Raw genomic sequence first — 135,010 nt, 5'->3', positions numbered from 1 at the left:
ACAACAAGTCTTGATTTTTGATTCTTCACTGCTGACACGTCTGCTGACACCAATACACACGGTGCGACTGAGAAGACTATCAAATCACACCATAAAATTACTTGAATAGAAAAAATAAAATAAATTGCTTCACTGGAAAATTTCTTTAAGGTGAGACGTAGATGGTAAGATTTGTATGGCTTTGGTGTGGAAGTAAGAATCTTATGTGGATACTTACTTCCACAAAAGGGATTTAATTAGGAATCCTAAATGCTTCCACTGCTTGTATAAATGTTACTGATTAAAATAGTTTTTGTCCAGAAGCCCTTTCTCTCATAGTCCAGATGTCCTTTCTCATTAATTAAAACCACACAAGGTTACCAGACCAAAGATCCATCCATCCATCCTTTGTCTTCCGCTTATCCGGATCCGGGTCGCGGGGCCCAGCCACATCCTCCAGCTTGTCCGGGGGAACACCAAGGTGTTCCCAGGCCAGCCGAGAGATATAATCTCTCCAGCGTGTCCTGGGTCTGCCCCGGGGCCTCCTCCCGGTCGGACATGCCCGGAAAACCTCATCCAGGAGGTGCCCAGGAGGCATCCTTGTCAGATGCCTGAACCACCTCAGCTGGCTCCTTTCGGGCCTTAGTCCATGGGGCCCGGCCGGGCACAGCCCGAAAAAGGGACATGGGCCCATCTTCCTGCAGGCCCACCACCCGCAGGAGGTACCGTAGGGTCGGGTGTAATGTGAGCCGGGCGGCGGCCAGGAGCGGAGGTCAATCCCCGACTACCAAGACCAAACCAAAGAACACTACAAGACTAGTACAAAACAAAGGGCAGACCTTTACAAACCCAAAGTTTATCATTATGCATGCTGTTCAAAAACGTACTGTTGGAAACAATGATTGCATCATCTTCCTTTTTTTTTCTGAATAAACCCGAAAATACTGTCAACATATCAATACAGCAGTCAACAAATGTGCATCAGTATGAGTCCCAACCCCGGCTGGACTCTAATGAACTTATTTTCTTACTCCCGTTATTCTTGTGAAGGTAGATGTTTTCATGTTTGAGAAAACGGCTCCTCAAACATATTTTACTCTGCATCCTCAGTATCAGATGGGCAAAGCTGCTATAAAGAGGCAGCCATCTCCCTTCAGAAGTTGAGAATGAATAAAATACTGCAAAAAAAAGGCAGTTACGGAAATAGCAACTACTGGCCTTTTCCTACTAGTTTATAGTGTTAGTTCATCCATATCTGCACTGCAGGGTTTGCACTTAATTTGCGTCAGTGGACACCTTTCACTGATACCTCATTTTAGACCTGGGAGCTTTTTTCCCTTCATACTTTTGCTACCGCTGAGTACAGGAGGCCCCGTGTATGTGCCCCCAGCCTGCTTCGTGCTTATGCAACCAGCTGTTTGTTTTGCTCATCCTGTCCAGGGAAAGCAACTGTCTAAACAACACTTGGATGATTGGATCAGAGAGCTTATTATCAGAGCCTGATAACACAAAGAAGGTTAAAATCCCAACTAGAATTGATTGATTTGACCAAAGAGATTATCACTTTTTTTGCAGTACTTAACAGTGTTTTATTTTATTAATGTCACGGATAATCAATAGTCATCCAGTTAAAATGATTAAGATACTTCAATTAAGTGAGACAACAAGCTGCATCACTCTAACTCTATATATTATATGGTGCTACAGCAGTGCTTTTATTACTTTTTCTAGTTTTAGCAATTTAGCTTTTGAAAGAAAAAAGAAGGTGGAGGTGTGGGGTTGTAGTAATCTTAAAAAATATGAGCTCTATTCAGGGTTGCAACACTTATAAAGCACCTTTTTTTTTAGTTTGGGTAATTTGCAGCTGTCCCTAATCACTCTCAAATAACCCCCTCAAATGTAGAACTGAGCGGTGGGCGGCTCAGACTTTCAGTGGACCACTCGCCCACACGACTAGATGTCCCTTCCCTCTGCCTAAATGCCACACAATTATGAGTGACTCCAGGTTTGGCAGGCCAAGATAGTTGGGGGCTGTTGAGGAGCGAGATTGCATGCGTGAGTGCATAAGCGTGTGTGTGTGTTTGTGCGTGTGTACATTGTGTGAACAGAGAAGTCATCTTATTTACCCACCTTGGTGTTAGGGGTGGCCATCGCCCGCCCAGCTAAATGCCATGCAAATGCTGCTGCTGCCGTCAAGCTGCCAATCACGCCGGTGTTGGCATTCACGGCATGCCGCCGGAGCATTTACAGCGTCTGTGATCTTTACTAAATGAGAAATAACCCTAGCCTGTCCAAGCTGGCCACGACGTTTAAACAACGCTATCCCCAAATTCCCATTGGAAAAGGCTGTGAAGTGAAGACATCATATTGTGTCAGAGGAATGATAAAGAAAACAAAGATGGTCGAGGGGGGTGGGTAGATGTGTAGGCGGTGAGGGAGGTGTCTTACTCCCATAGTACAGCCTCATTATGATGATGTGATTTGCTGGAATGGCAGCAGTGGCTCTCGTCACTAATACCAGCTCCCCTGAGCCACGAAACAGCGCTTTATTAAACTTTATGAAAGGCTTAGCTGCCCAATTTATGAGCCTGCCTGCTGAGGACATGAGCGTGCAGAGACAGAGGAAACACTGCAGCACTACGACAGATGAGATTACACGGAACAAAAAGTTTTACCCCTGACAGTAGCCTACTTTTTCCTCTCGCTTTATTCAGAAATGCAAACACAACACACAATGCTAGACTGTTCTTACAATAAGTGAAGGATCAGCTCCCAACTAAAATACAGCCCTACCATTACACATTTATAAAAAATATGCAAAGTGAAGCTCTAATAAAAAAAGCATTTCATTCAAGTATATTAGAAAACAGAAAAGTGGTTGTTAATGCATTATCTGTTAGAGTACTTTAGCAATACTATTAAAAGTAAAAAAAATAATAAACTTAACATAGAAAATGTTTGCAGATTTTATTTGTAAAACTGGTTGGAAACTGCTGTAATTACTCTACATAATAATAAGAAAGTAATAAGTAATTAAGCACATAATCCTGGCTCTACTATATCAAATGTTAGTATGTAAGGAGGCAAGTGTTGATTGATGTTAATAGATGACATCACTCATTCACTTTAAATTTGCATCTAATTAGAAGCAAATATGTTTGAATTAAATACATGATTGGTCTTATTTTCTTAAAGTTGCATGGCAACTGCTCCCTATATTTTGAAAATGTTGAAAATTCACAGTGCACTTTAAAGTGAATTATTGGATAATGATTATTTATGTATTTTATTTATGTACATATTATATATGCTGCTTCAATCAAAAAAGATTCACAACTGTCTTTTGAAAAAGCAAAAATTTGATCACCATTCCGTTTAAGTTTGAAGCTTCACTGCAAGCCTTGCTACATTTGGATTGCTCCCTGGAAACCCTATTCTGGCAATGTACTCGATCTCCACTGTGTTAAAATAGCAATGTAAGTAAGATTTAGTATCCTTTCATAACATCTTTTCCTTAGTTTTAATTAATAGGACACCAAAGTCCATGGCTTGCAATTATTTTTTAAGTCTATGGTAACAGGTCAAAATTAGCCTGTCAGGTATTGTTCACTGTAGCAGACATTTCCTTATCTTTTAAGTTGCTCCAGAGAGCATCAGGTGACAGGTGACTTTAGTCAGTACTGCCTAGCAGGGATAGCGACAGCTTGTCCTCAGAGAAGAAAGTTTCCATTTTCTTTAAAGAAAAATATCCATTTTGTTGCATGTGGGAGGCATAATTTATGTAAGAAATTACCCAGTATAGCTCCACATTTATTAAATATAGTTAATGCAGGTGTATCATAAACTGTTTCATGTAGAAATGTTGTATTTTGTATTTTTTCATCTCTTGTCATATAGAAGGAGCTCCTATCAAGGCACTGCTCAAAGATGTTGTTTATTGCGTATGTAGCAAATAGGCAGGTGTAGCACAAATCATGACGGCGCCATTCCCACACAGCCATGTTCTGATATAATTTAAGATACTAAGACAAATATTTTGTGTGTAATTTTAGTCCTTAGTAAGTTTTCTAGGTAACACAATGATCATAATACATAAAAGTTGTCTGGATATAATTAGATGTTAATATCTTGAAATTAAATTCATACAATGCTTTTATGAGTTGTTGTAGGTGCAGAAATGCTACTTGGGTCATTTTCCTAGGTAGCTGGTTGCTAGGTAATGTGATGACATAATAAGATCCGATATAGATAGGAACCTTCAGGAGCTTAAGACCAGTTTTAGTTGCCCAACTTCTGATCCTGATAGAGGAGTTCACAAACAAAGATTTTGTGCATTATAGTTAGATATTTTAACATAATGGGTTTTCTGTGTTAGCACTGTGTTTTATTAGGTGGGATTGCAGTTTATTCTGTTTATATTGCTAATGGTGTTTGTGGATGCAAATTCCTCGAGAATAGAATTAAATAAGTAGGACTGCAGTGTGGTACATAATATTGCACATATAACAGAGATTTATTTGTGTTCATTTTTTTATTGTTGAAGAAACACACATCAAGAGACAACACTACTACTGTCTGAAAGTATTGTGGCTACATCGAGTGCAGAGTTTAAAACGAAGTTCACTGATGACGAATCCACCTGGTGCCCCAAGGTGATCACATTATCTGAACACCAACTTTAGTGACAGTCAAGTACACATCACTTAAGTTGATTTATTACAGGTGATATTTAAATGGAATTTCATTTTGAGGAAAAGGACATGGGGAGCCAAATCTAGCAAATATTGCAGGTGATGAATGATAATGTGCTTGCACATGATGGTACAGGCCACAGTTCAGGTCATTTGCACCTAAATGTTTTTCCTCAGGAGTTTATAGTTAAAGTTGAAATTGACAGTACTACCCTGAGAGACCGGTGCCTGCTCAGTGTCAGTAAAACATAGAACCAATGCACCTTCGTTAGACTGCCGTATGGTCTCCAGTTCATGTGTTGTCACCAGTAATAATAATAATAATGTAAATATGAAGATTAGGTTAATTTTCAGAATACATAACACACTATATGTGTTGAACAGACTAAAAGTTTATTATGTTGATGATTAATTTGAGTATCCATTCTTTTACTCTACACCATGGTTGCACAGATTACCCACAGCAGTCATGATTATACACAGAAATAGTGCTCACAGAGCTGTGTGCACCTTGTCCAATCCACTCCTCATGGCAAAAAAAGGCCTCATTAACTCTTCTGTCTTTGCTGACATTCTGTTATCACACACTGACAGGCACACACAGACAAACACATGCATTAAATATTCACTAAACTGTTTATATTGGCAGAGACGCAGCCGGGGACACACAGTATACACACACAGGTACACACGAACACAGATCCCCAGGCAGCAATTAGTCGTGCCCAATAAGAGTTCCCTCCCTCATCTCACTCAGCTGTAGGTGCAAATTAAATTTGTCTTAATGCACTGTCACTGGTCTTTCATCATACGAGAACATGTCAGGGTCACACGGAGACAAAGATAGGTGCTTTCATTTACACTCATAGACACAGTTACAGATTGTTTTTTCCTTCTGTGAGCTGTAGAATCGAGGAAAATAGCTCCAGAATTTTGATCAGTTACACATACCCCCCAAAATTGTATTCAGTTAGCCAACTTGGAGCTTTTTTTGCAGCAGTGGTAGTAAATTAAGCCTTTAGAGTTAATCCACACAATTCTTTGAAGTGCACCAGTGTTTGCTGATAGCTTTAAAAATCCCAGACTGTAAAAAATTTGTGTCATAGTCTCTGAACCAATTATGGGCACTATATGTCTGGAGAGAGTCGTGTCTATTGCTAACATGACCGTATACTAACATGTTGCCCGTGTAAATATCCTTTCCTTTAGATGAATGCTAAAGAAAACCTATTCTCTGTCCTAAACACAATATTTTCTGGAAAGAGTGGAAAACTGACAGGAAGAGCTCACGCAAATCTAAAGCCACAAAAGTCAGAAAAGAGGTTTCAGAGTCAGCAAGTTGGATGATGTGTAGCTTACAGGGCAACAGATTCAAGCACAGTTTAACACTGGGTGAAATAAGCAAGTATCAAGTATTTCGAATTTGTAGAGAAGGCTTCAAATAGCTGGTTTTACAGGTCAAGTGGGTGTAAGAAACCTAATGCTAAAATAGCAAAATATGAAAAACAGACTAACCTGTGCCATAGAGCACTGCCAGCTCCTTTCCTATCATGAATGGAAACCAGCAGAATAGAGGAGCTGAGGAACAAACCACTGACTTGCCTTTTAGCGGACAACCAGCTCAAAGTCCTGAGTCACAGCCGACCCGATCAGCCCCATTTTCCAGCAAAACCGCTTACAGGACCTTTCATGCTTTGCTGGCTCTCATTGGCCAGACTCGACAAGGGAACAAGCTTTCAAGCCATGAGACGTGTGGAATAATGAAAAGAACAAGAGAAGTGTCCATTGGAGTGGATGTTTGAAAGAGACATTTGCGGCAAACAAAACATCTGAAAACGTGACACCAGGCCAGAGCAGAGACTTATTCTGCTAAGGAATACGTAGACTGCTGGTATTCAAGCATGAAGACCTGAAAATGTAAGGCTTACTACTCTACGAATAAAAGTTAAAAGCTGGTCTATTTTTTTCTGATTTTCCTTTATAAATGATTTACTTTGCCAATATTGTACTGCGGTGCACTAGACTTGCAATGTGTGCTGGAACTCATCCACTGTATCAAATGGTAACTATTTAATTAGGATGTCATTTTAGCAAAAAGGTTAAAGTCACAGGGAAATAAATCTTATTAGAGCATCAGGTGCTGGTGAGGCCAAAAAAACTCCTCTGAGGACACGAGATGTGACACTGAGGACTCTTTCACTAAAGAGTCCTCAGTGTCTGGGAACTGTCGGACACTGAAGTTAATGTTTGCTTTCTGCGGATAAATGCAGTAAGATCACAGATGGACATGAGGGCGTGGTCAGAGACAGACTTCCAGAGAGGAAGTGTCTTTCAAGCTTCTTTAAATTTTTAATTAGTGTATTTTTTTTTGTTTTATTTTGGGGTTTTTATTTAACCTTTATTAGATGGTCACAAAACAGCTGTACAGATAAACTTAAAATGAAAGTCAAGCTCAAAAATGGGTATAGTCTGACCTACTGAGTATTGGAGAAAGTGGACCAGTGGACCCATTCTTTTCATTTGTAATGTATTTGTAATTCACCATATGAGCTACCTTTACATGTTTTATAATGACACAATATGTTCAGGGGTTTGGTCTTCATTGGTCTCTATTTGCACAATGTTATCACTTTGAGTTTGAGTTAGTTGCAGTCAAAGGGCAAGATGTGAGGTACAGATTGGACAGATCACCATCTATCTTCAAACAGCTGTTTGTTCATGTAAACCTGTTTTTGTTTTTTTCAGCAGAAAGGTTTGGATTACAATGGTAAAATACAGTAAAGGAATAGGAAAAATGTATTCATTTTGAATAATCAGAATTTAATACATTCGTAACCTGATTTCATGCATTACTATAACTTAATTTATCACAGTAATGTGGCTTCCACATATAGCAAGTGACTCAGCACAAGCCAAATGTGCATTGAGGCCATGCCATGATTTTGAATGAGTTAAGCACTTGCACCTAGATGGTTCAGATTGGATGAATGGCAAAATGACAATGTAACACTCAAATGAATGGCACTCTGCTGGTAATGAATGACAAGGCTAATTGCAGGAACGGCTTGTTGCTCTTTGGTTTAGATAAATACTCCGACAAGTGAAGTGCTTTAATTATCCCCAGTGTGTTTGTGCCTGAGCGCCGTCGCCACTGCTTCACTGGAGATGCCTGCCGAATGAGACAAGCTAATTAAGAGTGATTTCCCCGCTCCCCACTCATTAATAACACAACAGCAATTAAGAGGAGCTAGCGGAACATGGCGCATTTGGTGCTAACAAGATTAGCCTTGTGGAGCAATGAGTTTACGAGGGAGACAGACATACACACACATACACAGGCACAGAAAACGAAAGCTGGGAAGGAGATTCAGCTGAGACAGAAATATATTAGATGGTGTTGGAGGGAAGAAGAGAGATGATGTGGATATGAGGATCTGAAAAGAAAGTGAAGAGAAATAAGACTAAGATTAGACAAGAGTAGGAAGGCAGAGACATGAAAAACAACAAAGGATCTTAAATAAAGAATGAATGGAGTAAAAGAAAAAGAAACTAAATGGACTGAAGACACAATAGTTAAAGAGAAAGAAAGGGAGCTAGAGGTTCTACGATGATCACTGAAGAGACATGAGATGTTGAGCTGGGCCTTCATTTTAACAGCAGCTACCTGAAGCGTTTCATGACAGCATGTTGCGTGGTTCCGGCAATATCGCTAAATCCATTTACAGAAAAACGTATAAACATTTATCAAAGAGTTTAAAATCATATTTGTGTAGTTCCTGGTACAGTTGGTGTCTCCAAGACCCCGTTTTGTAAAAGTAACACACACACAAATTCACAAGCTGAAAATAATAACAGCCACGCTGCCACAGCTGGTAAAAATGGTGTCCTTCAGTTTCAAGGTTTTTTTTTTCTTTTTTAGTTTCCTTCATTTTCCTTTTCATTACCAGCGTGGCCTTTAAATGAACTGTTGCATAAAGGACATTCAGCTTTATGGGCTCACTAAATAATAACAGGCAGGGAAGAGACGTGCAGTTCTGGTCATGTTTAATTATCAGGCATGGTTGAGGCTGTAAGAGCAAGCTTATAGAAGTAATAAATACATACTAGATGTAAAAAAAAAAAAAAAAAGCCATCCTGTATGTATTCATCAGACAGCTTTTTTTTTATAGGTAAAACAATCGGCAAATGGAACTAAATCAGCCAGTGAGTCACATGGATGTTGTTATAAAAAGTAGTATGACAGGCTTCAAGGGATTTCTTTACTGCAAAAGTACAAAGGTTCATGGTCTAAAGGCCTTTAAATACTGGAAATATAAATCAATGCAAATATTTCCTGCATTAAAATGTTTTTCATATTTACCCATTCTTAATGGGTGCTTAATGAATTTGTGGTATTGATTCTTTAGAACTAACCTTGATTTTTCTGCTGTTCTATCTGTTCTGCTCCAAATAAACAGATATGACCAACCACTGCATTTGGTAACCATTACCCTGTGGCTTAAAACTGATATATAAAAATATTAAAATAATACTATTTTACCTCAGACAAATAGCTACACATCTGCTCTCTACACACAAAAATGATTTCTCACTTCCTTGGATGTCGTCCCAACTCTGTCAACAAGAGTTCAAAATGTCGCATTGACATCGTAAAATATGTAAGAACGCATCCTTAATATAGCTTCAACTTCTGGACCAAACATCAGGACCAGCTCATTATCGCCTTATCTTAGTAATTATATAATTTTTTTCACAGCGCAATTTTTGAGGATGAATTTTCCACAGAAATGCAATATAGTGTGTTTATATAGGGGCGCTCGTGGCTCAAGACTTGGGTGTTCGTCTTGTAATCGGAAGGTTGCCGGTTCAAGCCCCGGCTCGGACAGTCTCGATCGTTGTGTCCTTGGGCAAGACACTTCACCTACCGCCTACTGGTGTTGGCCAGAGGGGCCGATGGCGCGATATGGCAGCCTCGCCTCTGTCAGTCTGCCCCAGGGCAGCTGTGGCTACAACTGTAGCTTGCCTTCACCGGTGTGTGAATGTGAGAGTGAATGAATAGTGGTATTGTAAAGTGCTTTGAGGGGTCCCGAAAAGCGCTATAGAAATGCAATCCATTATTATTATTATTATATGTTGAATGACAAGTTTGTATCCAAAAAAATGTGAATTTGTAGGTTCAATTCTGGATTCTTGTGGGGTATCTCAGAAATAAAGTTCAACACGGCTGGGCATTCTTTCCCTTAGCTGGCTGTACAAAACCTAAACGCCAGTCAAAGATAATCACAACAGTGGTCATTAGCTCTCTCCATTTAGGCGGATTTACCACTTCAGGCTGTGTCCAATCTAACATAAAGATGGGTCATATGATTCTTAGCAGTGCAGCCTACTCCAATCAGCAACATTATCAGATGATACTGAGGACGGACCTTTAGAGAATATGATATACATATGGAAAATGAAACACTGTTACAAATAAGACAAAAGATTAATCCTGCAAAAAATGATTAATTTTGAGATTAAGTGCACAAAACAATAAAATAACCATTTTAATTCAAGTTAATTTATTCATTTTGAGTGAGTGATCACTGAGTGATTTGTACATGGTATTTTCTTACATGTTCCTAGCATACGTTGGGCTGTTGCAGTGCTTACTACAGTCACTATTTAGTATGTTACCATAAAAAAATGTAATTACCTCAATTAGCATAATGAATGCTGGTACTTGGTGTTTAAAAGCCGTTTTTAAGAGTAGCCTAAATGATTAAAACCAGGCTATGTTGGCCAAGTTTTAAGCCATAAATTCTAGCACTACTGCCTCTATCACCACCAGTCCCTTTACATTTCCAGTAGGCTAGATGAAGTGTACAGCACACCTACCAGAATGGTGTCCTCATAACCACCAAAAATGTGCAGTGTAAAATGCTACCATGCACTATTCAGCCAGTAGGTGGAGGATCGCTATCAACAATCGTGCTAGCTAGTTAACTAACTAACTAGCAAAAAATGTAAACATGTGTGCAAGGCCTAGAAGTTCTTGAGACATCCATCCATCCATCCATCTTCATCCACTTTATCCGAGGCCGGGTCGCGGGGGCAGCAGCCTAAGCAGAGAAGCCCAGACCTCCCTCTCCCCAGCCACCTCCTCCAGCTTATCCGGGGGAACACCAAGGCGTTCCCAGGCCAGCCGAGAGATATAATCTCTCCAGCGTGTCCTGGGTCTGCCCCGGGGCCTCCTCCCGGTGGGACATGCCCGGAACACCTCACCCAGGAGGCGCCCAGGAGGCATCCTTGTCAGATGCCCGAACCACCTCAACTGGCTCCTTTCGATGTGGAGGAGCAGCGGCTCTACTCTGAGCCCCTCCCGGATGGCCGAACTTCTCACCCTATCTCTAAGGGAGAGGCCAGCCACCCTTCGGAGGAAGCTCATTTCTGCCGCTTGTATCCGCGATCTCGTTCTTTCGGTCACTACCCACAGCTCGTGGCCATAGGTGAGGGTAGGGACGTAGATCGACCGGTAAATTGAGAGCTTCGCTTTTACACTCAGCTCCCTCTTCACCACGACGGACCGGTGCAGCGTCCGCATCACTGCAGCCGCAGCACCAATCCGTCTGTCGATCTCCGGCTCCCTTCTCTCATCACTCGCGAACAAGACCCCGAGATACTTGAACTCCTCCACTTGGGGCAGGAACTCATCCCCGACCCGGAGTGGGCACTCCACCCTTTTCCGGCTGAGAACCATGGCCTCAGATTTGGAGGTGCTGATCCTCATTCCCGCTGCTTCACACTCGGCTGCGAACCGTTCCAGTGCGAGCTGAAGGCCTTCACCTGATGAAGCCAACAGAACCACATCATCCGCAAAAAGCAGAGATGAGATTCTGAGGCCACCGAAGCGAAAGCCCTCTGCCACTTGGCTGCGCCTAGAAATCCTGTCCATAAAAATTATGAACAGAACCGGTGACAAAGGGCAGCCCTGGCGGAGCCAATCACCCACCGGGAACGAGTCCGACTTATTGCCGGCAATGCGAACCAAACTCTTGCAACGGTTGTATAGGGATCGAATGGCCCGTAGCAATGGGCCAGACACCCCATACTCCCGCAACACCTCCCACAGGACACCCCGAGGGACACGGTCGAATGCCTTCTCCAAGTCCACAAAACACATGTAGACTGGTTGGGCAAACTCCCATGCACCCTCAAGTATCCTTGAGAGGATAAAGAGCTGGTCCAGTGTTCCGCGACCAGGACGAAAACCGCATTGTTCCTCCTGTATCCGAGGTTCGACTAGCGGACGAACTCTCCTTTCCAGCACCCTGGCATAGACTTTCCCAGGGAGGCTGAGGAGTGTGATCCCCCTGTAGTTGGAACACACCCTCCGGTCTCCCTTCTTAAAGATGGGGACCACCACCCCGGTCTGCCAATCCAGGGGTACTGCCCCTGATCTCCACGCAACATTGTAGAGGCGTGTCAACCAGGACAGCCCTACAACGTCCAGTGCCTTCATCAACACCAGGGGCTCTGCCACCAAGGAGTTGTTTAACTGCCTCAGTGACCTCGCTCCCGGAAATTGGCGGGTCATTCCCCTCATCCCCAGACTCTGCTTCCTCCTCGGAAGACGTGTCAGTGGGATTAAGGAGGTCCTCGAAGTATTCCTTCCACCGCCTGACAATTTTCTCAGTTGATGTCAGCAGCGCTCCGCCAGCACTATACACAGTGCAGGTAGAGCACCGCTTTCCCCTCCTGAGACGCCTGACGGTTTGCCAGAATCTCTTCGAGGCAGTCCGAAAGTCTTTTTCCATGGCCTCTCCGAACTCCTCCCACACCCGAGTTTTTGCTTCAGCCACTGCCCGAGCCGCATTCCGCTTGGCCTGTCGATACCTGTCGGCTGCCTCCGGAGTCCCACAGGCTAACCAAGCCCGATAGGACTCCTTCTTCAGCCTGGTGGCTCCCTTCACCTCTGGTGTCCACCATTTGGTTCGGGGATTACCACCACGGCAGGCACCAACCACCTTGCGGCCGCAGCTCAATGCAGCAGCTTCGGCGATGGAGACGCTGAACATGGTCCATTCGGACTCAATGTCCCCAGTCTCCCTCGGAATGCTGTTGAAGCTCTGCCGGAGGTGTGCGTTGAAGATCTCGCGGACTGGGGCCTCTGCTAGACGTTCCCAGCACACCCTCACTACGCGTTTAGGTGCACCGGGTCTGTCCAGCGTCCTTCCCCGCCACCTGATCCAACTCACCACCAGGTGGTGATCAGTTGACAGCTCAGCCCCTCTCTTTACCCGAGTGTCCAGAACATATGGTCGCAGGTCTGGTGATACGATTACAAAATCGATCATCGACCTGCGGCCTAGAGCGTCCTGGTGCCACGTGCACTTATGGACACTCTTATGTTCGAACAAGGTGTTCGTTATGGCCAAACTGTGATTTGCACAGAAGTCCAATAACAAAACACCGCTCGGATTCAGATCAGGGAGGCCGTTCCTCCCAATCACGCCCCTCCAGGTCTCGCTGTTGTTACCCACGTGAGCATTGAAGTCTCCCAGCAGGACAACAGAGTCTCCAGATGGGGCACCTTCCAGCACCCCCCCCAGGGACTCTAAGAAGGCTGGGTACTCTGAACTGCCACTCGGCGCATAAGCGCAGATGACAGTCAGGACCCGTTCCCCGACCCTAAGGCGCAGGGAACAAACCCTCTCATCCACCGGGAAAAACCCCAACGTACCGGCAGCAAGCCGAGGGATATTAGAATACCCACCCCAGCCCGCCGCCTCTCACCAGGGGCAACTCCAGACTGAGACAGAGTCCAGCCCCTCTCCAGGAGACTGGTTCCAGAGCCCAAGCCATGCGTAGAGGTGAGCCCGACTATATCTAGCCGGTACCTCTCAACCTCACGCACTAACTCAGGCTCCTTCCCCACCAGAGAGGTGACATTCCATGTCCCTATTGCCAGTCTTGGCAGCCGGGGATCAGTCCGCCAGGGCCTCCGCTCCTGGCCGCCGCCCAACACACTTGAGACATTTCATCCAAAAACAAAAGGGATAATGGGAGTCATTCTAAAGCTGTAAGTACAATTGTTTTTTGTTGTTGTAGTTCATTAAGCACCAGAGCAGTAGAAAAACTAAAAGTCACACACTGCTATGCCTTTAAAGTAGCTGAAATTAAAAGCAAAAATACTGTTTCCTCCTGCAAATTTATTTAGTTTGTACAGGTTTGAGGTCCAGGTTTGTTGTGCAGCATTAAAATAAATTTGAAATGAAAATCCTTTCTTTCTGTGGCATCTGAGTGGTGGCAGATGTCCCATTATCATCAAAAACCTTTGCCCAATTCAAAATTATAGCTGCTTTGTGAATGTTGGTCTCAAACTCTGAACTTTATCATTAAACACAAGCGTATTTTGTGTTGTTATCAACCTTGCAGGAACAATTTTGCACAAACTCCTTCATTTTAAATATGCAGACAATTGTCTTTCCTGTGAATTGGACTGGTGTACTTGAAAACTGGAAAGGAAACAAGAGAATAGTATGGCCAGTGTTTGAAATATTTCATTTAACCTTTATATATCAGTGTTGTTTCTTAAGCTTATCACCCTGCCAAAAGAACCAAATAATCAAAAGCATAAATACATAGGCTACATAAAATCTGTATTCTGTTCTCTTCCAGCTATCAGCTACCTGAGCAGACTTTTTCCTCTGTGTGCAGTGTTGTGGCAACATAAATTCTGGGGAGAAACGCAATCTTTAAAATTGTACTAAAGGTTCTGCAGTGCACACTGAGCAGATCCAAGGAAAAGGAATAAACTTCAAGTATACATTCGAAATTCAGTGATGTTCCTCTTAAGGCAGGTAGCATATACAGTATCTATAGAAGACAGATTCTGAGGCAGTGCAAACGGAGTGTGTATGTGTGGGTCTGACTGTATAAAGAATGTCAGTCACAGTAACTTTTCATGCTAGAAGCATGGAGCTCTTGACATGAGACTCAATCAGCAGCACTAAAGCCTGCCTCTGCCTCCTCTGCTGCTACCACCCTACTTTTGTGTCGACTAATCTGCACTGTAGGATGTAGAGGAGCCATTTGATATTGTCTTCCCTGGTGTTTTTCATTATCACCGTCTTACTGCAGCCTGCCGGCGGCATTACCTCGACATTAGTGGGCTTGACAGGACGAGAATCACCACACAATCCTGTCACAACCTCCCATCTCTGCTATAACTCTACTGGCATTTCAAAGCCCCTCTACCTCTTCTTATCTCTCACTTGCTTTTTTCAGCTTTCAGGTGGATCTGCAGCAGGGTCGTGGACAATATTTTTAGGAAAATTACTGAGAGGTTAGGTATTTTGTCAGAATCTATGTGGCATCTTGGCAGAAGGCAGAGTATAAAGAACTGTCACCTGATAAAGACAAAAGAGCAGAATCTTCACTGGAAAGAATATATGGCATAATGCTATGTTAGCTCAGACATCTATTTTCATATATAGTTTTACTGAGATATAGAAGATTTGTTGAAATGAGCTTAATTTAACAACATGTAACATATTATAGCTTTCGTAAAGTATGACTGAAGCAGTATTGTAGCAGTATATATTTATGTATTTCAAATTAATATAGCTCATTTTACAGGCAAACACTCTACACTCCTACACAAAATATGTTGTATGCCTCAGCTTTTTAAACTAGTGATCCTGAGCTGAGATAGATAGATAGCTTCAGTTTTCAGACAACTGGGGATACACTCACTGGCAACTTTATTAGGGTACATCCATATAACTGCTCGTTAACACCTAATTTGCCAGTAATTTGACAGCAATAGAGTGCAATTACCCTATAGACAGAGTAATATTGGCCTGCTGAAGTTCAAGGCTATCATCAGAATTTGGCAGAAAGGTGATTTACATTATATTACTTAAAGATGTCCAGACGCTTTTGTTTCCAAGTTCCTTAGACTACGATGACCTGGATGACTGAGAACCTTCACAGACATACATTATATTACATTATACTGATTGTTGTTTGTGTCAGGTGGGCTGGTCTAAATATTCCAGAAGCTGTTGATCTACTGGAATTTTCCCAAACAACCATATGTAGGGTTTAGAGAGTGGTCTGAAAAAGACAAAATATCCAATGAAACAAGAGTTCCTGATGATGTCAGAGGTCAGAGGAAAATGACTACACTGCTTCGAGCTGGTAGGAGGGCAGTAACTGTCATTGCAATCAAAGTATACAGAAGTGTAAAAGCACAACATGTCAAACTTGTAAGTAGTTGGTCTACAAGCAGAAGACCACACAAGGTGCAGTTTCTGTCAGCTAAGAAAATGAGTTTACGTGAATTACAACGGAGGCAACTGGGAAAACTCTGATACTAAAAATATCTCAACTTTTATTGTATCACTCTGACAGAACGGTAAAAATTTGGCATAAACAACATGAAAGCATGGATCCATTCTGCTTTGCATCAATATATATAACGCACCATGTCGCAAAGCTCATAAAGATCATCTCACACTGGTTTCTTCAAGATGACACTCAGTAGTCAAATGAGGAATGTTTCCTGCAACGTGTTGAATCTATGACATTAAAAATTACCTCAGTTCAGAAGGCCAAAGGGTGTCTGAACAGGTACCTAAAAACCTGTCCGGTGAGTGTATGTCCATCACAGACTGTGTTTTCAGGGGATTTCAAGGGGAAAGCCTTCTCATCCCTTTTTGAATTTACATCTCTGGATTTGTTTCATTTTTTTCCCTAAAGCTTTAGTCCCAAGTGCTTTGCAAGGTTTAAAGGTCTCTTGGATTTGCAATAAGAGATCTGTTCAGTTTTTCATTTCAGAAACATAACTCATGTTGTAGACACACAGATACAGAAAGGAAATGTCTCTCACTGATCCCTTTGCATTATTTACACTACCTTTCTTGCTTCAGGCAACGGTTGATATTATTGTACTTGAGCCCAAACAGAAATTTAAAACCCAATCACATGGACTTTCAAATATTTCACCAAACGCTTGCATTATTAAAGATATTCGTATTTCCTTTTCTAAGCAAATCAATATTAATTTCCAAGCAAATCAGTAATATTTTGTATTTCAACCTCTTTTCAGCATCTGTTTGATAGTTATATTGTTACTGTGTCCCGTTTTTTTTTGTTGAACTTTGGTTATTTTTTGTGTTTTCTCTCTAGTTTTCTCTCTTACCTTGCTTGTCTCAGCCTTTTACACTCTGTCGTCATTTCTTTCCAGCCTTTTGTGTTTGTTTGCCCTGCCCGCATTAGTTTCCCCTGTGTTGAGTCAATTAGTTTTCTGCATTGCCTATTTATAGCCCTGCCCTTCTCATCATTGTTTGTCAGTGTGTATGCTTACCCGTGTTCTTTACCAGTGTTCTTCCTTGTGCTTGTTCTTATTTTTGTGTTTTCTTGCACTTTCCCCCCCTCCACTAAATCAGCTTTACATTAAAGCTCACTTTTGTTTTTGCAGTGTGGCCTCCTGTGTCCTGCATTCTGTGCTCATTTTTTCCTAATATAGCATAAACTTGATATACATGTGATAGCTTGCCATCAAAATAGTACATACCTTGATGTTTCCTTCAAATGTGTGCCTCTAAGTTTCCTTCTACAGCCAGTACCTAAGTAAAACTAGAAACATAATCACACAATAAATATGCTGAAAACAAAAGTAGCCTAATTAAACACTAATGCTCAGTGACCAAGTGTCAGAGCTCAGATGGCCTCTGCAATTAGCAAAAGTCAATTGATCTCTAGAGAAAAACAAGGATGATACCTGCAGCTAATGGGGACATGACATCATTACTGTGATCTTCAAAGCAAAAACTGAAAATAACTGTAAATTATTAAAAGCTGAAAGACTTACGTCGTCTTAAGCTGAAGGTGGAAATGTAAAGAAAGATTTAAGGCAGTTTCCTATTATACTGACAGGGCTGACTTAAAGCAATACCTCACTCAGGTAGATAATTTTTACCTCTCAGCACACAAACCTTAGCAGCAGGTCCAACATCTCCCACCCCGGAGAGCCACAGTCAACAGCAGCATTCAGACTTTCTCCCCTGCTTTTGGTATTGATATTTGCTAACAGCCAAAATTACTTTTTGGAAAGAATCACCTGGGATGTTATATAAAATAATAACTCCTGGATCAACTTTGCCTTGTGTTTCATTACATTTCAAAATGAAAGTAAGAAAGTGGCAAGTTGATTTTTTTTCAGTGGTCACCAGGTGGACTCTGAAACACAGCTTCAGCTCTTGCACTTCATCCTGGATAGCTTTCAGAGATACGGTTCTGTGCAAAGGTTCAAGGCACTAAAGTTAAAGTGAGGATGTTTTCAAAAATGATGTTATAAATATTTTTTTTTTTAGTTATTGAAATTGACTCTGTATTAAAAATACAAATAAGAAATAGATTTAGACTTACGAAAAAATGATTGTTTGCTATAATAATAATAATGTGTATATGTTAGTCCCCGTAGAGAAATTACTCCTCTGCATTTAACCCAGTCACCTAGTGAAGCAGTGGGCAGCCACCAACGCAGCGCCCAGGGAGCAGTTTGTAGGGACTGTACCTTGCTCAGGGGTACCTCAGGGTAGCCGTTCAGTGGAGTCGAACCCACGACCTTCCAATCATGGGGCAACTACTCTACCTACTGAGCGATCCCTGCCCCTCATTTCAACAAATCTTCTATATCCCTGTTCTTAAAACATTTGCAAGGTGCGGTATATATATAATACATAAAATAACTAAATGATCTTAATTTTACAAAAAGGAGTTTGCAGTATCGTGCATCATTATAAGGCTGTCTTTTGAAGTACAAAGATAAAAGTACTAACCTCACAATGATTATGTAATAAATGTAACTTAGAATAAAAGGAGAGAGAGTTATCCCTGTTTATGAACTGAAATGTTCCCCTCCTGGAATATGAATTATCTTATGCATCTTACAGCAATAACTGTAAATAAACATGTTTATTGTGTCTAATACTGATGTACTTTTTCTTCAGGAAGCCTGGAGAACAATTCCTGAAGAACTTATTACTTTTTTTATCCTATCTTCCTTCTCTCACCCCAACCGGTGAGGCCCCGCCCCTCCCTGAGCCTGGTTCTGCCGGAGATTTCCTGCTGTGAAAAGGGAGTTTTTCCTTTCCACTGTCGCCAAAGAGCTTGATCATAGGGGGTCATATGATTGTTGGGTTTTTCTGTATATGTATTATTGTAGGGTCTACCTTACAATATAAAGCATCTTGAGGCGACAGTTGTTGTGATTTGGCACTGTATAAATAAAATTGAATTGAATTACTTTCAGGGTTCCATGCACTATGAAGTAGAGATGTATTCTTTCTTTCTTCAGCTGTGGATGCTTCACCGAATGCTTCACCTGTGATGCTCAGTTGACCTTAAGAGAGTAAACAACACCATGAACATGCATTTACGCATGCATGTGTTTGCGCCTCGACAGGAGAACAAGACTATAATCCAGATTCTTTTTCTGAGGAGAGTTATTAGGAAAAATTACTTGTTTCAGTTGTCTCTATTCTTTTGTGCCACAATATCATAATAACACTATAATTTTTGTTGTGTAATATGCCAATCTTGGCAGTGTGATTACATCAAAATAACATATCACTAAAGCCTAATAATTAAATGGGATGGGCAAAGCTTGAAAGACTCCATTCAATCATGCCTGGATTATGCAAAATAAGTTTCTTGATGAACACTTCCACCTAGAGGATATTTGGTGCTAAAACATCTAGTTTTATTTTGTTGATGTTTATAGGCAACAATACACATAGGTGAAAAAAAACACAGTTCTTTTTAAGATCTCTTCTTCCTTCCTATTTCAGATTTTTCTTCTTCTTTTTTTGCTTAAGAGATCGATGCCTACGATGTCCAGGCTACATCGACGAGACCTACTCCTGAAATCTTTATCCCCTACCCTTTTGTAAGAGTCAATAGTACCAGTGGAAAGAAGATACAACTGTCTGCTTTAAACTTGGCTGCTGAAAAATACTAGAATCTGTTTGTCTTAATGCTGAATCTGTTTAAATCAGTTTTGTTTTTATTCTTATAATGTGAATAATTTTTCTTAATGTGTTTTCCCCTCTCTTGTTTGGTGAGCTTTCATAGAGCTTATTAGGTCACAGTTGCTGTTTGCAGATTTTATGGAGGGGTTAAAAAATCTGGAAGATTTTAGAGTCATAGCACATTCTAGCTATGCACAGTTTACACGATTCATGTTCAACTAAAAATCATTTTCAGTCCCTGTAAACCAAGACTACATTTAAATTTATTTTAGTTGGCCTATGGATACATTACACAATCTATTGCTATAATATAATTCTCATTTTCCCCATATGTCAAAGGTCAGGGTTAAATGCACTGCAGTGCCGTGCCGATAGACGTTAGTGGGGCAAAGGCGGCAATGAACAGGCCTCTGGACACCCACATGGAGCCCAGTCTCTCTGATAATGACACAGTCCTCATATAGACCTGTTAACTCCTACATACGGAGCTGCTCTTGCTTTTAGCAGCCAGTTAGAAGTACGTGACTGTTTAACCTCACAGGCAAAAGAGTAACTCTGCTTATGGCTGCACTGCACATCGTTACTTAAGAGTAAATTGTTGCACTATTTGATTAAATGATGTTACTGCAGGGGTGATGGGGTGATTCAAAACTGATTCTTTCCTGGCTAACATAGCTTTATGTGTGTTTATGATGTCAATTTTTTTCCCTTAATCTCTCACTGATGAAGTGTAAAAAGATATAGGCTGTCCCTGGTTAAGACTTTTTAGATATGCAAAAGGTTAATTTGCTTTATATACCCCAATTTTCTGTTTCTGCCTTCTCCCCTGAACAAGTGATTTTTTCCCCCAAACAATTCTTAACAAAGTTCCTAAAACAGAAAAAAAAAACCAAACACCAGCACTGCAAAGCAGTTTTAAAAAAGAAGAAAAAAAGTAGCTTAAAAAAATAAACAACTGCAAAATGAAAGTAATGCCAAGTTAATTTTTACTGGAATGTAAGTACAGTTTTTACAAATAACAAGATTCACCTGGAACATTTACACATATAAGTACTGTTAGAATTACTATTTTTAATTCGTTTTCTGGCTATGTTAACACATATATAACTAGCAAAGGCAGTAGCTTATTAGGAACAATGTCAGGCTGTAAAAAGGTGCAACTTTCACATCCAACGTGGATCTCAACAAGATTAAAAGAAGAGTTACAAATTGTTGTTTTTTTCCTCTTTGAAAAACTGTATTAACATAATGAAACTGCCCCTCTGGGATCAGCCAACGTTCGGTATTGCAGGCTTCATTGGTGCTCTTTGACAAACTCCTTCATGTACTCAGCGAGTGCTTTAGTGTCCTCCAGTGTTACAGCGTTGTACAGCGATGCGCGGATTCCTCCAACTGACCTGCAGGGGGAGAAAAAAAAAAAGTGTGTTTCATACACTGCCTTCTCTGTCTCTACAAAAATAGAAAACAAATCCAACATCTGTGCTCCTGGCTAAAGTTATTGTCTTCCACTTCCACCCATGGGGTCTGCTTGTTCCATCCTAGTAGTTATGAGGTAAGAGTCAGGCTTTAATGTGGACAGATCACCAGTCTATTACAGGGCCAATACAGAGAACCATTCAAATCATATTCACACCAACCACCAATTTTGAATTGTCAGTTAGTCCAGGTCCCAAGCACTAGCACTAACCAATGTGCTACCCTGTTTCTATAACCTTAAAAGGGAAATTAATTCTACTAGGTTGCGAAATCTACATATAAAAAACAGATTTAATTGAGCAACACTATACACACAACATGTTTGTCAAACTAACCTGTGTCCTTTCAGTGAGATCATTCCACGTTTGGAAGCACCATCCAGAAATTCCTTTTCCAAGGCTTCATTTCCCTCTTTCTTCCCCACACGAAATGGTACATTCATCCGGCTCCGACAGGCTGTGTCTACAGGACACCTGAGCAGGTGGACACAGCAAACAGCTCTGGTTTGAACTCCTTATTTCACTACTAATATGTAGGTTTGGTAGAGTTTTACTTCCTGACCCATTTTTTCATTATCATTTTGTTTTTTCCTCTGAATTCTTGTATTTAAATGCCGATGTGATACTTACACATAGAAACCATTAGAAGCATTGATGATGTCATAAATCATGGAGGACTTCTGCTTGTTGAGCATCTCCATGGCAGCACTGCCGCCATTGTTCTTTATCCACTCCAGAACCAGGCTCATGATGTAGATGCTGAACCCAGTGATGAAAAAGATTAAAGTTTGTGACAAATTGACATATTGATCATCTTCAGTCTGGAGGATAAAGACAAGCTTCTTACACTGGTGAGTTTTTACCTGAAACATGGGGGTGTGTTATACAGGGAGTTCATCTCAGCCTGCACCTTGTAGTCCAGGACAATGGGACACTCTTTCAGAGCGTGACCTAGCAAGTCCTCTCGCACAATGACCACGGTTACACCGGCACAGCCCACATTCTTCTGAGCCCCAGCGAAAATGAGCCCAAACTGCAGAATGCAGGAGAGCACAATAAATACAGCCTTGCCTACAACTACGGGTCTACTTTGGGACAAAAAAAATGCCTTTGCTTTGGCGAGAGGGAACTTATAAGTTCAAAAGGAAGCTAAGAACTTCTGGACATGTTCCCCACTCAAAATTCCCTGGTAGCCAATATATGAATACAGAATTTAAATACATATTTAAGAACAAGGTCCCAGGGGCACAAGAGCTAAATATATACATTTTTCCAGCTCATTTTTCCAGCTCACCTTAGAGACGTCCACAGGTCGGGACAGGAAGTTGGAGGACATGTCGCTCACCAAGACCACCCCATTAGTTTCTGGGGTAAAGTTATATTCAACACCATGGACTGTCTCATTGGAGCAGTAGTACACATAGGAGGCTGAGGGGTTCAGGGTCCAGCTGCTGGGGTCAGGGATTTCTACACACACACACAAAAACAGCATAATAAAATCAAAACAAGACTAACAAAGCATCTATAGCCATGCTAGCAGCACAGTGAGAGCAATCAAAAACTTATTAAAATATAACTGTATGGCGATAGCAGAATGTGAAGAAAGTCGTATCAGGTAAAGAAGGCTCTTAGGCAAGCTTTCTTGTAATTTCTTCAAGTAGTCTTCAGGAATAGTTCTCCAGGTTTCCTGAAGGACATCCAAAACTTTTTTTTGGATGTTGGCTGCCTTTTATTTTGCTCACTTTCAAGATGATCCCACACTGCTTCAATAATGTGTATTTGGGAATACTGCCATGCTGAAAAATGGAAACTACCCTTCCACGGTATCCATTTCTGATGATGCTTTGGTGAACAGTGATAAGCTGAAGGGCCAGATGTATCTCTACGAACCTCGTGTCAGGTTTTTGTTGGATTTTCTGCCATTTGTTAAGGTCATGACTTTCAGATACTATTTTTCTGCTGTAGATGATTTTTAGGCCTCTTACTTCTTTTCCTCCATTTTTCCAGTTTCCTCAAATTTTTTAAAGGACACGCTGCACACCATACCGAGATATGCCAACATCTATATTGGTAGCGAGACATACCAATATAATAGAACTTTGGGAATCAGCTTACTGGTACAAGAATACAATTTTATGTCTGTCAAACAGTGTTATCTTTGTCTGTGAAGGTTCTCACTCATCCAGGTCATCGTAATCTAAGGAGCTCAGAAATAAAAGCGTCTGGACTTCTTTAAGTTTCCTTGAAGACGTGTCACCTCTCATCCGAGAAGCTTCTTCAGCTCTGATAGCAATTGGTGGAGAGTCCTAGATTTTAAGCCGTATGGGAGTGTCCCCAAGAAGGTCATGTTATCTTTGTTTTTTCCCATAGATTCAATTAAAGAAACGGGAGAAAATGTATGTTTGCAATACGCAGCTAGAGACTAAATATAATTCAATTAAAATTGTTCTTTGTCAGGTTTTACTGCTTTGTGTAGATGCAACACTGGTTAATCCCTGGAGTTACATGGCTTTTTTAAGGTTTAAATGATTATCGCCTCTGAAAATGGTCAGGTGGAGTAACTGAATTGAAAATAAGTGAAAAAGCCGCCAATTTTCAAAAAAAAAAAAAAACCTTTGAAAGACCTTCAGAAAGCCTGAAAAACTACTTCTCAAAACTGCTGCAAAAAATTAGAAGAAAGTCTGTTGTCCTGGCACAAAATATAAAGAAATGGAGGGTGGCTTAAGACTTTTGCACAGTACTGTAACTCAAAGCACCGTAGCGTTGATTCTAAATATTAATATAAACAAGAGCCCCAATGAAAACCCAATCACGCCCAACCATGTGGAAATGACCACTTGCATACCAGAGTCTTTCACTGGTGCTTGGCCCTATTGTTTATTATGCAACCACCCGGGTACACAGCCAGATTTTGTAGACTCACTGTCCTGATGCAGTCAGAATAACAATTACTGACTATTTACTGCTTAAACTAGTTTTTCCTTTTTTAATTTCCTGCCATTTTTTAATGTCATGGCAGGAAAAAAAATAAAAGAAAAAACTTGCCAGTCTGCACACTTACTCGTGTAACTATCCAGTTTTGGGTGAACAACATTCACTTTGCCATATTTCTCCGCTTCCTTTGCTGCTTTGGCCGACCACGTGCCCGTCACCAGGTAATCGGCACACCTATCCTCCTTAAGACCAATCAGGTTGAGAGGAACACTGCTGAACTGTCCAGACCCACCACCCTGCAGGAACAGTACCTTGTAGTTGTCTGGGATATTTCTGAGAAAAAAAATACCAGTGTGTGTTAAAGGCAATCCAGACATAATCACGTGCAGCAATAAACTTAAACCAAGCAAAGGTACAGTTTGGAAGAAAATAGCATCTCTTTACTCGGCTGAGACACTAGTGTGGTTTAAATGTGATAGGTAAAATATCTCTCTATCTCTTGTACATCTCTATCAGTCTCCATCGGATTGACAGCAATGTGACTGTCTAAGAATAACTTCGAAGGAAAGATGCACAACCATCTTGTTTGACCGGTTTGCCTGTCATTAGCGTTGTTGTATGAAAGAAGAAAAAAGGGTACGAGGGTTTATGCATTAAAAGAAGTCTGACTATGATTACAACACGTTATGTACTGTGAGCTGAAACTATAAGAAAAAACATTAACACCTTTGTTAGGAGGCGTGATTATAGTGCAGCATATCTGAAGAAACACAACAGAGCAACAAAAGTTACTTACAACAGCTCTCGCAGGAGGCTCTCTGTTTTGTTGATAATTTTATTGAAGTCTGATGATCGGTGACTCATCTCTAGTACAAAAAGAACATTTTGGGTGATTTTATTTCACTGTATATGACATACACTCACCTTTGATGAAAATGTGATATTTGTGATATTTAATATTTGACAGGTTCCAGAGACTGAGGAAGCAGTGATCAGCTATGAAACATCTGGACATGTGGAAATCTCTCAAGGTTTATTAATCTGGACACAGTACAGTAAACACACACTGTGTATGAAATGTCAGCTACAGGCCACAATTAACAAGAGGTCACAAAAGATCTATCACAACAGAGTCATCCTTTACTGAAAAATCTAGAGACAATACATTAACATGTTTGTGTACTGATCTGTTTTTCTACTCACCGAGGACACTGATGCCAGTGCCGCTGTAGTTTAGGAGCTCATTCTGCGCTTGAAGCAGCACCTGCAACACATCGTGTAAGTATCTCTTCAAAAACTATGATGGTGGCTGGACATGTTTTTCTTCATTGCACTAAAAATAAAGTTTGGACTGCAACAAGAAAACAGCTGTTAATGAAACCACAAAGATGTGTTTGGTCTTTGTTACTAACCAACATGTTGGTTTGTAAATTAAAATTAAAAATGTGTTGCACCTCTGATCACTATCTTATAAATCGGACTGCTATAAATAACTAATAAATACACATTTTAGCTTCACAAATCTTATTTGACCTAAAAAAAAAAAATCATAAAATGACCAACTGATGCTCCTAAACGTAAACTTTGCTATCGCATTAAGGTTTTTCTAGTCTAGAAAATGGACTCATAGTGGATGACTAATGCAGAGTCACTGCTAAGAGAAGTCTATGCATGTGTTATGTATATATTCTGTTATTTCTGGCCATTTGATAAACTACAGTGTTTTTAAGCATGAGTAAATTAAACCACATTTTGAAACACTGTTGGAAGGCCAAAATCTTGGTGGGTTGCAAAATAGCAAAAAACAAACTTGCCTAAGCACTAAAACAGTCGATAATCAGCATTGCAACTGTACAACAGTGAGTTTACTTGTCAGTCTCTTTCCGTTTTACAATTTTTTATTTTGTTTTGACCATTTAAACGCCGCATGACTAAATCCTTACAGTTCATTGGGTTTATTGGGCTCTACAAAGCCCCGCAGGCAGCAGTACAAACCACTCAGAGTACATTAAGTCTGCAGCCAACCGAAAAGACCTCGCGGGAAGCGTCAGTGTTATCTGGGAGCTGTGATTTGTTCTCATCTAAGCGTGTTTCTTCTGCCATCTAGAGGTTCTCTCTGCCGCTGCCAGTGGACCACAAAGGAGCAGGTTTCTACATGAATGAATGAGGCTGATGCAACTCAACACACTGTTGACAAATGCCAAGCTGACAATGGCATTAAACCAAAAGTCCTTTTCCTCATACAGTGTCTCTCTTTACGAAAATGAAAGGAAAATAAGGCCATTGTGTCCGCGACGCACCTGCAGTTGCACAAATTATAAAGTGGCAATTTGCTTTAAGGCAGTTTGCAATTAGCTCGCTTTTTTTTCTGCGTTTCCGCATATTATTAACGTTACACAAGCAAGAGAGGGATACCAACTTACAGAGGGGGGGAGTTTTGCAGGTCCGGCTCCAAAGTTGATGGTTTGTTTGTGCTCCATGATGTAAAGAACGCTCGAAACTCCGGCTGGTGGATGCTGTCCCTGCCTGCTGTCTCTACCAGATTCAGCGCTGTGAAAGCCTGAGTTTCGGCCGTGTCTCTGCTCTCCTCCTCCAGCACTGGTTGGCTTGGATGCCAGTAGCATGTTGCGTTTGGGAACGCCTCGTAAATTTGTAGCCTCAAATTACAAAATAGGGCCATGCAATCTAGGTTACGATGCATAGTTGACCATGTAGAGGTAATATTAATGAAGTCTTGATGCATGCTCAGATCCTCAAAAAGTTGATTGTGTTCATATGGACGCAGCGTTTTCGGAAAAACGTTAACTCCAGTAATTACTGATTATAATTATTTTTAGCCGTTATTGTCACACGTTAACGTTTTAGGATGTCCGAGTGGATAAGCTCTGATTCAAATATTAAACAATTATCGCATTAAAAAAACCTCTGTGGCTCCTGTTTTAAATTGAAAGCATAATGAAACATTGTTCTCAAAGCACCTTGTACTCAAATGTTCCTCGTAAGTCAATATTAGAGTAAGAGTACTCTGGGTTAGTGTTAATAAACTTAAACTATTGTGAAATAACTACTGTGAATTTTTCCCTGACTATGTTTCCCCTTTGATCTTAAGTACGGTAACAACTTGATTTTAAAATTGGAAAATTGGAAAATATTTAACTTAAATAATTATTAAATTAGATCACGCAGAAACTTCTTAATTGAGATCAAATGATTTTTTTTCCTCATTTCAATTATTTCACATATATAATGAACTATACATAGATCCTACACTTGCCATTTTTTTGACCAGTTCACGCCAACTAAGTTAGGCTACTTATTTACTTAGCAGCATTTGAAGGCACCACCAGGACCCAAACCAGGACCCGTTGTCACATGACTGGCTGAGTGCACCGTCACGCCACCGAAAATGTGAGCGAGCAAAACTTTCCAAGTCTCAAGTAATTTGAAAGTACTTTAGACGTATAGCAGGAAGAGCACTGGCTGCTCTTTCACAGTATCCTGTTTATTCAATAATCAATTAATCAATGCTGCAAGAATTTGGAATTTCTGGAAATGACAAATTCATATTGCTTGCCAGCATGAGTTGATTCTGCAAAGTTATGGCACTGAGAAGAGGAGGAATAACAACATCCTATAGAGGTTATATGGAACCTCTTATATTGTGTCTGTGCCTGGATAAGAAAGAAAGAGTCTCAACATTTAGATACATTTTGATCAAATGTTTCCTTATTATCCTGATAGCTTCTGATTACTTTTCATAGAACTGTGTTTCAGCGTTCTGTTTTTCCCATATTGGGTCTAACTGCACATTATAGAAGGAGAAAAACACACTTCCCACTTATAAATACCACTGAACAAATTATTTCCACCCACAACAGCAAAACATCTGAAGAGCAGAACATTAACAGGGTTTAATGGAGACAAGTCGCATGTGCTCACAGCTGCTTCCTCAAAAAAGTCAACATCAAAAGAGAGTGCATAGGATAGCATCGTGAAAAAACAACAAAATATAATATATCCGAGCAAACAAACGCAACATATTGTGTTTTCCTTCAGATTTGATTCTGTCTATCTGCAATGATGGAGAAAATGAACATCCCACAGTGTCTTTTACACATCTGCTCCCTGTTAAGAGTAAGGATGGACGTAAGGACGTAAATGCCCTTCATTTGAAGTCAGTCTCACCAGTAGCTGCACACGGTACCACCTTGTCACATGCAATTGTTTCATTTCAGTAAGACTCTGTAAGACACGGTTTTCACTATTTGAATCTAAACTTTGATCTCTTCTTAATACTAACCAAACTCAAACGCAGACTGATATATATTTGGTATATATTTGTCCTCAAAATAACAACATTACCCATAAAATGAACTAAAATTGCTCCACATTCCCAACCAACAACAGCAGAGAGAAAAGCATTAGCATGCTACAGTTTAAAAAGATATTTAAAAAGTACACTCTCACAGTACTTATAATGCAAATATAACACAAGTACAGACTGCTTACATAAGAGCACTGAAGGACACAGAAGCTTTGTTTCATTTCTGTTTTTGTAACTTGTAAAATATGACAAATCAGCACAGCAGAGGGACAAGAAACAGAATTTGGAACAAAAACTACAAGATACAGTCAAAGGTGTAAGTGTGAACATGGGCATTTTTAAAAAGATGAGATGAAAGTAAATAAATGTTTGAAAATGTAAGCACAACAGACTAAATTAAATCAGTTTGAGTATTTACTGCACAGTATTGCACAGATTGTTGTGTTACCAAAGATTCAGCAAGACAATTTTCTATCAAATGGAACCAGTCCGTTGCAGTTGCTGTTGGCACAGTTTGGGTTTTTTTCTACGAAGTTGTAACAAAGGTAAAACCAGAAGCTCTAGCAGTCAGGCTGACAGCATTAATTTAACCGTAACTTAGAAAAGCGTGACAGAGATAATTCAGCAGCTCGTGAAACACACGAGACTCGCTTGACCGGTTTGTCCCTATTTAGAGATCACATGGAATTATACAATGTTTCTGTGTGTGTGTGTGTGTGTGTGTGTGCGTGTGTGCGTGTCCAAGCAAACATATACTACAGTGAGCAGACTGCTCTCATCTCAGGAGAAAGTATAAATAAACAATGAGTGCACCGTGTCCAAATGCTCAGCATGGCCTTTAGGGGCTAGATGAAAGAAAGTGCATCTCTGCTTCTCCTTTGGGTGCCCGATGATCCGTCTCTACTCCTTCCTCTGCGTCCGTGTTTCCCACTCTGACTTTCCCTCTTGAGCGCCACAGCAAAATGGCAGGGAAGGCATGCTTGAAAGCCTTTCTAAAGTTGTTGCCCATGAAAGCATACACAAACGGGTTTACAGAAGAGTTGGAGTAAGACATGCAGTGACCCCAAATCTTCAGCTGTGAATGCAAAATTAAGGCGCACTTGATTTTCAAGTTTTTCAATTCAAATCACAACACCAGTCAGCTCAAGGTGCTTAATATTGTAAAGAACCTACAATAATGTTGGACTATTGGAAGGAAAAACTCCCTCTTAACAGCAAGAAACCTGTGGCAGATGAAAATAATCGAACGCTGTCGCTGTTTTTAAAGTGACAGCATCAGTTTGTGTCATCACAGTACTTTTGTTCACTGTCACACCTTTAAGAGCTACACTAAGACTGTATACTCACCTAGTCACACCCTGAAAATGACACTCCCTAGTACTCCCCACCCCTGGCATTTGATAGACATAGATCCTGAGAAAAAAAAAAGTAAATTATGGGTGTATTTGACTTTGTTCTGAAGTCAAGGGTTAGCTGCACCAACGATGACGCCTGTTAGGGGTTTTGCAAACTTCCCTACATCTGGATCTTTTTGTCATTTCTCGCCAGATATTTTCACAACAACAAACTTCAGTGGCATAACCAAACATCTGAGTAGTAGTTTTGTAGTTGTAGTTTTCCCAAAACCTTGACAATAATAAAAAAAATTGCCATCTTCCTGTTTAAAGGGAGCTCTTCCTCCCCATCACTGTAGGATATTGATTTTGCATTTATTGTTTTGAGCTGGTGTTATATATAAAACAAAAATGAAACGATTACCATCTGATCAATGATAAAAGAGATCACCTTATATAGGATGTAACTCCGGAGGCCAAAAGCTTGCAGGAGGATGCAAACCTGGATCGGCCCCCAACAGACGAGGAACAGAGACACCATCACCACCACCATACGAGAGACTTGCGCCCGTACTGCTACTGCACGATTTAACTGGAATAAAGGAGGCATTGCCAGGTCTTTGTAATTAAAAGGAATATTTGGAATTCTCTGTGGATTTAATATGTGAAAAATAAGGTTTAGCATTTCCTACTTGGTAGCCACTGCCAGTGGGATTCGTGCTGGGCCGGCCCATCCGCTTGAGCATGATGACATAACACGCAGTGATGGTAAGCAGGGGTAAGAGGTAGACAGCTACAAAGCTGTAGATGGTGAAAGCTCTCTGGAGGTGGGCAGAGGGAAAAACATCACTGCAGTATGTCTGAGGACCGAACCAGCAAAATCCCACCTCCAGACGCTTGTACACAGCGACAGGGATGGACAGAATCAAGGAGCCTGGAGGACAGGGGACATGGTATGTAGTTTCCCTTCTTCTACTGTGGCAAAAAAATAACAAGAAGCACTCAAAGAAGTGCAAACCTTCGCAAAGGCAGCTCACTCTCTGTGCAGGATTTACCTTTGAGGGAACAGTACTGCGTTTTGTGTATATTATTTTGTTGTATTTGTTCTTTTCAAATGTGCTTTAAGATGTTTGTAATCAAGTAAAATAAGTGTAGCAGATGTTTGTTTCTTTCCCATAGTATATTTTCATTCTATTCTATCCTATAAGACATTTTGGGGTCCTAAATTATGAAACTTTTTGACATTTTTGGCAAATAAATTATTTAGCAAACCTTGACGACCTTGGTGGATGTAAACCAAATCATAATGGACTGTTAACTCTACACTGCTACAAAGTTTTATCGGAATTAATTAAAAACATTTTGAGAATTGTGTTTATAGACAGAAACACAAGCAAACATGCATCAGTGGATGATAGATCAATTATTGGATAATTAATTGTCCATTAAATTCATGGATAAAATGACTAAAGTCCTATTGCTGATGTGGGCGCACATGTGTGCATGGTATATTTGTATGATACCTATCCAGATAGACAGGGAGATGGCCAGAACCATCCGAGGTGTGCGGTGTCTCAGGGATTGCAGAGGGTACAAAGTCAAATACCAGCGGTCGACAATCATTGCTGACAGAGTGATACATGTTGCCTGTGCAGTCACCTGAAAACCAGGCACACAAGTTTGTTACTATCACTGTGCAACAAAACCTTTTTAAACCTGTGGTGTCTGGTGTATTTTATAGTATTATATCTTGTAGAAAGTGAAAACACAAGAAATGTATGCAATTAATATATTATACATTTTGAGTATTTGCATTCATAATATCGAGGAGCTTATCTGGGGCTAAATAGACCTTTGCTCAATGTTACAGTCTTCTTTTCAGATGAAGGTAAATTTGGCATTTTATTTGGAAATCAAGGTCCTAGAGTCTGGAGGAAGAGTAGAGAGGCCCAGAAACCAAGTTGTTCAGCATGCTGTGTCATCTTCTGTAGCTGAAGCTGGTTTCAGCCAGGAGAACATTTCATTCTTTGATCCGCTAACAAGCATTATGGAGATCCAGTTTTCCTTTTCGAGCAGCACTTAGCACCTTTTTTCTTTTTTTTCTTTTTTTTCTTTTTTTTTTTTTTTCTTTTTTTTTTTTTTTTTTTAAACCTGTCCCGTTTGGTTCTTTTGCCATCAGAATTATTGTCTAAAGGCGAAGAAAGATGCCCAACGGATTTACTTTACCAAATGGACCATCCCAGCCTTGCCGTAATGGTCCATTTGATTCACCTTTTATTATTTATTTTATTTTGACTTGCTGAATACGGGACAGACTTGACTGGTGGAAAGAAAGGGGAGAAAGAAAGAGGGAAAGAAAAACAGCTGAGAAGAGGGACGGGGGAGAAGGGCAAAAACCAAAAACCAACAGAATAAGCAGACAAAAAATACATATATCGATCACCTGGATCACCTGTTGAGAAAGAAAAAAAGAAAGCAAGCAGAAGAAAACGAGAGTAATAAACAACATCGCAATGATATATGGGAATATGACAGTAAATACTAAATATTAAACATTATTGTGCAGCACGTAGGATCGACAGCGCACAGTGTGCTTTGAGGTAGGAGCCAAAAAGGGTGTAGTTTGTGTGTGTGATCACCCGTGTGTGCACCTGTGAGCATGAACGCGCTTGTTTTTAAAAGGTTCCTTCATGTAATGATCTGCTAGAGGGTGTGGGGGGCCACTGCCCCGTCCTCCAGGGCATGAAGCAGGTATGGAGGAGATCAAAACTCCAGACATCCAGAGGCCCCCAGAACACAAGAGACCAAGGAAGACCAACAGAGGGGCAGCCGCGCCACTATCCCAGAAAGAGCTGAGGAGAGTCCCAGATGAGGGGTCACTCAGCAGCCGCGGAGCAGAAGCCGGGGGGGTTGCAGTGACGTGCCCGTGAGCTCCGCCGGCAGCCAGCTGTGCCTGAGTGACCGAGCCCCGGGCTGAGAGGCCGAGGGCACCCCATCCCCGAAGTGGCCCGAGCGAGCCCCAGGCTCCAGGCCCCGGTAAGCAGCCGCCAAGGAGTGAGCCGGTGGGTACCTGGGCGCCCACCCCCGGACACAAAGAACCACCAACGCACCGATGTCTGAGGGCGTCTGCCACCGGCAGGGGAAGTGGTGGGGGGAGATGGGCCTCCAAACCTTGGAGGGCCTGAGATGTCCCCAGAGAGGTGGCGTCTGATACCCAACCTGACATAAAGACACAGACAAACAGGCACACACAGATACAAACATCTATTCCCACCCTCATGCTCTCATATACAATTACTCAACACTCACCCAACGTGGAGACGGACATAAAGAGACGCTGTACACACAATCACACTCCCCAAGCGTACTCTAAGCCTCGGGTCTAGGTACCCTTGCCCCTGGAGGGGGAAACTGCGCCCAGACCCAGGTGATGTTACCCTTTTCCCTGCGGTGGGGAGAAGCAGACTGCCCCGACTCCGCAGCAGCAGGGAGGCCCCACATTCCAGACCCCAGTCGGACGGCCAACTCCTCCTCCTAGCCCCCCCGCTCCAGCAGGCCGCAGAGAACGGGGGTGTAGGAAGACTCCAAACCTCCCTCCACCCGCTCTTATGTAGTGTTGATGTATGTGTGTTCTAAGGTGCATTTAAAACCCAGGAGGGCATGGAGCTACCTGCCAGAGCAGCAGGTAAGCGTATAGCCCCTCCTGCTAGCCCTCAATGTCTACGTGTATTTAAAATTGAGAGGTGGGCAACGACGCCAGGGGTGAGGTGTACACCCTGATGGTAATTTGGAATCCGTGTAGCGTGCCCACCCCCAAGATCCTATATGTATGTGTAATGAGAGTGTGAGTAATGTGAATGTCTAAGTTGTGGGATAAAATTGAGGCAGAGGCAGCCAGAAGGGGACAGAGGGGGGGGATGTCTCCTCTGCACCCTGGTGACACACCCCTACCCCAAGGCCCTGCATGTGTGGGTGATTGTGGTGGAGCGGGAAGAGGGAGGCAGCTGGAGATGGGGAGGGAAGGAAGGGAGGGGCAAGTGACCCCTCCCTGGGGCCAGCTCCCCCGCTGACCCCAGTAGGCACCCCCATACTCCGCAACCCGCCAGGGAAAGGGGGGCCCAGGCCCATCCGGACCGGGGCCCAGTGCAGCAACGCCGCCCAGCCCCACAGAGCCCGGGACAGTCCACCCGACCCCACCACAGAGAAAACTGCACCCACCCCATCATCCACTCATCTTCCAGACTACACAAGACAATAGACGCCCAGGCTGAGATCTTCCTCCACCTCTCCTGTATCTTCCCCCTCCTGCAGAGAGAGTTCCTGAAGAGAGGAAATCTCCTGCAGGATTTGACAACCTCCCCCACCAGTTGAAGAGCCCCCCAAGGTGGTTCGATGCACAGGCGGCACCCTGCGCCAGGACTGGGCCCCCATACACCCACCCGCCCACAACCCGGCAACACACCAACCAGGACCCAAGCCCCTGAGGCTTGGCCAGGGCCCCAGCCCAGAGACGGAGTGCCCCCAGAACCTCACGCCCATCCCGGACCCACCCAGGGGCAGCCAGGCTACCAGGTCAGTAACCCACGTCCGTCAGCACAGACCCTCCCCTAGCCCTGCTGCACGCAGCCACGAGGAAACCGTCACCTAAGAGCCAACAGAGCCCCTAATTGGCCATGACCGTTATCCCGGGTTGAGCCCCCAAGGAAGATGCTCCCGGGAACCCCCTGATGCCCTAAGCCCGTCCCTACCCCACACCAATCACAACAGTGAAGGTGGGACCAAACTAAGACCCCCCACCCCCACTAGGTGATGGAGCTGATCAAAGGAGCCCAGAGCAATTGATCTGATGTGGTGGCAGAGGCTGTATCAAGACTAATGTAATCTAATAAATAATTTCTATATTGGTTAGAATTAAGATTATTTTTATTTTTCCAGTTCATGAGGACTGTTTTCTTGGCTATGCATAGGGCAGTGAAAACCATATGGGCTATATTCTTTTCCGGAGTGACATTATCTAAGCTGCCCAACAAACATACTAAAGGGGAAGTTGGAATGTTACATTTCAGACACTTTGATAAGTCTTCACATATCTCACGCCAAAACTTCTGAACTGGTGGACAGAACCAAAGAGCGTGGATATAATTGTCCGGTGAATTGGTTTGGCAGTGTGAGCAGTTGTTGGTAGACGTAAAGCCCATCTTGAACATCCGATGGCCTGTATAGTGCACTCTATGTAGTATTTTGTATTGAATTAATTGAAGACTGGGATTTCTAATTAGATGAAAGGTTTTTAAGCAAATCTGAGACCAGGAGTTTTGGTCAAAGTTAACTGATAAATCCGCTTCCCATTTTGCAATAGGAAGTGATATTGATTCATCTGTTTTAGAAAGCATTCTGTATATTTTGGATAGTAATTTGGGGGTTTTAAGAGTAAGAAATTGAACCACACTTGGTGGCGTTTGTAGTTCAACTTGACCCGGTTTAAATCTCTTTTTTATTATGGATTTAATTTGTTGATATTCTAAAAATCGTTTGTTGTTGATCCCATATTGTGTAACTAGTCTGTCAAATGAAATAAATTCTGTTCCTTCTAGTATATGTTCTAAGTATTTGATTCCTTTACTACTCCAATCTGAAAAGTTTATCATATTATTGTTTTGTAATATGTCAGGGTTGTTCCAGATAGGTGTACGTTTGCATGGGATTAATGAAGACTCTGTCAACTTCAGAAACTCCCACCACGCTGTCAGAGAAGAGCTGATGTTGATGCTTTTGAAGCATTCATGTCGTTGGATGTTTGAGCTGATAAATGGTAGATCTGAAATCTCTAGATTATTGCAAAGTGCTTGTTCTACATCTAGCCAAGGTTCATCTAAGAGGGTATGTTTTTGCCATCCTGAGATAAACTGAAGCCTGTTGGCTAAGAAGTAGTGCTGAAAGTTAGGTAGTTCTAATCCTCCTTTATCCTTGGTCTTTTGTAGTGTTTTTAAGCTTATACGTGGGGGCTTATTTTTCCAAAGGAAACCAGACAACCTGTGGTGTCTGGTGTATTTTATAGTATTATATCTTGTAGAAAGTGAAAACACAAGAAATGTATGCAATTAATATATTATACATTTTGAGTATTTGCATTCATAATATCGAGGAGCTTATCTGGGGCTAAATAGACCTTTGCTCAATGTTACAGTCTTCTTTTCAGATGAAGGTAAATTTGGCATTTTATTTGGAAATCAAGGTCCTAGAGTCTGGAGGAAGAGTAGAGAGGCCCAGAAACCAAGTTGTTCAGCATGCTGTGTCATCTTCTGTAGCTGAAGCTGGTTTCAGCCAGGAGAACATTTCATTCTTTGATCCGCTAACAAGCATTATGGAGATCCAGTTTTCCTTTTCGAGCAGCACTTAGCACCTGCCGACAGCACTAACCTTCTAATAACATAACATGCTGACCAAGTTATTACTGCTTGATTTGATAGATACATCGCCTGACCTGAACCCCTCACAGGATCTATGGGGTATTGTCAGGAAGAATATGAAAAATATACACCCCAAAAAGGAGCTGAATGCTGCCATCAAAGCAACCCTGGCTTAAAAAACCACCTCAGCAGTGCCACAAGCTGATCGAGCCATGCTATGCTGCATAGATAGGGGTTATACGGTAGGATGTTTAACAAGTGGTTCAAGTGGCATAACCTTATTTAAAGCTATAATTTACTTATGTAGTTTAATCAGATGCCTCATGTGTAATCATCTGATGTGTCTTAGAAAGTTGGGGATGTCTACAGATAGCAATGCCATTGCCAAAGAGACGGGATGGCTACGCTACATAACTGATAGTTATGGGTATTCATTCAGTCGTGATTCTGGGCATTTTGCAAAGACAGAAGGAAGTTGAACTAACAGGCATAATGCTGTGCTCCTCATCAGCTTGTGTAAATAAAGAAGACTTTTAAACTTGAAAAATCTGTCAACGAAGACTTATCTTCCACAGAAATTTCAACTGCATGAGCAACACAAAGGACATAAACCAGGAATTTTTAATGTCACTTTAACAGCCTTATTTATTATTTTTATTAATTTGATGTTAACCTGGATGTTATGGCAGTGCTTTTTTAGTAGCAGTATTTTTATTTTAGCCATTATTAAACTGATATTGTGTACCAGCTATTAAAGTGCAAAAAGTATTTTTATTACATTTCTCAGTAAGTATAAATTTAAAAAAGCATTTTTTCAGTATTTTTCTTTCTCTTTTTTTGCATTATTGGGAAGCTGCACATTAGTTATCTGATGTACTTTGTATAATGAGCTAATGTCTCACTGGACTTTTATATTATTATTGCAGAACACTTACATGGTGTTTGAATTAACATCTGTTGAAGTCATTAACATCATTAATGTTGAACAGTTAATGGTGACTGATTTTATGCTTCAATTTTGTTACCACTCTCATTTTTCCAGCCTGTCATAGTCGGATTGTATCTGTGTAGTGTATCTCACTTGCTGAAGATAGTTCACCAGACGGCACATAAATTCTCCAAAGATCCAGCTGGGCAGTGGGTACAGTGTGGCAGTAAAGGGTACGCAGCAAATAAGAAACAAGATGTCAGTTGCAGCAAGATTCACTGAAAGGGAAAAAGAACACAACTCAAGAGAAAACTGTAATGATGAATGAAACAGGTGGTCACTGTTATTGCTAGGATCATTTTAACTCTTTTAAATTTCTTAGCATTCATTTTCATTTCATGGTTAATGGCTTATCATGGTAAAACAAAAATATTTAAATTAAAGGAATCAAAAGGACAGAACAGCATAGTTGCTGGTTTTTATTCATTCATATGTTAAACACATTTTTGTTTTATTTCCATTTGAAATAATAAACCATTTTAGGGAATAGTTAAAACAAGCAAACATATGAGAGCTTCTATCTAAAAACAGCAGTGTTTCAGAGATATTTACCTATAAAGAAATTGGCAACGGTCTTCATCTTCTGGTGTTTGGTGATAACATGGATCACTAAAGAATTCCCAACTAGACCAATCAGCATGATGAAGCCAAAGAAAGTGGGGAAAATAACTGGACAGAACTGTATGGCATCAAGTAAAGACAAACTAATATATAAGCAAATTTAGTGATTTTTTTTAAGCTTCTCTTACCTGTGATGTACCTGTTTGCTTCGGCAGTGCTCCTCTCTTTGCGTTCTAAACAAAGGTGCAGCACTGTTGTCGATGGATTCTCTGCAGGTCTGAGATGAAAAGACTGTTATAGACCACTAGACCTGGTGGGTGGGCATATAGGAAATGATGGGCGATTTGTTTTGCTTCGCATCATTTATGTCTGTGTGTGTAAGAGTGAGAGAGACTCAATATCATTACCTGTAACTAGGACTGGGTGACCTTGTAAATGCTAAAATAGTTTCTTTTTCTTCATCAGGTTAATATTAATAAGCTGTTGCCTCTGTGCCATGTGAAAAGAGTCATTATGCTCATAATTTGTGTGTCTCATGAGCTAGTCTGTTGAGTCCAGATAAGTGGAAGAGAATGGATCTATCCTTATCAAACTTTCTGAAAGTCTTTCAGAAAGTTTATTTAGATATTGCCACTCATTTTTAGTCAAGCTGATAAATCTGACCATATTCAGTTTTCTTTTTATTACTAATGTTTTCAAACCACTAAACACTGACCTATGAATCACTCAAATATATAAAAAAGGGATGAAAAAGTAATTGGTTTCTACATACAACAGATAAGTACAGTTTTGAATTGTATCTTTAGGTTCTTTGATATTAGCCTAGTGCAAAAGTACAGAACTTGTTTCAATTTCTTTAGTTAAATCTACAAAAATATAAACGATAATACAGTTTGATAGTCAGTGTAATATTACTTATTCTCCAAAAAGTTGAAGAACTATTAGCTAAAAATGTGGCATATCTTTATAAAAAATAAAAAATTATGACAGATGGACAGAAATGTTCTCAGGCGACAGGTGACTATTAAGAAGCCATTCTTGAGGAAGGGAAACAGGGAGAAAATGCTGAGGTACGCCACTTTACATAAGATCTGCAGCTTGATCTCTCACCACCTCCAGTACAATTAACCATTATTGGAGCTCTCATTAGAACCTTTGAAGCCTTGGCTGAAAAGTAACAAGTAAACCTTGCCAGTTTCACAATGTCATACACAGAAAAAGATGCATTTGAGTATATAATCCATGTCTGTTTTTGTTGTTTGACATATTAACCTGGCCACTAGACACTTTAAAATTATTTTTGCTTGAAACAATAAGAAACAATGCCTCATATTTAAAAGGAATTAAGCTTGCATGTAAACAAAAAATCAAGCTTGTATGTGCTGATGTCTTTATAAATCTGTATATTTTATATTTATTTTTTGGGGTGAAAAACATATCTAACTTTATTCCCTGCATATCTAATGATGACTTTATTGGATGTTTCATATTTTTAGGATTATGCTTTTCAAGTCTCAAAATGCTTTATGGAACACGGTACCATTCTGACACGTAATTATGTATTTCTTGCCTCAATGACCACTCTGCCACAAAGTGTTAGTGCTAGTTTCATTTGCAGTTTATCTCTTCTGTCAGTCTTGAACTTTCCTAAGCATTAAAGAAGAACATTCTGACTGGTGGTGTGAAGTTTTCCAGGTGTCTGAGATTTCTTCAGGGCTCCAGATTTCTTTGAGGCACCCAAAAACAGCTTCCTCTGGAGGTCCAGTAAGTCCTTGAAGAACCATTTATTGGTTATCCCTTAACCAGGATGAAGCAACAACAGTCAGTGAAGGCTCTATTGCTGATCTAGTAATTATATGTATCAAAATATTTACAATTTTTATCAAAAAATTTACAATTTTTTGATAAGTCTGGTGTTCCACCATGTGAATCATCTCCTGTTCTTAATCTCACTGGGAATTTTCAAAGATTTGAACATCTCACGTTTATTATAATTTTCAAAAAATATTTGCTCATGAAAAATCCATATGAGAAACTAGTTTTCAGATCTTAGATATTCTTATGTCAGTTTCAATAAAGTATGCATCTTTGCCTACGTTTGTGGCTAACCAAATGTATGTCAGTGTATGGAAAAAGTTATAAAACTGCTCTCCTGCAGTTTTTCATTAAAAAAATTGACTTCTCAAAATCAAGATGTCCACCCAATTAATACTGATATAAAACCCACTTAACTAAGCTGTAACTGCATAATAGCCATGGCTACTATTCAACCTTAGAGCAGTTAAGAGCAGTGAACTTGTTCAGCCTAGCCATGTGAAATGTAAGCCAATAAGGACCTACATGTGACAGTTGCAGCTACAACTGTTTACTGACCAGTCTGGGGAAACTGTTTAAGCAGCATACACTGTGGTTCACGTTGCTCCCGTTTCCTCCAAGCCTGCACTCCTAGGATGTACGGATATATCTCTTGCTTTTCAAGCTGTTCTCTCATAAGAATGACTGAGTCAGAGGCAAGGATCTCTGATTTTTCCACCAGGTGTGCAAAGAGGACTGGATCTGAGAATGATAACATGGGTTTCTTTTGTCCCGCCTGAGATGCAGGGATGCAGGCAAGAACGAGTGCGGGAGCACTGAAGCTTTCTCTCAGATGATCTAGCCTCTCGCACTGACACGTGTACAGCTGACAGAGTTTTTTAGGGAGGACTGCTCTAGATCTGAAGGTCCCATGGTTGTAAGAAGTTCCTGGCTCTGTGATGGAGAGGCTGATGTTTCGGGGGTTAGTATGTTTGCTCTCATTGGGTGATGTTTTCTTCTCAGCGAAACCCTTTAATAACTCAGAAATCTAAGACACACAAAAGACATTGGTACACGAGGGGGTTTCACAAAAAATGCACAAGGCAATCAAATATTTCAGCCATCATTCATGACCCATAGCTAGAGCCTATCCCAGCTACTGTTCCAATTCATTTGTGATGTAGAACTTTACTGGGAGCTGTTCTTGGGTCTTACTGACAAAGACTTGTTAGCAGTTGTTTCCTGATGACAGCTTTGGAAATTCTATGAGTGTTCATGTTACTTTAAGTAACACTTAAGACTTGGACCATTTAGATTTGGCAGTGGTTCATGAAAAATCATGGCCTGATGCTGGTGTTTGGGAAACACCTCAGAGAAATCAGGGGAAACTAGAACTAGATAAAAAGGCAATCTTTCTACACATACTCTGATTTTTAATACCTTGAGCTCATAAGACTCTCTGCTGCCATCCTTGCTTTGAGTGTCCATGACTGTAGAACACCTACAATATAAGCAAATCGCCAACAATAAAGTGAACTGAAATTGCATCATTTTACTGTTTAAGCTCTAAAATAGAGATGACAATGACAGTACCTTCCTCTCCGTCTCCAGCCTGACTACAAAATGTAGGCAAAAAAACCAAAAAAAAAAGCCAAAGACAGGTGGGCAACAGGCTCAAATAACTGCACTCTGTGGCATTGCAGTGACACAGAGTCACATCTCCATGACAACTGTGATGACTCTGACAGTAACAGGTGGTCAGAGTCCTACATGGAAACAGAACATGAAGCAGAGGCTGCGGTGTGATCCATTTATTCTTTCATATATACACTGACATATTGCACAGGTTACGAATCTTAAGAGCATCTATACAAACAAAATCCTGGCTTTCATCAAGCAAAATGAAAAAACAAACCTCATTTTTCATGTGAGGGATGCATATTTTGTGCGTTGTTTTTTTTTGTGCGTATGTTGTTGTTGAAGGGATGTACAATCTTGGTTATTTACACACAGATAAATATATACTTTTCAAAAAGCTTTTACAAACTGATAAAACAGTTTCAAGACACTCGAGCTCTTCCACTTCTGCATACTACTGGTACATGACCCTGGATAATAGCACACCTTAAAGGTGTGTTTGTCAAACAGCTGATTGTTGGCTTTCTGCAAGTTTTGGAGGACAGATTCAAACGTGGAAACATCATGCTTCATCCTTTTGTTTACCAGTCTAAATCCCATCCGATCTCAGCTTTAGTGAACATGTTCTCAGGACATGTATCATTTTCTCCTCACACAAGCCATGGCAAGAGCTGACTGAATTTATGAAAAACAGTGTGAATAACATAGCTTTAACCTAAAAAGTCATTTCTTTTGAGGTCCTAAGAGATTTTTCGGCAGAGCCGAGTATAAACAGTTGTCTACATCACAGGTATCTGAACCTAAAAATCAATTTTTGTCAAGATGGTTCTGACTACATCAATTGCATTAAAATCTTCTAAGCATCAATATGCATACATGGATTTCATGACTACGTATGTGCGAGTGGTTTGCAGGAAGAGCAGTGGTAGTAACTCAAGGATGCCCACATCTCAAAGATTTCCTTACATCAGACTTCCTTGTCAGTCTTTATCAGTGAGACAGGGTTTGGAGCAGGGAAGGGGGACTGAGGCTCCATGGTGCTCATATGTTGAAGCTTTCTCCACAACCACATGTACCCTTGATGTTAGGGTTGTTGAAGACAAATTCACTAGACAGCTTTGACTCCACAAAGTCCATCTCAGTTCCCAGAAGGGTCAGTTGGGCTTTCTTCTCTATAAACACTCTTACACCTGAAAAAAGGTCAAAACATTGTCATCACTACTATCAGGTTTCAGCCTTATAGTCAGCCGCTATCTAAGAAGTTTAGGGTTGGATTGTTTACAGGCAGTGAAACATAAATATTACAATCTGTGATAATGTTACAGAAATGGTCTTCTGAAAATGCTAAACTTGACCTAGCGTAAATTTCCCTGCATCTTAAGAAGGAAAACTGTGGAGTTGATGTTAACCACATTAACCTGGGTTAATATGGCCAAAAGAAAAAATAAATCATTGTAAATGAGAGAGTTGTTGCCATGCACCACAGTCTGTGTGATGATCATTCACACCAAATTTGGATTGGTTTGAAAAACAGAAGTTGTATGTGGTGAAACTGGAGTGTGCACAGTACAAGTGGTCCAAATGGGACTTTCACTGAGAGACTTACAAACAGAAACCATGCTGAAAGCAGTCGAGAGGGGTCCAAGAAGATAAATGGGAGCTCAATGGGTGATCATCTAAATTTAATGGATTTTTTTTTTTTTTTTAATCCTGGAACTTTTTAAAAATCGCACTTGCTTAACCTAAAAACACACAAAAATCTTAACCTTTTTCAATCAATTACAGTACCCAAGAACCTAGTGTGGCAAACACAATCAGTCTTTCTCAGCTTGGATTCATTATTAAAAAAAAAAAAAAAAAAAAAAAAAAAAATAGCTTACCATCCTGTATTACTTCCTCATCAGACTTTTCTTTCTCCTTGGTGTAGTCCAGTGTGTAAGTCAGCCCATTACACCCACGTGTTCTCACGCCAACCTTCAAACCAATCTGATGGAGAACCAGATATATGTTAACATACACTTTTTTCCTATTTTTTTTGTAATATATGTACTATAGGAAGGATGAATGATACAAGAAAAAAATACATCTCAATAGTTTTATTTTTAAGCATTATTATACTTTTTAGTAAAATGTTGCAGTTTAACTAGTACACCATCTTGACACTAATCGTGTCTCAAAATGCTTCTTTTGTTCCTGTGAATTTCATGGTAGCAATGATACCTTTCTATATAGGCAAAGCTCTCTCTGAATGCTTGAAATTCCGTTTTAATTAAATAACTGACATTTTGAGCTGTAATTCAAAAACCAATTTGCTGACATTGGTAGTCTACTCCCCACAGATATTCCTTATAACATTTTTAAATTTAATTTCAAGTAAAATGATTCATTAAAAAAAAGTTTAGCAAATGAAAAAAAATAAGGTGAACATGTTAATGTTTAACCCATATAGACAAAGCTCATTTAGGGATGGGGGGTGTACCGTATCTATACGGATATGGATTGTGTGCGGTGTTAGGAAGAAAAGAATTTCACATAACATGATATAAATGAAAATTATCAACCTACAGAGGACTGAATTCAAAGACACCCTGAATATCAAAGTGTAAAAATTATGCAGCAGGGTAGTCCATTTGGCTGAAATTTCATTGCAGCAACTCAAAATGCTACTCAGTAGTTTGTATTGCCCCAGCGTGCTTGTATGCATGCTTGACAACGTCGCACCATGCTCCCGGGGATCTCATCCTAGATCTGGACAGGGCATCACTGAACTCCTGGACAGTCTAGGATGGATGTGCCTCCCCAGACAATCACTAACTGACTGACTGCCAAACCAGTCATGCTAAACAAGCAGCATAATGCTGTCCATGGTTTCCCCAAACCCTTTTACATCAGTACATATGTTCAATGAACATACTGAAAAGCACAGGGTGCAAGTGGGTATGCATTCCTATTCTATGGCAAATGCCAATCAGTGTGCACAGCGCCCAACAGACGAAGTTGGGTCCACCCTCATGAAGCCTGTTTCTGATGGTTTGATCAGAGACATTGACATCAGTGGCCTCATTTTGTAGGGCTGTGGCCATGCTCAATCTGTTCCTCCTTGCACAAAGGAGCAGATACCCACATTGCTGATGAGTTAAGGACTTTTTAAAGGCCCCGTCCAGCTCTCCTAGCATCTTATCAATCCTCTTGAGGCTGTGCTGGGAGACACTGAAATGGCATACATTAATGTGCCATCCTGGAGGAGTTTAACTACCTGTGCAACCTCTGTAGGGTCCAGGTATATCCTCATCACCTCCCCACTAGTGATGCTGACCCTAGTCAAATGCAAAACTAGTGAAAAATTGTCAGAAAAGACGGGAGAAAAAAAATGTCAGTGGACTCCACCTATAAAACTATTCCTGATTTGGAAGTCGTCTCATTGTTGCTCCTCTAGTGCACTTGTTGTTAATTTCATTAACACCAAAGCAGCTGAAACTGATTAACAACCCTGTCCGCTACCTAACTGACCAGATCAATATGACAGAATTTGATTTGATGCTATACTAAAGGAACACTTTTAATCAATGTATAAAGAAGCTTTGTCTTCTTGACTGGATGATGTTTTACTGGCCATATTCATTACTTACATATTCTGGTCTGTCCTGCAACAACAATCTGATCTTGCTCACTGCTGCTGGAGTCTAAAAAGAGACAATAGAAGGTTAAAACGTTCCTGGCATCAGCTACAATTTACACTGCATTCAGATGGAAACAATTCATTTGGCAAAGGATTGTTTCTAAAAACAACAGAGAAAAAGAATACTGTCTGTTTAGCTGCTGTTGAAATAAAACCCACTCTTTAACCCCCCCACTGTAAAAAGACCAACAGCAGTGTCATGAAATAACCGGAACTTCTGCAACCTCAGCTGTAGCAGTAGTTGCTGAAAGTATCAGTGCCAGTGTCAGAGTTCTAATGTGGAGGCATTTGGTAGACAAAATGCCAATTTCTGTAAGCCATTAAATTGTGATCATCTGCATGTGTTGCTGTGTCACAACCCAGAGTTGTTTTAAATTACAAAGTTATGTACTTATAGGTCCTTGTAGAGTGTATTTATTACCACACCAGCACAAGGTTAAAAATAACTCATCATGCCATAGTAACGTATATAGTAAATACACTATATTATGTTTTGTAGGTAACGGCAGTCCCCTTATGTAAGGCACCATTTGCAATTGCATCACTGAAGGATGTCCCACTATTTTAAGTTCACTTCAGTACACTAATGTTATCAGCAGAAACCACCATGCAAGTACATTATCTTGCAACGGCACTGTTACTAGAGCTCATCAGCTGAAACACCAACAGCTGAGCATATTCATCCCACGCATGAAAACAAGTAATGCCTCTGGCCTGTACTGAGAGCTTAATACACGCCAATTGCACTCTCAGAATTTTATTTACATTAACATTAAATATCACACTATGTACTTTAAATTTGTCATACATTTATGTACAATCACCTAGTCTGGGAACCCACCCTCCGTTTTGGGGGAATTTTGGTAACAGTACATAATGCAAGCAAAAACCCGAACACAAGCCACCATAATATAGCTATAAAATTGCAATTATTTGGAAAACCACCTAAAATTTTATAAGTAATACAATTATTAAAATGTATTACTTATACAATTTATTAACTACTTAAAGTTTATTGGCCAAAAACAGTGAAACCAGACTCAACCCATCTATTTTCTAAGCATGTAGAGTTTACGGAACACAGCAAACGAACCAGTGTTACCATTTGCCTTATGGGAAATGTGTCCAGTGTTCTTTAGGACTGATACGGGATATGATTTGGGGTGGTTTTTATTCACTGTCGATGCTGCCAGCTCTGTGCAAGCCTCAATAATCAAACCTGCATGTTACAACTTTTACTCCATAATCCGCAACATATTAAGGCCAGACACTTTTTTTCTAAATCCCAGTAGAAGCTTAACTTTATATACCGTATGACTTGAAACTGTGACTCTGCTTGATATTGCGAACGTCCAGTTTTCTGTCAAGGTACAGAAACTTCAGCAGCACACCAACAAAGGGCGTCTTGACTAGCCACTTATCAATGTTAGCATCTAGCTAAGCCTAACGTCGTGCTTGCAGAACCGCCAATGTTTACTCTAAATATTGTGAATGCCAATGCGACACGAAATGGTGCAGCGTTACAATAGGTTTAAGAGAAGATGAAGTTAAGAAGTTGCTCTGCCTGTAACAGATGATTAGCTAGCTTAGCCAACTTACACAACTAACATCATACCGGACGCAGCCGTTAACCCCAACCTTATTCGAGCACTATGTACTCACCGCACATAAAGTGCTTCACATGCATGTATGACCAAAAAATTATTAACATACCAGTGTCAACGCCGCTTTTGTGGCCAGTATCTTTCTTTTGCTGACCGCTCGAACGGTCGCTCGCACCATGGAGGCAGACATGTTGCTCGCGACTGTTAAAATCACAACATAGGATTGCGCAAGCGTGTAAAAACTTAGCAAACGCCCCCAAAGAATTATCCGTCCATCTGATTGGCTACTATTGCGACGGACAGTTGTGGCTGCAAATTGGCTTAAGGGTTAAAATGACAGGATGCCGCTGTTATGTAACCTTCTCTTACAGACGTGTGCCTTGTGTAAAACCCAAAGGTACTACGTAATTCTGCGGTGTTGCTCATGTGTGGATAGTTTTTACATTACACACATTGTTATTAAATAGTTATTTATAACGTCAAAGAGCTTGGTTTTCCAGGCTTACTAGATTTTCTAGAGCTTAAGTTGTTTTTTTTGGGGGGGGGTCAAATCATCCTTTACAAGAAAAAATACATCTTCTCTTTACTATGCTATATTTTTTGTTGCCACCAGCTGTTCGTATAAATATTTTAATAAAATTAATTATGATTAATGATTCAAATTTACCATCGCTATCGACTTATAATTACACAGGGAGTGCAGTTTTCATTGACGTATTACTGACAGTGCAACAAGTTTTCATTTGCTACAGCAATGTACTACACAAAATGGAAAATAGTTTAAAACCATGAAAGAATTTCACCATTTCAGCTTTGGTGACACCTGTAGGATTTGCAGTATATGATACAACACATTTTGAAGACTCCTGGCATTATTGCTTCATATACTTTAAATATTTTGAGGAGGAAAGGGGAGGGTAGGATAAATAAAAACTACATTTAAAAAAAGCACACTGGAATTTGATTTCAGTTTAATTCTTTGAGACAAAATGGACCATGAGCAAATCTTTCCTAACACAATCAGGGGTCCCTGACACCAAATTAAATCCTCCATTTAATCCTGGTAAAAATAAAAATACAGCTGGTATTAAAGCAATTAAAGCACACATCCTTTAAAATAAGAAATATGATTACAATACCAACATTTTTTTAATATAAAATTCAGCAAGAGTAAGATATAAAGCCAGACACCCCACATACGTTGAATTATAAGCAGGCCTTTGAGACATAACTAGCAGCAACATAATCCAAGGGCCTGGACACCCACCCACCCCACAGTGCAGCTACCAATCTGTGTCAACATTACAATGAAATGAAGCCTTTGTGGCAAATAAATACATTTCTCTCTCTCCAATGAACTAACTGAGATTACCTCTAGTTGGAGCGCAGTGTGTGCAGTCAGCCAGAACAGCTTTTTTTTCCTTCTTCCTTTTTAAAATATAAATTTTAAGAGTCTGCACAGGAAGTTTTTAACCCAACTTCCCTCAAGCATGTGATCCTCTACCATCATTACAACACATCCTAGCAGTGTGAAGACATACAGAAAATTGAGAGGTAATGAGCTTTTACCGTCCCTCTACTAACGTCTGCAGGGAGTTTTAGGGCAGTATGTATCCATGAAGCTTGAGTGGACCAGCAGTCTCAGAATAAAACTGTGATCCTGAGAAACATATCTACATGGTGGTTTCTCTAACAAAAAGGCACACAAACATGGAGACACCTTGCAGGTAGTTCTGTCTTCAAGAACACCAGAGACATGGATCGATGGACATCAGTGCAGAGGACAAACACATGATTTACAAAACAAAAAATAAAAAATAAAGATCCAGGCCATTAAAAAGGTATACTGCCATTAAGAAACATGTATTTCTTTTCCCCAATCTCTAAAACAACACTTAAGGGGAAAAAAAGGAACGTGTATGAACTAAAACCTTTTTGGTTTAATGCGAAATAGCCTTGACGTTTTGATGTTGAGTAGCAGACAAATACCATAATCAGTTTATCATTTCAATCTGACTCACAGCTGTAACAGTGTTTATAAACACTGGTTAACCAAATCTACCAAATTAAAGGACGGTTGAGCCTCCAAGTGTCCACCAAAAAAATTAAAAATAAAATTTAGCATTAAAGATACAGTATGATGTCAAAAGATACCCTACTGAGATCTAAGCTATTAGTTGTCTAGGAGACACTTATTTACATTCCAATTTTAAGAGATTTTACACCAAATTTGCAATAATATTGCTTTAAATGTAAAATTTATATATATACACACACACCAAAAAAAAGAAAAGAAAAAAAAAAGAAAAGGAAAACCTCTTTACTGGCAAAGTATTTCAGACATGACATGCATGCTTAACTTCTTTTTTTTTTTTTTTTTTTTTTTTCTTAAATGAAAGCTTTAAAAAAAAAAACTCTCAGGAGGAGAGCTTTGGGGGGAGAAAAAACAAAAACAAAACCCACAACAATAAAAAGGCCCTATTTGGCTTCAAGTCAAGATGTCCTGGCTTTGGCTTTGAACGGGCTACCATTGGCCCAACAGTACCATTCAGATTTAAGGGTTTCTGGACTTTGGGTTGCTGTCTGCCTGGACAAAAGTAGAATCTCGTAGTTTTTTCTTTTTTATTCACAGCTGCTTCTCATTCCACTGGGCTCTTCCTCTGACCAGAGCGACCCAAATTTCGGCAGGCTAAACTACCTGAAACAAACCAGAAAGCAGTCATCAACATTTATTCCAAACACAATTTTCTAACTCAACAGCAACTTTAAAAAAAAAAAAAAACTAAACAAAAACAAACAAAAAAACCCAAACAAACCCCCCCCCCCACCCACACACAGTATATTAAGAAGGTGACAAAACTGGGCAGACTGCTTGATCCAGACAAACCGAACATTGCTTTATTGACCAAGACAAAAAATAAATAAATAAATAAATAAATGAATAAATAAATAAATATTCAGGCAACAATACGAGGTACAATAACTCAGAGAATGTGTTCTAAGACCACATGGAAAACAACAGATGAAATGAGGACCAGAATGCTACATTTGAGGAAAAAGATCAGCAAGTGTTTGCTCCAGAGTCCAGAAAAAGATGGATGAATCTGAGCCTGCTGCATAGAAATCACGTCGTCACTCTTTATGAGCCCTAGACAATTGACCCAATGCAAAAATACACTGTCAACTAAGTCCAATTTCTTTGAAAATTGAAAGTGCACTTTGTCTCCATAAATTACAGATAATTCTTGTTTAAAAAATAAAAAAAAAAAATAAAAAAAATTAAGTTGGCAAAATGTCTGCTTTACGGATAGAAATGTATGTTGGGAAAGCATCATTTTTAAATAGGGTGCCAATTAGCCAATATACACCTAAACAAAGGCTCACTGTAGTTTAGGTAATCCTTGGATGACAATGCTGGCTAACAATCCACAATTAAGTACAAATGCGGTGTAACTAAACTTAATGAAGATGTAACATAATAAATAGCTGTATGCTTTTCTGTAGTTGCTATTATTATTTTGGACTAGTTGGGCCCAAATAGTTTAAATTACTTTCAATTTAAAAACAAAATAAATCAAATACATGTTAAAATCAGCTACATAGTGCTAATAGTATAGGTTTTTGAGACATCTGATCCCATGCATAAAAAGTATAGGAAATTAAATTACCTGCTTGTGGACTTAATATCACATTTTGCTGCTTTCTCTTCTTCTTATCTTCTTGTATAGGTATACCCTAAAATAAAAGAAAGCTCAACAGATGTACAGGTGTAGAAGTGTACAAAGCAGAATTAATTATATTTTAGGTTGACTGAAAACATACAACATACCTGTTTCTCTGTTTCTCGCAAATTCCTAAAGTGGGGCGAAGAAGAATAATTCTCCATTTTCACATTACCTGCCAAATGACAAGTGAACACTGAAAGTATATGACTTTTTTCATAGTTCAAAGAACCTAAAGTGAACTTGCAGATACTTACCTGCAGGGCTTCTGTACAGCTGACAGTCCTTCTTGATGTGGGCAGTTGATCCACATAGGTAGCAGCAGCGGATATCCACTCCATCCCTTTTCCGCCAGTGTTCACTTTTGTGTCTGACCTGATCCTTCGATTCCTCTGCTGTATCCACTTTGTCTTGTGGGTACTCTGGCCTTCTCTCCAAATCCCTTCTATGCTTAGACCTGGGCCAAAATCATTGACGATGTAATGCTAACATTAAGGCAGGTACGCAAGGTGCTAACAGACTTTTGAGTAAGTAAATATTATGACAAAATACTTGAGATTACACCCACTTCTTACGCAGGGGGCAGTCTTTCATGAAGTGGCCAATCTTTCCACAGATACGACAGCAGCGATCATTGGGAGCCACTTCTCCTTCAGTAAGCACTTCAGGATCAAAGAAATACTCCTGGGAAAGATGCAGGTAAAACACAGTTTTAGTGCTGATTGGATAATATCACCACAATAATAAAAAAAAATAAAAAAAATAAATAAAAATGTAATGTTCAAACAAATACTGACCATCTGACTGGGATACACAGGAGGAAAGTATCTGATGGGTGTTCCAAACACTCTTCTGCCATTGATAAAAGCCTTCATGATGAAATTTGTCACTGTTTTGATGACCAAAATAAAAACATACACATTTTAAGTAGTGAAAAGTGCAAGAAAAATCATTGAGATGACAGAAAAGGGAAAAATAAAAATCTATATCCATCTTACTTTTCCTCGAGAGACCAGCACCCAAATTATGATTGAGATCAAATGGGTCTGTAACAAAGACAAAGAAAAGGAACTTGAGGAACTTGAAAAATCTTCACAAGCAGACATACACAATTACTTTGATTCAGCAAATAAAGATTACACATTTGATTGTGAATAAATTAGGTACAATACACTGCAGCAATAGTCTCACACAAGGCTACCTTCAATGACTATGTATTTGGACGTCCACTGCTTGTTGAAGGTGGTGAGGCGGGCATGCTGTCGGATACAGACAACATGCTCTCTGAAGTCAAAGTCCTCAGTGTAAAAGCGGAGTAGGCCAAGCCACAGCTCCCCCACAGTCTCAGTGTTCTTCCCATAGTGTGGCCAGTGACTGGGCTGAAGGTGGAAAAAGATGATATTGATGAGCTACTAAGACACAGTCTTACATTTATATTAACCATATTGTTTAGGCACAAATCAAATACAAAATACTCACTAGTGCTTTTAAATCACCAAAGAAGTACACATTCCAACCATCTACTAGTACTTCAGGCTTCTTCCCATCATAGATCTGCAAGAAACCAAGCAGTCAAGCTGTCTGTAAGCTTAGACACACGATATTGTGAAATACATTACATACCTACTAAAAAGAGACTTGTTGACAAATTCATCCAAATGAAGGCATAAGGTTGTTGTTTTAGTTTTAGGGAATAAATGCATTTAAGACTACACTCGCATAGCCAAATCAACACACATCTATGTGCAACTTGTTTGTAAAAAGGATAAAATTGGCTCTTCTTTCAAACAGTCATCTGTACCTCTTGCAGCACAGGGATAACTGGTGGGTTTCTCTGCTGAAGGAAGAACAGCACCATGAGGGTGTAGGCATATGATGAGAGGCTACCACGTGAAGCATCTCCAATGTCACACATCTGTAATGGAAGTGGAAACAACATTTAATGTTGAACAATACAATAGCAAGAACACTTAAAGATGTCTTAGTCACAAGTCTGTAAAGCACGTTCACCTTGGCAAAAACCTTCATAACGTAACAGAGGATCTTCACTCTTCTGTCAATTGCAGCATATGTAGCTAGCAGGTGGGTGTTGTGCAAGGCCTGAGAAAAAAACCCAAACAGAAACTGCAAATTTCAAAAGGTGCACATTTTCTTATTTTTAAATACACACAAAGACAAAAAGAGCCCCACCAGTGTGTTGTAGAGGCTTATGTCTCCCTCCAAGCCAGTGCGAACATGGTAGAACTTCACAATGGGTACTTTTGCTGTAGTGATGGGAAGGATGTTCCTCAGACCTGATGACAGAACAGATGTGGATACATAATGGCATTACTGGCACTTATGGGAAAGATAAGAACTTTATCCAGTGACAATTTATTTCAGCTTAATGCATTTCCCATTAATGTGAATAGGTAGGCAACATTTTTTAAGGTGAATTATTTTAAAGATTAAATTAGAACCTTAGAATCTCTTAAAACCAGACGTTTGTTGTCATTTGATCAAAAGTGACAGTGCCTGGTTGCAGACAAAATAAAGTGCATGAATGTCAGTTTCGTACCACAGCTACTATGTCTTACCTGGGTGTTTCTTTAGCGATCTTGCCAAGCTTTCAATGACGTTGATGCAGTTAATATCCTATGATGGAATGAAGGCAAACATGATTTAATAATAACTCCAGCTATGCTAGATAATAAGTAATTCAAGCATAGCAATGAAAAGGAATAAGGGCAACTTGCCTCCAAGTAAAATAATATTACCAATTTATTCTTCAAGCATATCAGCAAATCGAAAACATCAACTTCAAGTTGTCATTAGAGGCTTGATAAATACAGTTGGTGTAAATTAAAGACCAACTGCAGCTGGTTTCCTGACGAACAGAAGCAAAACTAAATGATAAAGAATTATTGGTAACTCACATCTATGGTTTCTTGTCCTTCCAACACCATGCAGATGTCTAGGTCACTCTGTCTAAATCCAAAGCCATTTTTGGATGAGCCAAACAGTTGTAATTGAGCACCTGTGATTTAAAATAAATAATCAACACATGATTTGTTAACCAAATCATTTAGATGCATCATCATGCCAATTCAATTTTGGGAACAAAAAAAAAAAAAAAAAAAAAAAAATATTAAAAGAGACTTCACCAGGAAACTGTCTTCTCACGAAAACCTCAAGGTCTTGAAGGATATACTCTCTTACACCCACTTCCAGTTCATCTGGGGCGAAATCACCTTAAAAATAAATGAATGAATGATATTTAGTGACCAAGTCATTTACTGGACACAAGCACTGTTCAACCAAAAGTAGTCTTAACTGGCTTTACAACAGGACTCAGGAAATAACTTTATTATATATGAACTTGCCAATTAGACATATTATGATAACTAACTAAAATTAACTAGTATATCAAATATATACAAAATTATTTTTCAAAAAACAGTTCACATAAGCTGAGGTCCAGTAGATGCTATACACTTTGTGCACCTGCATTAAGCTCTTTTTAGAGTTGTGTACCATTTTAACACTTCAAAGTTTAACATATTCTCATCCCGCGTTTTAAACCTTAAACTCACATAAATTTTACCATATAAGTCTAAAACCACTGATACTGCTACATCTCTGTTTTCTTCCAAAGCACTAATTAAATCTTACATAAAATTTTGCATAAGTACTAATGATTAGAATTCAAAAAACCATGAACAGGTGGACTTCATTAAGTTGAAACGAGGAACCTGCAACAATTAAGAGTTTGTTGAGTCCAACAGTATGAAAATGTTTGCATGAGCCTCATTTTTTAAAACTTGTTCACACCATTGACAAAAACTTTTTTTTTTCCAACCATTTTAAATACATTTGTATATTTTTGTCATTGTATGCATTACTAAAATTTGCAAGAGTAGAAATATGACATCACAATACAGGTAAGGGTTACATGTCCTCACATTAAGAGCATCACATCTGAATCAAAATACTTAACAACCCCATAATACTCACTGTAACACTGCTCACAGACTTTGTTGAGGACACTGAGAAACTCTGGTGTTACTGGGGGCAAGGGGTCAAGCTGCACTTTCTTGAAATCTTCTGGACAATCTTTCTTCAAATGTCCATCACGTTTGCACAAGCTGCACACGACCATGTGGGACTATGTGATATTGAAAGAAGTTAAACATATAGTTTTCCTCACTTACAACCTAAATCTTTACCATACAACTTTAAAATGTTATGTGTTTTTTGTTTAATCAAATTAGACAATTGCAAATGCTGCCAGTTACTGATGACAAGTGAAGGTGAACTTACCTTTCCTCTGGTGAAAGCTTGCTTGGTGAACTCATAAGATGGTCTGCTCTGTTTTTCACTTTTATTTCCTGGTGTTTCATCTTTAATTTGATCCTCTGACGGTAGAAGAGAAACACTGACAGGTGCCAAATCCACTTCTTCCTCCTCTTCCTCATCCATTGAACCAGGTGTGTCCAAATCTGGACCCTCCTCATCGGACAAAAGCTCCTCCCCTGAGATCTCGTCCACTAGGAAAATCTCTTCATCCTCTATGGTGAAGCTGTCCAGGTGGTGTCTGTTATGCATGTCGACATCAATATTTATGTCATCATCCTGCTCGTCCTCGTCATCCTCATCCTCTGAAAGGCTGCTTTTGCCCAAGTCCACTTTTTCTTTTTCCCGCTCTTCATCTGAGTCACTGAATTCTTCAATTTCCTCCTCTTCCTCAATAATGCAATCAGAGTCCTCAGGGCCATTTTCTACAGCTTTAGATTGGCTCGTATATTTTGAATGAATGCTGAGATTACTGAAATCTGACATGCACACACTCTCGTCACTCAAAGCCTTAGCATTGGCCCCTTGAACGTATCCTCCCTTCAGTCCTCTTTTGTGATTAGCAGCTGGTGTATTGAGTGACTGTGCAAAGTACTTGTATGTGGTTTTGAGGCAGTGGAGGATGTACTCGTACATTTGCTGGCTGTTCACTGTGCGGGCCACATTTCTCCTCACGGCAAATGGGTCTGAAACAGAACCATTTGTAAACATTAGAACACATAAAAGAAGTCTCTTCATCACAGTGGTTCTCAAACACACCTCAGCCACTGCAACTGGACACAAACAACCAGGTTCGGGGAGGGGAGGGGAGGTGGGGGGTTAAATTGAATTAATAACTTTTCAAAGGGTGGGGGTGGGATAAGGGTTATACAACAGTTTGTTGATTATGTTGCACTGAGCTTTAAGCAAAATTACACTTAAAATTTTACAAGTAAAACTACAATTAATAGTTAATGACTTATAAAAAAAAAACTAAAAAAAACAAAACAAAACTGTGGGTTGTTAACTTTTCCAACTTCTGAAGCAGGGTATGCAAGAAAAAGTATGAGAACCACTGCTTTAATGCATGAATCAAACAGAAATAAAAATCTAGGTTTGGACAGAATCAACGGAGAAATAAGCACCAATAAAACAGATTTTGTGTGACCACTTCTTCTTACAGAAGTATCAAGACATGAAAATGATTCTAACATAAGAGAAAGCTTCTGACCCTCTACAGCGATGCGCTTTTTAGGCCAGTCTTTCATCTCTCTGGAGAGGACAGCACCAGTCCGCACACTGATTATATTGTCAGCCATGATGAACTCCAGGGAATAGAAGCGAAGCATTTCAACCCAAAGAAGTCCAACTTCCACTGGTGGATGAGGACTCTGAAACACCAGCGGAACCTGCAAGACAGCCTTATAATTACTACGAGTCTGAAAAAGTATCACTCAAGTTTTCAATTTATTTAACAGCCTTTTTTTTTAAAAAAAACATGTCTTCAAATAAAAGTCAGAATTATATTTTCTGTGCTTTGGAAGTCTTTCAGTTTATTTATGTGTGTCCATCTTCATGATTACCTTCCCCTTTATGGAGTTGCCTTCTGCTGGTTGAGATGACTCCTTGGAGGAAGGGGTGTAGGCCCAGTGTAAATACCCATCCTCTATATGCGTAAGGTTGAAGTCTGACAGCCGGCTGAGAGAAAACACCTTAATCTAAAGATAGGCAGATGTTTGCATTAGTTTATTCCAAAAACCCCTAAAAAGAGCCAATAAGTAAAAGCAAACTAATATGTTTTTTAAATTTATTTTTAGGGATGGAAATAAAAATAAAGACTTACATCTTGGTTGAAATAGGTAGGCAAGAGAGGTTCTTTGCGCTTCTGTAAGTAGAAGATAACCAAAAGGGCAAAGAGGTATGGTGGTAGACCCCCCTCTTCTGCACGATCAATTTCACAGATCTTAACAGAAAGCCAAGAATGATGTTAAGAACAAATGCAACTTTGAAAAACAAAAAAATGGAATGAATAGTTTTGATGCCTTTGCTAATGTGAGGAACAAGTCTTTGTCTACTAGAAACATACCCGGGCCCAGCGTCTGAAGCCCAAAACCAGTGGCATGAGGAGAGGCTCCTGAGTTGCCAGGGCAGAAAGATATGTGGTGGTTTGGAACGCGTTTTCATTCCCTGCACTAACTTTGCAGATTAGGCCACTGTTGAGGAGGGAGGGGAAAAAAAGAAGTTAATTTTGAGTTTTATGCTCTTGTGGTATGAGTACTGTTAATATTATCTTCTCACAGGCAAGAAAAACCCATGTAACTGCAAATGACACAGACCTATTTCTCTCTTTACAGATGACCACAGGCACCCTGGCATGAAAATCAGCCTCCATCTCAACAAACAGAGCTGAGAATAGCACAACACAAACAATTTAAACTTTCCATGACACTCAAGCACATGACTGACTTCACCACGTCTGAAACATTTCTTCAAGACTCTTACAGTAAAATGAAAATAAAACTCACAGCTCACAGAGAGGCACTCCTTAACCAACATCAAGACATCTGGCTGATGCATCTGTGAATACATTCCATTTCAAAGCCTTTATACAGCATAAATACAATATAAAAAAGAACATAATTATGGTGCATGCTACAAGCACAACATACACAACACAACTTGTGAAATCTAAAAATCAAGTGAAAGCATATTTTCCCCATCCACACCCCCACGTCTTTGCCATATACTAATACTTTTGCTTTCTTGTATTTGTAACCTTAAATAATGTCACCCTAAACCCATGTAACTTGTAACATATACATGCAGATGAAAGGCTTTTCCATTACCAATTATCCTTCTGACAGGCCTCCAGTTTTATAACTTTAATATCATTATAAAATTAACATAAAAATAAAATAAAATTGTATCACACATCATGAACTCACACTGTGTTACTCACGTGAGTTGGATACTGAATGTCAATGTTGACATCAGAATCCTTGAATCCAAATTTAGTGCAAGATGATCCATAAAGCCTGAGTCGGACCTCTACAGATGAGAGAAAGCTGGTAAATATTGCTACGATTTTAATAATATTGAAAGAGTACAGTTGTTGTATATCGTGAACTTTCCTCTTTATGTGTCTTACCAGGCAGGACAGACAGGAGGAGATCTTGCATGGTGGAGACAACACACTGTCTCTTCTCAACGTCCAGGTCGTTCAGACCATGTTCCTGGACAACACCATCTAGTACTGCACTTATTGCACTGATCTGTTCTGGACTAGGAGGCAGGATCTCAGTCAGCATCAGCTGCTCTTGTCGCTCCTATAAGCCAACATGCAAATACAGGAAAGGGGTCTTAATCACAGCCTTTAATGCATAAAAACTACTACTCCACAATAGCAACACAGTAACACAATCTATATATGGTAAATGTAAAATAACCTTGGCCCTTCTCTTGTGCCGTTTGTCCCGAATATGCTTGTAAGCTTCAGATACAGACTCTAGGAGAACATCACACAGGGCACAGTTGTAAAGAGCAGCAGGGTTGCTGTGGGACCTCTGAAGCAATTAAACAACACACACATACAAAACAATTACACTGTTAGAAATATCTGTAAATCACCTACACCAAACAACTCAAACATTACGTCACTGAAGAAAGTCTGGTTACAAAGAGAATGGATTTTTTTTTTAGTTTTTAAATCACTCTTATGACTTTTGGGGTCTATACCTTCTTTATGCTGTAGATCTCGTCCCTGTTAAGCCGCCTCTCTGCTTGCCGTGGGCTGCGCAGCTCTTTGTTTGAGAGTGTGGACTCTTCAATCACAAGACCCCTGTTCTCTTCAGCAAAAGCTTTCTTCTTGTTTCTGTTACGCCGTCTTTTGCCTTTGAAAATGAGAAATGCAGGGGGAAGTATGAATTTCTAGTTTGTTTTCAACATAGACTTAGTGATAAAGCTGAAAGTGTTTCATTCCTTCTGCAGAGACTGATTTCCAAACCCTTACCTGACTTTTGAGAACCATCATCCGTGGCTTCTCTCCTTCCCTGTTCCCTGTCCTCCTTTGGACTTTCTCCTTGCATACCCCTCCTCCAGCTCTGCTGCGAGCGCTCTCTCCAGTTATCTTCCTGAGGACCTGAGAACCACCGGACATCATCTCTCTGTGAGGGGCTGTGGCCTCCTCTTAATCCACCAGGAGAGTGGCTTAGGGGCCCCAGTCCTCCCTTCTTAGGGCTGGCCCTGTAAGGCCCACCTTGATTTTTCTTGGCTTGCTGGCCTCCATCTGATCTGAAGTTCTGCCCTCGCACCTGGTCCTGCATCCACCAGCTTTCTCCCTTCTCTGCCGCTGCTGCTGCCGACCCCCTCTCCCTGCCACCTTGCTTAGCCCGGTAAGGCCTGCCCAAGTTTTCCATGATACACTGTTGTGCTAAAACTGCAAGATAAAATGTCCAGTTAATGTGGTAATAGTCCTTATGTAATCAAAACAGCACTGACACAAACTGTGTTACAAGAGACCTGCCAAACTTCTGCGTTTGGCAGAAGTCCCTTGTTTGAAGAAGCAGTGTCCCACTTCAGTTCATTTTATTTTGGCATGTAGAAAAACATATATTGGTTGTAACTGCTCACAATTTTCACAACTTGTCATGTAATCCATACCAGACTGTTGCACAACTTATCTAGGCGATGCCGCATTTTTTTTTTTTTTTTTTTTGCAGCTCAGCACCTGCTCGAAAATGCTGAGCCAATAGGTAGCGGGTGACTTCTGCAAACTCGGGTTAACAGTTAACCCTTTTTTAATGGCCATGAACGCTGACATTTCTAAAATAAAAATTAAAAAACAAAAACGTGTTTTAAGTGTCAACATTTTTACGTCACTATTTTTAGTATAACACAGCCGCTTAGTTAGCTGAAATAGTTTGCGCACACGTAAAGGCTAACCCAAACTACACGATTGTGAGATTATGACATGGTGTAGACGTTAGCTAGCTTACCTAGCTTCAGCAGCGTTATTATTTGACTCTACTGTTACTTCTTCTACTTCCTCGAGTTGCCGGTTTATAACTTTGCCACCTCAGTGCCTTACAACTCGTCAACAAATAAGTGCTAGTAACCGCACTTGTTAGCTCCTGCTGACACACAGTTACAGCAATGCTAACGTTAGCTACACATACTTAGCTTGCTAGCACAGGCACTTAAGGGTAACAGCTAGCAGCGGCTATCGTCCCTGTTTCTTGCAGTTTTTGTCGAGCTGCCCAGCCTACAGCTGAGATAAAGGCAGCCATTAATTACACGCTAGCTTTTACTATACACGTGTATTATTAAATTCATCAAAATACCTCCCGCTAGTGCACAGAGGACATAGTTGAAGCCTTGTTCAGTTCTGACTTGGCACGCTCTCTTGTCTTGCACTAGAGTTTGAAAGGTGACATAGGAGCCGTTTATTTTCTAGTCGTCAGAGGCCGTGTTCCGCCCACCGCAAAAAAAGGAAGAAAAAAAAGCTTGTGATATATTGCACAAAAATTTAATTTTTAATACTTATAAAAACATCGTGAATATTAAGAACTTTATACACTGGTCACATTTTGGTAGTAAAATTGAAATTATAATGTTGTTATTGTTGTTAATAATTTTCTGATGTTAGCATGATTATAGGAAGAACAAGAAGAAGAAAAATACATGTATCATATGTAAACTATTTCATATACATTTCACATGTGAACATTTCATATGTAGGGTTTCTATAAAATAATAAGCCCAAGTAATTTAATGTTTTTCTGCAACAAGTTAAAGGGCAAGTCATCTATTGTCTTTTAATCTCTCTCTCTCTCTCTCGTGTAATAGACTTAAAAGTTTAACATATGGTTCAGGATAATTAATTAGATTGTTTAGCTTTGGTTGCCCGGGGTCACAGGAGAGCCGTGAGCTGCCTGAGCGGGGAAGACCCCGCGAAAACTGACGTCATCAGAGAGAACTCCCCTCTAAATCCAGAAACCAGCATCCAGGAGACTGCTGCTGTGGACGCACTGCTCTCAGTAGCCTAAATACGCAGTCGCTGGACTAACAGCGTGTGTGCAAACCGGCTCTAATCAGACACTGGAGATGGTGTCTTTTGAGAACGGTGAAGGTGATTTCGACAGTGTTTTCAAAAGGAGCCGAATGAACGTCACCTCTCCTTCTCCAGAAACTCTCACGCTGGCTCAACAGCGCCAAACTGCTCGGAATAGAAAACAGAAACTCGTGTCCAAATTAAGAGACTCTGGTTTTGAAGAAGATTTGGCATGCTCTCCGATTTCATCCCCAGCTAAGAATGAGATTTCCCTGCTCATGTCACAAAAACCTGTTGCAGGGCAACTCTGCAGCTGGTACCTTCAGTACGGAGACATCGGGTTTATGATCCAAAGGGAGAAAGAGGCGCAGTTTCATCCCTGCAAAAGCCTGGCACGCCAACCGCAAGTAAGACACTTACAGCTTGGAACTAAATGAAGTGTTAGACGTAAACTTGTACTTTTTGACTTATTAGGCTACTTAAAAAAAAATCCAAATATATTTGTGTCATATAAATTGAAATGGTAATTCACTCCTTTTGTTTAAAGGCAGATAGTTAAATCTTCCAGTGAGAGTGACTTCCAGTTACTAATTAGTTCAATTGTTCAACTAAAGAAACACCAGAGATGCAGAATACATGACGATTTTAGGACTATTTACTGATAATATGTTGGCTACTGTACTGTGAAATGCCTTATACCTTGCTGTACATTAAGAGAAGGCAAGCACATCATTTTTAAGAACCAAGGTCACTAAAAGTGAAAAGTTTTTATTTTGATGAGTGTGTGTTTTACTAACAGTTGACAGCAGAGTCCCGGTGTAAGCTGGTCAGCTGGCTCATCCCTGTGCACAAACATTTCCGTCTGTCTTTCGAGTGTTGCTGCTTGGCTGTGAACATCATGGACAGGTTTCTGGCCTCCACGCCTGTTGCTGCTGATTGCTTCCAGCTCCTTGGTGTCACCGCACTTCTCCTAGCCAGTAAACAGGTTTGTCTTTTCGTGTGCGGTATGCTTGTGGAGCAGACGGTTTGTGTTTTTGGATATCATTCTACTATCCTTTTCTTTGTCCTCTGCAGGTGGAGGTGTTCTCACCACGAATCAGCCATCTCTTGTCATTGTGTTGTGATGTGTTCACCAAAGAGCAGCTCTGCAACCTCGAGTGTCTCATCCTGCTTCGTCTTAACTTCCGCCTCTCTGCACCCACCCTGGCCTTTTTTCTAGACTATTACACCAACTGCATCGAGGCCTCACAGCTATTGACTGGGAACAAAGGTGATGACAGGTTTTCAAGCATGAATCCTGACACAAAAATGCCCAGGCAGTGCAGCAACCTTGCACAAAACGTTTGTGAGCTGACTCTTGCAGACTATGCTTTCAACAAATACCCTCCATCACTGACTGCCAGCTGTGCACTGAGAGTAGCTAGTGAGTTACTGAAAAGTGATCGAGGTCTTCCTGAGCATGAAACCATCCATTCACACGGAGATCAGTGGGACAGTTTTGTGGATGAACTATGCACACAGTCAGTTTCTTTTCAGCCATCTGACAATTCTCAGCATTATGAGGGAGACTCACTAGCAATGAAGGATGAGAGCTACAAACAGGGTCTAGTGCAGGAATGCAAAGACAACCTGAAGCTGTTGGTGTCATTAAACCTGGAGACATTGGATGTGATGTCTACTATGTGACTACATGAGTGTGACTATTTTGATAACAGCAATTTAAATTCCCCTTTAATTTTGGGTTATAGTGTTATATTTTAAACAAAGAAATCGGGATAAGATATCTGTTTTGAGGGCTTCGGTGCTCAAAAGTCTTGTGTTTATGCAGACCTACTTTTACTTATACATACCTCATAGACAGTCAACTGTTTACAGCTACAGGATGCTTATGATTTAGTATTGCTTTTTATTTATTTAAGATAATTTACTATATAATTATGAAATATATTGAAATATAATTTTTATTTTTCATTATTTTTTAACTAAAAGTCCGAATCCTCTGTATGCCAGTTTATTTGTTGCAGGTTTATGAGTTTTGTCACTTTTGGAACATCTTTAATGAAGGAAACTGTGTTGTAATGAATTGATTGCTACAATTAATTAAAATCATCTGCAAATGCATTTGTCCCAGTTTCTCAACTTATTGTGCAAAATTAAGTTTTTTTTTCATTGCAACTTATGTTAACTGTTGAAATAAATCAACTATATGCAGTCAAGTAAATAAACCTTTGTAAAGCACATTTCAGAGTTTATGGTTGAAGCAAGATGTGCCACACGAAGTGTGAGCTACTACAAAGAATGCAGCTAAAATAATTTTGACTATCATATGAAACAGAATAAAATAAATTAAAATGACAACTTAAAGAATACATGTGAGTTGAAAACATAAAAATCTGCCTTGATTACATGCATAAGTAATCATGACACCTGAGAAAAAGCAGTTGAATGTCTGTTTGCAAATTCTTTGTGTTTTAATAGACGTGGAAGTGGAGTCTCAGTTTTCAAAGCACTGCAGTATTAAATGACTGATGACAGAATGTCACTCCAGAAAGCACATGTTTTTTACAGGTATAAATCTAATACCCCCCACCCTACACACACACAGAGAAACACACACGTGGTATGAAAGTGCTGTAAATGTGAGGATAAGACCCTGTTACTTTCCTCAAAGTACTGACTCTTGGGGCTCACGGGCTATTGTGCTTGTTTGCCTGGAGGTCAGTTTACCCTCGTTTTTTGTTTACCCTTGGCCATATTATGTGAAACCGAATTGTGCCAACCCAGTTTGGTCAATCGAGGGGCTTTATCTGATAATCCATTACGCGTGGCAGCTCGACCTGCTGACACAGTGTCGACCACACAGGTGTATTCTGCGTTAAGTGTACTCTTGTTTGTTTACTAATAGAGGCATTTGTCACGACTGTTTACTGAGCTGTCGGCTGTAATTGCCCTTTTCCTTTTCCCGTGATCTTTAAGTGTAGCAGAAGGATTGTACCTAAGCTAATTAGATATTTTACGCACAGTATATGGAAATTACGCACTGACTGTTCTGGTCGCAGAATGCTATTAAATAAATTGATGAGGATTTATTTATAATTACATAAAATATGTAATAATAATTACGATATATAATTATAAAATAAGATATTTTGGCGACTTTATTTTGTGACGCTCAGCCTGCACAACTTCTATTGTTTGTGTACGCCATACAATGACCCATGAGCCTAAGGCATTTTTCTAAACATATCAATATGTCCAAAAGAAACCATAGCCAGCATCTGGCCCAGGGACTATCTAGCTGAATGCTCAAAGAAAGCAGGTCTGAGGCAAGGAACACCTGCTGTAGCCTAATGGCGCCGTTACGCGCGGCACCACTGTTACACTTCAGACCAGAAAACCGTTAGTCTGCACCCGTTTAATCTCCGAGGACGCTGTTACTCCCTGGAGACCAAATAGGTGCATTTGATTGGATCGAAAGTGTGAAACCGCGGCATGAAGAAACACAGACCGGGAGAACGTCGAGTATATCAGCTCTAAATCAAATCATGCCCCCCTAGTTCTGCAGACGGAGCTTAGCTCATCGAGATGCAAAGAGACGGAAAAACGTTTGATGGTATTTGTCCCAATCAAGTGAGGCAAAAATGGACGAACGCTGTCACAAACAAAACGGTTTGAAATATTTGCCTTTTCACAAAACACAGAGCTTCTCTGTGCAGTGGGAAAGACTTTTATAGTGTTTTCTACCCACAGGATAAAGTGCTTGTGCCAAGAAGCAGCAGTCCCGTCACTGTGTATGTTGAGTTTCCATGTATCATCGAACAAGGTAAGCTCACCCTGACACAATGGCTGAATTTCAGGATTAGTGCCTTTAAGTTTAAAGTCACTTTGAGCGCATAAATGCATTCAGGGGTTCCACTGTTTTCTTCTGTCACAGCTTTCTCAACAATTGCATGGGATGATTTGGAAGAGGGTGCATCCTCTATGAGACAGGAGAGAGACTCCCTCGGCTGTCAGGTGAGAGAAAAAACCGAAATGTTCTTTAAAAAAATGGACATCAGTTTTGTCACATCTCCACGTAAACGGTATAGCTTAAATGTAGCCATGTGAATCAGCAACATCTTCCCGACGGATGGAGATGTAGGATGGTGAGCAGAGGTGCAGGTCTGGATCACTCTGTTAATGTTTGACACGATGTGCTGGAATCCTACACGAATGTCATTGTACTTAACTCATGACACACAGGCTAGAAAATGGTCCAGCCTTTTTCCACGAGCTGACACAGACAAGCGTGAGCTCATAACGCGACAACACGAAAACATATTGACTGAAATGACAACGAATACATTTTCTGCTTTAACATCGTATTGCCCTGATTTTTCCTGGTGGGATTTTCAGGTAAAACTGCTATGCACCTTTTCGTTTTTCTTTTTCGTTTTTTAAAACGAATTGTTTATATGAAATACTGATAAATGCCGATTGTCATTTTTATTTCTACACAGGAATTGGATGCAAATAACCAGGATTTTGGAGAATATGGGCTGGATTTCATGGCAGGTGAGAAAACTAAACCTTCCACACAGCTGGGGTGCTGCTCATCGCTATTGTTACTTTTATATTGACATGAATACAGTTAAAATCGTGCACCTCCAAAATCACGTTGGCTAAGTCCTTGGGTTCTTGTCTTCTCTGTCAGCTTCGCCTACAACCCTGGAGAGCAGTTTGTCTTCAGCTGAGCTGGTACCTTTTCAAGGATATGTTATACCTCCCCTCACCCCTCAGCACAACCTTTCACCAGGAGACAGTCTGGTTAACTCATCTGCAGAAACAGGCAACCCACCTGCCCAGGATGGAGATTCCTGGAAAGGGATAGCAGAGTGTCATGGAAAGGCACTGGGACATAGCTTAGCAGTCAGCAAACAGGTAAGGTCTTATGGAGCATTACTGCACAATGTAAATGATGTAAATGATGATACAAAGTTTGATGTAATTTGGACTATAATGGATCTAAATCGTAAAATTATAATTGTTAAAAATTATAATTATATTAATTATTTAGTTATATAAACCTATTTACCTGCTATAATATCCAAGACCTTATCCTGATCAGAACCTAGTTTGGTTTAAAAGGTATACAATGGAGAGTTTGTGGAAAACCTACATGTATAGGTAAATTAAGGGTACATTTGAAATAACTGTTTGTCCACATCTAAACACAAACTTAGTTATGCCAAAATGAAAAAGTGAAATAATTATTAAAGATGACCACATTACAGAAAATATTTTGCTTTGTGTGTTTGCAGCTCCACGAGTCCCTCCAAAGGCAACAAGACGAGATTGATTGTCTTGAAGAAAGAAACCTTCACCTCAGGCAGCTGGCTAGTCGAGCAAAGCACCTAGCTTCTGTGCTTGAAGTAAGTTCAGAAATGAGAGAAGTCAAATCAGTATTTATCATGTATATGATGTAACCTCTTGGTTGTATTGTCATAAATTGTGTTTCAAACTTGTTACTAGTCTTTAATTTGGATCATTTTCTTTCAGAAATTGATGACAGTCAGAGACTCAAATGTAAAAGAACCAGTAATGCCTTATGGTGGTGATAAAACCTCACTGAGTCCTTGTAAGCGACAACGGCTGGATGAAGGTTATGAAACTGAATCCTCTGACTCAGTGGAGGACATGTTGAGGGATATTAGCACACGCTGCAATGCTGTACTTCACAGCAGCTCTACTGAAACAAGGCTGCAACAGGAATCAAAGGCTATATGCATGTATGGTGCATTCTCAGGCCTGCAGACATCCATAGCTAAAGACAACAACATGCCTGTGGATGCAGCAGAAGCTGGTGAGAGTGTCTCATCTTTTAGAACCTCTGTCAGAGAACACAGCACTATAAGAACTCAGGTCTTTCCTCATGGACATGCCTTTACCTCAAGGACTCAGCAAGGAGGATACCGCTTTCGCTGGGTTCCCAAACAAAGTTGAAATGAGAGATTAGCAAATAAAGCTGGAGTTGTTATGTGGCTCTTATGCAGATGCCCTAATTCTGTTGGCTGGACAGAAGTGTATGTGTGGGCTGCAACTGTTAATGCTTAACTTATAATCTATAGTGATATCTGTAAATGATTCAGTGATGTCTTCCTCAGGTAGCTTGAAAGCTAATCATTCAGAGAAGAGGTGCTTAACAAAGGAAATTAAACTGCCCAAGCTGTTGTTTACATTGCGTTTTGGTTTACATAGTTTAATATTTGTTTATGTTTGCATCTCACGTTATATTCTTTGTCCTGGAAAATGCCAATGATTTTACATATTTGGAAATAAAAATGTTTTTAAAACTGTAAAACAATGTGTACATTTTCATGTAGCTGACTCAAGTTTTTTTTTAAAGATGATAAGGGAGCTTAGGTGATAATTAGGCAAATGGAAATAAACTGTGAACTTTCCTTGTTTGAGCAGTGAAACAAATGTAACCCTATGACCTGCTTTAAGAAGCAGGGGCTTTGTCTCTGTCTGAGTGACTGTGTGGCCTGAAAGAGGGGACAGAGCAATGATGTAGTACAGCCAACATCCTTGTTTATCCCCCTCGAGGCAGGCGTTGCCGATTTGCAACAGTTAAAAACTAACAACCTGATTACCCCACATACATATTTTATGAGGTTTTTTTTTTTTTGATAATTTTCCCCAAATATCAGATTTTTCCTGTAACTAAAACTTAATTTGAGCCTGAGAGGGTTAAATCCTTTTTGGAAATTTAAACAGATTCTCTCTTTTTTGGGCTGTATTTCCTGACTTATCACTCTTATGAACCTGACTGCTAACACAATAGTTGTATAAACAGTATACCCAGGGGGAAAGACTTTAGCTGTTTCATCTATCTAAAAAAGCAAACAAACAGAAAATCAGATTCAACACACAAAAAACAAACCCAAACCACCATAAACCAGACAAAAACAAAACAAAAAGGAAATTAAACCAAGAAGAAGAGATTAACTTATCTAAAGAGGATGTTACCTTCTGACCTTTGAAAATCTTTCTTCCACCTCACTGTTGAAATCTTTAGCTGTAAGAGCCTGTCTGGTACACAAGACATTTGGACAATCTCAGGTCAGGCACCTGTATAAACTTCCACAACCAGGGCCTGTTTGTTTTACAGCAGTGAAGGCAACAGTGCAGACCCTTGACTGGGGACAGTTTACAGTACTGACACTCCTGCTGTCATGAACACCGCATTTAACACAGCGAGTGCAGATAAGAAGAACCTGATAGCGAGATGGAGACCTAATTAACACAGGCCTGACTATTTATTTAAAGACTATGGAAAGTTACACCACTGAGGGAAGTTGAGGTGCATTTAACCGATAAATAACTCATAGCAAATTTATACTTAAAGACCACTTGACTGATGTTTTTTTGTTTTTTTTTTAAAATCCAGCTTTAAAAAGTTTCTCTGTAATGCAAAGCCAGTTTAAATCAATTTAGTCATTGCAAAAGAAATGTGGTGTTTAACTTTCAAGAAGAAACTTAATGATGAGGAGAGTGAGGTTTTACACATAACAGTGACTGTTAATTGATTACATACAAAAGCAGAGCTGTGTTCCTTTTGTTCAAGGAGAGAGAGAAAGTAATGAGGAAGATAAAAGGATGAAGACAAGTGTTACAAAACATCTGTCATTCAGCAAGTCAGTATGGCAGATTCTTACATCTGACCTGTCCAGCTGCTTCTAAATAGACATGCAGATAGCCTAATAATAATGATCTAGTTAAACTATCCTACTTCCCTTGTTACAGACTGGCCAACCTTGGCCACAATCTGATGCTTAATGTCAAATTTCAGCCACTTTATTATAGAAAACATCTACACGTGTGCTGAGCTCGACATCCAGCCGGGCCTTGAGCCACTTTTACAGCAAACAAATGCTTTTGTAACTGACCAACACCGCTGGTGAGAGCATGGCACAGGCCAAAGCATTGTATAAGCTGGCTGTGACACTTTTGACCGGTTAAGCTACCGCCAAACTGCGGGGAACAATGCGGGAGGAGAAAGGAAAATACAGACACAATGCGTTTCTAAGGTGACTAAACTCAAACCTGGAGAGAGGCTGCAAGCCAGACGGAGTCCAGCGGGAGAAAAAATACGTATTGTTCCTGTGGTGGGATACAGACGTGTAAGGTTCTGGGCAAATGAAAGCTAATTCACATTTAACTCATTTAAAAAACTTAAATGAACTGGCTAAATAAAAGATTAGCCTACACGAAAATGCAGGCTGTTTAAATTTGATACATTTTATACTGATGAAAAAAACCTAAACAAAACTAGTTTAACCATTTTTATTTTATGAATGAGAACTGGGTGGATTTAGATTATAGTACGCTATGTGGTAATTTTGTTTGCTGTGCCACAGATTTGTGAATTTTCCAGGTTAAAAGTAAAAATAACAAACACGGAGCCGGTTTTTGTTGTTGTTGTTGTTTCTGTTGGACGTGATGATAAATGAAAGGTTACTGTGGGTTATCTTGAGAGCTTAACCTTTTCTGTCAATCATTTGGGCTCTATGACAGCCTGATGGAGCACCTGGCGCACTGTCCCGGGCTCGCACTCGAGGTGCGAGCGCATATGGAAGTGGCAGGTGGCAAGAACGTGCGTGCTCTCGCGCCGTTCGGCCCACTTAGCGCCAGAGCAGCTCCTCATTAAACAGTGTGGCCCGCGGATACACGGCCTTTACCCGCAAAACACGGCCACTGATTGCCCACCAGAGGAGCTGTTACAGGTTTATGACAACGCATTAAATCCAATCAGTAAAATCTGCAGTTTGCGGAGTGTTTATTAGTATGTGTTGTCAAAATTTGCTGATGTTTGAATTCACTTCCAAACATCTAAAACAACTTATTAGGCCTACAATTTAGAAATAAATAAATATATAAATAATTATAATTGTATTTCTTAACATGCTAAATATTTTAGGTTATTCGCTCTGTTAGGGTCTCAGTTTCCGTTTTGGCATTCTTTCAGGATTTGTGATTTATGATTTACTTATAATAAATTTTCGTGTGTTTTAAAGGTGCTAAACTGCACGATCCTACCTCTTTCCTAAAGTAACTATAGCCGATAATCATCATTAGCCTTTATATTTAAAATGATGCTTTCTTCAGCGACATAACAAGCTGAATAAAAGCCTGCATCTGCAAACCATGTGATTAAGTGTGCAAACTGACACCACCCTAAAGAAATAAAGGTGAAGTAGTTTGTCCTTGTCTAAGTTAGGACATCAACTGATAACACGCAGCCACCTCCACCTTTATAACATTACCGCGTTGTTCTTTTTCTTTCTTTGTCTGTTTGTTTCCATTAGAAACCAGGACGCGAAGGGAATCCCTGAATAGGAGCGAGTCTATAGGCCGCTTAATTAAGAACAGGGGGGGGAAATGGACCTAACTGCCAATAGCACAGCAGAGGACTTTGCTTCCCGCTCCGGCGTCCGCCCAGCGAGAGTATATAGGAGAGGAGACAACAGGTGCACCAGGCATGACCGGTCAGTGTCCTCACTAGGGAGGACAAGTGGGGGACTGGGGCATGCTTAAATGAAGGAAATGGAAGATGCGCCTGAAACGCTGGAGTGAAGATTCACGCAGATGGGTAAGTAAGTTATAGTTGCGGGCAATTAAAATAGCCTCAGTAGAGCAGTCAAGACATGTTATATGTTACTTAGGATCGTTTGCTGTTGCTGCTACCAGGCAACTCAAACACTAAACACAGGGACTCTTCCTATTTGGGTTCTTCTAACCACAGCATGTGCTATGTATAGTGGTGTAGAAAAAAAAAACAAAAACCCAAAACACACAGTCACTGATATTAATTGCAGCATACTTGAAATAGTCCTCAGCTTGGTGAATAACTCTTTGAAAGCGTAGACTAAGATGTTAGACACTAGTTTCACGTGATGATGAGCTGAGCTTGTGGTGTTTTTGTTTTTATGATCAGGAGGATGTTGCGAGATTTTACAGGAAAGCGGCACTTTCCATTCAAGGTAAGGGGGGAACTAAAGTGAAACTGGCATTAAAATAATCAGAAATGTTCCCGCTTCATTTGTTGGCTGCCTCCTTCCTCTTTCTGCTGATCTTGCAGTGTCAGTGCGGCAGTGTACTGCTGCTGGCTGTGCTATTTGACTGACAGCTGTCAGCTGCACTCCTCACTGCTGCTGTCATCTCACCTGAAACATGTTTGTCGGCACTGCCACGTAATCCGCTTCATTCACCTGCGAATAAGAAGTCAGCCAAGAGTGAAGCTGGGAGACAATTCTACATTTTGCATACTGATAAATAACTGAGCAGCTGAACGTCGGCAGTCAAATCCACGCATTTGCATTTACATGGACAGAAGAGTTGTGGCTGGTTGGGTGGCAGTGTAATGTTAGCTGACGTTTCTTCAGCCAGCTCACACTGCTCTGCTACTTTAACAGTTACATTTCACTCTGTGGGTCACACTAATGGCTCAATAGCCATTCGATATGACTTTTAAATGTTTGCAAACTCTGCAAAGAAAATATTAATTTTTAATTATAAGGACAGTTTAGATGAAAGTGAAGCTGTTGAATTGTGGGTGACTGGAAGGCAGTGTCTTGTTAGCTGGTAGTTTCTTCCTGTCCCAGCTCACCTGCTGCTGCCCTCCAGCTGTCCATTTAATCCACACCAACAGTGATGTCTGTAGTCACCCTTCACTGCTATCAGTTAGTATTAAGATGCGATTCATTGATTCCGTTATCTATTTTATATTATTTTCTCATAGTCATAAACATTCAGAAAAAAATCAACCACAGCATGGAAGGTATCAGCACCATATTTATGCAGATGGCCTTAATATCAATGCATTAACATTAGTAGCTAATGTGTAATGTGATTTAATTATTCAGTTAAGAAAGACGCTTGATACCCACAACACAGGACATCTAAATGAAAAATCTGCAAGTCATTAGTTAAATCAAATACTTATGAGAGCATTTTATTGTTGGATAGATGCTGCACAGTTTGCTGGGCTCAAATCAGTCAAATCAGGCTCAATTAATTTGCTTCCTCTTAAAAAAAGATTTTAATGTAAACACTGGAGAGATGAAAAGAAGGAAAGCTGAACATTTCAAAATGCCAACAACTGAAAAGCTAAATAACCACTGCAGCTGCAGCAGTGGTCATTATAAGAAATGCTCATCACTGACCACAGGATAAACACCCCCACATACACACATTTACACACACACACACACACACACACACACTCTGACTTGCATTGCATCACGGTGATTGCCTGATATTTTCATCTTGCATCTTTCTGGAACAACAACCCTCTCCAAGCAACACTCACTGTCAACAGTTCAGTCCTTCCTGGCTGCCACAGCTCAGGAAACACAGACATAAAGCAGTGCTATGTCCAGTGCTGATCACTAGGGGCCATCATAGCTCCACTCGTTTCTTTAGGATGATTTCCCGCACCATCGCTGTGACCTCTTCTCTGATGCTTTCCATGGGCTCGTCTGTTCGCCAAAATCGAACCACCTTCCCTTCTGGGTTCACCAGAAACTTCCAGAAGTTCCACTTTGGAATTTTCTTCACAGAATCTGAAAAACAAACAAGATGTCGCAGAACAGTTGTTAATGCTACATTTTTTTTTTTTTAATTTATCTTATTTTTAAGCAATTTTTAGAGTTGTTTGGGCAGCAACAAGTAATTCAATTTCCATATAGTAAAACAAACTATTACACACGGAAGACAAAAAGATATTCCTCAAAGATAAAGCCAGGACAAAACAGTGTTTCACTCAGACAGACACATCAGGCTCTAAAATATGCTTAAAAACACTGACAGTTAGGTAGATTACAGGATGCTAAAATACCAAAAATACCAAATGCCTTAACTTCATAACTTAATAGCAGATTACCATGACAACAGAAAAAAAGAACCCCAATAACTCCTTTTAGCTACTTTGTAACAGGAGTGGACACTATCAAATCAAAATGATGAATACACAAAAATTATATTAAATAAATAAAATAAGAATAAAAGATCTAAACAATCCTATAGTATCATTTCAATATTATATAATTTGATAGTGCAGTGAAAATGTATGTGTTGTAACTGAAAATCAAGTGAAAACCTAACACTAAAAAACTCAAATGTGCATACTTATTTTCATATGCTGTAATAGCATTAATTCAAATGATAAATTCCCCTTGGCTATTGCTAATCATTATAGCTCGCCATGACTGTTGTGTTACTGTCCATTAAGATGGTTAATAAAAACAGATATGGACCAGAATGTGAGTTCTGCTGCTTTACCAACATAAATTAAGTTGTTATTTAGCAGATATGACACTGAATTGATTACATTTTATACCATCAAGTCTTGTAATCAAAGAATAGATCAGAACCATACTTTATATTCCAGTTACCTCTGGAGTTCATAGACTTGTTCTGCAGGTCTTCTTTCAGGTGCATCATGTTCATAAAAACTCATTAAATTACCCTGGGGTGATTGAAAAATACAAAACTTTATGTTCAGCTCCACATTTTACAACAGTAACAGATTATTTTCCTCTCAGATGAAGTAAAAGTAGGCTTTGCCTAATCTTGTTTGGTTTTAGACTATCAACACTTGTACCTGGAACACAGGTGAGACCAATTGTTACGTATTTGTAGTTTGAGGTTTGGTGACAGCTCCAAATTTGACTTCCTTCCATCCTTAAATACACCGTGCACTTGGAGCAGGTATAAATATGTAATCAGTGTTTCTGTGATCTCACTCAGTGATCCCACAGTCATGATATTCGTTAAAAGCCTTTCTCCCAACCTGTGAGGAATTTGAAAGCAGGGTCAGCCTCTGATCCCATTATTTTGATCTTGCTGAAGAAAGGAAAGGTAACGCCGTAGGCTGACTTGGCGAAAGCCTCGATGTCCCGGCTGGTTCCGGTCTCCGTATCCCCGAACTGTCCGCAGGGAAAGGCCAGGACGTTGAAGTGAGAGGTGCCCAGCTCCCGGTGGAGCTCCTGTAGAGACTTGTAGTTCGCCTCCGTCTGCTGGCAGTAACTCGCCACGTTTACAACTAAGGACGCCTGCAAAGGAGGGGATTAGGAGCAGTGCACAGTTAGTTTAAAAAGCTCTTAAAAAGACGCACTCTGCAAATAAATCAAGTCTAAACTGACACAGGGTAAGTTAAACGCGGTTTTGGCCAGATTTATTCTCAGTCTGAAACGACGGGTGATGATGTGGACATACTTTTCCTCGGTACTTCTCCAGAGAAACCGTCCTCCCCTTCGCGTCCTTCACCTCGAAAGAATAAAAATCCTTCGGTTTTCTGGGTTTCACCAGCTGGGTCTGCAGAAGAAATAAGCACCCCACACCCACCGTCATGCTCAACAGCACAGTTAACTTTTTCGCTTTTGGGTTGGAGGACCTGGTAGGATAACCTCCCAAAGCCTCCATCTTGGAGGGGAAAGAACAAACCGTGGCTTGAACTGGGGCTCTCCTTCCAGAAGTTCTGGGGCGGATCAGAGGAAAGAGTCGCGTTCAGCTGGACGGGAAACGGTGCAAGCGACTATACCGGAAACTCAGCAGCAAAATAAAACTAATAATAAGTGAATTTGCATTTAAATACTCGACTTGCAGCTACACTACAGAAATCTATATAGGCCGACTACAGGGTCAGCTAAAAATATATTTTTTAAAAACAAAAAAACAGTGTCTTATCTTTTAGGTTTTGTTAGGTGTGTTCAATGTAAAAAGCATAAGAAGGAACGAATATTGAGACTGATGTATATAACACTTGTTTTTAATGTTTAAAAACATTAAAAACAGAGATCAGGAACGTATTATTCTTTAATAATAATAATAATAATAATAATAATAATAATAAACATGCCTGAAGGCTCAGTGCAGATTATTAGCACTAGAGGAACCTCAGCAAACACTTAACCATACAAACTTTCCAGTGGCTTCCTCAGTAATCACTGTAAAGCATTTAAATAACTACTGAATCTTCATCTGCTATGAAAGGTTTCGAAAAATCTTAACAGGAAGTTAGGCTCTTAATAGATTAGTTTGTAATGATATGAAGTTACTGTTTAGTACATTTTAAATAACCTTATTTTGAGATGGTATTAAAAAAAATCATTGTTATTTGTCTGCTCAGGAACAATCCGAGGCCCACGAAGTCACATACAAATGCTTCAGGAGGCGGATCATCCAGAGGCGCTGCAGAGAAGGCCCTGTTGCAAGTACCCCACTGGCCCCTGGGCGGCAGTGTGAGCCAAGCTTCGAGTTTGATACCGTCTGTCAGAGGCTGGAGCTCGATTCTCCACCGAGAAAGCATGAACCAGGACAGGGAGTCCTACCAGGAAATATCCAAGGTATTAAACAACACAGAAGTTCAGTAATAATAATAATGATGATGCAATACTGATGCCAGGCTTATTCACATAAGTTAGTTCATTAAAAGTGTGATTAAACTCAGAAATTACCCCAAGTCAGGTTTTAAACGACTGATTTTTAGAAGAGGGGGGGAACGACTGATTCAGGATTTAAAGCATGATGTGTATGTCATATCAATGCAACAATGTTTGTATAATTTGGATAAATATTTTGGTTTAAAAAAACCTAACCAAACCAAAACGAAAAAACTTTTTCCTGCCACACGAAGACGCCACTGGGGACTGTACCTAAGCTGTTGGTGTTGCACTTGAACAACATATTTATGATTCAGCTGGGTAACACTGTTCTTATATGACACTGCTGATTTTAAAATGCACAGACGTGCACTCCCCTAGGCTTATATCTAGAAACAATACTTCATTCTTTTTAATCTTCACCAGGTGTATCATCATACTGACACAGTCATTTTTATTTGAGAGCTGCTGGACGTTTTCTATGATGTCATTTGATTTCACCAGAGGCAGCATTGGTGGGAGGCTTGTCTCACTCTGAGTCTGTTAACTTGGTGAACACAGAGTGCACGATCGCTGGCAAGACAAGGCCTGCTGCAGAAAACGCCCCACAAGAGGTTTGTTTAAGGAAGCTGCACTTCCTCATTTGTGTGTATGTGTGTGTGTGTGTGTGTGTGTGTGTGGTTGTGATGCAATAGTTTGAGGGATATGTTAAACTGACTTCTGCAAGTCATTGTCTCATACACAAACATAGAAGTTATCATTTAAAAGTGAAAAAAGTCAGAAAGTTTTGTATGTGTGTGGTTTCCAAAAGTTGCTCGAAGTGAAAAAAAAAAGTGTAAAAGAACATAATCATTTTGACATAAGAATAATAAAATATTATTATCCTATCAGGGATGGTGGTGTGGTGGCTAGCTCATCTGCCTCACAGGATGAAGGTCCTGGGTTTATACAGAGTCTGGGGCCTTTCTGTGTGAAGTCCAAAGACATGCAGTGGGTGATTGGTTATTCTAAATTGATTTTAACTGGGAATACTTTTTCTTGTCTCCATGTGTTGTGGCCCTGCAACAGGTCAATGTGCTGGGATAAGAAAGATGGATGGATATTTAGTGTCATTCCGCCATAAAATATATAAAGCATAAAAAAAAAGAAAGTCTGCATATATTGCTAATGCTAACTTTCAATGATATGCTAATGTTGGATATTTTTGAAACTTAAATATGAGTAACTGTTTCCCTTTTTTTGTTTTTGTTTTACAGCAATGGGTGTGGAGACCTGCAGTTCAAGAACCTGAAAATCTCAATCGCTCAGGTAGATCATGTTTCTTTTTCTCTCATAGAAACATGAATGATTGTGTAAATGATCTCTGGACTGATACTACATGATGTCATACTGGGAAACCCAAATACATACTGTGATCACGCTGCATTTTTTTCGTTGTTTTTTTTTTTTTTTTTTTTTTTTTTTAATGCTGGATGATGTAATTATAGGTTTACTTTATCAGACTGCACATCAGTTTTTGAAGTCTGGAGAAATTTGGTAGCATACAATAAGGAAGAAAAGTTTTAAAGAAATCACGTGTTAAGTTCTCTTAAGACTTTATTCACATTTAGGCACTTTAGCAGTCATCACAAGCTTCTACATGTTCTAGTTTACTGCAACAAGTGTTTAATGTACATCAATGTAGATGCTTGCTGCAACTATTGATTCATGTCAAAAACACGACACAACAAAGAAAGTGTTTGAAAATTAATGGATTAACAGCAGATGTACAATGTATGTTACAACAATATCTTTTAAATTATATTTTATCATTGAAGGTTATGATGAAAGAAAATATGATCTTCAGCCATTTGCCACTCTGAACAAAGCCACTCTGAGCCTGCACGGGAAGTCAGTGGTTAAGTTGGCAGCACCATCAATGCTGAATGACTACTGTAAGTGAAAATGAAGCCCTATATGACTTTTATAAACACTGTTTTTTTGCTTCTGTACACCACCACAGTAGACATTTCTTTTTAAGCTCCTTAGATTACAATGACCTGGATGACTGAGAACCTTCACAGACACCACAGTAGACTGTAAAACGAACAATCCAAATGTGGCTGAAATGCAGTTTTCAGCTTAAATTCATTGGGGTTAATAATGCGTTGCATTAACTGTTTAGGAAATTACAGTCACATTTATAAATAGTCTCATTTTTAAAGGGTCAGAAGTAATTGAACAAACTAGTAATCCTTTGCATTGCATTCATTCTGCCTGAAGTCAAGAATGCATGGACATGATTAAATGTGGTGCTTCCTCCCTTGAGATCCTCTACTGGGCCTTTACTTCACCATTGTTGGTTGGTGCTTATTTGTGGGCTTATTTGTATTTAAAACTGATAAGCATGCTCTTCTGGGTTTGGATCAGGTGACTCACTTGTCCTTTTTCAGTTTGGTTGTATTTGGTTAAATCTGAGCAGAGAGTATTGTGTACACTTCTTCTTCTATCAATATTGGGCCACTAAGAAGTTGCACATCTACGTGCTATAACATTTCCATCATGTTTGACGAATAATGGTGGTTGTGTTGGGGTGTGCTGGTGAAATTTCATTATTTTAAATAGCAAAGCCATGTGGGCAACAAAAATACAACCTGGAACATCTGCTACTTGTTTTTTTTCTGAAAAATACTTACTGAAAACACTCTGGTGGATTTAACAGATTTAACAAAAAATTATAATATTTATAATTAAGGCGCATTCTGTTCATCAATACATGACTCATAATTTATGCCTACAATATAGTCCTCTGTAGTCCTTTGTTTTTGCAACTTTGTCATTTCAGACACTAACCTTCTCGACTGCAGCTGTAATGGCATGGTTGCATTAGCACTCGGCTCTTCAGTTTACATTTGGAATTCAGAAACTCGTGATCTGGTTGGACATCTGGACCTGAGTCCACAATCAGGATGCCGATATCGTCAGTCGGTCTCGTCTCTGTGCTGGAGCACAGATGGAAGAGCCCTCAGTATCGCGACTAGACGAGGGGAGATACAGGTAAATGAGCTCATAGAGGTTGGAAACTTATTCAAACCAAATGTGGTATGGGGGGGCTCTGTGAGAAGGGAAGTGTCATATTTACTGAATCAGCAGGATGACTGTTTGTGGTGTCTTTGTCTCTCTTTGACTCTTTAGTTGTGGGATGTCGAACACAAGCAGAACATGAGGTTTCTGCTGTCACACCTGACTGTGGTGAGAGCTCTTTCCTGGAAACAGCAGTTACTTAGCAGGTACCCATTTGGTTTGTTCTGGTATTTAAAGAATGTGCTGTGTAATAATGAAATGGAAAAGATTGACCAATTTGGAAATTATGCTAAATAAATGAATGAATAAATAGGATAGATAGGCTTAGGATAAGAGCTAAAGTCATACAGCTTTATCCCTTTAGTAGAAGAAATGTAGATGAATTAGTCATGAACAGGGTAGGAGACACTTAATTAATAAAAGTGTCCATAAAAGCAGTGTTTTTTCTGACAGTGGATCTGTTCTTGGACATATCTGTCACCTTGACCCTCGGGCTTTCACACCTCTGGTAGGTGTAGCCACCCAGAGGGAGGGGGTCTGCAGTCTGCAGTGGTCACCAGGAGGCAAATGGCTGGCCAGCGGCTCCACAGAAGGCCTTCTCCATATCTGGGATGATGACATCATGGGAAAAAAAATGTCAAGTCAGCCCGTAATGACAGTGAAGCAGCCCAGTGCTGTCAAGGTCTGTGTGCTTGGAATTGGAGCCTAAAAGTAAACCGATTCTTGTGTGTGTTATAGAGCAGACTCTATTGAACACACATCTTGCTATGTTGTGCTTAGCTGTTCCTTTATAAAAACATGAACACAATGGCAACATTAACATGTCCATATTTAAAACTAAGATATATCTTGGCAGTCCTCCCAAAAGTGTAAAACGCTTAAATATGTAATTTGCTGTTGATCTGTGAACCAACTGACCCAGCCATATGCACAGCCCTTCTCTACAGTCAGTATCTGTTACTGATTTTTATTACTTGCCTCACTTGCAAAACAATATCAGTGCCATTCACAAGTGAAGACATGTTTGGCATTTTTAAAGGCTGGCACAGCCAGAGTCACAGAGTCTGAGCAAACGTGAAAGCAGCTAAACGTGAATAAGAGGCTAATGGTTTTAAGGTGTAAGGATTTTGGTGTTAGTGAACAGAGGCTTAAAAATGCTCTTTATGTATCCACCTTTGTATGTGTTATTTTTTTTAGGCAATGGGGTGGTGCCCATGGCAGAGAAACATTATTGCTACAGGAGGGGGATGGAAAGATGGTGAGCTGAGAATCTGGGACACACAATCAGCATCTTGTGTAACTTCTGCCCAAACAAATTCACAGGTGCTTGAGAGTTAAAGTATTGTGGATATTTTTGTTTTACTGTATATAAATGCTGGATAAACTATTACTAATTACCCCCATTTGCAGATATGTTCTCTACAATGGGCTGAAAAGAAGCGATATCTGGTTACAGGTCATGGCCTACCTCATCACAAAGTCACATCTTGGGTGTGGGAGTTTCACTCTCTCAGCCCCATTTACCAGTTCACAGGTTAGAAAACCAAAAAAACACGTGACTGTTCTACATTACTACAACCTTTTTATTAACAAAGTAAATAATTCTGTTTAATGCAACGTTAAATTGTATCAGCACTGCTGTCTGATACTATCCCAACTTAGTCTCAACACATTGAAAACACACTCATAGGAACAAATGTGTTGTGTCAATAACACAGTGAGTAATATTGTCATTGAAGCAGTTGTCAGTGCAGCAGCTCTGTCACCTACCACTAATGTCTTTAATGGCCATCGTGTGCTGAGTGATTCATGTTCTGGGCTTCCCTCTAGTGAATATGAAACTAAGGTTACTAGTTTTAATATGAGCTGTCTCACTTTCCTGTAGTATTGAGAGCTGGTGTTAGAAAACCAATACTTACGGCTTAAGGGGGGAAAAAATGAGAAATAAACCGCTAACAGAAATGCTAAATTCCTGTTTTTTCTGGTCAGGGGGGCTCAAACCAAACACTGAATGCAAAAGGCACACTGTCTTTTTCAACCCACTAGTGTGTAATATTTAATATTTTTACTTAATAAATAAATGATCAAGTAATTCTCAAAATATACTTTTTTTTAATTTAAGTTTTTTTTGTACTTTTGTGTTTTAAATAAAAACCTGCTGATCATTCTGCGCTATTTTTCAGAAGTGTAATTACTGATATCAACCCTTATGGTAAAAAAGTCCTATTCCCATAAGAATACTGGTTGTGATAAGATAGGGAAATTGACTTGTTTTTATAATGGAAAAAAAACAAACAAAAACAAAATAGTGTAGCTCCCATTGAGTCGCACCAATGCAGGCCGTTATTCTGTAGGCAGATTTTTAGTCACCATTTTCTTGGTTAACCACAGTCATAAAGTCCCCCTTCTCATTTTTGCCAATAAGGCTCTGATTGACTCAGTTGTACTGGCAAACAAGGAGAAGTTGCTACTGAATGAAACACTTGTTTGAATCACAGACAAATATGTGCGCAGTGAGGTTTGGAACAGAGTGCTTATATTGTTCGGTTTTCGGTATTATCTGTTTTTTCCATTTAACTTCATTTTGCTTTTATTCCATTATCTCCTGAATCCACGATGTCTGTCAAATTTGCTTTCTAATCCTGGTTTTTGATGTGTGATTCCATCAAAAAACATAAAAACCAATGTAAAAAGGCTTTATAATCAAGGTAATACAATTCAATATTAATTCCCTGTTAATGTGGCATTTTCTTACTACTTATTAGCAACAACAAGAACTGATTTTCAGTTCTTTTAAATAATGAATTAATCTTTTTTTTTTTTTACCAGGTCACTCTGATAGAGTCCTACACTTGGCCTTAAACCCTGACAATTCTCAGATCTTCTCCACCAGTGCGGACCAGCGCTTTCACATCTGGGATTTGTAGTAACCAGTGTCATGGAACCGTGACATTCATATTGATAATAAAGTTCTTTAGCATCTGGTTAGAAATAGGTATACAATTAATTACCACATAAGTACACATTGCTGCCTTCTTGGCAATTGTGTCATAGAGACCACACATTTCCCACCCATGATGTCAACCACAGCACAAAGCCAGTTTACCACCAGCTCACACCTTTTGTCATGCATCGTGCATGCCGCTAGCACAGGTTTCCTGTTTTAATAGCTACACAACATGAATCTTTTATATAGTTATGATATGACAGATATGCCGTACTGACTACTATCATGTAAAAGGTAGCAAAAGACAGACATGGGATATGTTTTAGTGTACACACATATGAAATAGCTCAGCACCAACAGTTGAAATCTGTTGCTGCTGACTTAAGGCTCATCATCATTTATTTGTTCTGTATGTGAGTTCACTTTGTGTTTGTTGTGTTTTTATGTATATTACATTCTGATATGTCTTCATTGTAAATGTTGACTTCCTGAATTTTTTTTTTTATTGTATTTTGCACAATGGAATAAAATTTAGGAACCTAATAGTAGAATACAGTCTTTCAGCCTGAGGTAGCTTTTATTGCCCCTATGACTTGAAATATCCCTACTACCTATTTTACCTAGAAATAGAGTGAAAGCTTTGTGGTTTGTTTTAAAAGTTATGTGTTTAGTAGTTAAATCACTTAGACTTAAGTTAAATGTAAAATGAAGCAGAATAGGTTTCTGCTTGAAAAGACTTTGTGTGTGAGCTTATGTGCTGCAAAATTTGACTTGCAAGAGCGTGACCAGAGAAGATTTAAGAGAACACTTTGTGCAAAAGCACTGTGGTGAAGACTTCCTTTATAAAAACAGAGCAAGACCCCCCCACCACCAAATCTACATGAGTTATTTCTTATAGTTTATATGTTCACAGTCACACTGAGATGTCGGAGCAAACGTGCAATGACTGAGGTCGGTTTATATAGTCCCTGTAACCTCAGATGTCTGCAAAGTCTAGCCTACGCTTTTCCACTTTTGACTAAGATGATATATAAGGTCAAGATGAATAATGTCAACACTCAGCTGAAAGCAGCACCATGCCTCAAGTGCAGTCTGAAATGAAGCCCAGTCAGCAAAGAAACTGAAATTTAAAAAAAAAAAAGAACTGAGAAGAAATCTGCATAAGTTGTGTTTCTCTGTGAGCTTACTGCATCCCAAATGCTTTACAAATATGCTGGCCTTTAATGCCAGGTCAAAGTCAAGATGGCTCCACTCAGCATAAACTGGCTGCACAAAAAGGGTCAACATATCCTGCGTCCCTTATGTAAAATGTTGTACACTGAAAGGAAGTAATATACACTCCTAACTGACATATCTATAGCTCAGTATACTCACTACAGTATCCACCACTCGGCAAGTGTGTGAATCTAGATGTGACTTAGGGGGAGTGTTTACAATTCTAGTGTTTGCTTTATGCTGCAAAAACTACTATGTCTGTGATGAAGTGCAAACATATGGGGAAAAAAATAGAAAACATTTTTTTGAACAATTTCCCTCTGACTACAGTAGTGAATGTGTACTTCAACCTTACATCATTCTTAATTTTTTGCATAATTTTCCATATGGGTAATACACAGACCTGACAGACAAAAGAGTCTGAAAGCTGAATAATGTTGTTTGCTGTTCTTCAAATATTTAATCGGGCTCATATTTGAAAGTCAAAAAGTACACTCTAACTAACAAACTATCAACCAGGCTGTTCTAAAAATAGACTGCAGGGTGGAGCTAGTTACACAGTATTTTTAACCGCCTTATAAAAGCTAGGCAGCTTTCTCCTAGTCTTCAGTTACAGTGGCATTGTTGAGCTTTTCCAGACACTTTTGTCTGCCAAGAAGCACAATCTTATGTTTTCCAGTTGAGATTAACAAAAATTCAAATAGCAGTTAGTAAGGAGATTGTAATGTTTAGGATATTTGATACTGGAAAGGTTTAGGAAAACAATGTAAAGCAAATGCATTTATAGAGTTTAATATCTCGTGTAACTAATTCCTCATACAGGTAAGCACTCAGCTTTAGACACTCCCATTTTTTCACCTCTTGCATCACCCTGAGGCTTTAGCTGACTTTATAAATTTACACACGAACAGAGTCCTGGGCAAATGAGAAGGAGAGAGTATGGGATGACTACAGGGAGCACTTGAGAAACACCAGACAGCTCATGGTCAGCTGTCTGATGGGAAAGAAATAAAAACATATATATCACCTTCCAGAAAACTACACGGATTCTACTTTATGTCTGGCAATGAGACGGCAATTCTGCAACAGCTGGCGATTTTAGGTAACATTTTGCAAAACTTCTGTAACATGAGTCAGGCATGTTGTCATTCCATGTTTCATTGTCCGTAAATGTCAAAATGAGTGAAACATCTGATGCAATAAGCTTTTTATTAGTACTTATGTTCTGACTGCATACTCTAGCTGCTGTTAATGTTACCTAAAATGTGACTTAGCTGCTCACGAGGACATATTATTAGAGGGAGAAGACCCTTGGCCCCCTGTTCCATGCTCTTCTACAATGACATATAAATGTAGTCTCAAATCTCTCAGTTGCATTTTCGTCTCTAAGGTTAATGTCTGTCTTTACAACTTGGGCATTTCTGTAGATTGAAAAATGGTGGCTATACTTCAGTATTTATTTAACACTTGTACACAGTTATTCTACTAAATACTGCAACGCACTATTTAAATGTATATAATGAAAACATGTCTAATAGATTATACTACAATCCAACAACCAAACATAGCTATTGTTAACTACTCTGCCTTCATCTATGTTTTTTTTTCCTTACGCAGTGGTATGTCATGGCTTAGCAGTGGGTCAGATCTCTTCTTATTACTTCCTACTCCAAAGACCTATGCCATGGGTCAAAGCCCAGGAGTTCTGTCAGAAGTACTATGTGGACCTTGCTGTCCTGACCACAGAGGAGCAGTACTTCACTGTCCTGAATGCTACTCCTGCCACAAAAGTCAGCTTTTGGCTTGGTCTGAAGCGCCAGAGTGTCTCCAGTGACTGGCAGTGGGTGAATGGGGAACAACTGGGCTATGAACACTGGTATAGGAGAAACTATGAAGGCTGCTGTGCAAGTTTAGAGGCCATGCTGGAAAAAGACAAGAACCTGTTGGCTCGCTACTGTAAGGAACCACACATGGTCGTCTGTCAGGGTAAGTAATGCATTTTTGCTGTTTCTGGAGTTAGAAACTGACAAATATAGTAACTACATATGGTAAATGGCCTGTATTTGTATAGCGCTTTAAATAGTCCCTAAGGACCCCAATGCGCTTTACACTACATTCATTCACACACTGGTGAGGGCAAGCTACATTGTAGCCTGGGGCACACTGACAGAGGCAAGGCTGCCGGACACTGGTGCCACCGGGCCCTCTGACCACCACCAGTAGGCAACGGGTGAAGTGTCTTGCCCAAGGACACAACGACCGACACTGTCCAAGCCAGGGCTCAAATCGGCAACCTTCCGATTACAAGATGAACAGCCAACTCTTGAGCTACGATTGCCCCCTAAATATGATACTCAATAAAGATGAGGCACACAACTAAAAAATGCAAACAGTCAGATTCACTGAAACATGATGCAGTGACTAAAAACTTGTTCTACCTGTCTAAGGTGAGTGTGTTGCCACAAGGAAATGATCCCATCGTCTACTGGTTATGTTACGGTGCTTTGTTTATATCCTGCATTCACCTGCCTGTTATTATTTATAACAGATTAGTTAGGCAGCAGTTGAAAAAATCATTATTAAAATAATTTTGCTGGTTTAAACCTGGTATTCAACCTGTCCTTGGCCCACGCTGTGGTACCGGCCTGCTTCAAATCCACCTCCATCGTCCCGATACCCAAAAACTCCAACCCATCTAGCCTCAATGACTACCGCCCAGTAGCACTCACCCCCATCATCACTAAGTGCTTAGAGCAGCTGGTCCTAGCACACTGCAAATCCTGTCTCCCCCCCACCCTGGACCCCCACCAATTCGCATACTGCCAGAACAGGAGCACAGAGGATGCAGTCTCCATTGCACTGCACTCTGTCCTCTCACACCTGGACAACAACAACACCTACGCCAGAATGCTGTTTGTAGACTTCAGTTCAGCGTTCAATACAATCCACCCCTCACAACTCATCAGGAAACTGACAGACCTGGGCATCAGTTCCCTCATCTGCAAATGGTTACTGGACTTCCTGACCAACTGCCCCCAACATGTCCGGCTGGATAACCGCTGCTCATCAACAATCACAATGAACACCGGTGTACCACAAGGCTGTGTGATGAGCCCTTTCCTCTACTCCCTCTTCACCCATGACTGCAGACCTGCCAATGGTTCCAACACCATCATTAAGTTTGCAGATGACACCACGGTGATTGGCCTCATCAGTGACAACGATGAGGCCGCCTACAGGGAGGAGGTGGATCGTCTGGCTGAGTGGTGCAACAGAAACAACGTGCTGCTTAACACCGAGAAGACTAAGGAGCTCATCGTGGACTACAGGAGGAATGCTGACCCACATCCACCCATCCACATTAAGGGGACGGCTGTGGAGCGTGTGAGCAGCTTCAAGTTCCTGGGAGTCCACATCTCCGAGGATCTCATCTGGACGACCAACTGCTCCAAGCTGGTCAAGAAGGCTCACCAGCGCCTCTTCTTCTTGAGGACTCTGAGGAAGAAACACCTGTCCTCAGACATCCTGGTGAACTTCTACCGCTGCACCATCGAGAGCATCCTGACCAACTGTATAACAGTCTGGCACGGGAACTGCTTTGCCTCGGACCGGAAGGCGTTGCAGAGGGTCGTGAAAACTGCCCAGCGCATCGCCGGAGCACCACTTCCTGCCATAAAGGACATCTACAGGAAGCGGTGTCTGAAAAGGGCTGGGAAAATCATCAAAGACCCCAGTCACCCATCACATAGTCTCTTCACTCTCCTGCCCTCTGGGAGGCGCTACAGGAGCCTCTGGACTAAGACCACCAGGTACCGGAACAGCTTCTTTCCTACAGCTGTCAGACTCCTGAACTCTGCCTCCTGACATCTGACGCACGTTAAACTCATGGACTGAACATACACACACCCACAACCACCTACACACACAATGGACAACCGTACCCTCAAACACACAATAATAACATGGACTGAACCACCACTCACAACCACTAGCACTTTATATAGCCTCTGTAGAAATTATCCACATATCTCACTTATCTTAACTGCACTACTGTATAGTGCTGTGTAAATAATCATTCTGTACATACAATAATTTTTAATCCTACAACTGTTTATAACTTGCATAGTTCACATTTCTGTATAGCTGTATATCTCATATTTCTCTAGTTTTTTTATTTCATATTTATATCCTGTTCATAGCCTGTACATAGCTTGTACTCACTACAGCCTGTACATACTTATAGTTATAGAATATTCATAACATACTTCATACCGTGTACATTATAACATACCATAATAGACCCATTTCTGTAATATACTTACATATCTATATTATTGCTAATATATATTGTAATATATCTATATCATGGCTAAAGCACTTCTGGATGGATGCAAACTGCATTTCGTTGCCCTGTACCTGTGACATGTGCAATGACAATAAAGTTGAATTCTAATTCTAATTCTAATTCTCTAAAGCAGGGCTCTAAAACTTGTGGCTTGTGTCACCCTAGTTGCGGCCCATATGTTGAGGTGAAGAAATATAATGCAATTTGGCCCTTGAAATTATTCTTTTTGTTAGGGAGGATTTCTTTCCTGTTGTTCCTTAAAAAGTTCATTAAAAAGCAAAGTTTTGTAAAGAAAACATTTTTCACTGGCAGTAAAAAACTAATGTGTACACTTATGTCTGCATTTTTATTTTGTTAAATATGAACATAATGATTGCAAAAGTGCTGCAATGTGTCTGGCCAGAAAGAGAGTACCAATTTGTTTATTTGGTAGTTCAATGAAAGGCTTCAGTTAGTTAAGAGTGAGAAAAAAATTGTGTTCAAATTTGCAGTTTTGTCTTGTTATACAATATTTGAAATAATACAATGAGATGGCAGTGCCAGCAGTGGCCCGCAGCTCACTGAAGTTGGAGATCCCTGCTCAAAAGCACAGTAACATGAGACAGTACCTCCAACCCATTTAGATAGTTGTGCTAGTCCACCGTAGTTCATGCTGGAGATCATGTTTTAGTATTTTGACAGGATTCTCGTGTTCCTCCCCACAAAAGAGCAGATACTGGTTCTGCTGCTGGCTAGATGCCCCCTCACTGACCTATCTAGCTCTCCTCATATAATAACCCATCACCTGGTATTTAAATCTCTGTTTTCTCCATCATTTTTCATCAAACCTATCTGATAACATGTTCTTTTTATGATCCATGATCCATACCTGAGCTCTTTCGACTCTGACTGTTTTTCTTCCCACAGGTCCACATTCCCCTCAGTCGGTGACAGTGGACTCAGTGGGTGCGGAACATGTGAATCTTAGCTGGAATATCTCTGCCTTTATGCAGACGACACCACACAGTTACAATGTGACCATATGTGACAGCAGGTGTGAGACAGGCCTTTACTCCTGCACCAATGGTTCTGCAGCGATGAGCATCAGCATCTCCAACTTAACATCAGGCACAAAGTATTTCCTACAAATCTCTGCCTTTGTTGTTCGGCCTGACAGCGTTACTGGTGGAAACATCATCCTGCAAAGTAACCCTGCAACAGTAGAAGTTAAAACAGGTAAGGAAGTACTTATTGTTTATTTTTGTGTCATGGCTTGCTTCCTAGATACTGTGTACAATAACTGACAACAACTTAAAATATTCTATTATATTCAGCCCGTTTACTCATCATTGTAAACTGGTGCTCGTCTCCCTCTTTTGCATTTGTGTCTCTATATCCTTTCTACTTCAGTAGATCACGGTATCATCTTTGCTGTTTTGATGGTCATCAAACTCATGTTGCTTGCTCCTCCACTGTGCATTCTTTATCATATCCTTAAAAAAGGTAGGTCTTCTTTCTCCAGTAAAAAATCTATATATTTAAAAAAAATATCCATAACATATAACATCATTTTTATTTCTATTTTTTAAACAGCAGGTAGTTTTGAAGAATCAAATCATTACATCTCTCCAGTGTTGCTCTCAACTGAAGACACAGTAGTTGATCTGGTCTCTCAGAAAACTCCAGGCATTGGTTAAGACACTGAAAAAACACAGTCTAGACTTTTGTAGAAAAATCTCTTTAAATGAAAAATGCCAACACAATGAATATAGAATACATGGAGACAGATTCATTTTTTAAATAAACTGCTTCTCATTTGCAAATGAATCGTTAACCAGTGAGTAGAAAATACTACAGTTAAACCTTCTTTTTTGAAACATGGCATAGCCAAATTTTCCAAAATACATTTGGATTTTTATTCAATTTGATCCTAAATGAGTGACTAAGACCATGAACTCAACAGGATTGTGTTTTCCGTTGCCGTGTACCCACAGACTCATAGTACTGAAAGCCTTTACGCAGCCACAGATATTGCATTGTAGCGGCCCTTCACATAGGATGCAGGTTTAAGGCACTTTCACATTGGCTTCATCTTTATAAACAGACAGCTACACTGTTGTTTTGTATTGTATGGTTGTACCATTGGGCATTCAGATTAGTGAGCGTATGTGAAAATATGTGACCCTCAAAATTTAAAAAAGTAGTCCCTGGAGTATTTGTTAAAAGCATTTTATGCCATATTTTAAATTCATCTCATTTTTTTTTAAAACTAAAACTACCTGTTAGTTGTTTCCCACAAAATGTGTCATGCTGTAACTCATCTCAGTCTGAGTTATGAAGTATTAGCACAGGTCAATACAGTGAAGTGTCAGATGGGCCACTGTAGTATCACTTTTTACCTCAAGATGAAACCGTCATTTGATTTTAATTAATAGTAGGAAGAAATCACATATTATGTATTATGTTGTTTGTGGTTTTGTTTTTCCACTTTTTCTTGATGTACTCACCTTTAGTTTATTTAAAAAAGCAAGAAAGTCAGTAAATGTGAAAAATGAACGAAGAACAATATATTTCATCCAGTGCTGCTAGAAGTTATAAGTCATAAAAATATAAACTATTAAGAGGAACAAAAAGAAAAATGTAAACTGTAAAATTTAAAAAATGTTTATTGTTGTTATTCTTCACTTTTAGCATTTCTCTTTTCTTTTATATTTCTTAGTGTTTTTTGTTCATTTGTTCGTTTATTACAATATTTTTTTTTATTACAGGGCCCATTGATATTGGACGAAATATTATAAAGCTTCTCAAAATGTACTTGTTGCTTTAAATTAGAATTAGACAAACATAACTTTTAGGGTCTTCTCAATAGTTTCAGATTGTGGCAGTGCATTTAATTGAATGTCATGACCCAAATGAAACATTAGCATTTCAAAGACGGAAAATAACATTACCAGTATTCTTGATTGAGAGTGAGATATTTTTCTTGAATCAAACATAGGTCAAAAAAGTAGTGATTACACAAACAAGCAATGTGTTTTACATAAAGACCTTGCTGATCTCATGGTTCTCAGGCCTTTAGGCTGCCTTTAGGATTTATGTAGCATATCAGGCAACAAGTTAACAGTAACTGAATAGTAGTATAAACAGTTGATTACTTACTATACTCTGCTGACAAGCTTATTTACAAAGAGTGGCATAAATACAAATATTCAATAAAGTTGTTGGTTTATTGATTATTTGCGCACATTTAATGAAAAACAAAGAAAAAAGACTTTGGGATTGTACCAACTTGTTCTTTCTATAATTTCTATAATTTTTTTTATATTAATCTTGTTTGTTTTTTATTCCTGTTGTCTACTATTTATATTTGTTCCCAGCACAGTTGGTATGGAGCACCTGTAATTTCATTGTACATGTACAATGACAATAAAGGACTATTCTATTTCATTCTGTTGTTTTCTATTCCTGTTTCTACAGGAAAGTAAAAAGGTATGTAGCAGCCATGTGCTGCTAATGCACTTGATTAACTGATCATCAGCATGTATGACCACCTATATAAAAGCACAGGTTTTGGCAGTTTGCTGGTCTGGAGCACTCAGGTGTCAGTGTTATAGAAAGGCATAATCTTCCCTGGAGTGTATGTCAAAGCAAATTCATCCTAAGGTCAAACCATGAAGTGCTGAGAGACATTGCAAAAAACCCAAGAGCTACATCTCAGATTCTAAAGGCCTCAGTTAGCATATTAAATGTTAAAGTTCAAAATTGTACGATTATGAAAGTAGAATCTGAGCAAACAGCTAGATTTCTGGAACAGTGTTCTTTGGAACAATGACTCTAACACACAGTGCCAGATTTGGAGAAAACCAAACTCAGTATATCAGCACAAACACTTCATACCGACTGTCAAACATTAAATAGAGGTGGAGCTTTGTTGACCTCAGTTTGTTTTGCAGTCACAGGATCTGGGGACCTTGCAGTCATTGATTCGACCATGAACTAATCTGTATACAAAGTTAATGCAAAGTTAATGTGAGGCCATCTGTCTGACAGCTAAAGCTTGGCTGAAACTGGGCCATGCAACAGGAATAAAGATGTCGGGCATACCAACAACAGCAGAATGGCTGAAAAAGAAAGGAGTCAAGCTGTTACGGTCATCTAGTCAAAGTCTAGAGAAGAAGAGTTGACCAACATTCTGCCACAAAAAGTGTTAAAGTAATACAGAATATGAGAGCTTTAACTTATTGCTGCCAAAGGTGGTTCCACAAGGTGTTAAATCAAGACCTATACTTACTTTTTCAAACCACTGCATAGTGTTCAGTGGAACAAATGCTACGCAGTGCTATGACTAACATACCGACTCAGTCATTAATTTTGCTCAACTTCCAGTCTATGACTGGGCTAGACTGAGGGGAGTGGGGTGTAGGTTTTCCTGTGGTTTTGTCTCTTTTCACACAGAAAAAAAAACTCCAAGTGAACCAAAACGTGTCACTACAAACCACATGAGAACATTTAGTCTGCTTATTGGTCAGATGTGTCTGGGGCTGGAGCAACAGATGCAAATACAGAAAGAAGGTGCTCTCTTCTGGCCTAGTCAGTAGCATTGAGAATTTAAATTACTTGTATGGCTAGTTGCTATCCCACACTAACCATTTGGGTACTCTAAACATGAATGGTATTTTGCCACATCCCAGAACACAAAGGATACCTGACAAAGGATACCTGACTAGAGGACGATGTTTCCAGTTTGGAAACATCGTCATTGTCACTCTAACTTCACACTCCAAATAACTGAAAAGGCTACAGACTAAATACTAAGCTCCATATTTTAGAGAAGATTATTATTCCTTCAGGGTATATCTGTGGAGTCCCAGCTAACATACATGCTTCACTGACTCTCAGTGGCACTAGCTGCCAGATGAAGCTACTCCGAAGTCACATGTCTGATAAGAAAAACAGAAAAGAACCTCTACAGAGAAAAAAATAGTGACCATAGTGACCACTACCAGTCAAAGGTTTAGACGCACCTTCTCATTTGATGGTTTTCTTTATTTTCATGACAATTTGCATTGTAGATTCTCACTGAAGCCATCAAATATATGAATCAAAATATATGGAATTATGAAGCGCATGTGTGTAACTAAATATCTTGATGCATGCTCAGTCATCCAGGTAAGTAAATCTCCAAAAGTTGATTCTGTTCATCTGGACGTAGCGTTTTGTGGGAGAAACGTTTCGTCACTCATCCAAGTGTCTTCAGTCTCAGCTGACTGCAGGTTTCCCCAATCTTATAAACAATGGGCTGGGAGGTCAGTTCCTTAATGTTAATTATGCTAATTCTCATGACCATTGATCAACAACCACTGACCAAAGCCCAGTGATCAATGGCCATGAGTACCATTCACAGAGAGTTGGGGAATGGCTGCAATCACAGCATTGTAAGGTGGTGAAAGATGTACCCTCTGTAAAGGGAAAAGGGAAAGACCATCTCTGATATCGAGAAGGGGGCCTAAGGGTATATATGTAACTAAATATATTTTAGATTTTAGATTCCTTTGTTGACAGTGCTGCAAACCCTTGGCCTTCTCTCAGTGAGCTTCATGATGTAGTCACCTGAAATGGTTTTCACAGATTATGTCAAGGAGGCCAACGGCCTGTACAAGAACTGGACCCAAGTGCGGGATGAAGTGTGGAGGCAAAATAGTTGAACTGAAGTAGTTTTTATTTACAGTGGCACAGGAAAAACAGGAAAGACTAAACCTAGGAACTTAGTGTTTCGTGATATACAATATAGTGCTTGGTGGGGGAATGCTAGTGTTACAGGAGGCCGGGATCCACACCAGCCACACCCAGCTGCTCACACGGACCATGACAGATGGGCTTTGTCAGGGTTCCTTTGTGGATTTGCTCAAATAGATACTAGGAAGCCACTACTAAGGAAAAGCAACAAGCAGAAGAGATTTGTTTGGACCAAGAAGCACGAGGAATGGACATTAGAGCAGAGAAAATCTGTGCTTTGGTCTGATTAGTCTAAATTTGAAATCTTTGGTTCCAGCCACTGTGTTTTTGTACGACGCAGAAACATGCATGGTTCCCACCATGAAGCATCGAGGAGGAGGTGTGATGGGGTGCTTTGGTGGTGACACTGTTGGGGATTTATTAAAAATTGAAGGCACACTGAACCAGCATGGCTACCACAGCATCCTGCAGCGACACGACATCCCATGTGGTTTGCGTTCAGTTCGACCGTCATTTATTTTTCAACAGGCAATGACCCCAAACACACCTCCGGGCTGTCTAAGGGGTATTCGACAAAGAAGGAGAGTGATGATCTGCACCAGATGACTTGGCCTCCACAGTTACCTGACCTAAACCCAATCGAGATGGTTTGGGATCTGATGGACCACAAAGTGAAGGCAAAAGGGCCAACAACTATTCAGCATCTCTGGGAACTCCTACAAAACTGTTGGAAAACCATTTCAGCTGACTACCTCATTGAAGCTCATCGAGATAATGCCAAGAGTGTGCAAAGCAATAATCAAAGAAAAGAGTAGCTATTTTGAAGAATCTAAAATATAAAAAATATATAATTTATAAAATATAAATAGTCATGAAAAGAAAGAAAAAACATTAAATGAGAAGGTGTGTCCAAACTTTTGACTGATATTGTAGTTCTTGTAAAGGACTTGTTCTTTCAACAGGAATAATGTCCTCCTCCAACTGTTTCACTCTAGTCCATGTATTGACACCTGCACCCACTGATGACTTGCACTGTGCCACACAGAGCATGAGATTTACAAATACTTGTAAATCGGATCACTGGCTTTGAAATGAATGCATCCTCACCTCATGCTTGCGACCGCTTTTCATGACACATGAATTTCCATTTGTCAGACCACTTCCTCTGAGCTTACATAAAGGCGACTTTGTGCACCATAGTGTGTTTCAGTCTATTTAGATCAAAGCGAAACAAGAAGAAATGCTCTGCCTAAGGAGTTTCAGTGTTTTCCTCTCATGTATTGTCCTTCTCATTATTCAGTCAAGTGAGTTATTTCATCTGTTGTGCATTTGTTTATTTAATACTAATGAATTAATTGATGTAAATATGCCTAAGTCATGGTAATGTTTTTCTGCTTGTTTCTTATGCTTTGTTTAGTGTTGTGCATGTAGATTGTGTGATCTAAATGTCTTTTAGCTTTACAAAGGAAGCCGTGAAGAGAATTTATCTGTTCATCTCAACGACCTCTTTGAATATTTGTCATTTTAGGTCATGGTTCTGAGATTATTGGAGGTACTGAGGTGAAACCACACTCGCTGCCTTACATGGCTCTGCTGGAGAGTGACAAACCAATATGTGGAGGGGTACTAATTGATCAAGCATGGGTCCTGACTGCTGCACACTGTCATAGGTAGGAATCTTTCACATTAACATTTGAAAATTGCAATCTTAATTTTTGTTGGAGCTTGCAAAGATGTTGCACTATGATTATTCAAAATGTCATGCTAGTCAGTAAGATTTCCTCTTTATGATGCTCCACTCAGCATTCATTATAGCAGCTATAATTTGGCAGATAGTTATTTGACTCAAGAAACCACAACAGCTCAGGGGCTTGAACACTTCTTTACAAGAAACAAGTGCTGCTCTGCTTCACTGTTACCATATTTGGCACTTTCTTAGTCAGTAAACCTATTCCATAACTGAACTGTAATTTAACACTGCACCGTTTTTGCTCTTACAGCATTAAGAAGGTGTTGCTGGGGGTGCACTCCATCAAAGCAGATGAAAAAGATTTCCGACAGGTCCGAAAGGTGAAAAAAAGTTTGCCTCATCCCTGCTATGATGGGACGGACAAGGTCAATGACCTCATGTTACTCAAGGTAATGTTACTACAAAAGAATGGAAAAGTGATCCAAGATTGCTGATAATTATATTTAGAGGAATTTATAGAAAATGTGTTTTTGTTGACTTTTCTCTAAGTCAAAATTATACATATAAGCTCAAATATATACATGCTCTCGCTCAAATATGATAAGTGTGTGTGTTTTATTGTTTGTTTTTTACTAATTCTATAAAAGCAATGATGAAACCATTATGGTTAAATAAGTATTATTTCAATTTCAGCTGGACAAGAAAGTGAAAAAAACCAAAGCTGTAAATTGGGTCACGCTGCCCAAAACCAGTATGGAGCCGAAAGCTGGCAGCGTCTGTGTGGTGGCTGGATGGGGAACTACTAAAAACAATGTCAAGCAAATGTCAGATGTCCTGAGGTCTGTCAATGTAACAGTGATTGACAGAGTGAAGTGCAACTCAGCTGATTATTACAATCTCAATCCTGTTATCACCAGCAGCATGATATGTGCTGGTTCGAATGGCAGAAACACAGCCGATACCTGTCTGGTATGTACGCCTCACTGTCCACTTCGCTACTTGAACCATAAACGAGTCGAAAAAAAAAATGAATAAATGACCCTCATATTATTGCTCTCTTTGCAGGGGGATTCAGGAGGACCTCTCATGTGCAATGGTGTGCTAGCTGGAATCACTTCCTTTGGACGGATGTGTGGTCTCATTAAAAAACCCGGAGTTTACTCTTTTCTGTCAGAAAAACAACTCCAGTGGATCAAAAATACAATGAAGGGATCTAAAATAGAATGAGTTCTCTGAATCATTCCTGCTTCCATCTTTAAATTAAAGAGGGTTCAGTTGTGTTATTTTGCCACCACAAGTCTACATTTATATCTGTCTATATTTATGATTTTAGGGATGATGTTAAACCAGAGTCTTACTGAAAGTTTGTTGTAAATCAGTGGTTGTCAAACTGTAGAAATATGGTGTGAAACTCAGTTGACTGATACAAGTGTACTTTTTTGTAATGCACTTTTGTTTTGCATTAGTAACCAGTGGTCTGGGTTACTAAATGTAGAAAAAGCAACTGCACCAAGAATCAGATGCCATATTGAGATAAGAGTGTCTAGATAAATGTCTTGTAAAGACAAAGTTATTGCATTCAGTATGAAAGATGTCTTGTTTGTATACTTTATGGTTAAATTTTTTTTTTTTATGTTTTCTGTTTTTATATTACTCTGAAGCACTATGTGGTTTTTACCCTGTGAAGAGAGCTATATAAATAAATTGAATTGAATTGAATTGAATGATGGTGGTTAGGATTATCCATGATGCATTATAATTTGTTTAGTGACCTGATCTCGGTTTGCAGCCATTTTGAGCTACTACAACTTAATACACAGCAAAAAACCCACAAAATAGTAAGTTGAAATTAAGCTGAAAATGATGACTAATCTTTAACCACAATCACGAATTGAAAAAGTTAACAGTAAACAGATTGCTTGCTTGTATGAATATAATGATACTTCTTATCTGTCAGTGGTTAAATATACATTAATTTAACAAGACCCAGAACAACACCTTCAGTTAGAGGTGTCTCTTTTTTTGTCAGAAAAACAACTCAACTGAATCATGAATAAATTAAGCCAACTGAAATTTCATGACTCTAGAGGCATCAACATGCTAAACAAGATGGAAATCTTTGGCGTCTTGTTGTCATTGCGGTCTCTGTCGGGTCCTCTACCAGAGGCCCGGGAGCTTGAGGGTCCTATACACACATGTGATCGTAGTTCTGCTGTGGTTAGCCATTTCGGCTGCAGGAACTGAAGTCAGATGAGTCAAATATTTGCAGGATAACTGCCTTTGTGGCCTTTCTGTTTACCAAAAATAGACACAGCCACTGTGATAGGTGATGGATTAAAATATATTATTATAGATGCCGTCACTGCAGATTGCACATATAGGTTGAGACATAAAAAGAAAAGCCAGTCCTATATTCTTTCTCTTGGCCAACAGGGAATTACTCCTTTGGAAAAAAAACAAACAAACAATCAAAGTTCCTGCAGTGGAAAATGACATATTTTCCCTTTTTACCCTTGTTTTTCCTGTTTGTGAACAAAGATGTTTGTTGCTTGTTAATTTAAAAAAATGATATTTTCTCTTTTTTCAAATTACATAAAATACCAAGAGAAATACAAGTGCTCCTGTTTGCTGCAGTCAATCACATGTGCTGGAAACACATCAGATAAACACATATTTTGTGGACATACAAACCCCATGAAAGTAAAACAAAGTGAGATTATTCAACCTGTTAGCCAGAAAGATTCACCACTTCCCGTATTACAAACCTTAAAAAAAGAGAGAGCTGTGAACAAATTTTTCTTACACATGCTTTCTCGGTTGTTGACTTCTCATTCTGAGTAGTAGTTAATTACAGTAAAGTCAACATAGAAAACTAAATGACTCTGCCTTTAATTAAGTAATTAATTATTAATATTTTGTAAATAATCAGTCCCTTCATCTTTTGGGTGCTCCCTTTGAGACGTTATACCAACCCTCTGCATGTCTGCCTCAATGGCATCCATAAACCTCTGGGGTCTTCCTCCTTTCCTCTTGCCTGGTATCTCCAAATTTAACATCCTTTGTCCTACATTTTTTGTTTTCCTTCCTTTCACATTGCCTTTGAGTTTCAAGTGAAGTTGTGGGTTTTGCATCTGGACAGAGTATTGCTCTCTGGACAGATTGTTTTCACCTCAGTGGTGGCAGTCAGGCTCTCCTTGCTACAAATCTGTATTTTTTTCCCCTGTGACTTGGCATTGTTGCTCAGTCTGCTCCAGTGACTTCTTCTCTTGTCTGGATTCCTATCCATGTTCTCCATCTGCCAGTTTAATTAGTTCAATACTGCCTCCAGCAGGACCAATGGCGATTGGCAGCCGACCGCACTAGAGGCCAGCCACCTCAGTGCGAGCCAAGATCAGGGTTGCAGGGCTCCAAGCACCCAAGAACCACCTCCCCCCAAAACAAGGGAGGTTCAAGCCACCCGGACCACCAAGGGAGCGGGTCAGCATTAACACAAGCACCCCACTGCTCAACAGCAGTGCTGGCCCCAAAGGCTGCAAAGAGTCCTGTGAAAACTTCCATTTTCACATAACTATGCTTAAAATTAAGATGATTTCTAGAGTTAAAGTTCAGTATTATTTGAGGTGAGATCTCTTTGAATGACAGCTGGATATAAATTGTACGATTAACAACAACAGGAACTGATAGGAAGTAGAATGGTTCCTTTAATGGTTCCACTGTCACATCAGATTCCAAAGAGCGAAGATGACCACAGCCTAAATACTAAACTCAAAATTTCACAAACCAAAAGGTGTAACCAATAGGATACATCCATATAAAGCAGTAGAAAATGATGTTTCCTTCAGGACGTATCTGTGGACTGTCTGCTGACAGACATGCCTCATTGTCTCTTACTGGCACCAGTTGACAGGCGAAGCCGCTTCAAAGCTACATGTCTGATAAGGAAATAATATCTACACCGACTGTAAAGTTATTGTAAGGTGCTTTTTCTTTTAACATCAACACACTCTTTCAGCTGTTTCATATAAGTAGATATATGGACATGTACATTCAAGGATGACTCATAGTACACCAGACAGAACAAACCTCAGCAACGACATAGAAAAAAGACATGGTTATGAATAATTGTAAATGCTACCACTATCTTTGAAATGAATGCATTCCCACGTCATGTGTGAGCCCGTTTTGCTGAATTTTCAGACCACTTCCTTTGGGCTTAGTAGATAAAGACGAGTGTGCGCACCAGAGCGTGTTTTAGTCAAAGCCAAATAAGAAGAAATGTACTACCTCGGATGTTTCCGTGTCTTCATCTCATGTGTTGTTCTTTTTATTGTTCAGTCAAGTGAGTAATTTCTTCTGCTTTTGATTTATTTAATACTAAGTATTAAATAAGGCTGGACATTTTTACTCATTAATGACCATATGTCTATATGTCTATTTCTGTCATAGTAATGTTTTTCAGCAAATTTGTTATGGTTTCTTAGTTGGAGTCTAATTTCACTTTTCCTGATCACTCCTACATGAATTTTAAAGGTTTAATAAGTGTTAGAATTTGTATTTGGATGTGCTTCAGGTATTTTGTGTATAGATTCTGTGATCTGTGTCACATAGATGTCTTATAGGCTTAAAAAGCAAGGTGTGCAGAGAGTTTTCTGTCTTTGGTTTAAGCGCTTGTCGATTCATTTATCTTAGTGATCTCTTTGAATATTTGTCATTTTAGGTGATGGTGCTGAGATTATTGGAGGGAATGAAGTCAAGCCACACTCACTGCCTTTCATGGCTCTCCTTAAGGGTAACAAGGGCTATTGTGGAGGGATACTAATTGATCAAGCATGGATCCTGACTGCTGCTCACTGTGATAAGTAGGAATCTGAAGCATTTGTTTATGTTTTTACTGGATCACAAAAAAATCAATTTCGTCATGGTTATTTAAAATATCATGCAAGTCAACACTTTTAAGCTTCATGATACTCCAATCAGCTACATGCCACATTCTGACCTTAGTATTTTTATCATGTAACCCCTCAGTAATCAGAGAGAAAGTAAATCTTCATTGCTTCTTTATTTGACACTTTCTTGGCCAGTAAACCTATGCCATAATTGAACTTTAATTTAACACTGCACTGTTTTGGCTCTTTTAGAATTAAGAACGTGTTGCTGGGAGTGCACTCCATCAGTAGAGATAAAAAAAACTTCAGGCAGAACCAAAAGGTGAAAAAACGTTTTCCTCATCCCCGCTTTGATGCAAAAGACAGGGTCAATGACCTCATGTTACTCAAGGTAAGGTGACTACAAAAGAATGGAAAAACAATCCATAGCGATTTCCAATAAATTTATGTTTGCTAACATTACATAGTACATATTAAGAAAGAAGAGAAAATGTTTAATCAAGATAAATACAATTGCAAAGCCAGGGTGTCACTTGTGATTATTTAACTTCAGATATAAAATTAGATCTATCTCATCTTCCCATCTGTTCAAAATTCAACAGCTCAAATTTCACCTGAGATCAGAAAGAGAAAGATGCTTTTCTGCAAAATTTACATAATTTTTCTTTTTTCATTTAATGTTAGTATGACAGAGCATCAGGGCCGCATTAAGAACAAAAGTATTACTAATCATTTTGAGAATAAAGTTGAAATTTCAAGATAATCTTTAAATCTTGAGACTGTTTGTCAATAAAAGAGTGGGAAAGTGGAGATTGCAGTTGTTGTGTCAAGACACATTGCCACATTTGTCATGCCCTCTTGGAAGAGTGGATTTTGTATAGGATATAACAGTAAGTGTAAGCTGCACAATCCTGAAAATTTCTGATATTTTGAATTTTTTGTTCAAAATAGAATTACAACTTTAGTCTTGCAATTTCGATTGTGATTAAAGACTGACTTCATGTTGAGTCGACTTAAGTGATTTCATTCAAAATAAATTTGTGTTTTTTAATTGTTTTTATTTTATCTTATTTATTTATTGTACAAATTCTATTAAGGCAATGATGAATTCACTATGCTTAAGTAAATAAATCTTAAACTTTAGCTTAACAAGGAAGTGAAGAAAACCGAGACGGTTAATTGGCTCAAGTTGGTCAACACTGTCAAAGATCCTGCAGCTGGAAGCATCTGTGTGGTGGCTGGATGGGGAACAACTAAAAGCAATGTCAAGCAAATGTCAGATGTCCTGAGGTCTGTCGATGTAACAGTGATTGACAGAGTGAAGTGCAACTCACGTGCCTATTACAACCACAAACCTGTTATCACCAGCAGCATGATATGTGCTGGCTCAGAGAAAGCAGATACCTGTGCGGTATGTATGCCTGATAATTATTTTTACCACTTTAACTGTTAATGATCAGAAAAAATAAACTAATAAATAAATTCAAGTCGATCCTATTTTATCCATATCGTAACAACAGTTGTCTTAAAGCATTGTAAGGTAAAGACTGTACAATAATACAGAAAAAACACCAACAATCAGAAGACCCCCTATGAACACATACTTTGGAGACAGTGAGAAGGAAAAACTCTCTTTTAACAGGAAGAAACCTCCAGCACAGCCAGGTTCAGGAGGGGCAGCCATTTGCCTCGAACAGTGGGAGGTAGAGGGAGGAAGACAGGGAAAAGACATGCTGTTGATGAGAGGCAGAGATTATTAATAACTTATAATTAAATGCAAAGTGGTGTATAAACACACAGTGAATGAAGAAACACTCATTGACCATCATATTATAATTTTCTCCACAGGGAGATTCAGGAGGACCGCTGTTGTGCAATGGTGTGCTAACAGGAATCACTTCCTTTGGATCTAAGAAGTGTGGTAAACTCCCTGGAGTGTTTGCTTTTCTGTCAGATGAACAACTCCAGTGGATCAAAAAAACTATGACTCAAAATTAGATCTCTCTCTGAGTCTTTTTCCTTCTTAAACTTCTACTATCTGTTAAATATTTGTTTTTATTGCATAAATAGTTTTTTTTTTGTCACCAATGGTCTGCATTTATATGTGTCTATATTTTGAGGTTTAAAGGATTTTGTTAAAGCAGATAAGATTTCTCTAAGAGTCTTACTTGACATGGGTGTTCTCAAACAGTGGAGCAGGCCCCACTGATGGGGCACAGTGGGAAAATATCGGGTGAAATTAAGTTGAATCAATATGACTGGAAAGCTGTATTTTTGCTATAAAAGAAAATTGAGCATTTTTTGAATATCTGCCAAAAACTAGCGGTCTAAACCTTTTTAAAAAATAGTAAAAGAAATGGGATAAAAATGAACTGAAATAAAGCTGTTGAAAATGAGAAGTGCATGATTCTTTGCTAGATGCGTGTGTTTTGAAGACAAAGGTATGTCATGTTGTATGAAACATGACATCTTTCTATCCTTGTGTGCCTGTCCAATAAGTGGGGGTCTAATGATGGTGGTCAGGATCATCTATGATGATGGTTTGTTCAGTGACCGCACCTCAGCTTCAAAAAAGTGACGTTTGCACTCATTTATATGAATGGTGATATGTCACCACATGGTCCCGCACTTTATTCACTGTCATCTTGGAAAGTGTCAGCAGAATTACAGTCTCGTCCTCTTCACCATTTAGCCATCTAGGCGAGCAAGTGTAACTGGAGTTAATTTTTTGTCTAGACCATCAAACACAAATTCAAATAGTCTATGTGCATTTGTCTGTTTATAAAACAAGAATAAACGAAATGTGCAAGTCACTCATGTATATGACCCATGACAGGCAATATTTGTCCTATTGTTGCCAAATTTGCAAGTGATATGTCAAATATGATTGTCAGTCTGGGTATATAATAACATATAAAATTAAACTTTAGTAAACAACAAAAATACTGCTGCCTGAAAAACCTTTACCACTGGAGCCACCATAGAGTTTATGATAGACACAAATATTTTGTTAAAATTGTGACCCTTACCAAGTACCTCTCTTTACTATAATTCCTTGTATTACTTGAGTAATTCTGATAACACAATCCAAAATCAGCATTTGTTCAGCTTCACCAGGAAGATGAAAGTTTTGTGTTGACCATTAACCCTGTAAGACCCATCCCATTCAACCCCAACCCATTTTTTTGGTATGTTTATTAACCCTTATAACAAAATACACTTTTTTTTTTGCTATATCATGTTGTTCATGACACATTTTTATTATATATTTATTATATATTTTTTGTGTCACATTTGATACATTGGGCGTTTGTCCATAACATTTTGAAATTATGACAGGTATTGATCATGTTGATGAGATAGAAGTCTCAGAAACTCATGTATCAAATATGATACAAAGGGCTTTATAGGGTTAATATACACAGAGTAATGAATGTAGAATGTGCACAGACTGAAGAGATGTAGCATTCCAACAGTAAATTTTAATGAACCTGTGCATTGTGAACAGATTTACTGCTCATTTCAACTGTCAAATGTACGAATATACAGTGAGTAAAATAAGTACTGAATGCCTCCCCAATTTCCTAAAAAAAGGCACATATGAATATAAAATTCTCACCAGATATCAATAAAACCCATCCAGTCCACACATGCAAATAAATCAAAGTCCATAAGTCCATAAGTTATATGTAATAATGAGAATGGAGCACGTAAAGAAAGGGCAAATTAATATCAGCTGGGTAAGTCCGAACTGATGGCCTGTAAAAAAGGAGGCTCATTACCAAGGTGTCACAGAAGAAACATGTCATGATGTCATGTTACGGCTGTGTGCAGACAGGAATAGGACCCAAGGTGCAGACTCCGGAGACAAAACGGTGAACTCAAAACAGCTTTATTGCTGAACAAAGAAAATCTACAAAACCTAAACTGAAAAGAATCTAACAAAACACACACAGGGAGCCACAGGGAGATACACACAGCATGAGGGACGACGCGACACTGACTCAAAGAAACACAGGGTTTAAGTACACAGAGGGAGCAATCAGGGAATGGGCAACAGGAGGGAAACACAGCTGGGGCAAATCAGGACTAACGAGACAAGGAGAGCAAAACCAGATACACTAACATGAGAAATGGACTTACAAAGTAAAACAGGAAACATAACACAGACTCTCAGGCAGGCATTATAACAAAGGGAACAAAGACGTGGGACCAGGGCAGACACAGACACTGACTGGATGTGGGGATACAGCAAACAGGGGAGACAGCAACTCAGAATAACAGACAGAAAACCAGAACACTAAAACTCTAACAGAACCCACCCAGAGAACCCAAACTAAGAATAATCCAAAAACCCAAAAAGCAAAACTAGAATATAATGAAGTAACAAACTCAAAGAACCAAAACACAAACCACTGGGTCGATGACCCAGGGATCCTAACACATGATGGATAAAATCAGTGACCTTTGCAAACTTATTGTTGCAAAACATACTAATGGCACTGGTTACTGTAAAACATCTAAATTACTGCAGGTTTCAGTGAGCACTGCTGGGGCCATAATCTGGAAGTGGAAATGAAAGAACATCATTTCACATCAACCACGACCAGATGCTCCCCGCAAGAGTTCAGACACAGGACTGAGCCAAGAGCCAAGAACCAATTGTGGACAGCTACAGAAAGACCTGGAATCTGTAGTTAGAATTGTTTGAAAGAAAACAATAAGTAATGCACTCAACTGCCATGACCCATGTACACGCTCACCATGTAAGACTCCATTGCTAAAAGAAAAAGCCTGTTGAAGCGTGTTCAACATGCAACATTTAGACAAGCCTGGGAAATACTGGGAGAATATAGTCTGATCAGATGAGGCCAAAATGTACTCTTTGGATGCCATATTAAACACCATGTTTGGAGGTCAAAAGGCACTGCACATCACCACATCATGGTGTGGGACTGTTTTTTAGCATATGGCAATGGCATGCTTCAATTTATTGAAGGACGAATGGAGTTTGATAAAGATCTGCTCCCATCTACCAGGATAATGAAGATGAAATGAGGGTGGACATTTCAGCAAGGCAACAATCCCAAACACATGGCTTCTTCAGTTCAGAAGAAGCTTCTCGGATGAGAGGTGAAACGTCTTCAAGCAACTTAAAGAAGTCCAGACGCTTTTCTTCGCAAACTCCTTTGACTACGATGACCTGGGTGACTGAGAACCTTCACAGACATGTTACTGTAGGCAGGCAGGCAAAGTCTGTGGAACAGCAGAGTCCAGGTGAGTGACATCCGAAGCAGGCAAGTGACTGGAGTGAAGACACAGGAGCAAGTGTTTGTCAGTGCTCACTTTTTCTGGAGGTAAGGATTTGGAATTATATTTATGTTAAAAGTTCTGTATGAAAAAAATCAAAATAACAAGAAAATTATTTAGTTTTTACAAACACTAGTATTCATTGATACTTTACACAATTCCTTGTGCAGAAATTCAAAAATCCATATGTGTAGAGTTCAGCAGCCACGGCCACAAAGAAGCCATTGCAACACACCAGAGTGTGTGCTTTGGAAGCGCTGCAGCAGATTTCCTCTCTCCTTCGTGCTCTCGAAACTGAAATCAACTGACTAGTGACTGTTTGGGGGGCAGAGCATAAACAAAGTGGCGTCCTAATGTGATTGGTCACTTTGATTGACAATTCAGGTTACTGCATTAAACTGAATTATACTTTGGCACCAATATAAGTGCCTTTTTATCTAAAATTAAATTGAATTCAGTTAATCCATTCTTGACTTTTAATAAAAACCTTAAAACTACAATGGAAGTTCAATTTAATCCCCTCTCTCATATAGAAACTACAGAAAATAGTTATTATTTATGACAAATCTGACCACTTGCTTTGAAACAATATCATCAATTCATCAGCTGGCATGTGTCAGTTTTGCTGACTCATTATTTTCCATGGTCAAACCACATCCTTCGAACTCAGCGTATAAAGCTATGCATCAAAGTACATTTCATGGCATTCGACATCTAATGAAAGAGGGGTAAGACAAAATGTTCTGCCTGAAGAATTTCAGTCTTTTAACCTCATGTTTGATTTTCTTCATCATCCAGTCAAGTGAGTAATATTTTCTATTGCACATTCATTCATTACACAGAATGCAAGGGCATTACTTTCAGTATTACAAAGCCGCTGGCATTTCTTGTGTTTTACTCATCTGTTCCTTCTTTCATTTTTAAGTTCTTGACTTGATTATCTGGTGATTTTGTTATTTAACTGAATATTTTCTTTTAATTTCAGGTCATGGTTCTGAGATTATTGGAGGGAAGGAAGTCAGGCCACACTCCCTGAGTTTCATGGCTTACTTGAAAAGTGAAAAATATTTCTGTGAGGGGATATTAATCCATCCACAATGGGTCCTGACTGCTGCCCACTGCACTAAGTACAGACTTACTCTTCTGACACCAAATCAAAATATTTTAATATTTTTAACAGACTGTGAAAAATAACACATTGTGGGTTTTTTTTTTTTTTTTTTTTTTACATTTTTATAATATATATATAATAATATAAAATAATATATACATATAACATATGTATATATATAAAATATTGTCAGTAATCCTTTCACTGATACTGTGAGTATAAACACGCTAAAACTTCACGTCTCCAGTGTCAATAATTTACATAATTACTTATCAGGTTAATAGTAGGCACAATCAAATCAGCGTCTCCTTTAAAATGTATTTGAATAAACTCATGGCGGAAGCGACCACATTTCAGTGTTGCTCAGCATTCTTTTATTACTCTCGGTTGCCGTCACTTTTCACACCCCGCTTCAGTTTTTCACCTCGCAGTTGCACACTTCCCCTACAACAACTAAGAAAGGACCTAGTTCACCCTTTTAAAGCAGGCGCAACATGATCGCTGATGGCGCTCAGGTGCGTCCACCGCGCTGCAGTTGCGCCACTGACCACGCCCCACTACAGCGTTGCTTTTAAAAATCCCTACGACTTTTCTCCTGTTTTTAAGGAAAAGCCTCAGCTCTCAGGAAAAAAAGCCTGTAAAACGAGTATGTTTGACTGCTTTGCACATTAATGAAAAGAGAGGTTGATAACGCTCCCAAAAAATGACAATAGACAAAATCTGTTCATATTCTAGCCATCATCACCCTACACCCATGAAAGTAATTTCTATTTTTCATGCTGATTTATTGAAGGGTCAGTAAAACCCATAACCCAACCACCTCTAATAATATGCATATAACAAGGGAACTTTTAGAGTTAATTTATCTTTGTTTTACGTAGTCCTCCCCTATGAAGCTTTTATAAATGTGAACTTTCATCTTTACTCTGTATTTTTTTCTTTTACAGTATTAGTGAGGTGATCCTGGGAGCACACTCCATCAAGAAAGCGGAAAAAGATTCGAAACAATTCCGAGAGGTTAAGAAACGATTTCCTCATCCTGACTTTTGTAATATATTGAAGGGCAATGACCTCATGTTGCTCAAGGTAAGGTCAATATTCACTGTGCAATTCACAATACTAAATGAAGCAAAGACGCAACCCTGTAATTTAAACGCTTTTTCAAGAAAACCCACTTAGAGGAATTTGTTTAAAATGGGGCAGTTAAAATTAAAATACACAAATTTTTAGAGCTTTTAATCACATGAGATTTGATGTAGTTTTACATATTTTTTATGTTACATAAAACATTTCTATTTGTGAAAAGACAACTGAAATATGTAACAATATGAATAATATGAAACGTTAGGCAGCACAGTACCTAACATTTACTTTTCTTCTTTTCTTTACTTACTTTTCTTACATAGGTGAAACATGTTTTTTAAAGTCAAAACATTGTTAAACTAGTACTGACCAATGAGTAATAACTGACTGTTAAAAATTTGTTTGAAAAAATCTGTTTATTATAGTTATAGTTATAGTTGTAGTTTAATTATTTATATAGCACATTTAATTACAACAGGAGCGTTGACCAAAGTGCTGTACAAGAATACATTAGAATTAACTGACTCTCACTTGGTGTTGGCTCACTGCAGTCCCGTATCACGAAACTACACTCACTGTTGAAATTACCAGCTAATTATATTTAAAGTATTTGTTAATTTTATCTTTAGGGATTTTCTATCTTAGCTCTCAGCCATGTTGCTAGCAGCATGGTTCATCCCCTGTCCCTCTTGCACTTTCCTGCTTAGTGTGCCACACTACTAGTTTTAGTAATAATGACACTTGCAGGATGTGTAGCCTAGTTTGGGGGTCAGCTGCTCCAAGTGCTCCAATTACCTCATGGACCACTCTTTAATCGACCTCCACATCTTCTCTAGTTCCTCTCTCGGCCCTTGGTATTTCTCAGGCTTCTCATGTTCCTTCTTCCTGATGTTGCTATCACTTGATATAGCTACATCTCTCACTACAGCCTTCTTTCTCTACTTGTCCACCACTACCATGTGTGGTTGGTTAGGCATCACCAGTTTGTCTGTCTGTATCCCGGAGTCCCACAGGATCTTAGCTTGGTCATCCTTAACCACCCTAGGGGGTGTATTCCATTTTGACCTTGGGGCTTCCAGGCCATACTCAGCACAGATGTTCCTGTATACTATCCCAGCAGCTTAGTTAAGGCGCTCCATGTATGCACCCTGCTGTTATGTTCTTTCTTATTTACTTACTTTATAGCAAACTATATAAACATAATATATAGATAATCGTTATTAATATGTAAAGCTTCTTTTTTTCAGCTTAATAATCCAGTGATGGAAACCAAAACAGTGACATTTCTCAAGCTGGGCAAAACTCTCAAAGACCCTGCAGCTGGCAGCAACTGTCTGGTGGCTGGATGGGGAAAAACTGAAAAGAAGAATAGGTCGGATGTCTTGTTGTCTGTCAATGTGACTGTGATTGACAGAAAGAAGTGCAACTCTCGTGGTTATTACAACCACAACCCTGTTATTACTAGTGACATGATATGTGCTGGTTCAAATGGAAATGCTAAGGCTGGTACATGTAATGTAAGTATATATTAGTATGTTGCGTTGTAATATGAAATTGTAAACTGCAATAAAGTGCAAGATTTTTTTTGGTTTTTTTAAATCTCCAGATTAGTTAAAACACCCCCCCCAAAAATATCAAACATTTGTTCTTGCTGCAGGGGGATTCAGGAGGGCCACTGCTGTGCAATAAAGAGCTGGTTGGAGTCACTTCTTTTGGACCTGCAGTGTGTGGCGGGATAAATGAACCTGCAGTCTTCTCATTTCTCTCCAAAAAACAACTCAAGTGGATCAAAAAAACAATGAAGTCATCTGAATTTTAAGGAATCCACAGGAATCAGTCATCACAATTTAATGAACACGAGCATCTTTGTAATCTTCATTGTTAAATCTGTTACTGCTGTTCCTGTAGACCACTGACTTGAACATTATTAATGTTATCATTTCATTCTTTTACATTTTTATTCTTGATCGCTGCACATATATGACAGAAACCTTTTTATTGTTAGTCCTTATCACTGCACAAACTTTTCCTTTTCTTTGTTTTTCAATCAAACCTAATTTGTCATTTTCCAAGTAACCCCAAGAATATGAGTACTCCTGTTTGCTGCATATGAAGGCTACCGCTGCAATAAAAGCATACAAACGTTTTTTTTGTTTTGTTTTTTTAATGTATATACAAAACTCATGAAAGTAAAACAACAACAAAATTATTCAGCCTGTCAGTGAGAAAAATTCACCAGCTCCTGTTTTATATACTAAAACTGAAACTGAGGCTTGTGAACAGATTTTTTTTTATGTAGATAAATTACTGAGCATGCTTTCTTATTTGTTCATTTTTCATTCTGATTACTTGTGCTCAGAAACCACTAACCAATCTTTTTCCACACTTTACCTTTTTATTTTACTTTTAGATAATTCAGTCCTGGACCACTTCTCCTGTTACAGAGCTGTGGTTATATGGTTATATAAAACTGCTTGATAAGCTAAAACAGAACTAAAAAATTGAATAACCTTGTTTAGTAGCGGGGATAGGCTCCAGCCACCCCACAACCCTGACACGGATAAGCGGAAGAGAATGGATGGACGGATGGACCTTGTAATGTTGAAGGGAAAAGGCAACCGTATCTATGAAATTCCATCATGCCCTTTATTTGAGCTCTATTGTAATTCATCCACAGGGATTATTTGCTGGACAGTGAGTGTAATAACGTCACATAGAAGAAGAAGGACTTGGTACATCATGCTCCACAAAACAATAGTAACCAGCTACAGTGTATCCGAAAAGCATTCACAGTGCTTCATTTGTTCCACATTTTGGCTACGTTCACACTGAAGGTCTTAATGCTCAATTCCGATTTTTTGATCAAATCCGATTTTTTTGTCTGGTTGTTCACACTACAAATAAAATGTGACAGGAAAAGCGTTCTAGTGTGAACGGTTCACGGCCCTCAAAGCAGCCCGCATGCGCAAAAGAAGACGTCACACACAACGAGCTCTGTTTACGAAAGTAAAAATGGTGGCTACAGAGCTAGTAGCTGTTGTTGCAGCAGTCTATCAATTTCTGCACAGTCGTAACCGACAGAATTTTGATAAATTAATTAGAGAAAGAAGGACACTGAGAAAAAAGAGAAAAAACTTTAACAATGGCCGCCATGCTTTCTCGTTTGTCTTCTCCGGCGCTGATAATTGGCGTCTGTCTTGTGTCAGTGACGTAAAAGACGGATTTAATGCGACATGACCGTTCTTTTTTTTTCTTCTTCTTTTTTTGTTGCCTGTCCCGTTTGGCTCTTTTGCCATCAGAATGATTGTCTAAAGGCGAAGAAAGATGCCCAACGGATTTACTTTACCAAATGGACCATCCCAGCCTTGCCGTAATGGTCCATTTGATTCACCTTTTATTGTTTATTTTATTTTATTTTCACTTGCTAAATACAGGACAGACTTGACTGGGGAAAAGAAAGGGGAGAGGGAAAGAAAAACAGCGGGGAAGAGGGACGGTGAAAAAGGGCAAAAAACAAAAACCAACAAAATAAGCAGACAAAAAATACATATATCAATCACCTGGATCACCTGTTGAGAAAGAAAAAAGAGAAAACAAGCAGAAGAAAAAAAAAGAGCAACATAATAAACAACATCACAATGATATATGGGAATATAACAGTAAATACTAAATATTAAACATTATTGTGCAGCACGTAAGATCGACAGCGCACAGTGTGCTTTGAGGTAGGAGCCAAAAAGGGTGTAGTTTGTGTGTGTGAGCACCCGTGTGTACACCTGTGAGCATGAGCGTGCTTGTATTTAAAAGGTTCCTTCATGTGATTGTGGTGTCGCGAAAATGAGATAACCGGGGACGGTTACTAAAGTAGTGACAACGCCACCTGGGGGAGGGCGCTACAACCCCAGGAAAGATTTCTCTAGCCAATGAGAAGATTGCACTGGCTACCAAAGCCCACAGACTCGTTATTTAAAGGCAGAGGTGAGACAAAGAAAGTTTATAATTCAAAAGTTTATTTAGAGGAACTACTAAAACATAACTAAAAGATTAAAAAGGCACCTAGGGTAGCAGGGGTAAGAGAGTAAAATAATTAAAACACTTTATTACCGAACAATGATTAAAACGACATACTCCCTACCACAATGCTACACTAAAACAAGCACAATATGTTAAAAGAGGCAACTAGACAAAATGGTGGAGACCGGCCACTTGAGGAGGCAACCTACAGGGAGGAGTGCCCAAGGGTGCCACCAATTACTCACCCGTGTGATTTCACAGCAAACCTCACTCACACTAAACTCTAAATGGTGCAATCTGCCTATGCCCGGTGTGTACACTCGCATGCATCGGGGAGGGGATTCCACCTCACGTGCCTAGCCTCTAAACAAGCGGCCGCACCTCCACTAAAGCAATAAAAGAAAAGATAAAACGTTAAACAATCAATAAAAGATCTACATAAAACCACATCCCAAATCACTATACGTTATAAAAGTAGTGCATAACAAACAAAACAGCATCTGGCAAGACAGCAGCAGTCTAATGCACACCTGCAACAAGAGAGGGAAACAGTAGTCAGAGTCCACCCTACTATGCCACAGTATGATAAACAAAAGTCGCACTTACCACTCTCTAAGGGCAACTGAGTAGCTTTCCTTAAGAGATATGTGGAGCTCAACTGCCTAGTGCTGCAGCCACCTTAGATTGCCAAAACTGCCAAATGCCTTCTCTCAGTAGTGAAGCGCAGCTGTTTCTTATAGCCAGGTAATTGTCGGCTGAAAGGTGTGGATGTCAGTGGTGCGTTTAGGGACATCATGTAACATCCCAACCCAAAATCTACTTCACTACAATCTACCCCCGAGATTTGAATCGTCGTCCCGACGATTGACACTCACTGCCAAGGTCTAAACAGGGTAACTGTAGTAGGCACAGGTGCCTGTGAGTTCACGGCCTCTATTGCTCTACTTCCTGCTGCCTGGGGCAAATGGTGCGGATTTGGGTGCGTCCCAGCATTACCACGATTAGTCCTACGTAAAGGGGCTATATCGTTATGAACACCAGCCATAACTGGCAGCTGGTCAGGGCAGGCCGACCCCGCGGAGGACGTTGAGGGTTCTAGCTCATCTGACCTACGAGGGCTAGGAGTCTCTGGTCTTTGTTGGCAACTGCTTGGGGCTGGAGTAGGTTCCGAGACCAATAAAACCCACTCGCCATCTTGCATCAGTTCTTCTACAGGGGTAGTGGTATCCATGGACCCATTTTGGTCAGGGGCCTTTAGCACTTTATACGCCAATGAACTCAAAGCACCCTTACTTTTATCACAACCTCCAAGCCCAACTTTCTTCAAATAGACCAGCTGACCTTCTCGCAGGGGAGCATCCTTTGCTTGCTGGTCGTGGCGCATCTTACGCCAATCAGCTACAGGGATTTGTTTCGGTTGGGGTTCAGGCAAATGGCCCCCACACACATTACGATGAGTTGGTGCATCCTTAGCCAAATGGCATCGCTCACACTCCTGGCACCAACGTTGGATGTCTCTATACATCCCTACCCAGTAGCACCATTGAGATACCACATCTACCGTGCTCCGAACACCCTGATGACCATGCTCCTGGCACACATGTTGCAAAACTTGACCCTGAAGGGACTTGGGCAGCAATACCTGCAGTGTCTCTCCTCTCCTTGGATGACAGACCTTCCGATATAACACCCCATTCCGCCCCACTAGCCTACTCCATTGCCTGACCAACCCGAGGGCCAGCCTTGAAGTGCGACCACGCTCCTTAGCGTCAGGGCCCCGCCTCCGCCTCCAAAAGGGCAGAAACTCCCGGATCACGGGGTCAGTCTCCTGCAACATACGAAGGTCAGACAATGCGTACCCAGAGAGGGGTGAAGTGATGGTTTTGACAGCGGGGGTTACTGGTTTCCTACCAGTAACCTGCGGCAACGGGTCAGGTAGTACAAACTCTGAGCCTAGGATGCCCCCACCTGAATCTCGGCTCAATGGTTCAGGGGGTGGAAGTTTTCCTGCATGGAAGAACAAACGACATTACTCAAACTGGCTTGCGTTGCTGTACCAGCTGACTGCACAGGCATGACTGTGGGCTCACCAGGGCACTCTCTGGCAAAATGCCCAACCTTTTGGCACCGTCTACAAATAACAGCCTTATTACGTGAGGCAGGATATGGTGTGGAAGCACTATTCAAAGCAGCAAGACTCTTTGCGAGCTGATTCAACTGCTCTTGCTGACTTTTAAGAATCTCTTTTAACTCCCGTATTTCAGAGGCATAGGGTGCAATACCTGCGGGACTACCTCTAAAAGGGACCTCCTGGACAGTGTGTTGAAAGCCTAGCGCCGGGGGAACCGAGTAACTTCTATCCCTCCCGCCCCCTGGCATACCTCCACGCTCCCATAATATAGCCTCATGACGAACATCCATCAAGGTGGCAATAGGGTGGCTGCGGACATACTGTTTTAATTCTCTGCGTAAGAAACAATCAAGCACATTTTCAACAAATTGGTCTCTAAGCAACACATCTTTGTTCAGCAGAACATGAGGGGACTGTTTCGCAACTCTGTCCATGAGGCACATAAGAGCATGCGAAAACTCTTGCAATGTTTCTCCCTCCTGCTGTCGTCTTGAAAAGAACTCTTCCTGCAGAGAAACATATGACTTAGTACATCCATACAGTTCCTGTAAAATAGTCAAAATCTTTTCGGGATCGTCTTTCTCCTCTGGAAGCCGATATTTAATTTCTTCTCTGGGCTCGCCTTCTAGATGATCATAGATGAAAAGGGCTTGGTCGGCTGGTGAAAGATGTCGTACCCTCAAACAGGCCTGCACCTCTTCCACCCATTCGGCAATACCTATACCAGTCTTACCGTTGAACCATGGGCACTTCCTCTCCCGAGGAATATAAATCAGTCTCTCAGTCGCGGGAGCTGAGACAGCAGAATGCCCATTGGTGGATGAACCTGTAGCAGCAGCACTGGTGCCAGGTTGCTCCGATCCTCGCTCTTGCCGCATCTGCCGATTTTCTGCTTGCAGCTGAGCTACCAAGTCTCGTAGCTGTGTGAGCTCTTCCTCCATAATGAACCAGAGTATTTAAATATCACTTTATAAAACCCAGAAGTCCGTCCCGACGCTGCCACTGCTGCTGTCTTGCCGCTGCACTACAATAACCAAACAAACCAAACAGATTTAACCCCCCAAAAACAAAACAAAACAACATGCAACAGATCTCTGCCTGAAAATATCCTGTCGACAACGCCAGATTGTGGTGTCGCGAAAATGAGATAACCGGGGACGGTTACTAAAGTAGTGACAACGCCACCTGGGGGAGGGCGCTACAACCCCAGGAAAGATTTCTCTAGCCAATGAGAAGATTGCACTGGCTACCAAAGCCCACAGACTCGTTATTTAAAGGCAGAGGTGAGACAAAGAAAGTTTATAATTCAAAAGTTTATTTAGAGGAACTACTAAAACATAACTAAAAGATTAAAAAGGCACCTAGGGTAGCAGGGGTAAGAGAGTAAAATAATTAAAACACTTTATTACCGAACAATGATTAAAACGACATACTCCCTACCACAATGCTACACTAAAACAAGCACAATATGTTAAAAGAGGCAACTAGACAAAATGGTGGAGACCGGCCACTTGAGGAGGCAACCTACAGGGAGGAGTGCCCAAGGGTGCCACCAATTACTCACCCGTGTGATTTCACAGCAAACCTCACTCACACTAAACTCTAAATGGTGCAATCTGCCTATGCCCGGTGTGTACACTCGCATGCATCGGGGAGGGGATTCCACCTCACGTGCCTAGCCTCTAAACAAGCGGCCGCACCTCCACTAAAGCAATAAAAGAAAAGATAAAACGTTAAACAATCAATAAAAGATCTACATAAAACCACATCCCAAATCACTATACGTTATAAAAGTAGTGCATAACAAACAAAACAGCATCTGGCAAGACAGCAGCAGTCTAATGCACACCTGCAACAAGAGAGGGAAACAGTAGTCAGAGTCCACCCTACTATGCCACAGTATGATAAACAAAAGTCGCACTTACCACTCTCTAAGGGCAACTGAGTAGCTTTCCTTAAGAGATATGTGGAGCTCAACTGCCTAGTGCTGCAGCCACCTTAGATTGCCAAAACTGCCAAATGCCTTCTCTCAGTAGTGAAGCGCAGCTGTTTCTTATAGCCAGGTAATTGTCGGCTGAAAGGTGTGGATGTCAGTGGTGCGTTTAGGGACATCATGTAACATCCCAACCCAAAATCTACTTCACTACATAATGATCTGCTAGAGGGTGTGGGGGGCCACTGCCCCGTCCTCCAGGGCATGAAGCAGGTATGGAGGAGATCAAAACTCCAGACATCCAGAGGCCCCCAGAACACAAGAGACCAAGGAAGACCAACAGAGGGGCAGCCGCACCACTATCCCAGAAAGAGCTGAGGAGAGTCCCAGATGAGGGGTCACTAAGCAGCCGCGGAGCAGAAGCCAGGGGGGTTGCAGTGACGTGCCCGTGAGCTCCGCCGGCAGCCAGCTGTGCCAGAGTGACCGAGCCCCAGGCCGAGAGGCTGAGGGCACCCCACCCCTGAAATGCCCCGAGCGAGCTCCAGGCTCAAGGCCCCAACAAGCAGCCAGCAGGAGTGAGCCGGTGTGTACCTGGACGCCCACCCCCGGACACAAAGAACCACCAACGCACCGATGTCTGAGGGCGTCTGCCACTGGCAGGGGAAGTGGTGGGGGGAGATAGGCCTCCATACCTTGGAGGGCCTGAGATGTCCCCAGAGAGGTGGCGTCTGATACCCAACCTGACATATAGACACAGACATACAGGCACACACAGATACAGACATCCATTCCCACCCTCATGCTCACACTCACCCAACGTGGAGACAGACAGAGACACTGTACACACAATCACACTCCCCAAGCGTACTCTATACCCCAGGTCTAGGTACCCTTGCCCCTGGAGGGGGAAACTGCACCCAGACCCAGGTAGTGTTACCCTTTTCCCTGGGGTGGAGAGAAGCAGACTGCCCCAACTCGGCAGCAGCAGGGAGGCCCCACATTCCAGACCCCAATCGAACGGCCAACTCCTCCTCCCAGCCTCCCCGCTCCAACAGGCCGCAGAGAACGGGGGTGTGTGAAGACTCCAAACCTCCCTCCGCCTGCTCATATGTAGTGTTGATGCATGTGTGTTCTAAGGTGCATTTAAAACCCAGGAGGGCATGGAGCTACCTGCCAGAGAGCCGCAGGTAAGCGCATAGCCCCTCCTGCTAGCCCTCAATGTCTACGTGTATTTAAAATTGAGAGGTGGGCAACGACGCCAGGGGTGAGGTTGTACACCCTGATGGTCTTTTGGATTCCGTGTAGCGTGCCCACCCCCAAGATCCTATATGTATGTGTTATGAGAGTGTGAGTAATGTGAATGTCTAAGTTGTGGGATAAAATTGAGGCACAGGCAGCCAGAAGGGGACAGAGGGGGGGATGCCTCCCCTGCACCCTGGTGACACACCTTTACCCCAAGGCCCTGCATGTGTGGGTGATTGTGGTGGAGCGGGAAGAGGGAGGCAGCTGGAGATGGGGAGGGAAGGAAGGGAGGGGCAAGTGACCCCTCCCTGGGGCCAGCTCCCCCGCTGACCCCAGTAGGCACCCCCATACTCTGCAACCCACCAGGGAAAGGTTTAGCATGGGCCACACCCACCAGGCCTGCAGGCCTGGTGGGTGTGGCCCTGGTAGGGGGCTGGTCACACCTGAAGACGATGCCATGCACCTGCTGCTGATGAGGATTGTAGGGGAAGCTATTTAAGAGTATGATGGACCTCCCTCTTATTGCGTGAGACTCCAAGTCTCCAAGTCTTCAAGTCAGTGTTGAAGACTAGTTGTGTGGTGTCTTGATGGCTGCTTCTATTGTGTCTCAGGAGGAGCGCGGAACGCCAGATAGCAGCAAACATGGGGAGTGCAGAGACACGGAAGAGGAGAGCACAGAACACAGATGTTTTGGGAGAAGACACGACACGGGAGTCAGGGGAGCGCACTGGGATTTATTCTGTGGATTATTTACAGCACTATAAATAAACGCACTGTTCAGCATAAAGAGTCCAGCATTTGGGTCCTTATTCCCCACTTCCCCGACTTTGACAATAATTATTTATTTATTTTCTCCTCCTGTTCTCCCTCTTTTTTTAAATACCAGCTTTACCACAGAAGAGAGTTGAATACATCCATTATTTTCTATCCTATTCTGTCCTTGTCTTGTTTTTTAAAATAATATTAAAATACAAATATTAACAATCATATGATTCTTTTTTCTGTGATAATCCAGTTTTTAAAAGACTTGACGTAAACTTCACGAAAAGACAACCTTAAATGTTTTACTGAGTTTTTGTTTTACACAGTTCCAGAGCATTGTTTGCAATTATTCGCTATGTTTGAGTCCATTCATGGTTTTATGATTTCAACATGTCTATGAACAGTGTGTCCTTTTTCATTGTTTATTCTGCAAATCATTTTTTCTTCTGGTTTATAAGATGACATTTTAGAAAGCAAATGTGAAAGTGTCAGTCACTTACTGACATATCTGCCCCCAGTGACTCTGAATCACGTAAAGAAACCCACCATCGCACAGTAAATAAACAAAATGGTCATTATTCGTGGTAAATTCAACCAGAGTTCTTGAAATGATGTAAGCTTAAACCAGTAAATTTCTTTTGCAGCCAGACCACATCCTTTCAGCTCAACATAAGTTACAGCTATGATCAAGGTTTCAGTGCATTCAGCATCTGATAAGGAGAGGTAAGAAGAAATGTCCTGCCTGAGAGATTTCAGTCTTTTCATCACATGTGTGATTCTCTTCATCGTCCAGTCTGGTGAGCAGTGTTTTCTCTTGAATTTGCTTTTTGCTCCATTATGTAAACACGCACAGTGCAAAGTCACATTACTGAGGTCTTTCAATATAACAAAGCAGTTTGTTCAGGTGCAGTGTGCTTCTTCCTTCTGCTCATCTGTTCTTGACTTCATCATCCAGCGACTTTGTGAAGTGACTGGGCATTTTTATTTTGTTTTAGGTCATGGTTCTGAGATTATTGGAGGGAAAGAAGTCAAGCCACACTCGCTGCCTTTTATGGCTCTGCTGGAGAGCGACAGACCAATCTGTGGAGGAATATTAATTGATCCAGCATGGGTCCTGACTGCTGCTCACTGTCCTAAGTAGAAAACAACTTACTTTTATTACAATTCACAAACTTTAAAATGTTAAAATGCAATTTAATACAATTGTTTTGTGTATATACCAGTCAACAGTATATTTATTATTCTGATGCTTATGGACTTTATTTACAAAAGATAATATGTTTGTCGCATTTGGCTTTCATTCATCTGACACACACATACAGTATATCTACCTTTTAAATAAACAGTTGATCCTCTCTTACTGAACTATCAGACCTTTTTAAAAAGACACACACACATTCACATGCTGACACACGCTGGGTTACAGAATTATGACAGATTTTCTGATGACATCATATTTTGTCTGTGTGGCCTACGTGACCAGTGTGTCTACAGTATTATAGAAGAAAGAAATAGAAACTGTAGAGCTAATGTGCATACTTTGAGGTTTACTTTTATCAACAGCATAGTATTAAACAATCTCATTTTACACATTTTTCAAAGAAAGATCTTTCACAGAGATTCTGTAAGGAATTTTATTTATAAAGCAATAACAACCAAACCATGATCTATAAATCTTTATTAACCTGTTCTATAAACAAACTATCATCACCACAAAGTGTTGTTGCTGTTTTTTCTTCTTCTTCTAGTATAAGAACGGTGATCCTGGGAGTGCACTCCATCGAGAAAAAGAAAAAGAAAGAGACACATTTAAGGCAGGTCCGAAAGGTTCAGAAATGTGTTCGTCATCCCAGCTTTTCAAAAAAAAATGGAGTCAATGACCTCATGTTGCTGAAGGTAAGGTGATAATTAAATGTCCAACAGTGAGCAAAGCAAAGATGCAGCAATGTGAATTAAAAAGGAATCTAAAATAACATATCTGAAGCTTCAGATAAGACATGGTCGAAATCAAACAGAATCAAAATCAAGTCTCTTTTCTTCTTTTTTCAGTTGCTGTTTGTTCAAAATGCTGCTAATCAAACACTTTGTGTGCCTGTTATACTCTTTCAAGGCTCTCGCATGTCTCTATGTTGTTTTAACAATATCAACACGTTTAGTAGCTATAATTAAGGTTCAGTGCAAACACTGTACTTTATTGTAATCTGTTCTGTGACTGATTCTGAGTATCAGCCAAATTTGATAAAAAGCCCATATTCATTAAAACATCCTTCCTTTCTGCTGTGACTAAAAAATAGCAGTTTCAGCTGATCTTCAGCCTTCAAAGCCCTCATGCTATTGTAGGCACTTTGATGCTACTCAGAAAAGTAAACAGGGCATTGAATTCTTAATCTGACCATTGCATAGACTGCATGCATTTTAAAGTGATTACCTGAAAGTATTCAGTCATACTCAAGCCCCTTAAGGTCAAAAAACGGAAACACTTAACATTTTTCACTGACTCTGGCTGGTTAAATTCACGCCACTAAATTCACAATTAACCCCCTCTTTACTTTTAAGGTTAGTCTTAAAGCTTTCCTTTTTGATAAAGCTTAAAAGATCACTTTGACTCTTTGAAGCAAATTGTACAGAAATGAGGCTTCAGTTTTTGCATTACTGCATATAGTTCTTTTATTACGATTAAAGAAGATTAAAAATCTTTGTAAAGATATGTATACACAATTTATCTCCTATGTAATGTTTCTTTTTAATCTTATTTTAGCTTAATGAACCAGTGCAGGAAACCAAGACGGTGAAATGTCTCCAGCTACATAAACATGTCAAAGACCCTGCAGCAGGCAGCAAGTGTCTGGTGGCTGGATGGGGAAAAACAGAAAAAAACCAAACATCAGATGTCCTCATGTCTGTTAAAGTGACTGTGATCAATAGACAAACGTGCAACTCTCCTGACTATTACAACCACAAACCTGTTATCACCAGTGACATGATATGTGCTGGTTCAAAGGGTAAAAAAAAGACTGATACCTGTAAGGTAAGGATCATGCAATTTTTTGTGCTTGAAGAACTGCTGCCACCTTGAAAGTTGTAAATAATTCAAAAATGATTGTTCTTTCCTCAGGGGGATTCAGGAGGGCCACTGTTGTGCAATAGAGTGCTAGTTGGAGTCACTTCTTTTGGACCTGAAGAGTGTGGTAACATGAAAAAACCTGGAGTCTATTCTTTTCTCTCAGAAAAACAACTCAAGTGGATCAAGGACACAATGGGGACCCCTGAAATATGATGTCGACATCAGTGCAGATATGAGCTAACAGCCAAATATGAATCTTTGATGCTGTTAAACATGCCACTGCTGGGTCCACTTGATCTATTATTTTTTCATTTAATTGCTTCTGTTACATCTATTATAGAGTAGGTTTCTTGCTTGCTTTCATTTTTACAGACTATTAAAAGCATTAGCACATCTATGACAGAAACAAGTGTATGTTTAAACATCATATAACTGGAAGTGGGTTCATCACCCTTTTCCTTGCAGGAACTTGGGTGGGATATCTATAACCAGTCTTTTAGTGTTGTGTAGGAAAAGATTGACTGTCCAGCATTTTAGCTATTGTCATTGCACACCATACATAAATATGGGTACATAGCTTCCACGCCTGAAAAGATAAGCGAATGTAAAAGTGCCTTAAATCTGTATTGTTTCTACTGTACATTCTTCTTTTTCTACTTTCTATTAAAGCAAATTTTTAAAAGGAATCACTGATTATTTCATTGTTTTTACTATAGCTCTTTCAAATTGCCAATTTCTCAAACATAATATATGTCATATAAAAAAGTATCTGATTTCAGAATGCTACATTCTTCAGAGCAAGTACCTTACATTTTAAGATACATGGCTGAAAAAAGTTATAAATACAATACTTGAACTTAATATGTCCCTCTCCAGACATGTGACATATGTCCATATGATTGTCAAACTTGTCTCGTACTTTTGCGAGCATGTCTGGAGTCACTGTAACCAGATACCAGTGAATGGCTGTGGAATTAAAGCACTTACACAGTAAAGATGATATCTTGTAATTTCTTTTCCTTCTTCTTTCCCCCCCCCCGAGGTAGGTTAGGTTGTAAAAGTCTTTCCTGCAAAAGAGAGTTATAGTAACGTCAACACAAGAGACATTCACTTCTAGAAAAACAAACATAATGAGCCTTTGACTAAGAGCAAGCCACAAAAAATAATGCTAAGACACTGCACAGGAAGAGTGCAAAATGTCACGACAGACCACAAGTGTCATCCATGACAAGGGGCAGTCTCAGTTTGTTAGTTACACGTTTTACCTTAAATGCTGCTGTTTTTTCATTCCCATCTGCTGATGACAACCAATTAGCTACACTGCAAGTTAAAGAATAGTTAAAAAATAAGAATAACTTCATTGATCCTAAAGGGAAAGTAGCCAATCTACTTAGCCGTCTAAATACATCTCAGCATTACTGTAACATGAACAGTCTGAAAATATTTTAAATAATATCTTTACTTGTAAGACCGTGAGCTTCATGAGACACTGACGCTCAGTTTCTTACTATACCATTAGTTAGAGTTCTTTGCAGTGTCTTGTGAGCAACTCAGGACGCAGTAATACTGGTCAAACTGGGAAAATAATTATAATAAAAAAAATATTAACAAGCGAATAAATGTAAAATGCTACTTGTTTATGATGACTGAGTTTAATGAGTTTAATCATTTAATCAAGACTCACTAACTCCCAACTTGATGTTGCTCGACTTCCTGACTGTAACTGCATCCCACGGTATGAGATGACACCACCATAGTAAAATGAATATATTTACTTTTTATGGTGCACATCAAGAACACTTTTGACCTTTTCTGTTAACACACAAAAGCTGGTGAATGAAAAGTTATATGTCACTAATGTTTCCTGTATTCCGTAGTATGGCCCTCAGAGCAGGGCTCTAAAGTGTGACCTAAATGGTGCGACTAAAAAAAACACCTAGGTCGCACAGGTGCGACCAGCTGTTCGAGTAAAGAAAAAAAAATATTCTCTGCAACTCTGAAAGTCTCCATGTGGTCAACAACTGACACATATTATGCCCCTACAGGGGCGATTCTAGGATCAGAGCTTTGGGGGTGCTGAGCACCCAGAGAGCTGCCCAGCCAGGCAAGATAAACTTTACACGTCACGATGAGACTTCTTCCCTGTCTCTGTCAGTCCCTGCATTCTTAAATGTCTCCAGTTGTCCCAAGTTCTCTCTGACTGTCCCGTGTTTCTCCCTGTCGTCATCATCTGTTGTCTTCATCTCCATTATCAGTCATCATAATTTTACCATCTCTGTGCAAGTCTGCAAATTTCTTTATTAAATCATATGATTCTTAAATTCATCAAGTCTCTCTGTGCCTGGGTCCTCATCACAAAACATGACATCACTGTTTTGTACATTTTAACACAATTTAATCCTCACATTTGTGAAAGAAAAGCAAAACACTGTTTTTGTCTGTAACAAAACCATCAAATCTGATAAAGGTTATTTAAATGCTGCAAAAGAAGAATGGACTGAAATAAAAAAAAAACAAAAACATATCCTAACCTTAATTACTGGGGGAAAATGATGAATGATGCTCATAGTGAGTAAAAAGTAAACTGAGTGCATTTTTTGGACAGAGATTCACTTTTAATGTGTATGTATAATATAATACAGATACATAAAAAATACTTCCAAAACAGAATAAATTATTACAAATAAAAATCTTCACTGCAGATACTAATTTTACTAATTTAATAATTATCATTTTGTGTTGTAAGATTTATGAGTTTCATGCTTTCATAGTGGTACTTGGGAGAGCTTGACATTTTCTCAGGTGGTACACACTGTAAAAAGTTTGAGAAACACTGATAAGTGTATGTGTGCTTTTGGAAAACATTTAAAGCTGCAGTACAGAATCTTTGAAACAAGCTTAAAACATTTTTAGAATATAAACAGAGCACTCTGCTTCTCTTTACAGCTCCTCACTCCACCAGGGCTGTTTGGCACTTTCTGATAGTGTGCAAATGTGATGTACGTACTGCGGCAGTCATAAAGACAACTGGACGGTCCAAAAGTTGGCCTACCTATTACTGGCTGAGGTTTTAGTAGAGTTGTGGCTGAACCACATAAAAATATATCATTAATTTTAATCTCCCCAATCAATGATAATGTTATGTTGGAATGTAGTTAAAGAGGGTCAAAAATGTTTCAACCCAGTTTGTTTTGCAGCTTCTGTATAGCAGCTTTAATACAGGGAGAGCACAACTTCCAGATTGTGTGAGTAAAATCAGGTTTTTTCCTCTTTGTCAGTTTAACAGTTTCTGTTTTGCCCGTCACTGTTCCCGGTCTGTTTTCTTACCTGGTTCTTCCTGACCTTGTACTTTCTCCTCACGTTCCCTCTTTCCTCTCTCCCTCTTTGGACTGACAATCATACACAAATAGATTGTATTCAATTAGATGAAAAATTACATTAATATGAAAAAAATATTATTAAGATCACTAACAAAAAGTCCTCTCTCAGTGTACTTTCAACCAAAAGGCAAATAACCAAACCACATGTACATCTAATAAAAGATATAAATATTGAAATACTGATCCAACATTATTCTTGATTGACGGATCGTTTGATTTTACACTTTTACCTGAATGTGGCTCCTGTTTTTGAAAAAACTTCCTTATATCCATTATGAACCTGGCTGTCTCTCTCTACACAAACACACACACACACACACACACACACACACACACACACACAACAGGAGTTATAAGGTTAATGGGCATCCAGTCAGTTAACTAGTTAGTATCCATTTCAAACAGGACAGTGGTAACAACAGTAGCTACTGACAATTTTAAGTTTTAGATTTTAAATAGGCTGTATACATTTCAGTGGGAGCAACAGGACGGTCAAATGTCGCTGATTTTACTACAGAGCAGGACGGATTGTAGGGTAGCAAACATCGTCGGAAAACATGTTTTGAACACTGCAGGTTACCTGGTGTAATGTTTTTCAGCTAAAAAGAAACATGGTCTGACTCCTACCAAACTATATAAAGAGTAACTGAAAGTTAAGCCAGGCACTTACACCTCCGCTCCGCTGCGTCTCAGCCACCATCGCTCTGGCAGCAACAGCGCTAGAGCCAGAGTGGGGGCAAGCTGGAACAAACCATTTTTGGGGGGGGGGGGTATCTATACTTTTGTTGTTAAAATGTTATGTCTCAACCATTTACTGTAGCAGTGTGTCACACAAGCAGCAAATATTGTCCAAAAAAAGTAAGAAATCTTTGGGGGTGCTTTGATTCATTTTGGGGGTGCTTCAGCACCCCCCAAAATGGGCTAAAATCGCCCCTGTGCCCCTATCATGGTCTAAACCAATCAGAGATAGTGTTGCGAAACAGTTTCACCCCGGTTCTTTTTTATTCCTCGAGGCATCCAGAGACGGCACCGGAACTCAGTAGTCTTTTCACAAAACCTTTATTCATTTTTATTCATCTTCAGTTACGCATGCACCTTCTAAAAGGGAAAACGTGCAAGGCCGGTGTCCCTCTGCAGATCTTCCACTCTTTTGTTTGTTACAATCAGCTTTATAGAAGTGACCCCATCATAAAACCCCCATGGTGTGTTGCAAACTCTGTGTTTGTGTATGTATGTGCGAGCACGTGAGTGCCTGTGTGTGCGCGTACCCGTGTGTCTATGTGAGTGCGCGTGAGTGACTATGTGCGCGTACCTGTGTGTATGTGTGAGTGCACGTGAGTGTGGGTGCGTAGTAACAGTTAAAGCACTCTGTGTGTGTGTGTGTGTGTGTGTGTGTGTCTGTATCTGTGACTTCCTGCCGGTCATAAAAGTAATCTCCTCTCCCCAGCTACACCAAATTCCTTTAGACAACATACAAAACAGAGTTAACATATTACAAACACTGAGACCTCCACTCTGCATCCACTGGGCCATTGGCCTCTTGTTGTCTTACATTTACAGATCAGGTGGAGAGTCTCCTGCAAGCCTACTTCTAAGTTATGACAATTATGAGCTTTTATTAAAGGTACAAGCATCAGCATCAGCAACCCCCAACTGTAGCTTCCTGTCTCCTTTCATGACAGCAGACCCCCAGTGTCAATAAATTCCTTTCCCTCTAAACAATTACACACACTCTCAGGCCTACAGCTAAACTAAACTGAAACACAGACAAATCCTTCCCTATTCCTCTGATCTACTGCTGGACCCTCTCATCTAAGCAAACTTAACACATTATATTCTAATAATTGTTTTCTTGTACTCACAATAGTCAGGGGTGGGACCTGTCTAATTGGCCGCAGTCCAGATATTCCTGTAGTCCTTCATGTGTACGTTTGAAAGTGCAGGCAGATAGAGAGAGGTGAGTAGCTTGAATAAAGCGAAATCAATTCATTAAATCCTGATCAACTTATAAATATAATTGGATTTTGTCTTGATGCATTCTCAATCATCCAGGAAAGTAAATCTCCAAAAGTTGAATCTGTTCATCTGGACGTAGCGTTTTGTGGGAGAAACGTTTCGTCACTCATCCAAGTGACTTCTTCAGTCTCAGCTGACTGCAGGTTTCCCCAAACCTTATAAACAGTACATGTACTGTTTATAAGGTTTGGGGAAACTTATAAACAGTACATTTGGATGAGTGACGAAACGTTTCTCCCACAAAACGCTACGTCCAGATGAACAGATTCAACTTTTGGAGAATTGTATTTTGCCAGAAACGCCAGAATCTCAGGTTAAAGCTCACAAAACTATTTCAGCAAACAGCAAATGAGAGCAGGAAAACGGATTCCACACAAAGACGTAAACACAGACCGCGAACCCGACGCATCAGAATCAGCTTTCACTTTCTCGGCTTTCTCACCCGATGGCACCGTTGAAAGCTGACAGCTCACAGATTCTGATGCGTCGGTGGGTCTGCGCTTTGTGTTTACGTCTTTTTTGCGCTAGATTCTGAGTTGCAGGTTTTGTCTCTCTTTAACCAAAATTCACTGAACCAGCAGCAAAAGAAGATCCAAACTACGCTTTACATTTGATAAATGTCATCATTAATTCCCTCTTACTTTTGCTGTTTTGCTTCCACCACGTTAAAATCACACTTCATGCACAGCTCTCTCTCTCAGTGTACTTCAAGAACAGTTTCCCATCTCAAATCTCTGTTTTCTGCATTATTCATTCGCTCATTACCCACCAGTCTACCATTGTTTACAGCGCTGTCAGATGCTGTCTTTTATTTTTTTTTTACTTAAATGACCTCAGACAAGAAAGCCTAATTTCTGCTGTTCAATACTGAAGAAATTTAAACTTTTTAAAATTATGCAAAATTGCAGAATATTGCAGAACATTTTTAAGGTTATCTGTTATAAAAAGCCAGGCCAGGGAAATCTCCTTCATGTTTTTCGGTGTTTTATCCTGAGTTACTTTGACACAAAGGTATCTGCTGTGATGCAAACACAACTGAAGAAGTCTCACATGTATCAGTACTGATAAATGATCAGAATAATATAATATAATATAATATAATATAATATAATATAATATAATAATATTGTAACGTTCTCAAGAACCAGACATTTTGATCTCAGTTTGTCCGTTTATTCAGTAACACAGGCAAACGGGCCGTTAACTCAGGGGCGAGTGCCCTCGTACAATCCCTCACTTCAGCCACTGCAGTCACACAACAGCAAGGACCCCCCTCCCCTTCCTGCACACATTAACTCCCTTTTTCCTGCAGTACAACCAAACATGTATCTTAAAGAAATAACAACAGCGTGCAGAGATAACCAACCTGTCACTGTAAAATAACATTTAACCATCGTTACAATATGTAATATTTCTGACTGTCTGAGGCAAAATTGAATTGAATTGAATTGGGACCTTGTGAATCGGAATCAAATGGATTATAGAAATCAGTGATGATACCCAGCCCTAGTAAGTAGCCTAGGCCCAACAGAAGTGGATGTAGCTGTGGGTAATAAGAAAAGATGTAAAAAGAACTATTGATAACTTTTTCGTTAAGTTAAGGCCTGATCTGTCTGAAATTCATAGCCAGTGCTCTGACATGGAGCCATCAACCCGTGAATGCTGAAAAAGCACAGTGTATCCAGAAAACACATTATATGCTGTGATAGATGCACTGCCCAAGTGTTCCCTCTCCCCACCTTTCAGCAGCAGGCAGCAGCAAATGGGTCATCAGAGGAGGTCGATGTGATGATTAAGTTTAACATTGTCTACAATATTACCAAAGAGTGCCAAAGCACTTAAAGCACCAGCACTTTTTCAGTAACTTATCTTTCTTGTAGTACTGTGCTCCAAATAAAGAACTTTGTCTTGTCAAGGTTGTTAGTTAATCAATATTGTCTGTATGGACAGCAATTTCCCCCCCAAAAAAGTGCACATGTAAAACTGTGGTGTTAAGCGATGCGGTTGAAAAATTTGGGTGCGCCTAACTTTTCTGCTGGTGCACTGGTGTAACTACTGCACAGTACACAGTGCAGTAGTTACACCCTTTTGCACATGCTCTACAGTAAAATAACAAGGTTAGAGTAAAATGTCAATCATATATGTCTCACCTTTGTAATATTCTGGATATTTATAATTGAGCTGTTTGTATATATTAGAGCTATTTCTTCTATTTGGTAACTTTATAATATATTGTATTATTTAATTAGTTACTTTAATTAGTCTACTTAGTCACTGTAGTTACTGTTATTCTCTTGGAGCAACTGTAACCCACATAATTTCCTTAGGGATTATGAAAGTATTCTGATTCTAATTCTTAAAAAAAAAACCTATAATTCATTCACCTACTCACCACTTCAGTCAAAGTGGAGTTAAATTTAGTTGTGGCCTCCATCAGTGCCTCCTGCATGCGATCACATGCCACAGATGGAGCAATGTAGGGCCATGGCCAGTGGCCATGAATACCAGTCATCACTAACAAGAAAATAAGTGCCTTTTTAAAAATATGTTAGTTATGTATTAAATACACAACTTTGGGAATGGCCCCTTCCTGTTCCAACAAGCAATCGGATTCTACTGCAAGTAGACAATGTCTCAGCTGTATCCTGCTGACCAGCCTACACATTTCTCTCAATTGTCCCATGAGTTAGAATGAGTGGTGTGTGATAGAGACACGGCAGGTCCAGAGAGTGTTAGGCAAAGCCATCGTTATTGCACACGCGGCTGCTGCTCTCAGCTGTCAGCTGCACATTCATCACACCACAACTCACAACAACCCCTGCTTCCCCGTGTTTTTAATACAGGGCAGGCGGCAGGCGTGATTGTGGATGCACCCACACGGTACCACTGACCATGCCTCACCACAGACACTATGTCATGAAATGTGGAAGTTTTTAAAGCACAGAATGAAAATTACAACAATCTAAGTTTAGTTTAACAGTCAAGTCAAGGACAATGAAGTATTCATCCATGAGAAATACACCAAGTCAAATTTCTCACAGTCAAAAAGTGGTTAAGTATATATGTGTGTGTTCTTGTTGTTGTTGTTGTTGGTGGTGGTGGTGATGGTGAATGGGGTAAAGGTTGGTAATGATATATTTGATCACAACCTTAGAAGCGTTTAGGAGCCCATTTTGCTGACTTGTTCATTTCAGTTGTCAGACCACATCCTTTCAGCTCTCTATATAAAGCTGAGCATCACAGTTTCAGTGCATTCAACATCTATGAGAGACACAGGGCAAAATGTTCTGCCAGAGTTATTTCAGTGTTTTCGTTTCATGCATGCTCCTCATGATCATCCAGCCAGGTGATTAATATTTTCTATGGTACTTTAATTTACTTGTAGACAATTTTCTCATTAATTTAAATAAGCAGAATGCATAGTTAGCATTACAAAAGCAGTTGGTGAAGAGTGTTTGTTTCACTCATGTGTTTTTGACTGCATCATCTGCTGAATTTGTTATGTGATGGATGTTTTCTTTTTGTTTTAGGTGGTGGGTCTGAGATTATTGGAGGGGAAGAAGTCGAGCCACACTCATTGCCTTTCGTGGCCTATGTGGAAAGCAAAAAATTTTTTTGTGGAGGGACGTTAATCCATCCACAATGGGTCCTGACAGCTGCACACTGCAAAGAGTAGGAACGCTTTTCAAATCAAAATATTGCAGTATTTATTTTATAACTGACAGTGTGAAAGATAATACATAAAGAGATTTCACAAGAGATCAGAAGGAAAAAATTTTTATTATAATTATTAATGTAAAAATGTTTGTTATTTTTTTATTTATAGATTGTCCATATTCTTGTAGGCATTAATATCTTTACAGAGAATTTTGCACTAGTCATTGTCATATTTTTCTTTTAATTTTTTATAATTTCTTCATTTCCTTATCAGAGATGCAAATCAAATTGGCATCAAACATATTGTCTGTTGTTTTTATAGAAAAGCCTGCAAAACACAAGTAGATTTGTCTGCATTGCACATAAATATTGATGTTGGAGATAATCCAAATGAGAAAAAAAAGATTAAATGTTTATCTAAACAGCGTGGTAATCACTGTCATAGAAAGAGACTGCACTCAGAAATTTCATAACTGAAGAATGTTATATCGTTGAAATTCTTTATTCACCTGGAGGAAAACACCATGCAGCTTTATCTATGTCTCTAAAATAACCATAACCCAACTATATACAATAATACACATATAATGAAGTAACTGTGCAGCTATGATAATGTTATAATTGTTTTATTTAAAAGGGTTAATCTGACCTATTAATCTTTTGTATAAGTGAACTTTCACTAATACATTTTTTTCTTCTACAGTATGAGTAAGGTGACCCTGGGAGCACACTCGATCAAGAAAAAAGAAAAAGCTTCTAAGCAGGTCCAAAAGGTTGATAAACGTTTTCCTCATCCTGACTATTACCAGGGATCCAGGGAGAATGACCTCATGTTGCTCAAGGTAAAGTGATAATTCATTGTCTGAAACTAAGTTAAAAAAGATGCATTTATGTGAATACGTTTGTTTTTAATCTTATATGATGTATTTCTGTGTGTGTATGGATAAATCAATAAATCGCTGTACCTATTTATACATTTTCCAAGCAAAATGTACAAATATGTCACAAGAAATGGATCCAACTCAGGCTCAGACTGGAATCACAAGTTAGCAGTTCTTTTATTTACACAAAACACCAGGTGCAGAATATATATACAGGTGGAAGGGAAAGCCAGGGGTTCCAGTGGTCCACCGGGTAGGTTTAGGGGAGAGAATCAGATCCTTTGCTCTGTTTGAGAGTTCCACATGCACGCCACTCCAAACTGCCAACATCGGCATTTAAGTTTCCATGGTTCAGGAAGTCTAAGCACAGAGAGACGAAAGTCACAAATAGGCTCATACACAAGCACACTAGAATTCACCGAGCTGGATTTACACTAACGTATCAAACTCAATAGTCCAGCGATGAGGAGCTCAGTGCCACTGCCTTAAGAAATGGCCCGAGATTAGGAGCAGGTGCGTGGTCCAAAAGCAGAAGCTTGGAGTGAGCTCCATCCAGGCAGAGCAATGAGAAAGAGCAAAACCAAAACCAAAACACATGCAGCCCTGCGGGGCCGACCGGGTAAACACAGAGACCATGACAAAATAAATGAGTGGTGTTTCAAGACTGTAGCACAGTGCTGTAAATATACAAAATTTAAGGCCAGCTCTCTAAAGTTAATATAGTCATTATCAATATCTTTCTTTTTAATTTTGTTTCAGTTGAAGAAACCAGTAAAGCAAACCAAGACAGTACAATGTCTCCAGTTAGCCAAAGTTGTCAAGGACCCTCCAGCTGGAAGCAAGTGTCTGGTGGCTGGATGGGGAAAAACTGAAAACAACAAAATATCAGATGTTCTCCTGTCTGTCAATGTGACTGTGGTCAGTAGACAGACATGCAACTCTCGTGATTATTACAACCACAACCCAGTTATCACCAGTGACATGATATGTGCTGGTTCAAATGGTGAAAAAAAGGCTGATACCTGTCAAGTAAGTATATAGAAAGTATGTAGGGAAGTAAATATCTATATTAAAATATCCATCCAACTCAACACCTTTGTGTTCTTTTGCCAGGGGGATTCAGGAGGACCTTTCGTGTGCGATGGAGTGCTGGTTGGAGTCACTTCTTTTGGAAGAGATTGTGGTAGCATTAAAAAACCTGGAGTCTACTCGTTTCTCTCAGAGAAACGCCTCAAGTGGATCAAAAAAACAATGCAATCCTCAGAAATCTTATGAACCCACAGGTGTCAATCCATACAAGCTGAGCAAGAAGGAAATCTTTTCTTTGATATTAAATGTCCATGCCTTTAATGTAGACTGCTTACTTGACCATTATCCATTTTATCATTTCATATTCTATTTTCTGATATTTCAGTTTCTGTTAGCTTGATGAATTTTTTTTTTAGCTATGACAAATATTTTTTTTCTTGAACAAGCTCTGTTGTTTATTTTTCATTCCATCTATTTCTGCTTAAAACCCCCTATAAGATACTTGTATAAACATTCTACTTTATAATAAACCTAGAGGCAATAATTCTTCTCTCTTTCTTTCATTGTTTGTAACTCTTACCAAGCATCGTCTTTTTACTCCTACACCTTCTACACCTTCTATAGGCCACAAGACTATGACTTGCACATTTTCAGAGGACATGACAGCACTACATTCATGATTTTAGTATATGCCCAAACACCCTTTCAATTACAATTTCTTACCTCCACAAATCTTACCTCCTTTTTTTCTGAATAACACAGCATAGTTATTATTCATAGTTATTATTCATTATGATACATTTGACCACAGGTGTTAAATTCAAGATTTTATTGTTTCATGTGTGGTGCAACACCATGCAATACAGAGCTACTAATCTAAAGGCGATGTGTTATGTGGAGCCAGCCCCATAAATATAAACCAAAAATTGATACATTTGCAGAGGAGCAGGACAGGCTGACTACACTAGAGAGCAGCATAATAATAATTTTATTAATAATAAAATCTATTTTGACAGGACCTTTCGAAACCAAAGTTACAAAGTGAAAGTGTCATGTTTTGTTTATGTTTTGCTCTCTCTCTCTCTCTCTCTCTGTCGTGTGTGCATGTGTGAGCGTCTGGTGCAGGTGTGGGGAGGTGGGGAGGAGTGATTCTCTTTCACTGGTGTTTCTTTGGTGTCCTTTTCGGCAGCACTGAGCTTTTAGCTCGGTGCGATGGCTGAAAAATCATGGGCCGGAGGGCTTTCGGAGCCTCTCCTGTCGGCATGGTATTAAAATACCGGTTTGCACTGATTTTTTGGTTGAGGAGTGTGGCTTGGCTGTAGGAGAAGTTGTTGGGTGTGAAAGTGTGAAGGCAGCATCTAGGATGAATAATGCAGTTGTTATATAATTGGCTATGTACCACAGGCCTTCAAGCTGGCTGTAGTTAAACCTTTACTTAAAAAGCCATCTCTAGACCCAGCTGTCTTAGCTAATTATAGGCCAATCTCCAACCTTCCCTTCATATCAAAAATCCTTGAAAGAGTAGTTGTCAAACAGCTAACAGATCATCTGCAGAGGAATGGCTTATTTGAAGAGTTTCAGTCAGGTTTCAGAGCTCATCACAGCACAGAAACAGCTTTAGTGAAGGTTACAAATGATAAGAAGATCATTTGTAACCTTCCCCGACATTTGTAAAAATGATGCTTCCCCGACGTCATGCCAGCGCATTTTGGGGATGGCATAAGCACCGATTGGTTTTCTATCGCCCATTTGCTGGGAGTAAGGGCGCCCTCCGTTTGCGAGGTGCGCCTGTTGCTTGCGGCACAGGGGGGAGAGGGGTGGGCGGCGGGGGATTCTCTGGCTGGCGGGAGCGGCATCTAATAACCAACTCGCAAAATAAAACAAAATAAAAACCAACAAACACGAAAACACCAGACATCATGATACAGACTTATAATTTGCACCGATGTTTTTTCGAAATTCTATACGCGAAAAGTGAGCGCGAGAGCCCTCGGTGCGCCTGCTTGCTGCTGTGCTGAAGTCAAAGTAAACTTTGTCATCTCTGCTATATGCAGTACAGTATATAGCAGAGACGCTCCAGTTACAGCAGTGCAAGTAAACAAACAATAAATTTAAGAGTAAGAAAATAAATATACACTTTAGGATAAAGGGATGTAAAGGGTGAAGGGATCAATAACAATTTAAAATTTATAATTTACAGTTTGATGATTTAATTATGTATTATTATTATTATTATTATTATTATTATTATTATTATTATTATTATTATATTTAATTATGTCATTATGTATTCATGATTTGAATCCTGGGTTGTGCCAAATCCCAGAAATAAACCCCAGACAAAGTGAATCTGTGAACTAAGGTGTAGGTCTATTAGGTTATGTTGTGGTGAACCTCGGGTTGGGGGATGGGTGTTCATACTGGAGTGCAAAATTAAAATCAATGGACGATGGACAAGAAAAGTTCAAAGCCATCAGGTGCTCAGTTTAGAAAAAAGAGAAAAGAAGAGGAGAAGAAACGAGCAAAAGATACAGATAAGCAGGCGTGTCATTGGATAATGGCAGTTCATGTATCCTGAAACAATCAGAATCATATTCAGAATACTTTATTAATCCCTAAGGAAATTATGTGGGTTACAGTTGCTCCAAGAAGAAATTCTAAAAATAGTAACAGTAATAGACTAAACTCCAAACACTACATTATGTTACAGATTCTCCACAATTAAGAATGAGCACTAATATAAACAGATCACTCAATTATAAATATCAAGAATTAACAGAGGTGATTTTAAATAAATATCAAGAAAATTGACAAGAATATTACAGAGTAGAAAAGAGCGTGTATAAAAAGGGTGTAGCTATTGCAGTGTTTACAGTGTATTAGATGGTGGAGTTGTACAGGGAGATGGCCATGGGCAGGAATGATTTCCTGTGTCGTTCAGTGGTGCTTTTTGGTAATCTCAGTCTCTCACTGAACGTGCTCCTATGACTAGCCAGTACGTCATGGAGTGGGTGGGAGGTACTGTCCAACATTGTCTTTATCTTGGACAACATCTGCCTCTCAGACACCACCCTAATGGAGTCCAGCTCCATCCCCACAACATTACTGGCCTTGTGGATCAGTTTATTTAGTCTGCTGGCATCTGTGACCCTCAACCTGCTGCCCCAGCATGCAACAGCATAGAGCAGGGGTAGGCAACCTTTTTGATGACGAGTGCCATCTAAAATTTCCTCAGAAGTCAATGTGCCATATAATTGCATTAGCAATAAATTTAATAACGCTCTATATTAACAGTTGCTGCGCTGAGCGGAGAGCTCCTGAAGCATTTGAAGTGTCGGAATGTGGAAATTTCAACATTGCTTGAAAAAACTGACAGCTAGCAACATTCATCTCACCAGTAGGCTAAGTGATTTTTAGCCAATTACAAGTTGAATCTGGTAGTTGGGGTTGTTAGCTAAGATACCGTCATTAAGAAGCGGTACAACTAATGTGTCTATGTGAGCTAATTTGCGATGTGCACCGCTGCCCCGGCCATTTATGTTTTAATGCACCCTCTCAGATTAATTCACTGCGTGTCGTGCCCAGGGCTGGACTGGGACAAAAAATCGGCCTGGGCATTTTGACTAGAGACCGGCCCACCAGGTATTAAAGCCATAAAGCCTTTGAATGAAAACAAACGCTGTTGTGACAGTGATGTACACTGTCTTGTTGGTATATGTATGATTTCTATACGTTGTACATCAGATAAAAACTTTGGTTGTAAGATTCAGATAATAATTTAATAAAAGCTAGACATTTTAAATGAGAATAAGAAAGAAAAGTATTTCTTTGTGCCCCCCTTTCCCTGTTAATGCCCTACCTGGCCCCCTGGCAAAACTTTGCTAGACCCGCCCCTGCACAGTTACCAGCTGTCAGCTACGTAGAAAAGGATCCTGGTGTTATTTGTCTCTCAGAAACAGTTCATAACTTCCCTTCAACTCATCCATGTCACCTATTAGGTAAACCTGTTTCTCCATCACCTGTTCAGCTCTGATGATTCAGTAAGGACATCTCCTGGTTTCATCTGCATGTTTCCCTCTCACCACATATCCAAACCGACATCATGGCCAGCAGCTTTTATGGCTGTGGCTCCAGCAAACATCAGCTGATACTAGAAATTAATATTAAATAAATTCTAACAACAGCTGATCAAGCTTAAACGTCCTGCTGTTGTTTAGCGCGACATCCGCTGGTTTCCTCTTTCTGGCGCAAAGAAACGAGAGACGGGACTTGCGTCAGAAATACCGATCAGCGGATCATTGATCAGTTAAATGATTGAATGAGAGAAGAAGAGGCAGCTGACAGCGTAAAGACGCAGAATAACTCCAGCTTTGTGTCTTTTTCCATTCTAGCTGAAGTCCGGGACAAACTGTGTTCCTTTTCACCTCAATACGAAACGCGCAATATTTTCTCTGAATGCGGGACGATTCTGTTTTTACGGGACAGTTGGCAACTCTACTAACTAACCTTATGAATAAAATAAAGTTCACTATCAGTAACATCACAGCACCCACCCAGCTGTATAGAAACTCCGTCATGCTAGCTAGCACGCAGTACGAGT

At 39.9% G+C, this 135,010-nt stretch overlaps 14 protein-coding genes across 26 annotated transcripts; 7 read left to right on the top strand and 7 right to left on the bottom strand.

The window, feature by feature from the left end:
- Positions 1-20,658: 20,658 nt before the first annotated feature.
- psat1 (phosphoserine aminotransferase 1) lies at positions 20,659-26,724 on the bottom strand. The gene is made up of 9 exons (XM_003455305.4): positions 26,523-26,724; positions 25,303-25,363; positions 24,896-24,965; positions 24,227-24,432; positions 22,460-22,632; positions 22,029-22,198; positions 21,796-21,924; positions 21,502-21,639; positions 20,659-21,087 (listed from the first exon to the last, which is right to left on the bottom strand). Exons 1-9 carry the CDS (start codon positions 26,721-26,723, stop codon positions 20,985-20,987), a joined length of 1,251 nt encoding a protein of 416 aa, XP_003455353.2. The 5' UTR covers position 26,724; the 3' UTR covers positions 20,659-20,984.
- Positions 26,725-27,998: 1,274 nt separating this feature from the next.
- On the bottom strand, positions 27,999-38,285 carry kiss1rb (KISS1 receptor b). Its single transcript, XM_025896823.1, has 8 exons — positions 38,124-38,285; positions 37,905-37,993; positions 37,708-37,779; positions 37,193-37,373; positions 31,281-31,416; positions 30,450-30,691; positions 30,209-30,349; positions 27,999-29,498 (listed from the first exon to the last, which is right to left on the bottom strand). Exons 4-8 carry the CDS (start codon positions 37,199-37,201, stop codon positions 29,262-29,264), a joined length of 765 nt encoding a protein of 254 aa, XP_025752608.1. The 5' UTR covers positions 37,202-37,373; positions 37,708-37,779; positions 37,905-37,993; positions 38,124-38,285; the 3' UTR covers positions 27,999-29,261.
- An 885-nt stretch (positions 38,286-39,170) lies between these two features.
- Positions 39,171-41,254, bottom strand: LOC102081541 (uncharacterized). The gene is made up of 4 exons (XM_005459812.4): positions 41,104-41,254; positions 40,951-41,011; positions 40,090-40,558; positions 39,171-39,513 (listed from the first exon to the last, which is right to left on the bottom strand). Exons 2-4 carry the CDS (start codon positions 40,996-40,998, stop codon positions 39,371-39,373), a joined length of 660 nt encoding a protein of 219 aa, XP_005459869.1. The 5' UTR covers positions 40,999-41,011; positions 41,104-41,254; the 3' UTR covers positions 39,171-39,370.
- A 258-nt stretch (positions 41,255-41,512) lies between these two features.
- Positions 41,513-46,696, bottom strand: isca1 (iron-sulfur cluster assembly 1). The gene is made up of 4 exons (XM_005459813.4): positions 46,541-46,696; positions 44,778-44,831; positions 43,029-43,134; positions 41,513-42,338 (listed from the first exon to the last, which is right to left on the bottom strand). Exons 1-4 carry the CDS (start codon positions 46,619-46,621, stop codon positions 42,190-42,192), a joined length of 390 nt encoding a protein of 129 aa, XP_005459870.1. The 5' UTR covers positions 46,622-46,696; the 3' UTR covers positions 41,513-42,189.
- Positions 46,697-47,385: 689 nt separating this feature from the next.
- Positions 47,386-59,958, bottom strand: tut7 (terminal uridylyl transferase 7). 6 transcript variants are annotated; one of them, XM_019365868.2, is made up of 29 exons: positions 59,804-59,957; positions 58,474-58,899; positions 58,200-58,354; positions 57,911-58,027; positions 57,613-57,790; positions 57,424-57,512; positions 56,990-57,041; positions 56,801-56,870; positions 56,551-56,677; positions 56,308-56,427; positions 56,048-56,182; positions 55,696-55,873; positions 54,453-55,171; positions 54,147-54,297; positions 53,297-53,383; positions 53,069-53,169; positions 52,730-52,787; positions 52,344-52,447; positions 52,164-52,253; positions 51,955-52,068; positions 51,633-51,707; positions 51,355-51,532; positions 51,152-51,199; positions 50,951-51,042; positions 50,722-50,837; positions 50,411-50,610; positions 50,261-50,349; positions 50,100-50,166; positions 47,386-49,129 (listed from the first exon to the last, which is right to left on the bottom strand). In XM_019365868.2, the coding sequence occupies exons 2-29, from the start codon at positions 58,877-58,879 to the stop codon at positions 49,071-49,073; spliced, it is 3,975 nt and encodes a 1,324-aa protein (XP_019221413.1). In that variant the 5' UTR covers positions 58,880-58,899; positions 59,804-59,957; the 3' UTR covers positions 47,386-49,070. The 6 variants fall into 6 exon arrangements, with proteins under 6 accessions (XP_019221413.1, XP_005459875.1, XP_019221410.1 ...); XM_005459818.4 differs by having other exon boundaries at positions 50,261-50,285; XM_019365865.2 differs by lacking the exon at positions 47,386-49,129 and adding an exon at positions 49,308-49,579 and having other exon boundaries at positions 59,804-59,958.
- Positions 58,784-66,803, top strand: mcidas (multiciliate differentiation and DNA synthesis associated cell cycle protein). Its single transcript, XM_005459819.4, has 7 exons — positions 58,784-58,855; positions 64,264-64,336; positions 64,448-64,527; positions 65,013-65,067; positions 65,207-65,433; positions 65,814-65,924; positions 66,052-66,803. The coding sequence occupies exons 3-7, from the start codon at positions 64,495-64,497 to the stop codon at positions 66,493-66,495; spliced, it is 870 nt and encodes a 289-aa protein (XP_005459876.1). The 5' UTR covers positions 58,784-58,855; positions 64,264-64,336; positions 64,448-64,494; the 3' UTR covers positions 66,496-66,803.
- A 3,094-nt stretch (positions 66,804-69,897) lies between these two features.
- Positions 69,898-82,026, top strand: LOC102082422 (cell division cycle protein 20 homolog B). Of its 3 annotated transcripts, none has more exons than XR_003222429.1 (12): positions 69,898-70,144; positions 70,490-70,535; positions 74,684-74,900; positions 75,441-75,550; positions 76,193-76,244; positions 76,754-76,870; positions 77,761-77,972; positions 78,111-78,205; positions 78,453-78,681; positions 79,197-79,257; positions 79,410-79,533; positions 80,829-82,026. XR_003222429.1 is itself a non-coding variant. In XM_005459820.4 (12 exons), exons 2-12 carry the CDS (start codon positions 70,494-70,496, stop codon positions 80,924-80,926), a joined length of 1,422 nt encoding a protein of 473 aa, XP_005459877.1. In that variant the 5' UTR covers positions 69,898-70,144; positions 70,490-70,493; the 3' UTR covers positions 80,927-82,026. The 3 variants fall into 3 exon arrangements, 2 of the variants coding, with proteins under 2 accessions (XP_005459877.1, XP_005459878.1); XM_005459820.4 differs by having other exon boundaries at positions 79,197-79,322; XM_005459821.4 differs by lacking the exon at positions 70,490-70,535 and having other exon boundaries at positions 79,197-79,322.
- gpx8 (glutathione peroxidase 8 (putative)) lies at positions 71,481-74,086 on the bottom strand. Its single transcript, XM_003455308.5, has 3 exons — positions 73,771-74,086; positions 73,346-73,607; positions 71,481-72,116 (listed from the first exon to the last, which is right to left on the bottom strand). The coding sequence occupies exons 1-3, from the start codon at positions 73,975-73,977 to the stop codon at positions 71,953-71,955; spliced, it is 633 nt and encodes a 210-aa protein (XP_003455356.1). The 5' UTR covers positions 73,978-74,086; the 3' UTR covers positions 71,481-71,952.
- A 767-nt stretch (positions 82,027-82,793) lies between the features above and the next one.
- Positions 82,794-89,932, top strand: LOC100712577 (uncharacterized). 3 transcript variants are annotated; one of them, XM_025911878.1, is made up of 6 exons: positions 82,794-82,983; positions 83,073-83,263; positions 83,779-84,147; positions 87,413-87,721; positions 87,899-87,988; positions 88,079-89,932. In XM_025911878.1, the coding sequence occupies exons 2-6, from the start codon at positions 83,218-83,220 to the stop codon at positions 88,180-88,182; spliced, it is 918 nt and encodes a 305-aa protein (XP_025767663.1). In that variant the 5' UTR covers positions 82,794-82,983; positions 83,073-83,217; the 3' UTR covers positions 88,183-89,932. The 3 variants fall into 3 exon arrangements, with proteins under 3 accessions (XP_025767663.1, XP_025767662.1, XP_025767661.1); XM_025911877.1 differs by having other exon boundaries at positions 82,796-82,983; positions 87,896-87,988; positions 88,082-89,932; XM_025911876.1 differs by having other exon boundaries at positions 82,798-82,983; positions 87,896-87,988.
- Positions 89,933-93,365: 3,433 nt separating this feature from the next.
- On the top strand, positions 93,366-95,787 carry LOC112848326 (granzyme A). The gene is made up of 5 exons (XM_025912002.1): positions 93,366-93,525; positions 93,750-93,891; positions 94,222-94,360; positions 94,605-94,880; positions 94,977-95,787. Exons 1-5 carry the CDS (start codon positions 93,462-93,464, stop codon positions 95,136-95,138), a joined length of 783 nt encoding a protein of 260 aa, XP_025767787.1. The 5' UTR covers positions 93,366-93,461; the 3' UTR covers positions 95,139-95,787.
- Positions 95,788-98,167: 2,380 nt separating this feature from the next.
- Positions 98,168-101,164, top strand: LOC109204553 (granzyme A-like). The gene is made up of 5 exons (XM_019365652.1): positions 98,168-98,250; positions 98,629-98,770; positions 99,050-99,188; positions 99,942-100,208; positions 100,646-101,164. Exons 1-5 carry the CDS (start codon positions 98,187-98,189, stop codon positions 100,793-100,795), a joined length of 762 nt encoding a protein of 253 aa, XP_019221197.1. The 5' UTR covers positions 98,168-98,186; the 3' UTR covers positions 100,796-101,164.
- A 3,555-nt stretch (positions 101,165-104,719) lies between these two features.
- On the top strand, positions 104,720-120,133 carry LOC100690226 (granzyme K). 3 transcript variants are annotated; one of them, XM_019365647.2, is made up of 5 exons: positions 104,720-104,909; positions 117,379-117,520; positions 118,132-118,279; positions 119,142-119,411; positions 119,499-120,133. In XM_019365647.2, the coding sequence occupies exons 1-5, from the start codon at positions 104,846-104,848 to the stop codon at positions 119,658-119,660; spliced, it is 786 nt and encodes a 261-aa protein (XP_019221192.1). In that variant the 5' UTR covers positions 104,720-104,845; the 3' UTR covers positions 119,661-120,133. The 3 variants fall into 3 exon arrangements, with proteins under 3 accessions (XP_019221192.1, XP_019221193.1, XP_019221191.1); XM_019365648.2 differs by lacking the exons at positions 117,379-117,520; positions 118,132-118,279; positions 119,142-119,411; positions 119,499-120,133 and adding exons at positions 105,093-105,234; positions 106,166-106,304; positions 107,549-107,818; positions 107,959-108,447 and having other exon boundaries at positions 104,765-104,909; XM_019365646.2 differs by lacking the exon at positions 104,720-104,909 and adding an exon at positions 116,978-117,180.
- Positions 110,295-112,444, bottom strand: LOC109204555 (uncharacterized). Of its 2 annotated transcripts, none has more exons than XM_025912016.1 (2): positions 110,922-112,444; positions 110,295-110,845 (listed from the first exon to the last, which is right to left on the bottom strand). In XM_025912016.1, the coding sequence occupies exon 1, from the start codon at positions 112,150-112,152 to the stop codon at positions 111,187-111,189; it is 966 nt and encodes a 321-aa protein (XP_025767801.1). In that variant the 5' UTR covers positions 112,153-112,444; the 3' UTR covers positions 110,295-110,845; positions 110,922-111,186. The 2 variants fall into 2 exon arrangements, with proteins under 2 accessions (XP_025767801.1, XP_025767802.1); XM_025912017.1 differs by having other exon boundaries at positions 110,295-110,701.
- A 7,966-nt stretch (positions 120,134-128,099) lies between the features above and the next one.
- Positions 128,100-130,954, top strand: LOC100690494 (granzyme A). Its single transcript, XM_003455284.3, has 5 exons — positions 128,100-128,189; positions 128,374-128,515; positions 129,204-129,342; positions 130,141-130,410; positions 130,495-130,954. Exons 1-5 carry the CDS (start codon positions 128,126-128,128, stop codon positions 130,654-130,656), a joined length of 777 nt encoding a protein of 258 aa, XP_003455332.2. The 5' UTR covers positions 128,100-128,125; the 3' UTR covers positions 130,657-130,954.
- Positions 130,955-135,010: the final 4,056 nt, after the last annotated feature.

Source organism: Oreochromis niloticus, linkage group LG12, assembly GCF_001858045.2.
Source record: "Oreochromis niloticus isolate F11D_XX linkage group LG12, O_niloticus_UMD_NMBU, whole genome shotgun sequence".
NCBI lineage: Eukaryota > Metazoa > Chordata > Actinopteri > Cichliformes > Cichlidae > Oreochromis > Oreochromis niloticus.
The sequence above is the reverse complement of the archived record's forward strand: the minus strand, read 5'-3'. Positions and strand labels throughout refer to the sequence as shown.

What these genes read in the sequence shown, in the direction of transcription:
- LOC102081541 (XM_005459812.4), bottom strand. Translation starts at nt 40,998, where the DNA reads ATGGACACTCAAAGCAAGGATGGCAGCAGAGAGTCTTATGAGCTCAAG. An exon ending in GAGAGTCTTATGAGCTCAAG is followed by an intron (nt 40,559 to 40,950) that starts GTATTAAAAATC and finishes TGTGTGTCTTAG; the next exon opens with ATTTCTGAGTTATTAAAGGG. An exon ending in TAAACAGTTTCCCCAGACTG is followed by an intron (nt 39,514 to 40,089) that starts GTCAGTAAACAG and finishes ATCCTGGTTAAG; the next exon opens with GGATAACCAATAAATGGTTC.
- LOC100690494 (XM_003455284.3), top strand. Translation starts at nt 128,126, where the DNA reads ATGTTCTGCCAGAGTTATTTCAGTGTTTTCGTTTCATGCATGCTCCTC. An exon ending in ACAGCTGCACACTGCAAAGA is followed by an intron (nt 128,516 to 129,203) that starts GTAGGAACGCTT and finishes TTTCTTCTACAG; the next exon opens with TATGAGTAAGGTGACCCTGG. An exon ending in AAAAGGCTGATACCTGTCAA is followed by an intron (nt 130,411 to 130,494) that starts GTAAGTATATAG and finishes TTCTTTTGCCAG; the next exon opens with GGGGATTCAGGAGGACCTTT.
- tut7 (XM_019365865.2), bottom strand. Translation starts at nt 58,879, where the DNA reads ATGGAAAACTTGGGCAGGCCTTACCGGGCTAAGCAAGGTGGCAGGGAG. An exon ending in AGATCTACAGCATAAAGAAG is followed by an intron (nt 58,028 to 58,199) that starts GTATAGACCCCA and finishes TAATTGCTTCAG; the next exon opens with AGGTCCCACAGCAACCCTGC. An exon ending in GATATTAAGTCCACAAGCAG is followed by an intron (nt 49,580 to 50,099) that starts GTAATTTAATTT and finishes TCAATTGTCTAG; the next exon opens with GGCTCATAAAGAGTGACGAC.
- LOC102082422 (XM_005459820.4), top strand. Translation starts at nt 70,494, where the DNA reads ATGTTGCGAGATTTTACAGGAAAGCGGCACTTTCCATTCAAG. An exon ending in AGCGGCACTTTCCATTCAAG is followed by an intron (nt 70,536 to 74,683) that starts GTAAGGGGGGAA and finishes TTGTCTGCTCAG; the next exon opens with GAACAATCCGAGGCCCACGA. An exon ending in CAGAAAACGCCCCACAAGAG is followed by an intron (nt 75,551 to 76,192) that starts GTTTGTTTAAGG and finishes TTTGTTTTACAG; the next exon opens with CAATGGGTGTGGAGACCTGC.
- LOC100712577 (XM_025911876.1), top strand. Translation starts at nt 83,218, where the DNA reads ATGTCTGGCAATGAGACGGCAATTCTGCAACAGCTGGCGATTTTAG. An exon ending in AACAGTAGAAGTTAAAACAG is followed by an intron (nt 87,722 to 87,895) that starts GTAAGGAAGTAC and finishes TTTCTACTTCAG; the next exon opens with TAGATCACGGTATCATCTTT. An exon ending in TTATCATATCCTTAAAAAAG is followed by an intron (nt 87,989 to 88,078) that starts GTAGGTCTTCTT and finishes TTTTTTAAACAG; the next exon opens with CAGGTAGTTTTGAAGAATCA.
- LOC109204553 (XM_019365652.1), top strand. Translation starts at nt 98,187, where the DNA reads ATGTACTACCTCGGATGTTTCCGTGTCTTCATCTCATGTGTTGTTCTT. An exon ending in ACTGCTGCTCACTGTGATAA is followed by an intron (nt 98,771 to 99,049) that starts GTAGGAATCTGA and finishes TGGCTCTTTTAG; the next exon opens with AATTAAGAACGTGTTGCTGG. An exon ending in ATGACCTCATGTTACTCAAG is followed by an intron (nt 99,189 to 99,941) that starts GTAAGGTGACTA and finishes CTTAAACTTTAG; the next exon opens with CTTAACAAGGAAGTGAAGAA.
- psat1 (XM_003455305.4), bottom strand. Translation starts at nt 26,723, where the DNA reads ATGCTACTGGCATCCAAGCCAACCAGTGCTGGAGGAGGAGAGCAGAGA. An exon ending in CTGCAAAACTCCCCCCCTCT is followed by an intron (nt 25,364 to 26,522) that starts GTAAGTTGGTAT and finishes GATGTGTTGCAG; the next exon opens with GTGCTGCTTCAAGCGCAGAA. An exon ending in AGCCTCCTGCGAGAGCTGTT is followed by an intron (nt 24,433 to 24,895) that starts GTAAGTAACTTT and finishes TTTTTTTCTCAG; the next exon opens with AAATATCCCAGACAACTACA.
- LOC100690226 (XM_019365647.2), top strand. Translation starts at nt 104,846, where the DNA reads ATGTTCTGCCTGAAGAATTTCAGTCTTTTAACCTCATGTTTGATTTTC. An exon ending in TTTCTTCATCATCCAGTCAA is followed by an intron (nt 104,910 to 117,378) that starts GTGAGTAATATT and finishes ATTTTGTTTTAG; the next exon opens with GTCATGGTTCTGAGATTATT. An exon ending in ACTGCTGCTCACTGTCCTAA is followed by an intron (nt 117,521 to 118,131) that starts GTAGAAAACAAC and finishes TTCTTCTTCTAG; the next exon opens with TATAAGAACGGTGATCCTGG.
- gpx8 (XM_003455308.5), bottom strand. Translation starts at nt 73,977, where the DNA reads ATGGAGGCTTTGGGAGGTTATCCTACCAGGTCCTCCAACCCAAAAGCG. An exon ending in TGGAGAAGTACCGAGGAAAA is followed by an intron (nt 73,608 to 73,770) that starts GTATGTCCACAT and finishes CCTCCTTTGCAG; the next exon opens with GCGTCCTTAGTTGTAAACGT. An exon ending in TGCTTTCAAATTCCTCACAG is followed by an intron (nt 72,117 to 73,345) that starts GTTGGGAGAAAG and finishes TTTGTTTTTCAG; the next exon opens with ATTCTGTGAAGAAAATTCCA.
- kiss1rb (XM_025896823.1), bottom strand. An exon ending in CTCCCTGTCTATCTGGATAG is followed by an intron (nt 30,692 to 31,280) that starts GTATCATACAAA and finishes CCTGTCCTCCAG; the next exon opens with GCTCCTTGATTCTGTCCATC. An exon ending in CCACTGGCAGTGGCTACCAA is followed by an intron (nt 30,350 to 30,449) that starts GTAGGAAATGCT and finishes CCTTTATTCCAG; the next exon opens with TTAAATCGTGCAGTAGCAGT.
- LOC109204555 (XM_025912016.1), bottom strand. Translation starts at nt 112,152, where the DNA reads ATGTTGCAGGAGACTGACCCCGTGATCCGGGAGTTTCTGCCCTTTTGG.
- isca1 (XM_005459813.4), bottom strand. Translation starts at nt 46,621, where the DNA reads ATGTCTGCCTCCATGGTGCGAGCGACCGTTCGAGCGGTCAGCAAAAGA. An exon ending in TGCAGGACAGACCAGAATAT is followed by an intron (nt 43,135 to 44,777) that starts GTAAGTAATGAA and finishes GTTCTCCATCAG; the next exon opens with ATTGGTTTGAAGGTTGGCGT. An exon ending in TGAGGAAGTAATACAGGATG is followed by an intron (nt 42,339 to 43,028) that starts GTAAGCTATTTT and finishes ACCTTTTTTCAG; the next exon opens with GTGTAAGAGTGTTTATAGAG.
- mcidas (XM_005459819.4), top strand. Translation starts at nt 64,495, where the DNA reads ATGAGACAGGAGAGAGACTCCCTCGGCTGTCAG. An exon ending in GCTTAGCAGTCAGCAAACAG is followed by an intron (nt 65,434 to 65,813) that starts GTAAGGTCTTAT and finishes GTGTGTTTGCAG; the next exon opens with CTCCACGAGTCCCTCCAAAG. An exon ending in ACCTAGCTTCTGTGCTTGAA is followed by an intron (nt 65,925 to 66,051) that starts GTAAGTTCAGAA and finishes ATTTTCTTTCAG; the next exon opens with AAATTGATGACAGTCAGAGA.
- LOC112848326 (XM_025912002.1), top strand. Translation starts at nt 93,462, where the DNA reads ATGCTCTGCCTAAGGAGTTTCAGTGTTTTCCTCTCATGTATTGTCCTT. An exon ending in CCTTCTCATTATTCAGTCAA is followed by an intron (nt 93,526 to 93,749) that starts GTGAGTTATTTC and finishes TTGTCATTTTAG; the next exon opens with GTCATGGTTCTGAGATTATT. An exon ending in ATGACCTCATGTTACTCAAG is followed by an intron (nt 94,361 to 94,604) that starts GTAATGTTACTA and finishes TTTCAATTTCAG; the next exon opens with CTGGACAAGAAAGTGAAAAA.